At 43.0% G+C, this 143,269-nt stretch overlaps 3 protein-coding genes across 3 annotated transcripts; 2 read left to right on the forward strand and 1 right to left on the reverse strand.

The window, feature by feature from the left end:
• Window positions 1-649: 649 nt before the first annotated feature.
• Window positions 650-78,408, forward strand: PIWIL2 (piwi like RNA-mediated gene silencing 2). The gene is made up of 23 exons (XM_047717323.1): window positions 650-785; window positions 2,428-2,664; window positions 4,431-4,518; window positions 4,672-4,810; window positions 5,299-5,505; window positions 6,118-6,228; window positions 8,780-8,897; window positions 9,774-9,898; window positions 11,174-11,254; window positions 11,557-11,670; window positions 20,628-20,816; window positions 21,842-21,926; window positions 22,629-22,718; window positions 25,294-25,434; window positions 29,767-29,880; window positions 30,858-31,046; window positions 33,919-34,020; window positions 34,591-34,711; window positions 35,292-35,379; window positions 36,250-36,355; window positions 74,149-74,402; window positions 75,238-75,345; window positions 76,527-78,408. The coding sequence occupies exons 2-23, from the start codon at window positions 2,476-2,478 to the stop codon at window positions 76,681-76,683; spliced, it is 2,916 nt and encodes a 971-aa protein (XP_047573279.1). The 5' UTR covers window positions 650-785; window positions 2,428-2,475; the 3' UTR covers window positions 76,684-78,408.
• Window positions 78,409-78,729: 321 nt separating this feature from the next.
• LOC125094036 (60S ribosomal protein L35a-like) lies at window positions 78,730-79,120 on the reverse strand (the record flags this gene model as incomplete). The annotated part of the gene is made up of 1 exon (XM_047719804.1): window positions 78,730-79,120. A coding segment is annotated over one exon (330 nt), but the record flags the coding sequence as incomplete, so codon positions are not given.
• Window positions 79,121-89,520: 10,400 nt separating this feature from the next.
• Window positions 89,521-140,863, forward strand: SLC39A14 (solute carrier family 39 member 14). The gene is made up of 9 exons (XM_047717322.1): window positions 89,521-89,671; window positions 124,004-124,281; window positions 126,684-126,870; window positions 129,752-129,921; window positions 131,899-132,021; window positions 132,843-133,031; window positions 133,151-133,358; window positions 135,185-135,369; window positions 137,667-140,863. The coding sequence occupies exons 2-9, from the start codon at window positions 124,018-124,020 to the stop codon at window positions 137,811-137,813; spliced, it is 1,473 nt and encodes a 490-aa protein (XP_047573278.1). The 5' UTR covers window positions 89,521-89,671; window positions 124,004-124,017; the 3' UTR covers window positions 137,814-140,863.
• Window positions 140,864-143,269: the final 2,406 nt, after the last annotated feature.

Raw genomic sequence — 143,269 nt, forward strand, 5'->3', positions numbered from 1 at the left:
CATCATCTTATTAATGTATGTACATTTCCATACACCCTATGAACGGATGCTTTTATTCCTATCTTATAAAGAAAGCGAGGCTCAGAGATAATTAGGTATTTGAACGTAAACTCAAGCTTACCCTTGCCTATAGTCTTATATCCTCTGGGAAAGATGGGGAAAGTCGACTTCATTATGGGCAATTTTTTTTTTAAGAGTTTATTTATTTGTAAGAGAGAGCGAGCCAGTGAGCGAGCACACACTCAAGCAGGAGGAGCAGCAGGCAGAGGGAGAAGCAGACCCCCTGCTGAGCAAGAAGCCCGATGGAGGACTCCACATCCGGGGAGTCCTGGTATCAGGACGTGAGCAAAAGGCAGACACTTAACTGGCTAAACTACCCTGACATCCCTGAGCAAATGTATTTATGGGAGTTGCCCACAGAACAGACTTCAGATGTTGGAAACATAATACTTTCAATGCTTAGGCTTAGTCCTAACTTCCAGATCCCCATCTCAAACGCCCTTTTGGGGATGAAACTTCTGTAGAACAAAGCTGCTAGAAAGGGAGAGGTTCTTGTCAAAGAGGAGCCAATGAGATGGATGAATCCTGTGAGTGGCACGTCGTTTGGCCAATGGGGTGAGCCCCTGAAGCCCCGCGAGAGGACCGGAAATTGGCCTGGAGCATGTTGGCCCTTCGGCGTGTTGGTGCGTTAGGCGCTGTGTTCTCCTGAGGGCCAGGGGACCCTGGCGACGGCTCGAGCCTGCTGTGTGGACCGAACGGAGGTTTAGAAGGCCAGGGAAGGCCAGGTAGCCCTGCTGCAGGCTGTGTGGCCTTTCGCTCAACCCCGCGGTAGCGAGCAGGGATCCTTCCGGCCCAGTACGGACCCTCCGCCCGCCACCACCCCAAACCCTCCTCCACCTCATCCCCCCCCCCACCTCCATCCCACCGCCACCCCCACTTTCGCCCCATCCCCACCCCACTCCATTGCCACCCCCATCCCCACCCCCACCCCGGCACGTGAGACTGGGCCTCAGGTGGGACCAGGCCAGAGGGGGGAAGTCGTTATTTGACGCCCAGTGTGTAGGAGAAACGCAGGACCTGGAAAAAGGTATAAAGGTTGTGGCCCAAGGAGAGAGGGGACTCCTGCTGGGTCTGAGTGAACTGGAGAGTTATTTGGATGGAACAGTGGGTGGGAACCCCAGCAAAGCTATTGGTTTTGGGACTTTCCTCTGAGGTGGGGGTCTAGGGTAGGATTTGCCTTTAGGGGCTTCCCTTCTGGTTAGGCCCCCAATCATAGTGCCCCAGCCCGGAGCTGGCACCTGGAGAGGTGGGGAAGGCAGGCCTGGCCCCAGGCCTTTCCCTGTTGCACATTTTAGGTAGCCAACTCTGCTAACTAATCAAAGGAGAAAAGTCCACATTTAGGGAGGGCCTTTTGGAGGACGGGCCAGAATCCATAGAAGTGATGTAGAGGTGAGGGAGGAGTGGAGAAGAGAGGATTCCAGAGATCTTGTAATTGGCAGGTGTTACAGCACCCCTCAGTGTGTACCAGTTGGGCAACTGATTCTTTGGGTGATGCTAGGAAGATGTGAGCATAGAGGCCAGACTGACCGAAAAGGAGTTTAAGCAGTTAAAGGAGAGAACTATGGTGTCCTTTAGGGAAGCGAGGCATATCCTGCCATTTTTGTGTAAAAGAGAATAGTCCAGTTAAAAATTTAAAAATAAGCTTATTTATTTATTTATTTATTTATTTTTTGCCAGATCCTGAACTGCTTCCACCTGTAATATTGATTTGGGAATTCTGTCGGTCTTGTCTTTACAAAGATGGCATGATTTTTTGTAGCTAATGCTTAAGGCAGGTTTGCAAATGTTAAGAAGAGGTTTATTTGTCAGTTAAGGATTCTTTGGGGCTCACGAGTGGGTCAGGGCGGTGAAGGGAGCTCTTTAAAGAAGGACTCCTGAATTCTATAGGTTACAAAGTGGTTTTGAAGAGGCTTAGTGGATCTACATCCTAGAGACCTCAGTTCTGACAGAGTTTGAAAAGGGAGTTTTATAGAGAGGAATTGGATAAAGATTCAGAGATGGAACTACAGAGATCCAAGGGGAAGATGGGAATAATTTAATGTGAACTGGCTCATAAACCAAAATCATGTTCATACATAAAAAGTGTTTCCTGGTACAACAGGTGGTTAACTTACAGGACTGAGTTCTCTGAGAGGCTGTTTGGGTAGAAAACGTATGTAACTTTGACGAGAGCTTGGCTTTTAAGGGCTTGCTGCTAGAGAGTGTTTAGAATATTCCAGGCTAAATAGACCTTTTGAAGTGAATATGATATAGGAGGTTGGTTGTATTACTGGTCTGACCTAAAGAAACCTTTTAATGCTTTGTGAGTCTGTCTTGAAGGAAGAGGAAAACAGTTGGAAATCTTTAATCTTTATAAAATGCCGGCAGGTAATTGATCAGAACAGGATTGACCTCGGTATTCTCTGCAGCCTTTCAATGGATCCTGTCCGACCACCCTTCAGGGGCACTTCTGTGCACCCATCTCACTCTGTACGGATGCCAGGCCCTTGGCTGCAAGCTCCCAAACCTTTGGACTTAGCTCTGGGCAGGGCAGGACCTGCAGGCAGAGGCCATGTGTTTGGAAAGCCAGGGGAACCAAGCCCACGGAGTGGGCCATCGCAAAGGGTAAGACCCTGTCTGGATGCACAGTAGCAGCATACAGCTTATCATCAGAGGGAATAACAGGTTTATAATAACTGTGCAGCCCTATATGAAAAAAATTGGGGGTTTTTTTTTGTTGTTGTTCATTCGTTGGTTGGGTTGTTTGTTTGTTTGTTTTCTGGGCATATATTTCAAATCCTAGAGTTGTGAGTTCAGAAAAAGTGCCTCATAAAGAATGCTAGATAGACTTGGGTATGGACCTCAGTCCTCTAGCTTCTATAGGTATAAATATATATATGTACATAAATGACAGGTTTGAAGATACTGCTTTTGAGTGTTTAGATTTTTCCCTTGAGTTTGGTTCTATGGTATTAGCAGCCATTCCTGCTTCTGAGGTAATAATTATTAAGGAGTTTCCTCTTAGAGGGCTCTGCCCAAATCTTAAAGAAAAAGATCCTCAGCTTATGCTTCTAATGTGTGTACAACTGCATATATGTACATTCTTAATCTTCTAATTTTTAGTAATTTTAAGAATGGTATTTGTCTATAATTAAGAAATCTCAAAAAATAAAGAGTTAACAAATATAGGGAGAACCTGATAATGCAGTTATGACAGTTTTAAGTAGACAGTGTCAAATGTAATGTTCTGGAGGCAGAAGAAAAGATGACATGTTGTATTTTTTTTCTTTGATGACTTGCTTGAGTCTATTGGTGGCAGCTCTAGTTGGTATAACACCAGTAAACTTTCAAGACTGCCACAGGAAAACAGTAGCAAGTTTTGTTGCGGGTTGTTTTAAAAAACCCAAACCTTAGGTTCTTTTAAATGGTCTGTTTTGGTTTTTTTTTTTTTAAGATTTTATTTATTTGGGGCGCCTGGGTGGCTCAGTGGGTTAAGGCCTCTGCCTTCAGCTCGGGTCGTGATCCCAGGGTCTCTGTCTGTCAAATAAATAAATAAAATCTTAAAAAAAAAAAGATTTTATTTATTTGACAGAGATCACAAGTAGGCAGAGAGGCAGGCAGAGAGAAAGAGGGGGAAGCAGGCTCCCTGCTGAGCAGAGAGCCGGATGTGGGCCTTGATCCTAGAACCCTGAGATCATGACCTGAGCCGAAGGCAGAGGCTTTTAACGCAGGCGCCCCAATGGTCTGGTTTTTTTCTAAAAATTTATGAGCTAGTACACGTGTTCCCTGTTACCTTGTATATATAGGAAACAAACTAGAAAAAATTACTCTGTACATCAAATCATGGACTATACTTGTATTTATGCTTAAAAACCTACGATGACATAGTTAGTATTAAAAGTGTTTATTAAAACTACTTAAAGGGGCACCTGGGTGGCTCAGTTGTTTAAGCTCCAACTCTTGGTTTCAGCTCAGGTCATGATCTCAGGGTTGTGAGATCGAGCCCCGTGTTGGGCTCCATGCTGGGCATGAATCTGCTTGAGATTCTCTGTCTCTCTTTATCTGCCCCTCCGACCTCTAAAAAAAACCACTTAAATAATTTGTATGAGGTATTTTTATCCTTTATTATAACATGTATAACATTCAACGATGCTTTTTATTATTTACCAAGACTTTAAGAAAACCATCAGTGTTTCTGGGTGTCTTGTTGTTATTAGAAACATCTTTATTATGTCTTCTTAAACACTTCACTCCGTGTGTTACAGAATGTGTGTCACATGCAGTCACTGAAATAACACTGTTATTTCACCTTAGAAATGAAACACATTCCACATCTTAGAATAACTGTTGAAATATATTTTCGAGTAACTCTACCTATTAACTTTCCATAGGAATCTGTAGGTTTGGTCTCTATGTTCCGAGGACTGGGCCTTGAGACAGTGTCCTGGACCCCTCTGAAACGGGAAATACCTCCTTTAGGTATGTGGAAAACTAACTTGAAAAAGAAGTGTGGTAGTGTGTATGTATGATTGCTTTGTTCTCAAAGACATACAATTTATCCTAAAAAAAAAAATTGTACTTTATAACACCTTCATCTCACAGTGATAGTTGGGTTTTGGCCCTTCCTTCCAGGTAGAGGCATTTTAGGTCGAGGTTTGTCTACCAGTATGGTGCGCAAGGACAAAGAAGAACCCCATCCCACTTTTCCGGATCGTTCTGTGTTGGCAGCTGGGGGTAGCAAGATAGCAGAGGCCTGCGTTGGTTGGAATAGGTGGGTAAAGTTGCTTTCAAGGGCAATTGTCAGATTCAGATGCAATATCTTATAAGCCCAAAGAGAAACTCTGAAAAGGGTTGTATTATCTTATAAACAGTGCATGGTTTTATATTAAAGAATGGATATTTTCCAAGAATAATCAGTAGCCACTGATCCAGTCAGTTACAGGAAAAGGGTAAAAAGCAGTCCTTTGCTGGGCAGTTTATAACTCCATTTGCCCTATTAAGTTAACATGGTTCTGGTGGTTCTTTAACCTGATTCACTCTTCCATCTCAATTCTGCCCATGGGAATTGACTTTGAGAGTCAGTATTAATAGCAATTAGTGAATGAGGCATATTTGGATCTGGAGAGAATCCCAAGATTTGGGTCCCTTTTGCTGACTTCTTCAGGAAAAGAATGTAAACTTGGAGGAATCATTTAGATGGGGTATAGATAGTAGCATGGTTGAGAGAGTCTTGATTTGCTTCTCTTTTCAACATTTCAGAATGCTTGGAAGAGGGAATTCGGATACATCTTTCTTACCTTTGGGAAGAACAGCTGGTGGTATAGGCAGAGGAGTATACAAGGCTCCTGGTGCTCTCGGCCTGACTTCTCGGGATCCTACCCCGCTGTCATCACCACCACATCTGCCCCCATCCTCACCACACCCTCTGGATCACTCTCTACTTGGAACTGTAGAACACAAGGAAAAGTAAGTCTGGAATACCACCTTCTCTGCTTGATAATGATGTGGGAGGAGGCCTTCTCATAATATTGTAAACATTCTTTCTGTTGTTTCTAAAAGCCTTTGTGGGTGGTAGGTACTGCAAGGTTGTTTATTTTGGTTTTTTGGGGTTTGTGCCAGTGGGGAGAATAACAAAGAGGTGAGAGAATTCCTGATGAATTGAAATGGGGTTGATGGTTTAAGTAGTATGTACCAGAGAGTAGATTCAAATGATTTTTCATTTCCTTCTCAATTCAGACATAGCCAGTTCTTTGTCACATTGGAGATTAGGAAATCATCTAGGAAAGATATTTCAACAGTTCATCTTTTTTAGTGGAACTAATTCTTGTGTTCTTAGTTAGCTGGCCTCAATTATTCCATTGATATTACCAAGGCAAAGAGGGTAATATTGCTTCTCTAGTTAGAGATTGCTACGAACTTAGTCTCTAGCCTTCAAAGCTTGTTTTTGTGTGACTTGTGTAAGCTAAGTGTAAGGTATTACTTAGTCAGTGTTTTTTTCCTCTCTTTTTTAATTTGTGGCATGAGTTGTTTGCATTTTTGTTTTTGATATATATATATATACATGGTTTTATTTTCCAGAGAGCCTTTTGTGAAGCAAGGCTCAAAAGGAACACCACAATCTTTGGGATTGAACCTTATCAAAATACAGTGTCATAATGAAGCAGTTTATCAATATCATGTGACTTTCAGGTATGCACAACTTTTTTTCCATGTATTCACTTTAGAGAAAATTAATGAAATAAGTTCCCTGGGATAACTGAGTATTTTTCTCTGTGATTCCTGATGAATGTCCCTCCACAAACTCCGATCCTTGTGATAAATTTAGTGTTAAATTATTCATGTTTAGCTCTATTACCATTTCAGGTTTTAACTTAGTAGGTGCCACTTTATACACCTGTAAGGCGGATTTGCTGTGAAGTTGGTGAAGCTTAAGGTCAGGGCCTTTTACTTGCATAGACCCCTTCCATAATATTTTAACCCATTTTATATGTGCAATTTTATATTCCTGTTCTTTTTTTTTTTTTTAAAGATTTTATTTATTTATTTGACAGAGAGAAATCACAAGTAAGCAGAGAGGCAGGCAGAGAGAGAGGAGGAAGCAGGCTCCCTGCTGAGCAGAAAGCCTGATGTGGGGCTCGAACCCAGGACCTGGGATCATGACCTGAGCCGAAGGCAGCGGCTTAACCCACTGAGCCACCCAGGCGCCCCTATATTCCTGTTCTTAAAGGGAAACTCCTCCCCACCCCACTGGTGTAAGACCCACACCCCACAAAACCTGGACCCTGCTTGCATAAGGCTCATACCATACCACTGGCTCTCCAGTGACAGTCTAGGGTGAAATTTGTGGGTGAAAAAGTCAGAATAACATTAATCTATAGTAATACCTTGAGTGTTTCTCATACTTCTTAAAAATTAAGAATTCATGTCAGTTTGTGTTCTCTTTTCAAATCTCAGGAAGGGAGCACTTGAGTGGCTCAGTTGTTAAGCATCCAGTTCTTGATCTCAGCTCAGGTCTTGATTTCATGGTTGTGAATTCAAGTCCTGTGTTAAAATCTCAGGAGAGTCATTAGCTAGAGAATATTAGCTGGAGTTGTGAAAATGAATGAGTGTTTTGGAGTATCTGTGGAGAGAAAATAGGAGGATGGAAGACTGATTTTGAAGCACAGGTGCTAATTGGTGTAAGAGGAGTAAGTGGAGTGAAGAAGAAAAGAAAGGAACAGTTACGGGAAATATCCTGAAGATAAATTATAAAGACAAAAGACAGCTCCTTTGAATGAAGAGGAGGCAGTTGATTTTGGCCTCAGAAAAAAAGTTACTGAATTTACTCTGAAGAACACCCTTGCTGATTTTCTAGTAGCTTTGTTAGAGTTATGGAGAAAAAACTAGACTAAAAGAACCAAGGAGCGCACAGGCAATGGGAAATAGTCAGCGAATTGGCCACTTACATAACAAGTATGTAAGAGAAATGAGAAATGGATTGATAATTAAAGAGAGTAGCAAGATTGCTTTAAAGCTGAGCACATGTGGTAGGTGAAGAGAAGGAGCTAAAAAAAAGGGGGGGGGTGAAATTTAACCCCTGAGAGGGAAGGGTAGTGGAAATGGGCCTGCTCTGGAACATAAACAGATGAGCATTAATGAGAGGGAAGAACCTTTTTCTGGAAATGGATTGATAAATGTTAATGAAGCAGAAAGGAATGTGAGTCCTCACGGGTCTCTCCATTGACTGGATAGTGGAGAAGACATGGATTCTATAAATTTCAAGATCGTAGGTCTAGACCTTTGAAGCCATGATATAAAGAGCATGCCAGACCATTCAGAGGATACTGAGAAGATGTACTGTAGTAGACTCGTTATCCTATGGCTTTCCTTGTATTATGTGAAGGAAGTCCAGAGAGACAATTTAAAATACTGTGTTTAGGGCATAGCGCCATTCATGTAGATGAATTTTTGGAGAAGCATTTTGAAATGTGATACTAGCATATGAATGTTTACTTTTGGGGACAGCTGTATTGGATTATTGGTTGATTTTTTAATCTTTCATCATGTACTTAAACATACTTAACCCTTTTTAGCCTTAGATTTGTTTAAACTTTATAGCTGTACAATAAGGGTATATGTTATTAATCTGAAATGGGACAGCCATTGTACTAAGTAGCTACTGGAGCTTTTCAAAGCTGTAAGATTTGTGACAATGAATCAATAAAAAGTAGAAATTGCCACAAGTGAAAAAAAAGTTATTTTTAAAGTGTATATTTCTGCAGCCTCTAGAGCAGGGATTGGCAGAGTATGGCTGGCCTGCAGGGCAAATCTGGCCCACTGCCTGTTTCGTAATAAAACCTTACTGGAACATAATCAGGCCCATTGGTTTTCGTATTGTCGATGATGCTTTCATGCATGTTGGCCAAATTGAGTAGAGACTATGTGGCCTGTAAAGACTAAAATATTTGCTATCATGCCCTTTACTGAGAAAGTTTTCTGACCTCTTGTCCAAAGTCAGGAACAAGGTACACTGGCATGTTAAGGCAGTTGTCTTTGGGTGGTGGAATTACAGGTTTTTTTCCTGTGAGCAGGTATTGGGTTGAAATTCCTTTCATAGTCGATATAGTTGAATTTTAATATGACCACTAGATGGAGCAGTAGTTACAATTGACTGGTTCTCTACCAAACCTGTTACAGAGCAGTAGTAAAAATTGTTGGCCATTTAAGCAAACTGAAGTAAATCCTCTCTGTTGTCTTCTAGCCCCAATGTGGAGTGCAAAAGCATGAGGTTTGGCATGTTGAAGGACCATCAAGCTGTCACCGGAAATGTTACTGCTTTTGATGGGTCCATTCTCTATCTGCCTATTAAACTTCAACAAGTAAGACCAAAGAGGAAATAGATTTTGGATTGAAACCTAAGAGAGTTCTGGCACTTTGAGTGGTAGAAAATCATAGACATCCTGATGTTTGAGTTTTACTTAGCTATTCTTAGAGGAAAGACAGGCTTTTCCATAACAACGAAATGTCAGACAAGGGACGCCTGGGTGGCTCAGTGGGTTAAACCTCAGGTCATGATCTTGGGGTCCTGGTCTCAAGCCCCGCATCAGGCTTTCTGCTTAGTGGGGAACCGGCTTCCCCCACTCTCTCTCTGCCTGCCTCTTTCCCTACTTATGATCTCTCTGTCAAACAAATAAATAAAATCTTAAAAAAAAAAAAAAAAAGAAATGTCAGACTAAAAGACTTTCATCTGAATTCTTCAAGAAGTTTCTTCTCACATAATAGGAGTGGTTGGAAGCCTTTGACCTCAGTGACAGAGAATGGCTTAAGATTTGAGATGGTGGGAAGGCATCTATTGCTAGTCAGTCCTCTTACCAAAATCTTTTTTTTTTTTTTTAAGATTTTATTTATTTATTTGACAGAGAGAGAGAACACAAGTAGGCAGAGCAGCAGGCAGAGAGAGGGCGGGCAGAGAGCAGAGAGCCCGATGCGGGACTCGATCCCAGGACCCTGAGATCATGACCTGAGCCACAGGCAGAGGCTCAACCCACTGAGCCACCTAAGTGCCCCACCAAAATCTTTTTTTAAAAACCCTAGTTGTTATGCTATGATTTGAGCCAGTGTGGACAGGCAAAATAAGGGGCAAGTAGAAAATATATTTCAGACATTTTAGTATTTTCTAGAACACGATTGAATTAGATTAGGGCTTGGTAGTTTTTGTCTTTTTTTTTTTTAACTTGCATATATTTATTTGTTAGGTTCTTGAGCTAAAAAGTCAAAGGAAAACTGATGGCGCAGATATCAACATTAAGATTCAGTTGACAAAGATTTTGGAGCCCTGTTCCGACTTGTGCATTCCCTTCTACAATGTTGTTTTCCGTCGGTGAGGAAACAGCTTATTTTCTTTAATCTCAGTCTTATATTTGTAACAGTGCTCTTCAAGAAGCTTGGATGGTGTTATACCCCACACATATAAAGATGAGTTTGGAAGCATGTAATAAATAAATGGATGGTATTGAGGCTAACTTACTGAAAAGTTATGTTAAATGATTAGTAAGATTTGGGTAAAATGAAGGTATATTTCAAGTGGCTGGTTGGGTTCCTTTGGAATCATTCGTGAACTTTATTTTTATTTTTTTAAGATTTTTTTTTTTTTGTCAGAGACAGAGGGAGAGAGAGTGAGCGAGCACAGGCAGACAGAGAGGCAGGCAAAGGCAGAGGGAGAAGCAGGCTCCCTGCCGAGCAAGGACCCCCGATGTGGGACTCAATCCCAGGATGCTGGGATCATGACCTGAGCTGAAGGCAGCCGCTTAACCAACTGAGCCAACCAGGCGTCCCTCATTCATGAACTTTAAAAGCAGATGTTTATATTGCGTAATTTCATGTTGTTACTGATGGGGCTACTTAATGTGGTAGGGTGCAAAAATTTTTGCTGGAAGAATTTTTTTCCACGTCTCTTGATTTGATTTTTGGATTCACACAGCTTATAATTGTTTTTACTTTTTATAAGACCTAGATTTTCATAAAACTTAACTCCTACACCACCTCTTTTTTTTTTTTTTTTTTTTTTTAAGATTTATTTATTTATTTATTTGACAGAGAGAGTTCACAAGCAGGCAGAGAGGCAGGCAGACAGAGAGGAGGAAGCAGGCTCCCCGCTGAGCAGATCCCAGGACCCTGAGATCATGACCTGAGCTGAAGGCAGCGGCTTAACCCACTGAGCCACCCAGGCGCCCCTACACCACCTCTTTTTAAATGAGACACAGAACTCAATTTCTCCTTAGTAAGGTGAAGTGCCAGGAACAGACTTCTTTACAAACAGAAATTGACTCTTGCATTCTTTTTAGTTAATGGTGAAAAATAATGTAAATTGAACCTGGGAAATCAACTCCGTTTTTGGTCACCCAACGTAGGACAAGCTGTTGTCAGTTGTATTTACCTCAAGATAAATACTTCCATAATTTTTCTTTTTCTTTTCTTTTGGCAACAGTATTCTCAGCCTAAAAGGTATATTGTGCAAAGGGCATCAACAATTCTGACACTTTAGGTTTCAAAAGGAAAATACAGAAAGAAAAAAATGGAAAATATAATTCAGAGTAGTTGAGCTTGAATTTTTTTTATTCTTCTCTAGAAGACCCATTTTTGCTCTTCATTTCAGGGTAATGAAACTTTTAGATATGAAGCTTGTGGGGAGAAACTTTTATGACCCTACAAGTGCCATGGTACTACAGCAACACAGGTCAGTAGTGTTCTTTTCCTCACTTTTGAATGTTCTGGAAATAATTTTTTCATTGTGATTACCATATGTAGTACAGAAATCTCAACAGTATTTTATGATTGTAAATACAATCTATCAGTTAAATCTGTTCCATAGTTTAGTTTTTTAGTAAGTTCACAAAGATGTTGATTTACTTTGTTTTGTGGTGCTTTCTCACTATTACTGGGGAGGGGGGCGGTATTTGCTCAACCATTTCAAATGGAGGCGTGGAAGTATGGGTGGTTTTTTTAGAACCCTAAGGTAAAGCTCTCTTGTCTCTTCAGGTTGCAGATCTGGCCAGGCTATGCAGCTAGCATCCGAAGAACAGATGGAGGTCTTTTTCTCCTAGCTGATGTCTCCCATAAGGTCATTCGGAATGATTCAGTACTGGATGTCATGTGAGTGAATGATGGTATTTACTTTTAACAAGCTAACAATTTTCTGGAAAGTTCAGTAATAGCTGAATACAGATTGGCCATTGTTCTGTTTAGATTTCAAACTGTAGAACAGATAAAGAATACTAAATATAGGGGCCCCTGGTTGGCTCAGTTGTTGAGCGTCTGCTTTCAACTCGCTTGCTCGCTTGTGATTCCAGGGTCCTGGGATTAAATCCCACATCTGATGCCTTGCTCATCCGGGAGCCTGCTTCTCCCTCTTCCTCTGCTGCTCTCCCTGTTTGTGCTCTGTCGCTCTCTCTGTCAAATAAGTAAATGGGATCTAAAAATAAATAAATAAAAATAAAAATACTTGGATTTATTTCTGAATATTCTATTTTGATCCATGGTTAAAATCAGTGTGATACTGTTAAAACAGTGTTTTAGTTATTGTAATCTTATTAGCTTTTAATATTTGTCAAGGAATCTGTTTTCAGAATTTTCATAATAAATGCCACCCGTTTATTTTTGCATGTGATCCTTTGACTAATTTAATGAAAGTAAGAAAAAAAAGTCAGTTGGCATTTTATTTGGCATCAACTGGGGAGAATGTTCAGTGAATCTTCTATTCACAAGAATGGCATATTTTTCCATTTACTGAAATTTATTTTTATTAAAGTTTTTTTTTTTTTTAAAGATTTTTTTTTTTTTTTTTTTTTTTTTGCCAGAGAGAGAGAGGGAGAGAGAGCAAGCACAGGCAGACAGAATGGCAGGCAGAGGCGGAGGGAGAAGCAGGCTCCCTGATGAGCAAGGAGCCCGATGTGGGACTCGATCCCAGGATGCTGGGATCATGACCCGAGCCGAAGGCAGCTGCCCAACCAACTGAGCCACCCAGGCGTCCCATATTTTTATTAAAGTTTTACTTTCATTAAAGTTTCATTTACTTTCATTAAAGTTGTCATATTTTATTACTACACAAAAGCTGTTTATAAGTGAATTATGTAGTATGTGTAGGATTGGTTTTGTTACCTGCACAATGGCTTATTTTGCATATAAAAATTATCTTTGGGGTGCCTGGGTGGCTCAGTGGGTTAAAGCCTCTGCCTTCAGCTCGGGTCATGATCCCAGGGTCCTGGGATTGAGCCCCACATCGGGCTCTCTGCTCAGGAGGAAACCTACTTCCCTTCCTATCTCTCTGCCTTCCTCTCTGCCTACTTGTGATCTCTCTCTGCCAAATAAATAAATAAAATCTTTAAAAAAAATTATCTTCATTTTCTAAGTATATAATTTTATATGTACTTACCACTAATTCAACAATGTTTTGTGGATTTCAGAGTATAGGTTTTGCAATTATTCCTAAGTATTTTATTCTCTTTGATGCATTTGTAAATGGATTTTTTAAAATTTCATTTTTGGTTTGTTCCTTGCAAGTAAGTGTATAGAAAAACAACTGATTTTTTTTAATATCAATCTTGTATCCTACAACCCCTGTGAAGTCATTTATTAGTTAAGACAATTTATTGTGCTCAGTAGGAAGCCTGCTTCTCCCTCTGCTTGTGCTCCCTCTCTCTCTGTCTCATAAATAAATAAAAAATCTTAGAAAAAAAAAAAAAAAGATTTCCTGTCCTAAATTCTGTGATCCTTCAATAGCATCCTTCTAAGGATCCACACAGAACCAAGTACTCCTTAAAACAGTTTGTTCATGGATTTTTGGGATTTCTATATAGGAGATCATGTCATCTGCAAATAAAGATATTTTTATTTCTTCCTTTCCAATCTGGATCTCTTTTATTTCTTTTTCTTGCTGAGTTATCCTGTTAGGACCTCTAGTACAATGTTGAATAGGAGTGGAGAAAGTGAGGGGTAGAAAAGCCCTGGCCCCCCCCCTCCTCAATGTAGTGTTTTTAGATATTCCCTTTGCTAATAAAGACAATTCAACTAGGAAAAAAAAAAGTGGTGAGAGTAGACATCCTTGTCCTCTTTTCCTGATATTAGGAAGAAAATATCCATCCAGTCTTTCACCAGTAAGTATATTAGCTGTGAGTTTTTTGTAGGTGCCATTTATCAGATTGAGGAAATTCCATTTTATTCCTAGTTTATTGAGTGTTCTTATCATGAAAGGGAATTGGGTTTTGTTCATTTAAAAAAACCCAAAACATCCTGCTTTTTAAATTGATTTTTCAATATTAAATCAACCTTGCATTCCTGGGATAACCCACTTGTCCGTGATGTATAATTTTTTTTTAAAGATTTTATTTATTTATTTGATAGAGATCACAAGTAGGCAGAGAGGCAGGCAGAGAGGGAGAGAGGAGGAAGCAGGCTCGCCGCTAAGCAGAGAGCCCAATGCTGGGCTCGATCCCAGGACCCTGAGATCATGACCTGAGCTGAAGGCAGAGGCTTAACCCACTGAGCCACCCAGGCGCCCCCGTGATGTATAATTTTTTCTTTATGTTGCTGGTTTTGGTTTGCTTATATTTTGTTGAGGATTTTTTTCCATATTCCTAAGCAGTATCTGTATTTTTCTTGTGTTACCTTTGTCTGGTGTTGATATCTGGGTAAATACTGGTCTTATAGAAAGAGTTGGAAAGTATTTCCTTCCTCTTCTGTTTTTTTGAGAGTGTTTATGAAGGATTGGAATTAATTTTCCTTTGAATGCTTGGTAGAAATTTGACAGAGAAGCCATCTGGGTTTTGGTTTTTCTTTGTGTGCAGTTTTTAAATTACAAATTCAGTGTCTGTATTGTTAGATATTTATTTAGATTTTCTATTTATTTTTGGTAATTTGTGTTTTTCTAAGAGTTTGTCCAGTTCATTTAGTTTATCTAGTTTGTTGGCATACTGCCATCAGTGTTCCGTTACAGTTCTTATTTCTATGAACCCAGTTGTAACGTCCCCTCCTTCACCCCAGATTTTAGAAATCTGAGTCTCCTTTTTTCATAGGTGGTCTAGCTAAAGGTTTGTCAGTGTTGTTGACCTTTTCAAAAATCCAGTGTTTTAGTTTTGTTGACTGTATTTTCCTGTTATCTATTTCATTAATTCCCACTCTTAATACTCATTATTTCCTTCCTTTTGCATACTTAAGATTTAGTTTGCTTTTCTCTTTCCAGTGTCTTAAGGTGGAAGGTTAGTTTATTTGGGATATTTTTTCTTTCTAATATAGACTTTTACAGCTATAAATTTTCCTTCAAGTAATGTTGTAGCTGTATGTTCTGGTATGTTGTGTTTTCATTTACATCTAACTCGGAGTATTTTCTAATTTACCTTGTGATTTCTTATTTGACCCCTTGATGATTTAAGGTAGTGTGTTCACTTTCTACATGTATGTGAGTTTCCTGAATTTTCTTCTTTTGTGATCAGAGAACTCACTTTGTATTATTTCTATCCTTTATATTCACTGAGGTTTTATGATCTAGCATATGAATTATACTGGAGAATATACTGTGTACACTTTGGACATTGTGATTTTATTTTTACCTTTTGCTAAGGAAAGTGCCAGAATTAGGACTATGGTACGCCTTTATATTGGAAACAAATTCTCCCAGGGTGTTTGAGCCCTTGGCAGAGGCAAACCTATGACAACAAGAAGGAGAAGCACTAAAGTTGTCTAAGGATGTGTTGTTTGTGAACCATATTTCAGGTTCCAAACACAGATAGGAAGAGCCATGAGATCAGTGACCCAACTATCATTGACCCTGGAATTTGAACTAAATAAACACAGTGATCTTGTTTCACAAATTGCCAAGACAAGAAGTGCCTTCCTAATGTTTGACCACTTGCTTTTCTACAAATTGGTCTCTGATCAAATGGACCTCCAACTGTGATGTCTTTGGAATAGACTGGCTTGGTTTAGAGGATTATCTGGCTTATGCCTCCATTTATTCCCTATAGAACACTCTCTTGTACATTTAACAGAAAGAAGGAAATGCAGAGCAAAACAAAAACACGTGGAAGAAGATTTTATGCATATAGACAAGTAACAGCAAAAGCAAAGTAAGCAGATAAAGAGTAATCAAGTTAATGGCTAAAATAATTTTCAAATTAAATTTCTTCAAAACAAAGTCTGAAGACCTCATACAAAGACCTGGGTCCAAACAATGACTTCCAACCTGAAAGTGCATTAGATAAGCAGCTAAAGCCTAATGAAACTAGTCTGAGCTCAGCTAGTTGTTGGGATTGACTCACTGGCAGCAGATCTGAAGGACAGATAGAATTAAGCACAAGGGGCCCAGTGAGTGCATCTGTGGGTATGAAACTCCTAGGAGTTTTGCCAAGGAAGAGCTTCCATAGTTACTGTGGTGAGACCTCCAGAAATGTCAAAGGATGATGAGACCTCTGTTCTGTCTGACATAAAGAGAAGGCCGATTGCTTATTGCAGTAAGAGACCGCGGATCTTACAGAGAGGAGTACTGGAGAGGTATGGAGTTCAGGACAGCAGTCTTGCAGAGGGGCAAGCAGCAGAAGCATGGTTGCTAAGGTAGTCCCTTGTTGATTGAGTAGTACTCCTTGTGATGCTTATTGGATTAAGTTGTTCCTGAACTGGCCAATATACAGAAACAAGGGGATGACTCTGGTTGGATAGCTTGGAAAAGTAGGTTGCTGAGGTGAGTTGATATAGATGTATTAAGCAGGTTTAAAACTGGATTTTATGGGGGCACCTCGGTGGCTTAGTTGAATAAGCATCTGCCTTTGGCGTAGGTTGTGGTCCCGGGCTCCTGGGATCGAGCCCCATGTTGGGCTCCCTGCTCAGGAGGGAGTTTGCCTCTCCCTCTCTCTCTGGATCACCCCCTGCTTATTCTCTCTTTCTCAGACGAATTTAATAAAATCTTAAGAAAACAAACAAACCTGGATTTTATGGCTCCTTGTTACCATGGCAGCAAAACAATATATCTTTTACAAAGTTTGTGATTTTTTAATGCCCAGGAACACATGAATGTTTACATTTTCACCTGATTTTATTGTTTAATTTCTTACACATTAATGTTAAATTGATGAAGAATTTATTTTTTAAATGGATAGCAAGTTTTCATCCACTTTTTTAAACGTGTATTTTTTGGGGGGCACCTGCGTGGATCAGTTGTTAAGCATCTGTCTTCAGCTCAGGTCATGTTATCAGGGGCCTAGGATCGAGCCCTGCATTGCATCAGGCTCCCTGTTCGTCGGCAGGCCTGCTTCTCCCTCTCCTTTTCCTCCTGCTTATGTTCCCCCTCCTGCTGTCTCTCTCTTTCCCTCAAATAAATAAATAAAACTTTTTTTAAAAAAGATTTTATTTATTTGTTTGGCAGAGCCAGAGAGCACAAGTGGGAGTGAATGGCAGAAGGAGAGAGAGAAGTAGACTCCCAGGTGAGCATGGAGCCTGATGCAGGGCTCGATCCCAGGACCCTGATATCATGATCTGAGCCAAAGGCAGACACTTAAATAACTGAGCCTCCCAGGCTCCCCTCTTACCCTTTTTTTTTTTTTTTAAAGATTTTATTTATTTATTTGACAGAGAGAAATCACAAGTAGGCAGAGAGGCAGGCAGAGAGAGAGGAGGAAGCAGGCTCCCCGCCGAGCAGAAAGCCCGATGTGGGGCTCCAACCCAGGACCTGGGATCATGACCTGAGCTGAAGGCAGCGGCTTAACCCACTGAGCCACCCAGGCGCCCCAACCCTTTTTTTAAATGGTCCTTTTCCCCCACTAACTTGAAATGCCACTAGTAATTAGTGGACGGTCAATCCTAATCTGTATTTCAGTCTCATTGAGATCTTTTTTTTTTTTTTTTTTTTTAAAGATTTTATTCATTGACAGAGAGAGAGAGAGAGATCACAAGTAGGCAGAGAGGCAGGCAGAGAGAGAGAGGGAAGCAGGCTCCTGGCTGAGCAGAGAGCCCGATGTGGGGCTCGAACCCAGGACCTGGGATCATGACCTGAGCCGAAGGCAGAGGCTTTAACCCACTGAGCCACCCAGGCGCCCCATCATTGAGATCTTTTATTCTGTTAATTTCTTTTCTTTTTTCAGATTTAGCAAGACAATTGACAAAATAAACCTCATACATTCAAAGTATACAATTTGATGAGTTTTAACTTACTTATATACCAATGTAAGCTCACAATGAAGATAATGAGCATATCTATTGTCCGCATAAAATTTACTCATGTCTCTTTCAGACCTCCTTCTACCTTTGTTTTTCTCTGTCCACCACAGGCAGCAAACCCTGTTCTGCTTTCTGTCACTAGAAATTAGTGTCCATCTTCTAGAATTCTGTATATGTAGAATCATATGGTATATACTCATTTTTTGTTGTTTGTTGTTTGGTTTTCCTTCATTTCAGCATGATTTTTTTAATTTTAATTTTTTATTTCAATCCCAGTATAGAAGTCAAAGTGAAATAGTTGCAGTTAAGAAACATCGATTTTTATCTACTTTTCAATGTTGTATATTGTAGTAACAAGACATGGGCCTATATTGTTATCTGCTGTGTTCCTCAGTCCCTTTTTAGTTTTTTTCTTCATTGTGCTTTCTTCCTCCATGTCAGCCTCCTGCCTTTACTAATGCAAAAGATAGTGATTAGGGGAAAGGGATTTGGTGAGAGAATATTAAAAACTGTCATTAAGGGGCGCCTGGGTGGCTCAGTGGGTTAAGCCTCTGCCTTGGGCTCAGGTCATGATCTCAGGGTCCTGGGATGGTGCCCCACATAGGGCTCTCTGCTCGGTGGGGAGCCTGCTTCCCCCTCCCCCCTCTGCCTGCCTTTCTGCCTACTTGTGCTCTCTCTCTCTGTCAAATAAATAAAATCTTAAAAACAAAACAAAACATAAACACTCATTAAGAGTTCTGAAAATAAATTACAAGTTAAAAAGTGTTTGAGGGACGCCTGGGTGGCTCAGTGGGTTAAAGCCTCTGCCTCTGGCTCGGGTCATGATCCCAGGGTCCTGGGATTGAGCCCCGCATTGGGCTCTCTGCTCAGTGGGGAGCCTGCTTCCTCCTCTCTCTCTGCCTGCTTCTCTGCCTACTAGTGATCGCTGTCTATCAAATAAATAAATAAATCTTTTAAAAAACTAAATAAAAAGTGTTTGAATATGGATTCTATACTAGTGGTTGCTTTTGACTTCCACAACTACATATATATAGCTAACCTACATTTTTTTGAGACAGCACACAAGTGGTGGGGGTTCAGAGGGAGAGGGAAAGAGAGAGAGACTTAAGCAGGGTCCATGCCCAGCACAGAGTCTGACACCAGGCTTGATCTCACGACCCTGAGATCATGACCTGAGCCAAAATGAAGAGTCAGAGTCTTAACCAACTTGAGCCACTGAGGCTCCCCTGAAGTGAACTATCTTTAGCTGTCTCTCCTCTGTATTTGACCTGCAGAGAGAGTAGAGCGCCCCCCAACATGCGTATGCATGCATATGTATGCGTGTGCGCATGCGTGCGCGCGCACGCACACACACACACACACACACACACACACACACACACACACAGCATCTGGCATGTATCAGGCACTGACGACAATGATGGAGATGATATTTGCAAACCCACAGTTCCGTTCTCTGTGCTAGGCACAGTTCTTGGTGCTTCACGTTTATGAAGTCATTGCATTCTCTCAACTCTGAGTTGAGGCCAGTAAGTGAAAGACACAAGATTTGAACCCAGGCATTCGCCTCCAGGGTCTGTTGTCAGGGTTGAACTGCTTAAACTCTGAGATGGTTTTTCATCAATTACGACAGTCTTTTTTCAAGTCAAGTTCTGCAGGATACTAATTGCCCAGGATGGCAATAAATGTTCATTCAGTGAGGTTAAAAGGAAAACGGTGGGAAGAATCCATGGTTAAATACACTGGGGGTAAATAAAGGTAAATATGTTTCTTTAGCAGTCTGAGGTACTTATGTATGATGTGAGTCTCTGAACGGTTTATAACTTGCACAATGGACTCCACTTTTTTGATTGTGGAACCTTTTTCACACCTCCTCACAACCTCTCAAGGGACCAGTGTTCCTGAAGAATCTGCCCTGGGTGACACTGACTCAGAAAAAAGTCCAAGCTCTGATCCTTGACTTAAAGGACATTTACATCTGGTCCCTGCCTGTCTTCAGCCCATGCTTCTGTCCCTCTTCAGCCTGCTTGCCCTCCCCATCTCCCCAGATCCCTGTTTATGCCCTGCATACTGCTGCCTCTGCCTGGAGTTTCACTCATTCCTCTGCCCTGGCGTTTCTGCTTGGCAGATTGCTCCTTCAAGCATCAGCTGCTTCTGTAAACGTTCCTTGAATCCCTGGGCATATTCAGACATGCTTTCTGCGAGTTTCCTAGGTTGGCTTGTTCACAGCACTGTTTAGAGGTTACCGTGAGGGTACATTTATCTATGGTGAGTCTGTTCATCTACATCTTTAGCATCTTCAGCAGTGCTGTCTAATGATAGGTATTGGTAATCCCTTCCATTAGCTCAAAAGGGCATATATAGTTTAGAGAATGTTTTGTTGTCCTTCCTTAGACTACCCTAATAATGGTAATACTAAATAATTATTTTGATGATTAAAGTACCTTATTTGAAGGCAAACTGTGAATGTTACTAATTTCTAGTTACTGTTTTTAATTTTACTTTTATTTTTTCACTATTTTTTGAAAGATTATTTATTTGAAAGAGAGAGAGAGCAGGGGAGGGGCAGAGAGAGCAGGAGAGGGAGAAGCAGACTCTCTGTTAAGCAGGGACTCTGACACGGGGGTCATTCCCAGGATCTGGGATCGTGACCTGAGCTGAAGGCAGATGTTTAACCGACTGAGCCACTCAGGTGCCCCTCTTTTCACTATTTTTTATTGATTTTGAGTTTTTTTGGTATTGTTGAAAAGAGATGAGAGTCTTATCTCTTAAAAAAGACAACTGTAGCCTTCTAATGCAGTGTAGCTGTGATCATATCCCTGAAACACTTTTTTGCATCCCCCATCCTTTTCATTGTGCTCTCTGTATACAGATATGATTCAAAAGTCTTTTGTCTCTTTCCAAAGGCATGCCATGTATCAGCAGAACAAAGAAAACTTCCAGAATGAGTGCACTAAGCTTCTGGTTGGCAATATTGTTATAACCCGATACAACAATCGTACCTATCGTATTGATGACGTGGATTGGAATAAGACACCAAAAGATAGCTTCACAATGTCTGACGGGAAGGAGATCACATTCTTGGAATACTACAGGTGGAAAGAAGAGACTGGGCTTGGGCCTTTGGGTGGGTGTGGGATGTAGTCTACCATTCTGTAGCAGGATATTGAGTTCCATAGTAGCTTACACTGGGACACTTTTAAAATAATTGGATTGGTAATGCACCTAAGATTAAATGAGCTTATTTGTGGGATTTCACTTGGATATGCTATCCTTACAGTTTCATTTGTTTTAGTAATTTTGGAAGTTACTTTATAAATTAATACCAGGGTTTTGAATTTATATTTCTTTTGTTGGTTTAGGTAGAAGTCTGGTTGGAAAGATTAAATTCACGTTTTAATCATTTGACTATCATTTTGCCTTTCCAGTTGTCCAAGCCTTTCAACGTGATGCAATTTTTTGTTTTTTGTGTTATTTTTAAGATTTATTTATTTGAGGGTGGGGGGCAAGTGCACATGAGCAGGGGGAGAGGAGTAGAGAGAGAGAATCCCAAGCAGACTCTGCATGGAGCCTGTTTGGGGCTCCATCCCACAACCCCGAGATCATGACCTGAGCCAAAACAAGAGTTGGATACTTAACCGGCTGAACCAGTCAGGCACTCCAACCTGATGCAGTTTCAAGCATATTTTCCCCTGGACCTTTAAGATGATTTCTCCTCCATTTCATTGCAGTGTTAACTTGAGTCTGCCTTTTCATTATAAATATGCTATAAGGGGGCGCCTGGGTGGCTCAGTGGGTTAAGCCGCTGCCTTTGGCTCAGGTCGTGATCTCAGGGTCCTGGAATCGAGTCCCACATCGGGCTCTCTGCTCAGCAAGAAGCCTGCTTCCCTCTCTCTCTCTCTCTGCCTGCCTCTCCGTCTACTTGTGATCTCTCTCTGTCAAATAAATAAATAAAATCTTAAAAAAAAAAATAAATATGCTATAAGGAGTTTCTGTTGGATCCTTGACAAGGGTATTATGCAAATTGTGTACCACAGTGCTGGTTAAGAGACCCAGACTGTGTTGCCATAGAACAGGGATGCTGCTTCTGAAATGTTTTCCTGCCTCTGCCCTGCTCTAGCAAAAACTATGGGATCACAATTAAGGAAGAGGACCAGCCACTGCTGATCCACAGGCCCAGTGAGAGACAGAATAACCAAGGGATGGTGAGTGGAGGGGTGTCAGATTGGCACTTTTAGCTTAAGCTCTTCATCTATGGTGCTGGGAGCTGGGGAGCAGTGTTACGGTGTGATTGGGGAAGACTCTGCAGGGCTGTCTCATCTAGCCAGTAGTGTCACTTCATGTGGTAGGATTTGCTTTTGACGTCCGCATAAGGAGAAGCTAATTATCTGTATGAGCAAGATAGGTTAAGGAATAAGAAGATTTTCTGCTTAAGAGTAAAACACTGGATCTATTAGGGAAGTTTTAGATAGGTAACAGGGACCAGAGACAGGGAAAGTGCCTTGACACTGACTCTTCTGTCTTAAGTGAGAAGGCTGAAGATCAGCCAGCTAAGATACGATCTGGAGACCCCAGCTGGATGGCATGTATTGCCTTAGCTTGCCTGGAGGCCCAAGAGGGAGGTTGTCCCCTCCCCCCAGTTTTTCCCTTTTTTTGGACCATTTCAACACTTTCCCTTTTACCTAATACAGTAGGCTGTATTGTGAACAATCTGTGAGTATTGTGACTGAGGGGAAAAGGGTAAAATACTTGTAGTGTTTCACTGCCCTCTTTTCTGGGGTTTTATGTTCCTTATCGTGCCAGTTATGTCCTTGCTGGCCCAGCTCTGGGCCTGGCATGTCTTGTGAGGTCAGAGGAACAAGACCATCTTTACTGCCTTATTTTTCCTCTCCATTCTCTCCTCAAAGCTGCTAAAAGGTGAAATCCTGCTGCTGCCTGAGCTTTCATTCATGACTGGAATCCCTGAGAAGATGAAGAAGGACTTCAGAGCCATGAAGGTGAGAAATGCCCGTGTTGAATGGAAGGCCTAGACCTGGGCTAGGCTTATGTCTAGTCTCATGTCCTGAATGGAGCTAGACCTGGGCAGGCTTATGTCATCACCTGGGCAGGTCTGTTTTTCCAGACTCCAGTTCTCTCTGCCAAACATGTTCCATGTCCCTTCCTACACACTGTGAAATAGCTGATCGCATCTACCTTCTGAAAATTATTCAAAAACAAACAAACAAACAAAAAACAGTGGAGTGCCTGGATCATGAGGTAAAAGGAAACAAGTAATTCTGTCTTCACCCCCACCAATCAGATGGAGGACTGTAAACTGGTCATATGATCATAAGTGAGGTTCTTTGATAGTACTGACTTTTTCTAGCATTCTTAAAAGCCTTCAGTCTATTTAAAAGGGCGGGGGAGATAATGTAGCAAAGAATAATCAACAAGTTAGAGACTGAGGTAAAAGGATAGAAGGTTATGGTGTGGGGTGTGGAGTGTCCAGGAGGTGTTGGGCTGAGTCCCTGTAGGAAATAGCTGAGCAGCTCAGACATGGGCAGCAAAATGAGTCTGGCGCTCAAGCACTTCACCTCTAGTCTGTCTGCAGCGTATGGGGCTTTCCACACCTGAGCTCCTGTGCTGTCTCACTCTCCCAGTGCATGTCCGTTACCCTCAGACCCTGCCTATCTCTGATGCCGCAGACTGTTTTCAGTAACATCATAAAGAGCCCGAAGTGAGGCTTAGCATTCCTGTAAGAGATGTCTTTCATGTTTACCTTTGATCCTTCTGCATTCAGCATGTAGGTCAAGCCTCCTTCTTTACAACACTCAGTCACCTAATGACTTCATGATCACAGAGCTATCTGTACCGCCCTGCAGACAGGTGGTAATGACCATCTCACAAGGAACAACAACTGTATAGTTCTTTGGTCCCAGAAGAATAAAGAACTCATATATGTGCTTCAGAATCTTCATATACACCTTTGGGTCTTCATTTAACAGTAACATTTAGAAAGCACAAATTATGGACCAAACACTAGACAAAAAAGTGTCTTATGATAACATTAAATACAGTAGTAGTATCACATGAAGTTTAAGACTGGATCTGGTTTTCCATTCTGTTTTGTTTGGCTCTGCCTGGCACAGAACATTTTTCCCCCTATTTTCCCCAAATATTAAATAGATGTAATCAAGCCCCCTTTGCTCCTGTTTCATAGAATTTCTTTTTTTAAAGATTTTTATTTATTTATTTGACAGACCGAGATCACAAGTAGGCAGAGAGGCAGGCAGAGAGAGAGGAAGGGAAGCAGGCTCCCTGCTGAGCAGAGAGCCCGATGCGGGGCTCGATCCCAGGACCCTGGGATCATGACCTGAGCCGAAGGCAGAGGCTTAACCCACTGAGCCACCCAGGCGCCCCTTCTGTTTCATAGAATTTCTTTTCTTTTATTTATTTATTTGACAGACAGAGATCACAAGCAGGCAGAGAGGCAGGCAGAGAGAGAGAGAGGGGAAGCAGGCTCCCTGCTGAGCAGAGAGCCTGATGCGGGGCTTGATCCCAGGACCATGGGACCCTGGGACCATGACCTGAGCCGAAGGCAGAGGCTTTAACCCACTGAGCCATCCAGGCGCCCCTGTTTCATAGAATTTCTTAAGAAATATTTTTAAAGATTTTATTCATTTGGGGAAGAGGGAGAGGGAGGGAGAGCAGGAGTGGGGAAGGGGCAAAGGAAGAGGGAGAAGGAAAAGCAGACTCCCCACTGAGTGGGGAGCCTCCATGCAGGGCTGGATCCCAGATCCTGGGATCATGACCTGAGCTGAGCCGAAGGCAGATGTTCAACTCACTGAGCCACCCAGGTGCCCCTGAATTATATTAGGAATTTTAAATTCAGAACATGGCTTTGAGAAAGAGGTAAGATTTAGCTGTCTCATGGGAGGAAGAAACAATAACATTTTAAATTATTTTATGATTAAATATTTTATGATTTATTTATTTATCTGAGAGGGAGAGTGAGTGTGCACAAGCAAGACAGAGGGAGAGAGAGAGAGAAAGAGAAAGAAATCACCAGGCTGGGGAGGGGCAGAGAAGCAGACCCGCTGTTGAGCAGGGAGCCCGGTGTGGAACTCAGTCCCAGAATTCTGGGATCATGACCCTAGCTGAAGGCAGATGCTTAACCGACTGAGCCACCCTATGATTAAAATTTTAACCCTGTACTTCCTTCACATTCTTGAGAGATATTTATTAAAATCTTTGGAGTATTTAAAAATGTCTTCCATTTCAGGGGTGCTGGGTGGCTCAGTGGGTTAAAGCCTCTGCCTTCGGCTCCGGTCGTGATCCCGGAGTCCTGGGATCGAGCCCTGAGTCGGGCTCTCTGCTCAGCGTGTAGCCTGCTTTCCCCTCTCTCTCTCTGCCTACCTCTCTGCCTACTTGTGATCTCTGTCTGTCAAATAAATAAAATCTTAAAAAAAAATGTCTCCCATTTCGGTGGAAAGGATGTTTTCTTTTGGAAATGTTTTAGACATATTGGGGTTTAATTTCATATTGGAGAAACTAATAATTAGAACTTATTATCTGCATTTTAAATCTATTTAGGATTTGACCCAGCAGATCAACCTGAGCCCCAAACAACACCATAATGCTCTGGAATGCTTGCTGCAGAGAATTTCAAAAAATGAAACAGCCAGCAATGAATTGACACGTTGGGGACTCTGCCTTCAGAAGGATGTACATAAGGTAAACTGGATGTAGTCAAATAGGAAACAGTGTTCATCAGTGATTTTAAGAGCGTAGTGAAAGTGGGTGATAGCTTCCTATCTGGTCTCTCTTTTGGGGTTTTGCTCTATTTTGTTGGGGGGTCCTAGCCACAATATTTGAATTTTCTTCTCTTAATTTGTTAGTATCTATTAGGGATTTTTCTTCCATATTTTGCAGAGATCTGAGCTGTTAATTTTTAGTCAGATAGATAGTAAAAGGAATATTGACTTAAAATTTAACTCATTTTTGGGGTGCTTGGGTGACAGTTGGTTAAGCATCTTCTGGCTCTTGTTTTGTTTTGTTTTTTAAAGATTTTATTTATTTATTTGACAGAGACACAGCAAGGGAAGGAACACAAGCAGGCAGAGTAGGAGAGGGAGAAGCAGGCCTCCCGCTGAGCAGGGAGCCTGATGTGGGGGTCCAGCCCAGGACCCTGGGATCACAACCTGAGCTGAAGGCAGACGCCCAACAATTGAGCTGCCTAGGTGCCCCTAACTCTTGATTTTGACTCAGGTCATGATCTCAAGGTTGTGAGATCGAGCCCCACGCTGGGCTCCACTCTCAGCAAGAATTCTGCTTGGCATTCTCTCTCTCCTTCTCCCTGTCTCCATCCCCATGCTCACATGCACTCTCCCACCCAGTAAAATAAAAAAATAAATCTTTATTAAAAAAATTACCTCATTTTCAGTTTTACAATCCAAATAATTCTTAAGGTTCTGTGTGTCCTTTTTTTTCCTCCAAGTTTTTTTTTTCTTTTCCAATAATTGTGATTCTTTCAATATACTATTGACATTCTTTCTGTAGGCATAGAGAGTTTTGTACTTACACCATTCTGATTTTCTTATGGCTCTTTCTGCCTGCATTTTGCCTGAGCCTCCTGTGTTGTATTTTGTGTGGCATGATCCATAGGGCAGAGGCAGTGTGAGATGGTGGCAGAGTCCTTGGCCTTCAGTGTCTGCTTATTTGGCTTTGAATCTCAGTTTTACCACTTGCCATCGTAGTTGCTTTGAGCAAATTGCTTAGCATCTCTTGGTTTTTTTATCTGTAAAATGAGGATGATAATTGAATTGCAAGAATTTAAATGGTAACATTTTCAGCATCATATGTGACACATAGCAAGTGCTCAGTAAATGTTAGTCATTACTACTTTTCACCTTTCTTTTGAGGTTATACCAAAATAATTAATTCTGTCTTTTCTCTAGTTCTCTTACACTCTTAATTGACTCCTTGTTAAAAATTTCTTTTTTTAAATAAAAGTAATGGATAGTCAATAAGGAAAATGTTGAAACCTTATAAAAAGTAAAGAAATAAATAAAAACATCAGTAATTTCATCATCCAAAGATGATATCTCAGTGATTTATTTTATATACATATGAAAGATACTTCAATATATATCCTTCATCCACACATTTTTCTGTGATTATAAATCTTTTTATTACAGAGCTGTGATTGTATTGTGTATGGTTTTGCATCTTCTTTTTCCTTTAATATTATATCTTAAACATGTTTTTTTGTTATTAAATATTAATTTGAGAATGTAGAAAATCTAAACCAAGAAAGAAAAAAGTTCATCTTTCTTTTTTTTTTAAGATTTTATTTATTTAGGGGCACCTGGGTGGCTCAGTGGGTTAAAGCCTCTGCCTTCAGCTCAGGTCATGATCCCAGGATCCTGGGATCGAGCTCCACATCAGGCTCTCTGCTCCGTGGGGAGCCTGCCTCCTCCTCTCTCTCTCTCTGCCTGCCTCTCTGCCTACTTGTGATTTCTCCCTCTCTGTCAAATAAATAAAATCTTTAAAAAAAAATTAAAAAAATTTAAAAAAAAAGGATTTTATTTATTTATTTGACAGAGAGAGATCACAAGCAGGCAGACAGGCAGGCAGAGAAAGAGGAGGAAGCAGGCTCCCCACCCAGCAGAGAGCCCAATGTGGGGCTCGATCCCAGGACCCTGAGATCATGACCTGAGCCGAAGGCAGAGGCTTAACGCACTGAGCCACCCAAGTGCCCCAAAAGTTCATCTTTCTGTATCAGGATAACCGCTGTTAACGTTTTTATACATACCCTTCAATGGATTTGTGTGTGTGTGTACATGGGCATGCTTGCGTGCTTATGCATACTCGCACATGGCATGTATTCAGATAGTTTCCTTTTTCCCTTCAGTATATGTAGAATGTTTTTCTATGTAATTTAATATTTTTCTAAATATCTTAATGGCCGCAAGATAGTTTATTAACAATTTTCTATTCTTTCACATTAAAATTGAATTTAGTATTTATTTAAAGACTTTATTCATTTATTTGACAGAGAGAGCACAAGCAGGCAGAGTGGCAGGCAGAGGGAGCGGGAGAAGCAGGCTCCCCGCTGAGCAGGGAGCCTGATGCGGGGCTTGATCCCAGGACCCTGGTATCATGACCCGAGCTGAAGGCAGATGCTTTTTTTTTTTTTTTTTAAAGATTTTATTTATTTATCTGACAGATCACAAGTAGGCAGAGAGGCAGGCAGAGAGGGGGCGGGGAGCAGGCTCTCGGCTCAGCAGAGAGCCCGAATCAGGGCTCGATCCCAGGACCCTGGGATCATGACCTGAGCCGAAGGCAGAAGGTTTAACCCACTGAGCCACCCAGGTACCCCTGAAGGCAGATGCTTAACTGACTGTCACCCAGGTGCCCCAAGAATTTAGTATTTTTTTTTTAAAGATTTTATTTATTTGACACAGAGAGACATCACAAGTAGGCAGAGAGGCAGGCAGAGAGAGAGGGCGAAGCAGGCTGCCTGCTGAGCAGAGAGCCCCATGCGGGGCTTGATCCCAGGACCCTGAGACCATGACCTGAGCCAAAGGCAGAGGCTTAACCCACTGAGCCACACAGGCGCCCCAGAATTTAGTATTTTTTAATTAGAAGTAGTTACTCAGTTAACAACCTTGTAACTAAGTCTTTGTAATGTTGTTTATTTTCATAGATTTATGGACGTGGAAATGTCAGAGGACATTTATGTTTTTAGTACTTTTGTTATATATTGCCAATTGCCCTCTAAAAAGGTTTAAAAATTTACTTTCATATCATGAGTTTGATTCCTTTTTCTTGCTAATATGGAAATTGTTACTTATGTTAATAAACTCATTACATTCTTTTGGTTATAGATAAAATAAGTATTTTTTTGAAGATTGATTTATTTGAGAGAGCAAGAGTGAGAGAGAAAGAGAGCACATGTGCAAGAGGCGGGCGGGGGGCAGTGGGAGGCAGAAGGGAGAAGGAAAGAATTTCAAGTAGACTGCTCGCTGAACATGGAACCTGACATGGGACTCCATCTCATAACCCCGAGATCATGACCTGAACCAAAATCAAAAGTTAGGTGTTTAACCAACTGAGACACCCAGGAGCCCCAGTATTTGTTAATTTTAATAAACAAATGGTAGAGATCATAGAAAGTAAAAATCCTCTATAATTACATATCCGCAGAGATAATCACCACTAAATATAGACTCATTCGGTTTTTATTGATGCATATATTACTATTTATTTTTTGTAAAAACAGTATCATATTAGATGGAAACTGGTTTTAATGATTGCAAAATAGTCCATCATGTTGTTATATCAACTTAATTATTTTCCTATTTTGGGGTATTTAGATTTGATTGACTTATTCCTAATGGTAATTTGTTCTTTCATTATATTTATGCATTTTCCTCCCTGTTTTTTCATTTTAAAGTGTAATAGTTTATGTTCAGCCTTATTAAGAAATTTTACTTTTAATTTTCTACTTTCAGTTTGTCCCTTAAAATATTTTTAAAAATCATTTTAGTAATGGGGCGCCTGGGTGGCTCAGTGGGTTAAGCCGCTGCCTTCGGCTCAGGTCATGATCTAGGGTCCTGGGATCGAGTCCCACATCGGGCTCTCTGCTCAGCAAGAAGCCTGCTTCCCTCTCTCTCTCTCTCTGCCTGCCTCTCCGTCTACTTGTGATCTCTCTCTGTCAAATAAATAAATAAAAATTATTTTAGTATTTATCTTGAAATGCAGTTATTTTACATGCATTCTCTACTTCTAAAGAGGCAGTGCTTTCTAATCCCTTTCTTGGGAGACCATGTTGGAAGCTTCAATAATTAAAGAGCCATGCCTATAAAAATTTTACCTGTATTTGTCCAAGGTTTTATTAGCCTAGACTCGCTGCTACAGTTTCATTTTTGTGCCATTCTCAGAGGTTATAACCTGGACAGGTTTACATAGTGGAGTTGGCCCAAGAGAGAACAGTATCGTTGTTCTTTCCTTAAATAGTGTTTGCAGATGGCTCATGTCATGGGTACTTTTTTTTGTATTTAGATCGAAGGACGTGTTCTCCCAATGGAAAGAATTAACTTAAGAAATACTTCATTTATCACATCTCAGGAACTAAACTGGATTAAGGAAGTAACCAGGGACCTTTCCATCTTGACTGTAAGTGACTTTTGAGGTGGTGAAGAGAGGACCAGTATTCCTATAAGTATGGAAATTAGGAAGCAGGAAGGATTCAGTGTCTTCTTTTGGAGGGAGAGTACCATCTGAATTCCTATCCTGCATTATCTACTAAATGGGTCCTTCAAATAGAGCAAATTGATGAATTGTTAGAGGTAAGCACTTTGGTTGGCTATAGAATTAGGAAAAGGAAATAGATTGCTATGGTAACTCATACAGTGCCAGCCTATTACCCATTCTCCCTTTTATGTTCCTTTATTTTCCCCCACTTTTCCCTGGGGAAGGATGTTTTTATCCATGAAAGAAGTGTAATTAAAACAGCCCCCACCAAGGGAACTAAAGAACAAAATGGTATATTTATTTTTAAATGTTTTTGGGCCATGTGTAAAGTACACACATCTGTTTCTAAAACTTTTTATTGAAATGTTTAAAGAAAAAGTATATTTACAAGTGTAAGTTTGAGGAATTTTCAAAGGTTCATAAACCTATGGAATCCACAGCAAGGGTTAAGAAAGAGAACTTTACCAATCACCCAGAAGCCATCCCTCATGCTCCTTGTTACTATCTACCTCTCAACCTTAAAAACGATATGAGGAGTCACTATCCAACAGCATAGATTCATTTCAGTTGCTTTTTGTACTTGATGTATACGTGAAACCATACAGTATATATTCTTTTATGTCTGGCTTAATTTCTTCAGCCTTGATTGGTGGGTTTCATCCATATTGTTAGATATAGTTGTAGTCTTTCATTCTCATTGCTGCATACTACTCCACTGTGAAAGTAGTCCCCAGTTTACTTAATTGTATACATCTGTGTTAGTTACAGGACTTAGATCAGAAAAGATTCAAGCAGAGAGAGTTAAAAGTGATTTATTCTCTAGAATAATACCTCCTGGGTGTGACTCTGGAGTGTCTAAGTTATGAGAAGTACTAAAAATAGCTTGTGGTTATTCCTAGGTCCCCATGCATTTCTGGGCACTGTTTTACCCAAAGAGAGCAATGGATCAGGCCCGAGAACTGGTTAACATGTTGGAGAAGATAGCTGGCCCCATTGGTATGCGCATGAGCCCACCGGCCTGGGTTGAACTAAAGGATGATCGAATAGAAACCTATGTCAGAACCATTCAATCCATGCTAGGAGTTGAGGTAATAAATTAATTTGAGTATATTTATAGAATGCCTGTTTTAAAATACTTGAACACTTGATTTTAAATGATCTTGGTTGTCAGTCTACTGTTTTTGATGCCCAGAAACCAGTTTGTTACTCATGTACACATGAAATAATATAAATATTATAATATAAATATATTATAATATATATATAATATATAATATATATATAATATATTTATATTATAATATAAAATAAAATAAAATAAAATAATTATGCCCTTTGGTTAATTCTGCCGCTCTCATTCTATGTTGGCAGCCTCACTCTTGTGTTCTTTTTTCACATAATAGACCGATTAGCTGACTTAACTTTAGTTCGTTATCTATATAGAACATGTTGTGCTCAGAAAGCAACTTTTTGGGCCCAGTGCCATTTTGCACGATTCAGTATTTAGCTGTCACAGTCTGGTCTGGCTTAAGATTTGAATTGTTCTGGCAATGAACTTGGCACCTGGCCCATCAGCTCAGTCCTGACAGCTGATCAGGACCACTGAAGCTGAGCAGGTCTCAGCACTCGTATACTCTGTAGTTCAGGCCTGCAGTTCTTCCCTGTTTGTAGATGAAACAGAGGAAGAAGCTTAAGGAGGGGCCTCAACAAAAGTAATTAGCCTTTGACTGGAAGAGTCCATTCACGGGAGAGCAGTACTGGAATGAGATTGTCTTGGGATCTCTCTTATCCCTGCCCTCCCCGCTCTAGTTATCACTCAGAGCAGCACCCTTGTGTTCTGTCTCTCTTTGTAATTTCTTCCTGGTTTCCCACGCTTGTAGTCTGGTGTGGCCTCCCCCTACGCCTGATCATTGATAATTCTGTTCTGCTTTCAAAAGAATAACCCTGTATACGACCTCAGCTCCCCCATCACACCACTTGCCACGTTCTCTTTAGGAGAGTATACTGCTATCAGTTTTCATGCAGCATGGATATGATGTTCATTCATCACATTTACCAAACTTAACTCATAATTGGTCTTGTCTCTGTTGTCTTCAGGGCATGCTGTTGTATTATTTATTAGGGGTCTCAAACTCAGATGTCTGCGGGAGCCAGGTGAATAATGCAAGTGAATTTAGCTGGGAGTTGATTGTAGTGAACTAAAGAGAGTAAATCCTATGACTGCTTATAAAAGCATAGCATTATCAAATTAATTTTTAATTTACTCCTTTTTCAGTAGAAGCAAGAAAATCTGGATTTGTGTGTATGTGCCCCTCCTTATGTTTAAATGTTAGTTTAAAAAGGGAGGGATGCACCTGGCTGGCTCAGTCAGGAGAGCATGTGACTCTTGATCTCAGGGTCATGAGTTCAGGCCCCACACTGGGCATGGAGCCTACTTAAAAAAAAAATGATAGGGGCACATGGGTGACTCAGTCGATGACCGTCTGCCTTCAGCTCAGATTGTGATCCCAGAGTCCTGGGATTGAGCCCCACATCAGGCTTTCTGCTCAGCGGGAAGCCTGCTTCTCCCTTTCCCACTCCCCCTGCTTGTGTTCCCTCTCTCGCAGTGTCTCTCTCTGTCAAACGAATAAATAAATCTTAAATAATAATAATAAAATGTAAAAAGTGTTAATAAAAACAACACATGTAAATCACTGTAGGGACTAAAAAGCTACATGTTTGGTAGGTCCAACCCATAGGCTCCCAGTGTGCAGCCTGTGTTCTCTGTGACTTTTGAAGTTCTTTGATGTGATTACTAGAATGTGTTCTTAGAGAGGTCTCTTTTTTTTTTTTTAAGATTTTGCTTATTTATTTGTCATAGAGAGAGCACGTGCGTGCAAGCACAAGCAAGGGGAGAGGCATGCAGAGGGAGAAGCAGGCTCCCCACTGAGCAAGGAACTGGATGTGGAACTTGATCCCAGAACTCTGGGATCATAACTCGAGCCAAAGGCAAGCACTTAACGGACTGAGCCACCCAGGCGTCCCTCAGAGAGGTCTTAATCTAACACTAATCTTGATTTGGAATAATATACTATTGATTTGCCATTAGTAGCTCTTTCTGGCATAAAGGATTAGCACCTTCATTTCACTTTTCTTTATTCAGACTTTGAAAGGTCCTGTGTTTCCAATGTTGGAACTCTTTTTTTTTAAAGATTTTATTCATTTATTTGACAGAGAGAGACAGCAAGAGAGGGAATATAAGGAGAGGGAGTGGGAGAGGGAAAAGCAGGCTTCCCAATGAACAGGGAGCCCGATGTGGGGCTCAAACCCAGGATCCTGGGATCCTGACCTGAGCCAAAGGCAGACACTTAACGACTGAGCCACCCAGGCGCCCCTCTGGTGTTGGAACTCTTATGAAACAGTAAGGGGTCAAGGATGCTTGTATGAGCTACTCTGCTGGCCATACTATTCTGTCTTGTAACCAGAGAGTAAGGAAGAGCCACTTACGGATTGGCTGTAGCTTCATTTTTTTTGTGTTCGGCTCCTAATAGTTTCTTGTGGTATTGTACTCCATGTTTCCTCATGTGGTATGTGGTATGAATGTAATAAGGTGGTTAGTTTACTGAAGAGAATGGTAAAAAAAAGCATTATAGGGAATTGAAAGCAGCAACTAAGTAACCCTTGCAAATTTTCAAGCCTGCCTTTTCCAGGCATCTTAAGTGTCCTAAGAAAGACGTCAGTTGGTCAGGACCAGCTCTAGATAATCTATGGTATCATATTCCATATCTGTGCAAAGAAGCCCTGAACCCAGCAAAGGTTCAAAGACCTGTTTGGGGTTGGAATGTCTCCCGTCTTTGTTTCAGTCCTCTTCCTCCTTAAAGGTCCCACGACTTTGCAGGCTCTTAGACTGCCCCCAGCTGGAGCCCCATCAAGGTGCCCTGAGAGTTTCAATGCCTGACTTATGTACTTTATCTCCTCAAGGGGAAGATACAGATGGTTGTTTGCATCATTATGGGCACACGTGACGATCTCTATGGGGCCATTAAAAAGCTGTGCTGTGTGCAGGCTCCTGTGCCCTCACAGGTGAGTGGGAGCTGGGCAGGAGGCACAGATGGAAACTCTAGCCTCTCTTGAGGCTTTGAAAAGAGGGATACAGGTGTTCAAAAAGACTGAAGTAACTATTAGAAGCCACGTGTGTATGCTGTCTGGTGGAACATTCCCCTTATTAGAGTAACCTGGTTAAAAGCAGATGCTCTTTGTAAATGCTGCCTTCCTGTTCCCAAATGAGTTACTCTTGCTGGTTCAGTGGGTGAGCTGCTGGGTGGTTTCACATGACTGGGTTCTGAGAGTATAGGCTTCCCTCTGAAAGGGGAAAGCTGTTTTTCCTTAGTAGGTTTAAAAAAAATTATCCTGTATGAGATTCTTTTGAAAGTTTTTGTTTTTTAGTTGTTTATTGTTCTGTTTTGTTTTGTGTTTGTGGGGAGTGTGTATGTGTGAGTGCAATGCCTGCCTAGAAATCCTAGAATTAGAACTGGTCAAAGTGTGTTATCTGCTAACTGGCGTTTCCTAAACAAATGTAGTGTTTACTTTAGGCCTGTTTACATCGTCTGACAAGATGATAGTGTCCTCTTTCCCCACACCCCTTTGTTATAGGTCATCAATGTCCGAACCATTGGTCAGCCAACCAGGCTTCGGAGTGTGGCGCAGAAAATTTTACTTCAGATTAATTGTAAATTGGGTGGTGAGCTCTGGGGAGTGGATATTCCTCTGGTGAGTGATGCTGAGATGTGTCTTCATTCAATTTAGCTCTCCAGAGACTCCTACCTAGTTGTTTTCCTCAGAGAGTTATCTTATTCTCCATGCTTAGTAGTCTAAGCGGTTCATAGCCTGATTTGGTATAGCCCACAGGCTGAGAATGGTTTTTATAAATCTAAACAGTTGAAACCAATAAAAATAAGACTGATATTTCCTGACACATGAAAAGTATTTGAAAATCCATTTTCAGTGTCTATTAAGTGCAGTGTTATTGGAATACAACCATACTTCTTTATAGACTAGCTACGGCTGCTCTCGTACTGTAACGACAGATGGAACTGGAGAGTTCCTGCAGAGACTGTGTGGCTCACAGAGCCCAACGGTATTTACTCTTTAGTCCTTTACAGAAGAAGTGTGCTGATCCTGTTCTAGATCTCTGACTCGTTCATAGTGTTTAAAAAGATGTCAAGTTGATGTCAGTCTTTCTCTTCCTTTCCCAGAACTTATTTTCATATGTTGCTTTTGGGGGTACAGATAACAAAAAGATGGGGTGATGGATTGCTTGTTGTTTGGGGTCTGTTTTTTGTTTTCTAACCCAGAAACAATAATGGTGATTGGGATGGATGTTTACCATGATCCTAGCCGAGGCATGCGATCTGTGGTTGGCTTCGTTGCAAGCATCAATCTGTAAGTACTACTTATAGTGCCATTTTGTTCGGTTACCTCATTTTGATGCCAGTCTTACTATAAATCCAGGGAATGCTTTCTAATATTTTGTATTACAATAAAAGTATACTTTACGAAAGTATACTTAACTTTTTCCTCCTTTATCTTCCTAGTAGTTTATCTAGTCTATTTACCAGACTTGTCAGATCTGTAAGTTTGTTCCCCGGCTGTGGTGTAATCGTTTTCAAAATGCGGGCTGTGTCTTAGTGGATTTTTCCCCCAGGAATGAGGAATTTTTTTGTTCTGATTGTAAAACAAGGCATGCTCATGCAGATAACTACAGAATTTAGAAAGTGAAAGTAACTTATGGGCCATCTTTTAGTAACTATCACCCAAAATTTTGATGTATATATACTTCTAGATCTCATTTATGCACCTAGTAACACATATAGGTGGTGTATATATGTATACAAAATGGCATATTATTGTGTATACTATTCCTTAGCTTGTTTTATGTACTTAAATTATATATTGCTGACATTTCGTCATGTCCATACAAATAAATCTCAACCAATTCTTCTTAACTGCTGCATGGAATTTATTGTATGCTAGAGCACTATTTAGTCTTCTGTTGGTGGTTATCTAGGTGGTTAAATTTTTTCAGCTGGAAGTGGTTTTGTAGCAAATATCACAATTATGTCTATATTTTTACATTCTATATGTGGCATATATTTTTCCCTGTATTGCCACGTGTTTTTACCTGTAACACAAATGCATTTACTAGGTATTTGTATCGGTGCATAGAGGAGCCTGTGTGTACTGACATTCAGATTGTGGGCCTTCCTCTGCGAGTGTGTGTTCATCTGTCTCTCTCTTACTGCCTCTTCCCAGCACTCTCACAAAATGGTATTCGCGAGTGGTATTCCAGATGCCTCATCAGGAGATTGTGGATAGCCTGAAGCTGTGCCTGGTGGGCTCCTTAAAAAAGTTTTATGAGGTGAGGAGAGCAGAAATTTTATTTTATTTATTTTTTTGATGATTTATTTATTTGACAGGGAGAGTGAGCACAAGCAGGGGAGTGGTGGGGAGTGAGAGAAGCAGGCCTCCCCGCGGAGTAGGACCCTGGGGTCATGACCTGAGCTGAAGGTAGACGCTTACTGACTGAGCCACTCAGGTGTCCCAGAACAGAAATTTTATAAAGTTTGGGGTTTTTAAGGACTGCCTATCTGACCACTTTAAGAGGAAGTCTGACTTAGTGGGAGGGGTCCCAAATTGAAGGTATCTCCTAAACAGACGGAAAAGTTAGTCATTGGCAACTTTGGCAATTGGCAAAGGCATCTCGAAGGGACTGCTTTCAGGCTTCTACTTGTACAAGAGATAAATACTTTGATTTTGTTTGGTAAGTAATGATTATTCCCAGTTGGTCAACTTGATGTCTGTAGACATAATCTTCATGCCCTTATCAGGAAAGTGGGGGTAAATTTCAGCTTATGAATTTACTCAGCTTTTTATGGCTATTACTAGGTACTTTTCATTTCGGTTCAAGACAAATGCCTCCCTGTAAATCACCCCTAGAACTCCCAGGAATGATAACTGTGGAGAATTGCTGTCATTAAACTGATATTGGGTCTGGCACAATGAGCAAGCAAAGTACTGGGTTTTACCTTGGCCAGTACATCAAAGGAAGTGCTGATAAGTGGTTTTCATGTCTTAGGGTCAGAGTTAGCCCTTTGCATGGAGAGTAACAGCAAGAAATTTAATTATTTCATATGATCACAGTCAATAGAACGCCAACTTGTTTCTTTTTAGACTCTTTCCTACACTGTCCTTCAAATAGTTTAATATTCTTTCACGATTCTATCACGATTTGTGATCACGTAAAAAAAAAAAAGTTGAATTTTGTCTCTAAGGAGACCTATATATATACTACCTTGTCACCAAGTCCTACCACACCTTCCTTTTTCTTGTTGTTTGCACTATTTCCCTTCAAGGTCTTCTGTTAGGTGCTAGATTTTCAAAGATTCCTTCTTTGAAGCCTTTTCTGCACCCCCCGCCCCCGCCGCCCAGTGCTCCATACCTTAGACTTATTTCTTTATGTTCCTTCCTCTTCCAAGGCCCCTTTTTCCTTTGCTTATTTTTTCCAAGTCTCCTTGTTTACTTCTATGTAGTGGCTATTACATTTTGCCTTATATTAGTTCATTGTATCCTTATTTATCTTTCTCTGGGCTGTGAATTACTTGAGCACTGCTTGGTTATTGATGGCCATGTAACAAATTTACCCTAAAACTTAGTGACATGCAGTGAGCATTTATGATTCTGAAGTCAAGAAGTTGCGCAGGGTGCAGTCGGCTCTGGTGACTCTTCATATGGTCTTTCTTTTTTCTTTTCTTTTCTTTCTTTTTTTTTTTTTGTGATTTTATTTATTTGACTGAGAGAGACACAGTGAGAAAGGGAACACAAGCAGGGGAAGTGGGAGAGGGAGAAGCAGGTCTCCTTCTGAGCAGGGAGCCCAATAATGTGGGGCTCAGTTCCAGGACCCTGAGATCATGACCTGAGCTGAAGGCAGACGCTTAACGACTGAGCCATCCAGGTGCTCCTCATGTGGTCTTTCCACATGAGTTAGTTTGGGCTTCCTCACAGCATGGTGGGACACAGTTCAAGGTGTGAGTATTCCAAGAAACTAGAGCCAGGTGGAAATCACGTTGCTTTTATACCATACCCTGGAAAGTCATGCAGTATCACTTTCACTGCATTTCATTTGTCCAGTAGTCTCAGTATGAATATGCCTAATATTTGGAGGAGGCAGTGTGGGGATGGGATAGAGTTAAATAATGGATCTGCCTATAAAACTGTTACATACATTTTCATTTGTTTATACTAATTTAGTTACATTTTCCCCCTCGATTTGACACTGTTTATTCCTTCCACTAAATTTGTGCAGAACTCTTGAGCATACAATTTAGCTGGTGGTTAACTAATCCAGTTCTTTCTCAGGCCATTCATTCTTGCATCAGTATTATATCCTGAAGAAGCATTACCCCAGTTTCCAAATATACTTGACTATCAACATCAGTATTATTATAATACTTGTTTAAGTAATAGAACTGATTCTTTTTTTTTTTTTTAAGATTTTTATTTATTTATTTATTTGACAGACAGAGATCACAAGTAGGCAGAGAGGCAGGCAGAGAGAGAGGAGGAAGCAGGCTCCCTGCAGAGCAGACAGCCCGATGCGGGGCTCGATCCCAGGACCCTGGGATCATGACCTGAGCCGAAGGCAGAGGCTTTAACCCACTGAGCCACCCAGGCGCCCCAATAGAACTGATTCTTAACTAACAAGGTTAGTGCCCCATCACATTGTAGTATGGTAGTAAATACAACCTGAAATATGAATCAGAAGATACTGAGGCATTACTACAGCTCCACTCAGGCATGAGTAATTATTCCGGTTCACTGTCATATTACATGACCAAAAGATCTCCCAGAACTATGCCACTTAAGTTTGCAGGCTTTCATTTGACATTGTCAGGTTCTAAAAGCAAGAACAGTCTCAACAACGTGGCTCTACTTTTTCAGGCATGTGGTACACTTAAGCTACAGGCAATATTATTTCTTGTTCTAGGCCTGTTTTGAGATACCAATGAATGTAATACTGGATTTCCTTCATTGCATAACATTCCTTTATCCTCAGCTACCATTCTTCCTTCTTTCCATTTATACCTTAACTTTTCTTCCTTTGGAAGGAATGTTAGGTTTGGCCCCTGTGCTGGTATAGGTTGCTGATAGCAATTCTAGCGTGGTAGGTGCTTTCCCCCTCAGTCCACTCCCATTCATATAGGAAGGGCTACACAGGTACAGAATTAGTGAGCTCTCTTGACCACTAGGCAGTTTAGCTGCATTTCCTGTGAACCTCAATTTTGTTAGAGGGGTGAAAGCCTGATCTACCCCATCAGACCCTTAGGAATTTCATCATAATGGTTTAAAAGTATAGTTACAGTTTTTTGCTTAGAGATTGTTATAGGTTGAATTATACCCTCCCCCGACACACACACAAGTTACTGACATTCTAACACATAGTACTAGTGAATGTGACTGTATTTGGAAATAGGGCCTTTGTGGATGATGGAGTTAAGATGAGGTCATTAGAGTGTGCCCTAATCTAATATGACTGTGTCCTTATGAAAAGAGGAGATTTGAACGCAGGGGCAGATACACGTAGAGGAAAGATGACGTGAGGACACAGGGAGATCGCCGTCTAGAAGCCAAGGAACACCTGCGGCCACCAGAGGCTAGGAAGGAGTCATGGAACAGATTGTCCCTCATACCCCTCAGAAGGAACCAACCCTGCCAACACCCCGATCTCATACTTCTAGCCTCCACCCCTGTGAAACAATACCTGTTGTTGAAGCCACTCAGTTGGTATACTTTGTTATGCAGCCCTAGAGAACGGATATACCATTTATCCCAGTTTGGGCATCTGCAATTGCAGTTCTGGTCTGAGAACCAGTAGGAAAAAAAGTGTTGAGGTCATGTGAGGAAAACAAAAAATGTTGTTATAGCAGCATCTTTCTCCACCCTCTCTTCTCTGGATCGCCCAGAGAAAGGGAGAGACATCCTCTGGGTCCCGTTCATGTTGAGTGTCTGTACATACTCATGAAATCTTGCAAGTCAACCCTCATGCCTTTATTCTCTGCATTTTAGACCAAAAAAAAAAAAAAAAAAAAAAGTTTCAGTTGTTCATTCTGTTCGCTATCAAACTGTTACTCTGAAGATGAAAATGTGTTCTTCGATCTGAGGAAATGTGAGTTGTCAGTCCAAATTGATACAGTATGTTTTGTTGTAGATCTTTTTTTTTAGTATTTTGAGCATTTATATCTACCAGGAGGTATGCATAGCCCAGTCCACAATAGATGTCTGTTTATGTCAGAAAGTATTTCTTGCCTCCTGGAGCTACCAGGATAGTCTAACTTGCCACCTATGTGCAGGGCCTTCCCTTCAGGGAATCTATCCCAGAGCCATCTGCATTCTCTGTTATCTCCTCTTATCAGCCAGAACAATTCTTGGTGGCATTTTGCACTTCAGAGTGTGCAAGAGAAATGTCGATTCAATCCATTTCTGCATTGTTGCAGTCTTCCAGTGTCCATTCATTTCATGGACCCAGGTTTCACCTCAAGCAAGCACAGCAAAATATCTACTTGCCAGGTCCGACGTCTTTTTGATTTGGGAGGGAGGTAATTATTCCCCATTTACTCTATTTACTGGTAATGTTTACTCTGCTTTTCTGTCCCTATGGATTTACTGATTTTGGATACATTTTGTAGAAATAATCATAAAATATGTGACCTTTTATGTGTGGCTTTTTTTGTTGAGCATGTTTTTAGGGCTCATGCAAGTTGTAGTATATATCACTACTTTGTTCTTTTTTATGGATGAATGATATCCATTGTGTGTGTATTCTGCAATTGGTTAATCCATCCATTATTGATGGACATTCGGACTTGTTCTACCTTTTGTTATTGTGAATACTGCTGTAAATATGCTTATATATGTATCCGTTTGAGTACCTCTTTGCATTTCTTTTGGGTATATACCTAGGAGTGAAATTGATGGACCATAAGGTAATTCTGTGTTTAACTTTTTGAGGAACCAGCAAATTGTTTTCCACAGTGGCCACACCATTCTCATTCCTGCCAGCAATGTACAGAGTTTCCAATTTCCCCAATCCTTGCCAAGACTTTGTTTTCCATTTTTAATTGTAGCCACTGTGAAGTGGTATCTCATTGTGATTTTAACTTGCATTTCCTTAATAACGATGTCAAACATCTTTTTCATGTGCTTATTGTCTATTTGTATATCTTCTTTGAAGAAGTCCTTTCAGATCTTTTCCCCATTTTTTATTTATTTTATTTTATTTTATTTTTTTTTAAAGATTTTATTTATTTATTTGAAACAGAGAGAGAGAGATCACAAGGATGCTGAGAGGCAGGCATAGAGAGAGAGAGGAGAAAGCAGGCTCCCCGCTGAGCAGAGAGCCCGATGCGGGCCTCGATCCCAGGACCCTGAGATCATGACCTGAGCTGAAGGCAGAGGCTTAACCCACTGAGCCACCCAGGCGCCCTTTTCCCCATTTTTAAAAGAATTTATTTATTTGAGAGAGAGACAGAGAGCCTGAGTGGGGTGAGGGACAGAGGGAGAGGGAGAAGCAGACTCCCTGCTGAGCAGGGAGCCCGATTCTGGGCTCAATCCCAGGACCCCGGGATGATGACCCAAGCCAAAGCAGAAGCTTAACTTACTGAGCCACCCAGGTGCCCCTTTTCCCCACTTCTTAATTCAGTTATTTGTCTTTTTGTTGTTGAATTGTAAAGTTTTTTACATATTTTGGATACAGAATGCTTGTCTGATAAATGATTTGCAAATATTTTGTCCCATTTTGTGGAATGTTTTCACTTTCTTGGTAATGTTAATTTGATGCATAAAAATTTTAAATTTTTATGAAGTCCAATTTATCTGTTTTTCTTTTGTCCATGTATGTCTGTCATTCTTTTTTTTTTTTTAAAGATTTTATTTATTTATTTGACAGACAGAGATCACAAGTAGGCAGAGAGGCAGGCAGAGAGAGAGAGGAGGAAGCAGGCTCCCTGCGGAACAGAGAGCCCGATGTGGGGCTCGATCTCAGGACCTTGGGATCATGACCTGAGCCGAAGGCAGAGGCTTTAACCCACTGAGCCACCCAGGCGCCCCTGTCTGTCATTCTTAATGTCAGTACAAGACTGTTTTGATTACTATTTCTTTTTTTTTTTTTTTTAATATATGTGAATTTCTGGAATACAATCTTTATTTATTTATTTATTTATTTTAAAGATTTTATTTATTTATTTGACAGAGAGAAATCACAAGTAGGCAGAGAGGCAGGCAGAGAGAGAGGAGGAAGCAGGCTCCCCACCGAGCAGAAAGCCCGATGTGGGGCTTGAACCCAGGACCTGGGATCATGACCTGAGCCGAAGGCAGCGGCTTAACCCACTGAGCCACCCAGGTGCCCCTACTATTTCTTTTTATAGTTAGTTTTGAAATCTGGAAGTGTGAGTCTTCAACGTTTGTTTTCTTTTTTGAATATTGTTTTAGCTGTTCAGGGCCCCTTAGATTTCATATGAAATTTCCATTTCTGAAAAAAAAGCCATTGGAATTTTGATAAAGATTGCATTGGATTTGTAGATTGCTTTGCAGGTGTTGCCATCTTAATAATATTTAGTCCTATAATATATAGATGGAGAATATTTTTTCTATTTTTTTAGGTCGTCTTTAATTGCTTTCAGCAGCATTTTGTAGTTTCCATATATAAATATTTTACCTCCTTGATTAAATTTATTCCTAGGGATTTTATTGTTTTAGATGCAATTGTAAATGTAATTGTTCCCTTAATTTCATTTTTGAATTGTCCATTTCTGGTATACAGAAACATAACTGGTTTGTATGTATTAATCTTTAACCTTAGCACTTTTTTGAGTTTGTTAGGTTTAGGGCTTTTTCTTTTTTTCAAAAATTCTTGAAATTTTCTATTTATGGAATCAGGGAATCTCCAAATAGACAAATTATACTTCTTCCTTTTCAACTTGGATACTTTACTTTTTTTTTTATAAGATTTTATTTGATTGTTTGTTTGTTTGTTTCAGAGAGAAAAAATGCTCACATGAGCCAGGGGGAGAGGCAGAGGGGAGGAGGAGAGGTAAAGCGAGAGAATCCCAAGCAGCCTTTGAGCTGAGCATGAGCTCAATGCAAGGCTTTGTCCTGTGATCCTGAGATCATGACCTGAGCCCAAACCAAGAGTCAGATGCTTAACTAACTGAGTCAGCCACTCAGGTACCCCTCCAATTTGGATGTCTGTCATTTCTTTTTCTTGCACAGTTACTCTGGTTGGAATTTCCAGTACAAAACTGATAGCAGCGATGAAAACAGGCATCCTATTTTATTCCTGATGTTTGTAGGAGAATAATTTTAAGTCTTTCACTATTAAGTATATGTTAGCTGTGAGTTTTCCATAAATTTGCTTTCTCGGGGTTTTTTTTTTTTAAGGTTTTATTTATTTATGGGGCACCTGGGTGGCTCAGTGGGTTAAGCCGCTGCCTTCGGCTCAGGTCATGATGTCAGGGTCCTGGAATAGAGTCCCACATCGAGCTCTCTGCTCAGCAGGGAGCCTGCTTCCCTCTCTCTCTCTCTCTGCCTACCTCTCTGCCTACTTGTGATCTCTCTCTATCAAATAAATAAATAAAAATCTTTTTTAAAAAAAGATTTTTATTTATTTGACAGAGAGAGACACAGTGAGAGAGGGAATACAAGCAGGGGGAATGGGGGAGAGGGAGAAGCAGCCTTCCACTGAGCAGGGAGCCCCATGTGGGGCTCGAACCCGGGACCGTTGGATCGTGACCTGAGCCGAAGGCAGATGCTTTCTTATGTTAAGGCAGTTTCCTTCTATTCCTAATTTCATGAGCATTTCTCTCTCTCTCTCTTTTTTTTTTTTTTTTGACAGGTGATGAGCATTTTTATGTTGAAAGTGTGTTGGATTTTATCAAATGCTTTTTCTGCATATTAATTTATAAAAATCTTACTCATAGTAATACCAAATTAATTTCAGTAATGTATAAAAACTTTGTTCTTATAGATTTATTCTCTTCCTCTTTTTGTGTGCTAATTCTGTATTAGGGTTCTCTAAGGAAACAGAGTCAGGGGGTGCCTGGGTGGCTCAGTGGGTTAAAGCCTCTGCCTTTGGCTCAGATCATGATCCTGGAGTTCTGGGATCGAGCCCCGCATCGGGCTCTCTGCTCAGCGGGGAGCCTGCTTCCTCCTCTCTCTCTGCCTGCCTCTCTGCCTACTTGTGATCTCTCTCTGTCAAATAAATAAATAAAATCTTTTTAAAAAAAGAAACAGAGTCAGGAGTGTGTGTGTGTATATGTGAGTGTGCATGTGCATTCGTGCATGCAGAGAGAGATTTATTTATTTTAAGGAATTGACTCACATAATTTATGGAAGCTGGCAAGTTCAAAATCTCCAGAGAGGCCAGCAGGCTGAAGTCCCAGGGAATTACTGATGTTGCAGATCAAATTTGAGTTTTTCCTACTTTGTATTCCTTAGGCTTCTTGGATAAGTTAAATTTTTCACCAAGTTTAGTAATTTGGGGTCCACTATTTCTTCAGCTTTCTTTTTGACCCTTTCTCTCTCATCTGTCCTACTGAGACTCCAGTTATTTGTATTTGGTATGTGTAATGGCATCTACTGTCTCAGAGGCTCTGTTCATTTTTTTTTCTTTTTCCTTCTTTCTTGTACTGGATAATCTCAGGGGACCTATCTCCTAATTCATGGATTATTTCTTCTGCCTGATCAGATCTGCAGTTAAGCCCCTCTAGTGTGATTTGTCATTCTAGTTATTACACTTTCTAACTCCAAAATTTCTATTTGGTTCTTGGTTATAACTTGTTTCTTTATTGATGGTCTATTTGGTGAGACATTTCCAATTCTTAAGGTCTTTAGATATGGTTTTCTTTAGTTCTTTGAACAGTATTTAAAATACTGGTTTAAAGTCCTTGTTCAGTAGTTATCAACTGGGTTATCTCAGGTAGTTTCTATTGACTACTTTTTTATGTGAATGAGCCGTATTTTACTATTTCTTTGTGTGTCTCATAAGCTTTTATTGAAAACTAGACATTTTTAATATAACGTGACAGCTCTTCAAATTAAATCTCCACTCCCAGGAATTATTATTCTTTGTTTGATGGTTTTCCTGGCCTGATTCTATAATCTCCGTAATCTAGATTATGAGTAGCATTGAAAATTTTTCCCCTTGGTTAGCTTAGTGATCAGTTACTGACTGGACAGATATTTCTTTAAATGCCTGTTCTGCCCCTTTCGGTGACTGCTACATTATTTTCACAATTATCATAGTAGTGAGGCTACAGATGTTTGTTGCAGCTACTGCAGAGAAAGGAGGATGTGAGTTAGAGCAAGTTAAAACACCATAAAGCTTGTGAGAGTCAGCTGGTTTCATTGGGTAAATGCTCCTCAAACTGTTGCAAACCTCCGGTTAGTATCCCCAATTCCAGGAAGTTTGATTTTGACCATTTTTGCAGTGTACTTGTTACTTTGATGGAGGAGCAGGTTTTTCAAGGTCCTTTCTTTCCCTTTCAATTTCCTGAGGAGTACTTTTGACAGTCTTGCAGTTTCCAGGTGGACGGTGATTAGAGTCTAGAACTCACTAAGTGTAGATGACACTAGGAAACCTCCAACATTTTGGTTTGGTGCCCTAAAGAGCTACATCATAGGAATAAGGGTGAGGGAGTGGTATGTAAACCCTTAGATTAAACTACAGCTCATCTTTGAATTATTACAATTTCTGAAATCAGATACAATGGCCCAGAATACTAGTGTTCCCTAGTTTCTCAGAGCACTAATACTACAGACTCCTGGAAGAAACAAACTTAAGTCTTCTGTGTATTGAAATATCATTGCAGGCTTCACCTAATTTCTATTAACACTATTTATAAATGCTTTGTTTAGCATACTATTCTGAGAAAGGAATATATTATATTATATATTATTATATATACACATGTACATGTTTATACACATGCATGTATGGGTAGGTATAGTTATATATATATACATATATGCATTCATACATAGATAAATTGACACACATATATGTAAATGCATACATGAGTGTGTATAAAATCTAATTGTGTTTAATTGAAGACTTAATGAAGAAAAAAGAGTAAGAAAGCCAAGATATGGTTGGCTAGGGCCTAGAGCCTAGGACCATGTGCTAATTCTGAAAAAGGCAGCTAAAATGTTGAAAAGCTTTAGCACTTTTGAAAGCCTTTAAGAATCAAAACCAGGAGACCAGGGTCCCCAAATCTGTGGTCCTGAGTATACTTCCCATGCTTTGGGTTGTGAATCTAAAAGGCTGCAGATTAGGAGTAAAGAAGAACCATACGTAGATTGATTCTGAATCATGTCAGTTCCTGAATATGAATTTATGTGAACTCTACTGCTAGTTTCATGGCCCACTTGTCAGAGCAAATATAAATTCTTTGAAGAAGGGTAACATTATGTTAGGCATCCAAATGTTTCCACATTGCCTACCCGTCAGTAAATAATAACTAATAACACAAGGAGAGAAAATGAAGGAACTAAAAACAAACAACCAAAAAAACCAGATAATTAATTCTGGTCCACATAGGATTCAGATAATTGAGTAATCAGACATGTTTTAAAACTGCTACACTTGGGGCACCTAGGTGGCTCAGTTGATTAAACATTGGACTCTTGATTTCAGCCCAGGTCATGATCTCAGGGTTGTGAGATCAAACCCTGCATCAGGCTCTGTGCTGGGCATGGAGCCTGCTTAAGATTCTCTTTTTCCCTCTCTCTTCCCACCTCTCTCTCTACCCCCTTCTAAAAAAAAAATAGCCACACTTAATGTGTTTAAAGGGATAAAAGACATTATGAATTTTAGCAAAGAATTGGGAACTATGAAGAAAAAGTTGGAATTTCTAGAACTGAAATTTATGCCAACCAGAATTAAATACTCAATGGATGGTTGTATTAGGTTTCTAGGACTGCCATCATGTACCATAGACCTGGTGGCTTAAACAGCAAAAAGATTTATTTCTTCACAGTTCTGGAGGACGAGAAGTCCAAGATCATGGTGTTGGCAGGGCTGGATTCTCCTGAGTCCTCTCTTCTTGTCTTGTAGATGATCGTCTTCTCTCTGTCTTATGGTCTTCATCCTGTGTGTATCTGTGTCCTAATATCCTCTTCTTACAAAGACACAAGTCATATTTAGGTAGGTAGGTCACCCTACCCTGGTGACCTCATTTCAACCTAATAACCTCTTTTTAAAGGCACTATTTCCAAATACAGTCCCATTCTGGGATACTAGGGGTTTGGACTTTAACATACAAATTTTGGGGAAACAGAGCTCTATGCATAAAAATGGGTAACAGTAGTTTAGACTTAATCGAGGAAGTAAAAAGTCAACTGAAAGATAAAAAAAAAAAAAAACTGAAGCATTGAGGTACAAAAACATGGGAGGTATGGGGTTAAAAGATAATATATGCATAATTGGCCCAGAAGGAAGTTAAAGAGGGTATAGAACAGAAGAAGTATCCGAAAAGAGGTACATTATAATAAATAAAACTGTTGGACACACACAAACACACACACACACACACACCCCTTAAGACTAGTCAGGAATATAAAAGGTTACCTTAAAAGAGCAACAAATGGGGGCGCCTGGGTGGCTCAGTGGGTTAAAGCCTCTGCCTTTGGCTCAGGTCATGATCCCAGGGTCCTGGGATCGAGCCCCACATCGGGCTCTGTGCTCAGCAGGGAGCCTGCTTCCACCTCTCTCTCTCTCTCTCTCTCTCTCTGCCTGCCTCTCTGCCTACTTGTGATCTCTGCCTGTCAAATAAATAAATTAAAAAAATTAAAAAAAAAAAGAGCAACAAATGGACCAATAGCTAACTTGTCAAAAGAAAAAGTGTAAGCCACAGGTAATAAAATAATAGCTTTGGGAATTCTTAATCTCAGGGTTGTGAGTTTGAACCCCATACTGGGTGCAGAGATTTAAAAAGATTCTTTAAGAGAGAAAAGAAAAGAGCTGACAATGTAGAATCTAGTATCAAAGAAAAATGACTTCTAATAAGGTGAAAGAAAGATATTCCATGGCAAACAAAAAATTGACAGACTTTGTCACTGGCAAACTCACAGTGAAGGAAGATAATAAATGGCATTCTGCATCTAGAAGGCAAATTATCCTAGAGAGAAACATAGAAGTAGGGCGCCTGGGTGGCTCAGTGGGTTAAGCCTCTGCCTTCAGCTCAAGTCATGATCTCAGGGTCCTGGGATCAAGCCCCGCATCGGGCTCTCCGCTCAGTGGGGAGCCTGCTTCTCCCTCTCCCTCTGCCTGCCTCTCTGCCTACTTGTGATCTCTGTCAAATAAATAAATAAAATCTTTAAAAAATATATATATAATAAATGAAAATTTCATTGGAGGAGATTAGTATCAGATTTGACTAGGTGGAAGAAATAACCAGCAGTCTTAAAGATAGGTCAATTGAGATTATCCAGTGTGAGGAAAAGGAAGAAAAAGGAATGAAGAAAATGAATAGAGACTCAGAGATCTGTGAGATACCATTTAATCATACCAACATAAATATAGCATGATTCTCAGAAGGGGAGTAAAGAGAATAGAAAAGAAAGAACATTGGAAGGGACAATAGCCTGAAATTCTCAAATTTCATGAAAATGAGTAGCAAACTTATCCAGGAAGCCCAGTGCATACCAAGTAGTAAAAATCAAAGATATCTACACCTAGACACATCACGGTAAAACTACTGAAAGACAAAGAAAGCATATGGAAAGCACTGAGAGAAAGCAACTTAATGTGTTCAAGGCATCGTCAGTAAGTTTAAGACCTGCTCTCTCATCAGAAGTCATGGAGGCTGGTGTGCTTGGGTGGCTCAGTGTGTTAAGCCTCTGCCTTCGGCTCAGGTCATGATCTCAGGGTCCTGGGATCGAGCCCCACATCGGGCTCTCTGCTTGGCGGGGAGCCTGCTTCCTCCTCTCTCTCTCTCTCTCTCTCTGCCTGCCTCTCTGCCTACTTGTGATCTCTGTCTGTCAAATAAATAAATAAAATCTTTAAAAAAAAAAGAAAGAGGGGCGCCTGGGTGGCTCAGTGGGTTAAGCCGCTGCCTTCGGCTCAGGTCATGATCTCAGGGTCCTGGGATCGAGCCCCGCATCGGGCTCTCTGCTCAGCATGGAGCCTGCTTCCTCCTCTCTCTCTGCCTGCCTCTCTGCCTACTTGTGATCTCTGTCTGTCAAATAAATAAATAAAAAAAATCTTTAAAAAAAAAAAAAAAAAAAAGAAAGAAAGAAAGAAAGAAAATGACTTGCCAGACTTGGATACTATGAATGAAAATAACAGGATAATTAAAAAAAAAAAAAGAAAGAAAGAAAAGAAAAAGAAATCATGGAGGCTAGAAGGGAGTGGGAGGACATATTCAAAATAATGAAAGAAAAAGTTTGAATAAGAATTCAGATCCAGGGGCGCCTGGGTGGCTCAGTGGGTTAAGCCACTGCTTTCGGCTCGGGTCATGATCCCAGGTCCTGGGTTCGAGCCCCACATCGGGCTTTCTGCTCAGCAGGGAGCCTGCTTCCTCCTCTCTCTCTGCCTGTCTCTCTGCTTACTTGTGATTTCTCTCTGTCAAATAAATAAATAAAATCTTTAAAAAAAAAAAAAAAAAAAAAGAATTCAGATCCAGAAAAACTAAAAAAAAACGAGAGAAAGCTTGACAATAGCTCAGTGAAAGCAGCTAGATATAAAAATGCTATTATCTTATTTTATTTTTTTAAAGATTTTATTTATTTATTTGACAGAGAGATCACAAGTAGGCAGAGAGGCAGGAGAGAGAGAGGAGGAAGCAGGCTCCCCACTGAGCAGAGACCCGGATGTGGGCCTCGATCCCAGGACCCTGAGATCATGACCCGAGCCGAAGGCAGAGGCTTTAACCCACTGAGCCACCCAGGCGCCCCGAAAAATGCTGTTATTTTATATAGTATTTCATTGAACTATCCAGAATAGGCAAATCATAAAGACAGAAAAGAGATTACTGGTTTCCAGAGAGTGAGAATGTGGGCGAGAATGGGGAATAAGTGCTAATGAGTGCAGGGTTCTTTTTGGTGATGAAAATATTACAGAATTAGTATGTAGCTTGGTGAATATTACTGAAAACAACTGAATTATACTCTTCAAAATGGAGCATTTTAGGGGGTATAGCTCAGTGGTAGAGCATTTGACTACAAAATGGAGCATTTTATAGTATGTGATTTATGTCAATTTTTAAAAAGATTTTATTTATTTATTTGACTAAGAAACAGCAAGAGAGAAAACACAAGCAGGAGAAGGGGAAGAGGGAGAAGTATGGTTCGGCTGAGCAGGGAGCCGGATGCGGGGCTTGATCCCAGGACCCTGGGATCTTGACCTGAGCCAAAAGCAGATGCTTAATGACTGAGCCACACCCAGGCACCTCTATGTCAATTTTTTTTTAAATGAAGGAGAATGAATCACTGAACTCTTCCTCTGAAACTAATAATACATCATATGTTAATTGAACTTAAATTTAAAAAATAAGGAAAGGGGAATAAAATAAACAAAAGTAAAATAAAATTTAAGTATTCCAATAAAAAAAATAAAGGAGAAATTAAGACATTTTCAGATAAAAATTGGAAAAATTTATCACTGGCACACCTGTCCTACGAGAAATACTAAAGGGAGTCCTTCATGTAGAAATGAACTAACGCTAGATTGTAATTTGTGTCCACATGGAGAAATAAGTAGCACCAGAAAAGGTAACCATACAGATAAATATAAAAGAGAGCAAAATCTATTTTTGTCAGTTTTTCATACTCCATGATTTAAGAAACAACTGTTTAAAACAATAGATGTAAATCTGAGTAGAAGTGTGTACAAAGTGTAAAGATTGAATTTGTGTGGCAATTAAGGCACAAGGGAGAGGTGAGAGAATGGAGTCATATATAAAGTTTTTTAATATTGCTGAAATTTATATTAATTAACCAAATGATACTGTTCCAAGTTAATATGTTAGGTATAATCTCCAAGGAAAACACTAAGAAAAGAACTCTGAGGGGCACCTGGGTGGCTCAGTTAAGTGTCTGCCTTCGGCTCAGGTCATGATTACAGGGTTCTGGGATCGAGTCCTGCATCAGGCTCCCTGCTGGGTGGGGAGTCTGCTTCTCCCTCTCCTCTGCCCCTCCCCTTGCTTGTGCTCATTCTCTCTCTCTAATAAGTAAAATCTTAAAAAAAAAAAAAAAAAACCTCTGAAAAATACAACAAAGGGAACAAGGAAATTAAAATGGTAACTGGACAATATCTGTTTAATAGAAAACAAGGCAGGGGCGCCTGGGTGGCTCAGTGGGTTAAAGCCTCTGCCTTCGGCTCAGGTCATGATCCCAGGGTCCTGGGATCGAGCCCCACATCGGGCTCTCTGCTCAGCGGGGAGCCTGCTTCCTCCTCTCTCTCTGCCTGCTTCTCTGTGATCTCCGTTTGTCAAATAAATAAATAAAATCTTTAAAAAAAAAAAAAAAACAAGGCAGTTGTGGAAGAATAAAGGGACAAAATAGATATAAACCATGTGGAAAACAGTAATCTTACCCTATTAGTAATTACCTTAATAAATGTCCCACTCAAAAGATAGAGATTAGAGAATGGATTAAGTGAAAAATACATGGTTATAATTTCTGCAAGAGACACATTTTAGTGTCAAAAACACAGTGGGTTGAAAGTAAAAGTAAAAGGATGGAACAAGATTATATAGAGTCAAATAGTAACCAAAACAGAGATGGAGTGGCTGTACTATCAGATAGAACAGACTTTAAGATAACAATTGTTACTAGAGATAGGGAAGGACATTTTATAATGGCAAAATGTCAATCCATGAGGAAGACCTAAAATACAAATACATATGAACCTAACCCAAAATAGACCCCTCAAAATATATCAAACTAAAATTAGCATAATAGGCAGAAATAGAAAATTCAACAGTGGCTCCTGGGTGGCTCAGTCGTTAGGCGTCTGCCTTTGGCTCAGGTCATGATCCCAGGTTCACGTTGGGCTCCCTGCTCAGCGGGAAATCTGTTCTCCCTCTCCCACTCCCCCTGCTTGTGTTCCCTCTCTCACTGTGTCTTTCTCTATCAAATAAATAAATAAAATCTTTAAAAAAAAAAAAAAAGAAAAGAAAATTCACAGTAATTACTTGGAGACTTCAAAACTCCATACTTTCAATAATGGATAAAAAAATTAGAAATAAGATTAACAAGGAAACAGAATATTTGAATGCTGTGATCCAACTAAACATAACGATTATCTATAGAACACTCCACCAGCAGAATACAGATTCTTCTCAAATGTATATGGCACATTCTCTCAAGATAGTCAACTATGTTGGGATATAAAACAAGACCAATTAAATTTAGAATGATTAAAATCACATAAAATATGTTCTCAAACCACAGTGGAAAGAAATTAGAAATTTTAATAAGGATAAATTCAGGAAATTCATAAATACATGAAAATTAATACTCCTGAATAACCAAGGCATCAAAGAAGAGATTAAAAGGAAAGTTAGAAAATACTTTGAAATAAATAAAAACAAAGATGCAACTTACCAAAACTTGTGGATGTAGGCAAACAGTGTTTGGAGGGAAATTTATAGTTGTAAACACCTATTATAAAAATGAAGATCTCAAAACAACCCAATTTCCACCTTGAGAAATAAGGAAAAGAAGAGCAAACTTAAAGCAAGGAAATAATAGGAAGTAAGGAAATAATAGAGATTAGAACATGAGTAAATGGAAAATTGAAAAACAGTAGTAAAAATCAATGAAACCAAAAGTTTATTTGAAAGGATCAATAAAATTGACAAACCTTTAGCTAAACACCCATGAAATATAGAAGAGTAAGATTTCTAAAATCAGGAATGAAAAAAAGAGACATCACTACCGACCAAATGGGAAAAAAAGGATTATAAAAACATACTGTGAACAGCTGTGTCCCAAGAAAATAAATGAAACGGACAGACCCTGAGAAAGACACAGACCACTGAATCTTTTTGATTATACCAAACATTTAAAGAGGAATTAACACCAACCTTTCATAAATTCTTCCATCGAATTGGAAAGGAGAAAACACTTCCCAGTTCATACTATGAGGCTAATATTACCATGATACTAAAGCTAAACAAAGCTATCACCAGAGAGCTGCAGCAGGCATCTAGTTGGGAAATGAAGAAAAACTATGCCTTTCTAGATGTTGTTAACTTACATATAGGAAACCTTAAAGATCACACACATAAACTATTATAGCTAATAAATTAGTTCAGCCAGATTGAGGATATAGGATTAATATATATTAATCACTTGTACTTTTGTACACTAGCAGTGATCAAAAATGAAATGAAACAGAAAAATGTTAACAAAAGGGCAAGACGCGTGCTGAAAACTACAGAATGTCTTGAAAGAAATTGAAGAAAATGTAAATAAAAGGAAATACATCACTTGCTCATGGATTGGAAGCCCCCGTCCCTATTGTAAACTGATTTTTCACAAGGATGCCATTCAGGGGTGGAAAGAATGGTCTTTTGAAGAACTGATGCTGGGACTCCTGGATATCCACATGAGAAAGAATGAAGTTGGATCCTTGCCCCACACCAGGTACAAAAATTAACTCCAAAGGATCAAGCACTCAAGTGTATGAACTAAAACTTTAAAATTCTGGATAATAACATAGGTGTAAATCTTTATGACTGTATATTAGACAACAGTTAGATATGACACTGAAAGCAAAAGCAAGTAAAGAAAAAGATAAATTGGACTTCATCAAAATTAAATCCTTTTTACCTAAAGGACACCATCAAAGTAAAAAGACAACCCATAGAATGGGACAGAATCATTCTTCTCATATATCTGGTAAAGGTCTACTTTCCAGAACATTGTAAAGAACTCTTATCCCTCAACAACAGAGAGACCAATTACCCAATTTAAAACCAGGAAACATTTGAATAGACATTTTTCCAAAGAGCATATACAAATAGACATGAAACACGTGAGGGGCACCTGGGTGGCGCATTTGCTTAAATTGCATCTGACTCTTCAGCTCAGGTCATGATTTCAGGATTGTGAGATTGAGCCCTACACTGGGTTACATGCTGGGCAATGAGCCTGCTTAAGATTCTCTTTCTCCAGGCACCTGGGTGGCTCAGTGGGTTAAAGCCTCTGCCTTCGGCTGAGGTCATGATCCCAGGGTCCTGGGATTGAGCCCCGTATTGGGCTCCTGTCCTCCGGCTCTCTGCTCAGCAGGGAGCCTTCTTCCTCTTCTCTCACTGCCTGCCTCTCTGCCTATTTGTGATCTCTGTCTGTCAAATAAATAAACAAAATCTTTAAATAAATAAATACAAAATGGTAATGCTTCTGGAAGGTAACAGAAAAATAATCTAGGTGACCTTGAGTTTCAGTGATAACTTATTTAGATACAAGAGCACAATCCATAATAGAAAGGATAAGTTGTACTTAATTAAAAGTTAAAACTTCTCAGGGCACCCAGCTGGCTCATTTGGGAGAGCATGCAACTCTTGATCTTGGGGTGGTGAGTTTGAGCCCCCAAACTCAAGGTTTGGGTGTAGAGATTATTGAAATAAACAGGACTTTTTAAAAAATTAAAGACTTCTCTGTGAAAAAGATACTAAGAGAATGGAAAGTTTCAGAATGAAAGAAAATATTTGCAAAGTGCCTTTTTGATAAAAGCATTGTTATCCATAATATACAAAGAACTCCTCTAAAACTCAAGAAGGCAATCTTATTAAAAGAAGGGCAAAAGACTTGAGAGACATCTCACCGAAAAAGATTTTTAAATGGCATATAAGTATATGAAAATATAATATAATATTAGGGAGTTATAAATTAATAAAATGATGAGATACCATTATATTCCTATTAGAATGGCCAAAATTTGGTATCACACAGATGATACCAAATGCCAGTGAAGATGTGAAGAAAGAACTCTTCATTCATCTTTGCTGGTAGGAATGCAAAATGGTGCAGATACTTTGGAAGACAATTTGGCAGATTCTTTCAAAACTCTATTTTTAAGACAGAGGGTGGGGTGGGGGCAGAGGAAGATTGAGAGAGAGAATCTTAAGCAGGCTCCACCTCCAGCGCAGAGCCCAATGTGGTTAAACACCTGACTCTTGGTTTCAACTCAGCTCATGATCTCAAGGTTGTGGAATCAAGCCCCGCACTGGGCCCAGCACTCAGCATGGAGTCTGCTTGAGATTTTCTCTCACTCTCTTTTACCCTTCCCCCAGTGCATGTGTGCGCTCTCTCTTTCTGTCTCAAATAAATTTATCTTATTTTTGTAAGATTATTTATTATAAATATATCTTATTTAGTATAAGATTATATATTATAAATATATCTTATTTGAGACAGCACAAGCAGGGAGAGTAGCAGGGAGAGGGAGAAGCAGACTCCCTGGTGAGCAAGGAGCCTAACATGGGACTCCATCCAAGGACCCTGGGATCATGACCTTATCCAAAGGCAGATGCCTATCCTACTGAGCCACCCAGGTGCCCCTCACCCCCAAAAAGACTCTTGAGATGCTTGACTAGTTCAGTCAGTAGAGCATGTGACTCTTGATCTCTGAGTGGTGAGTTCAGGCTCCACACTGGGCATGGAGCCTACTTAACAACAACAACAACAACAACAACAACAAAAAACCCTCACCCTAAGATCCAGCAGTAGCACTTAGTATTTACCCAAATGAGATGAAAACTTATGTCGGTACAAAAACTTTCGCAGAGTTGTTCATTGCAGATTAATCCACAATTGCCAAAACTTTGAAGCAACAAAGATGATACCAAATCATCTAGATCCAAATCATAAAGATCTCCTTTAGTAGGTGAAATGAAAATTAAACTGTGGTGTATCCAGGCAATGAATTTAAATGCATATTACAAAATGAAAAAAGCCCATCTGGGAGACTACATACTGCATGACTCCAACTATAGTACACTCTCAAAAAGATAAAACTGTGGAGCCAGTAGAGAGATCATTGGTTGCCAGAGGTTTGGGAGTGTGAGGAAGGGAAGGACAAACAGGGAGCGTAAGGGATTTTTAGGGCTGTGAAACTATTATATGTGATACTGTAATGATGGATACATGATGTCATGCATTTTTTCAAAGCTTAAAGAATGTACAACACCATGTGAGCCCTAATATAAATACAGTCTTTAGTTAATAACAATGTGTTAGTATTTGCTCATTAACTGTAACAAATGTACTACCTTAATAATTAATATGGTATTGGAGAAAAACTTTAGGTTGAGAGGGGTTATGTGGGAACTCTGTATTGCCATCTCATGTTTTGTTTTTTGTGTGTGTGAACTTATAAATGGTCTAAAAATAGTATTTTTTTTTTAAGATTTTACTTGGGGCACCTGGGTAGCTCAGTCATTAAGTCGTTAAGTGTATGATCAGGTTATGATCCCAGGGTCCTGGGATGGGACCCCTCATTAGGCTCCCTGCTTAGCAGAAGGCCTGATTTCTCCCTCTCCCACTCCCCCTGCTTGTGTTTCCTCTCTTGCTGTGTCTCCCTCTGTCAAATAAATAAAATTTTTTTAAAAATAAGTAAATATTTTATTTCTTTGAGGACCGCCTGGGTGGCTCAGTTTGTTAAGTGTCTGCCTTTGGCTCAGGTCATGATCTTGGTCCTGGGATGGAGCTCCGCATCAGGCTCCCTATTCATTGAAGAGTCTGCTTCTCTCTCTGACTGTCCTCCCCACTTGTGCTCTCTTTCTCTGTCTCAAATTTAAAAAAAAAAATCAAAAATTAAAAAAAAAAAAAAAGATTTTATCTGAGAGAAGAGAGAGCATGAGTATGGGGGAGGGGCAGATCCATGTACAAGGTCATGATCCTAGAGTCCTGGAAAGGAGCCCCGCACCAGGTACCCTGCTCAGTGGAGAGAGTCTGCTTGTGCTTCTCCCTCTTCCTCTGCCCCTCCCCTACTTGTGTACTTGGCCATGCACACTCTTTTTCTCTCTCAAATAAAATCTTTAAAGATTGAACACAGGGTTCTTTAAACAGTTTAAGCAGGGTTCTTTAAAACTTTTTTAAAAAGTAGATAACTCGTGAAGGTTGCAAAATTCTATGAATATAGAACCTTTGAGTTCTATACCTTAAAAGAGTGACCTTAAGGCATAGCGAACTAAAAAGCAAATAAAACTGTTCAAAAAAAGAAAAAAAAAAGCACTTCCAAACCTAGCCTTTTAGGTGCCCTTGTGATATCAGCAAAACCAGCAACTGATGGCATGGGAGAAACAGATACAAAAGCCTCTGGTTCATTTGTCTCCGCCTCCATTCTTCTGCTGATGTTGCCTGGATTTAAGGCCTTCACCTAATGTGTATGTCCTTTGTCCAGCTTTTCATTTGTAAGATTTTTCAGAATTCCTGGTCTCAAGTGTCACATCTTGTGGGCAAGCTTTAAGCTCATTCATGGTTTGATTTCATGTCTGTATTTAGATTTATATCTTTAGTCCAGCCATTCTTGAACTTTTGGTCTAAGGAACCCTTTACATTCTTAAATATTAGTGAGTTTTTATTTAAGTAGTATATATCAATATTTATCATATTCAGAGTTAAAATTGAGGAAATGTTTAATGTTTTTGAGTTTACTTTAAAATAAGAAAAGAGGGACGCCTGGGTGGCTCAGTTGGTTGGGCAGCTGCCTTCGGCTCAGGTCATGATCCCGGCGTCCTGGGATCGAGTCCCACATCGGGCTCCTTGCTTGGCGGGGAGCCTGCTTCTCCCTCTGCCTCTGCCTGCCGTTCTGTCTGTCTGTGCTTGCTCTCTCTTCCTCTCTCTCTGACAAATAAATAAAAAATCTTTAAAAAAATAAAATAAAATAAAATAAAATAAGAAAAGAGGGACGCCTGGGTGGCTCAGTTGGTTAAGCAGCTGCCTTCGGCTCAGGTCATGATCCCAGCGTCCTGGGATCGAGTCCCACATCGGGCTCCTTGCTTGGCGGGGAGCCTGCTTCTCCCTCTGCCTCTGCCTGCCATTCTGTCTGCCTGTGCTTGCTCTCTCTCCCTCTCTCTGACCAAAATAAATAAATAAATAAATAAAATTTTAAAAAAATAAAATAAGAAAAGAAGTGCTGGTAAGGATGTGGAGAGAAATTGTGCACTGTTGATGGAAATGTAAGTTGGTGCAGCCACTATGGAAAACATTATGGAGGTTCCTCAAAAAATTAAAAATAGAACTACCATATGTTTCAGCAATTCTCCTTCTGGCTATTTATCTGAAGAAAAATGAAAACACTAACTTAAAATGGTATCTGCAGCATTATTTGCAATAGCCAAGATATGATGGGCCAACCTAATTGTCCATCAGTGGATGAATACAGAAATTGTGGCATATATATTATAATGGAATATTATTCAGCCATTAAAAAAGAATGAAATCTTGCCATTTGCAGCAACATGGATGGACCTTGAGGGCGTTGTGTTAAGTGAAATAGGTCGGGGGAAGAAAAATATCATATGAGTTTATTCATATGTGTTGTCTTTTTTTAAAGATATATTTATTTAAGAGACAGTGCATGCACACAAGTGGGGGAGGGGGTAGAGAGGGAGAATCTTCAAGCAGCCTCCTTGCTGAACGTGGAGCCCGCGTGGGACATGAAGCTTAACCAGCTTAACCAACCATGAGACATCCAGGCACCCCATACGTGTCATCTTAAAAAAAAGAAAAAAAAGTTCATAGAGAACAGATTGGAGTTGTCAGAGTTGGGGAATGAGGAGAGTGGACAAAATGGTTGAAATGGGTCAAAAAGTACAAACTTCCAATTATAAAATTAAATGAGTCATGGGGATGTAATGTTGGCAACTGTAGTTGATACTGTATGTTGTATATTTGAAAGTTACTAACAGTAGATCTTAAAAGTTCTCATCACAAGAAGAAAATAGTATAATTATATGAGGTGATGGATATTAACAAGATGGATTTTGCTGATGATTTTACAATATGTATAAATATGAAATAATTAAAATTTTACACCTGAAACTAGTCTCCTATGTCAACTGTACTCTAGTAAAAAATAGGATAAGTATAAACTCAGTATATGTTAATGACATGGCATTTTTGTTTTTACTTTACTTATTTTTAAGTAATCTTTACACCCAGCATGGGGCTTGAATTTCCGACCCTGAGATCAAGAGTTGCGTGCTCTACTGACTGCACCGGCCAGATGCCCCAATAACAACATTTTTTTTTTTTTTAAGATTTTATTTATTTATTTGACAGAGATCACAAGTAGGCAGAGAGGCAGGCAGAGAGAGAGGAAGGGAAGCAGGCTCCCCGCTCAGCAGAGAGCCTGATGTGGGGCTTGATCCCAGGACCCTGGGATCATGACCCGAGCTGAAGGCAGAGGCTTTAACCCACTGAGCCACCCAGGCGCCCCCAATAACAACATTTTTAATTAAATATAACTACTACCAAAATGTTTAGTGAGAAGAGAGCCATTGTTTTACATTTTTGCAAATGGCTTTAATGTTTAGGTTAGCAAAATGCAAGTAAATATTCTATATTTAGTCTTTTGTGATGTCATGTGTCATTTACTTCTGGAAAATTCTAGTATATAATTTATGAGAGAATTACAGTGATAAATGACAGGTAATGTAGTAGTAGTATTATAGTATAAAAATATTTTCGACTTCATGGACTTCCTAGAATGTTCCAAGGACTGCCGATAGAGAAACATGGGACCCAAAAGGACACATTCTGTAGTCAGTACTGTTCATCTGAGCTCCTAGACTTATCTCCAACTCTCTGTTTGGCCACTCTACTTTGGTGTCTCAGGAGCCACTGAAACCTAGTGTTTGAGTATGGGTGCCAGTGTTTCCTTCTACTCAAGTGTGAAAATCAAAACCCAACTACATTCTTTTTTTTTTTTTTTTAAACATCAGCTGTGTGTTTTTATTTTAAAGATTTTATTTATTTATTTGACAGACAGAGATTACAAGTAGGCAGAGAGGCAGTCAGAGAGAGGAGGAAGCAGGCTCCCTGCTGAGCAGAGAGCCCCATGTGGGGCTCGATCCCAGGACCCTGGGATCATGACCTGAGCCGAAGGCAGAGGCTTTAAACCACTGAGCCACCCAGGTGCCCCCCAACTACATTCTTGACACTTGACTCAGCTTTATCTTTCATGATGAGTAATCACCACATGATAGGTTCATCAGTTACTTAGCCTAAGCTTAAGAAGCTGGAACTCTGCTCTGATCAACCTTGTTGCTGCTGATGTGGTTCTGACTGTTGCTATGACTACGTAGGGCTAGACCAGTTTTGCTAGTATTTGACTTTAGAGTGGGGAGGGCCAAGGAATTTCCTTTAGAATGAAAAATTGCAGGCAGCTGTAGATTATGTCAATGTGGGTTCTTTCTGCTTTTTAGTTCCATCTTCACTTCTCTTTTCTTAGCTGAATTGGGACAAGATTGGGGTGGAGTGCTTACTCCAGCAAGTGATTATTATTTGGAGGAATCTTCCAGACATCAGCTTGCCCTTCCTGTAACCACAATTGCCCATAGTTTGCCTGGCCTCTTCTTTTTTTTTTTCCCCAATTTTTTTTATTGAGTAAAATACATATAACATAAAATGTACTGTCTTAACTTTTTTGATTAATACAGTTGATTATTTTATTTTATTTTTTTAAAGATTTTTTGTTTATTTATTTAACACAGAGATCACAAGCAGGCAGAGAGGCAGGCAGAGAGAGGGGGGAAATAGGCTCCCTGCCCAGCAGAGAGCCCGATGTGGGGCTGGATCCCAGGACCCTGGGATCATGACCCGAGCCAAAGGCAGAGGCTTAACCCACTGAGCCACCCAGGTGCCCCCAGTTGATGGTTTTAAATGCATTTATAATGTGCAGTTATCACTACCACAATCTCCATAGTTCTTTTTATCTTGTAAAACTGAAACCCTGTACACATTTAACAATAAATCTCCATTCTCCACCTTCCCCGGCTCCTGAGCAACCACCATTCTATTCTCTATTGATTTTGACTAAATACCTCAGATAAGTGGAATCATACAGTATTTGTCTTTTTGTAACTGACTTTATCACTTAGCATAATGACCTCAAAGTTCATCCATGTTGTATTATATTGCAGAATTTTCTCCCTTTTTAAGACTGGATAATATTTTGTTGTATGTATATACTATATTATGATTATGCATACATCTGTCTATGGACACTTGGGTTGCTTCTGCATTTTAGCTATTGTGAATAATTCTGCAGTGAACACGAGTGTACAAAAATCTCTTCAACACCCTCTGTATCCAGAAATGGAATTGCTTGATCATATGGTAAGTCTTATTTTTAATTTTTTGAAGAACTGCTGTACTGTATTCCACAGCGGCTATGCCATTTAATAATCCCACTGTGCACAAGGGTTCCAATGTCTCCACATATTGGCAATACTTCTGTCTGTGCGTGTGTGTGTATGTATATATATTTATATTGGCCATCCTAGTGGATGTGAAGTGACATATTACTGTACTTTTGATTTTGCATTTACCTAATTCTCCCTTCAATTCTGTCCTTCTCACATATTTCGATGCTCTGTTATCAGCTGTATAAATGCTTAGAGTTGTTACATCATCTTGCAGTTTTGGAACCTTTTTTATTTTTTATTTTTATTTTATTTATTTATTTGACAGACAGAGATCACAAGTAGGCAGAGAGGCAGGTAGAGAGAGAGGAAGGGAAGCAGACTCCCCACCGAGCAGAGAGCCTGATGCAGGGCTCGATCCCAGGACCCCAGGATCATGACCGAAGGCAGAGGCTTTAATCCACTGAGCCACCCAGGTGCCCCCGGAACCTTTTTAATGTATAATGTCCTTTGCCTTTTGTAACTCTTTCTGATTTCAAGTCTATTTTGTCTGATATTAGTAAACATCCCTAGTTTCTTTCTTTCTTTTTTGGGGGAGGTGGAGTAGTGAGGGACAGAGAGAGAAGGAAAGAATAAATCTTAAGTAGGCTCCACACTTAACACTGAGCCTGACACAGGACTTGATCTTACAACCCTGAGATCATGACCTCAACCAAATAAAGAGTCGGATCCTTCACTGACTGAGCCACCTAGGTTCCCACCTGCCCCCCCCATTTCTTTTTAATACTTTTTGCACAGAATATCATTTTCCATTCTTTCACATTCAATCTACATGTATTTTTGGATCTAGAGTGAGTCTCTTATAGATAGTGTATAGATGGATCATGTGGGGTTTTTTTTGTTTTGTTTTTTGGTGTTTTTTGGGATCATGTGTTTTTAATCTATTCTGCTGGTCTCGGTTTTTTTTTTATTGGAGAATTTAATTCATTTACATTTAAAGTAATTACTAATTAGGGGAGAAATTTTGTCCTTTTGCTGTTTGTTTTCTATGTATGCCTTCTAGCTTTTTTTGTCCTCCATTTACTGTATTAGTATCTTTTGTGTTTAGTTCATTTTTTTGTTGTAAAATGGTTACATTCCTTTCTCATTTCATTTTTTAATTGTATAATTAACATACCGTATAATGATTCAACAACCCTATACATCATGCTGTGTGCATCAGATTAAGTGTGCTGTTAATCCCCTTTTACTATTTCAACGATCTTCCCCATCCACTCACCCTCTGGCAACTGCCAATTTGCTCCATGTATTTAAATGTCTGTTTTTTTGTTTGTCTCCCTTTTTTCTTTGTCCATTTGCTTGGTTTCTTAAATTCCACTTGTGAATGAAATTATAAGGTATTTGTCTTTCTCTGACTGACTTATTTCACTTAACATAATACCATCTAAGTCTATTCATGCTGTTGCAAATGGCAAGATCTGTTTTTGTGGCTGAGTAATAATCCAGCATGTTGGGTGTCTCTGTGTGTGTGTATACCACATTTTCTTTATCCATTCATCTGTCAGTGGACACTTGGATTGCTTTGTATCTTGACTATTTTGCTTCCATAAACATAAGCATCCTTATATCTTTTCAAATTAATGTTTATGCTTTCTTTGTATAAATACCCAGTAGTGCAATTACTGGATCATATTGTAATTTTATTTTCAATTTTTTAAGGAACCTCCATGTTGTTTTCCACAGTGGCTGCACCACTTTGCATTCTCACCAGTAGTGCATGAGAGTTCCTTTTTCTCCACATCTTTATCAACACTTGTTATTTTTTGTGTTTTTGTTTTTATCTATTCTGACTAGTGTAAGGTGATATCTCATTGTGTTTTTGATTTGCATTTCCTTGATGAATAGTGATGTGGAGCATCATTTCATGTATCCACTAGCCATCTATATGTCTTTTTTGGAAAAATGTCTATTCAGATCCTCTGCCCATTTTTTTTTTTTTTTCCAAATTTTAAGTTGGCTCCATGCCTAATGTGGGGAGTGAACTCATGACCTTGAGATCATGAGTCATATGCTCTAGTAGCTGAGCCAGCCAGGCACCCCCATCTGCCCATTTTTTTTTAACTGGATGATTTGTTTTTTAAGTGTTGTTTTATAAGTTCTTTATATATTTTGGATTTAAACCCCTTATTGGATATATCATTTGCCAATACTTTCTCCCATTCAGCAGGTTGCCTTTTTGTTTTGTTGATGGTTTCCCTCACTGTGCAAAGGCTTTTTATTTTGCTATAGTTCTAGTAGTTTAATTTTCCTTTTGTTTCCCATGCCTGAAGAGACCTATCTAGAAAAAATATGGGTGATGTTAAAGAACTTAATGCAAATTTCTTTATCTCACATCTTATCCATTCATCAGTTGATGACACAGTTAGGCTGCTTACTATATCTTGGCTGTTGTAAGTAATGCTGCTGTAAACATAGGGGTGTATGTATCCCTTTGAATTAGTGTTTTTGTATTTTTTGAGTAAGTACCCAGTAGTAGTGCAATTGCTGGATTGTAGGGTAGTTCTATTTTTAACTTTTTTGAGGAAGCTCCATACTATTTTCCACAGTGGTTGCACCAGTTTGCATTCCCATCAGACAGTGCACAAAGGTTCCTTTTTCTCCACCTCTCTACCATCTGTTTCTTCTGTTGTTGATTTTAGTCAGTCTGCCAGGCGTGAGGTGATATCTCATTACAGTTTTGATTTACATTTCCCTGATGATAAGTAATGTTGAGCATCTTTTCATGGATTTGTTAGCCATTTGTATGTCTTTTTTTTTTTTAGGATTTTATTTATTTTTATTTATTTGAGAAAGAGAGAGGAGAGCACAAATGGGGGAGTGGTAGGCAGACAGAAAGGGAGAAGCAGGCTCCCCACTGTGCAGGGAGCCGGACTTGGGGCTCAGTACCACGACTCTGGCATCATGATCCAAGCCAAAGGCAGACGCTTAACCAGCTGAGCCACCCAGGCTCCCCAGCCATCTGTATGTCTTTGGAAAAATGTCTGTTCATATATTCTGCCCATTTTTAATTGGATTATTTTGGGATGTTGAGTTTTACAAGTTCTTTATATATTTGGATACTAACTCTTTATTGAATATGTCATTTGCAAATATCCCCTCCCTTTTCATAGTTTCCTGTTTAGTTTTGTTGTTTCATTCACTGTGCAGAAGCTTTTTATTTTGATATAGCCCCCATAGTTTATTTTTGCTTTTGTTCCCTTTGTGTCAAGAGACCTAATCTAGAAAAATATTGCTACGGTTGATGTCAGAGATATTACTGTGTGTGCTTTTTTCTAGGATTTTTATGGTTTTGGGTCTCACATTTAGGTATTTAATCCATTTCAAGTTTATTTTTGTGTATGTGTAAGAAAGTGGTCTAGTGTCTTTCTTTTGCATGTTGCTGTCCAGTTTTCCCAACACCATTTGTTTCCTATTGGATATTCTTCCCTCCTTTGCCAAGGGTTAATGGCTATATAGTTATAGGTTTATTTCTGGGTTTTGTTTTCTGTTCTATTGATCTATATGTCTATTTTTGTTTCTATACCATACTGCTCTGATCACTACAATAGTCTGGAATCGTGATGCCTCCAGCTTTGCTTTGCTTTTTCAAGGTTTCTTTGGCTATCCGGGTTCTATTGTGGTTCCATACAATTTTTCAGGATTGTTCTGGCTCTGTGAATAATGCTATTGGTATTTTGATAGGGACTGTGCTAAATGTATAGATTTCTTTGGCTAGTATAGACCTTTTATAACAATATTTGTTCTTCAAACCCATGAACATGGAATGTGTTTCCATTCCCCTACTATTGTTGTATTATTGTCAGCTTTTTCCTTTATGTCTGTTAATAGTTGCTTTATGCATTTAGGTGCTCCCATGTTGGGTGCACAACTATTTACAATTGTTATATCCTCTCCTCGGATTGTTCCCTTTATCATTATGTGTGTCCTTTGTCTCTTGCTACAGTCTTTATTTTATTTTATTTAAAGATTTTATTTATTTATTTGACAGAGATCACAAGCAGGCAGAGAGGCAGGCAGAGAGAGAGGAAGGGAAGCAGGCTCCCAGCTGAGCAGAGAGCCCGATGTGGGGCTCGATCCCAGGACCTTGGGATCATGACCTGAGCCGAAGGCAGAGGCTTTAACCCACTGAGCCACCCAGACGCCCCACTACAGTCTTTATTTTAAAGTCTGTTTTGTGGGATGCCTGGGTGGCTCAGTGGGTTAAGCCGCTGCCTTCGGCTCAGGTCATGATCCCGGGGTCCTGGGATCGAGTCCGCATCGGGCTCCTGCTCAGCAGGGAGCCTGCTTCTCTCTCTGCCTCTGCCTGCTGCTCCCCCTGCTTGTGTTCTCTCTCTCTCTCTCTCTCTCTCTGACAAATGAATAAATAAAATCTTTAAAAAATAAAAATAGGGGCACCTGGGTGGCTCAGTGGGTTAAGCCGCTGCCTTCGGCTCAGGTCATGATCTCAGAGACCTGGGATCGAGCCCCGCATCAGGCTCTCTGCTCAGCGGGGAGCCTGCTTCCTCCTCTCTCTCTGCCTGCCTCTCTGCCTGCTTGTGATCTCTCTGTCAAATAAATAAATAAAATCTTTAAAAAAATAAAAAATAAAAATAAAAAAAAAATAAAGTCTGTTTTGTCTAATAAGTATTGCTACTCCACTTTTTTTTTTAACTCCATTTGCCTAATAAATGCTTCTCCTTCTTTTTGTTTTCAGTCTACATGTGTATTTGGGTCTGAAGTGATTCTCTTGTAGGCAGCATATAGATGGGTCTTTTTTTTTTTATCCATTCAGTTACACTGTCTCTTTTTATTAGAGCATTTAGTCCATTTAAGTTTAAAGTAATTATTGATAGGTATGTACTCCTAACATTTGTTACTTGTTTTATGGTTGTGTTTTAAAGATTTTATTTATTTATTTATTTGAGAGAGAGTGTGCCACACATGTGTGTGCAAGTGAGGGGAGGAGCAGAGGGGAGGAAAGAGAGGGAGAGGGAGAGAATCTCAAGTGGACTCGGTGCTGAGTCTGGTGGGCCCGATCTCACTACCCTGAGATCATGACCTTGACTGAAACCAACTGAGCCACCTAGGTGCCCCTACTTGTTTTATGGTTGTTCTAATAGTTCTTCTCTGTTCCTTCCTTTTCTTGCTCTTTTGCCATATGATTTGATGGCCTTCTTCAGTGATATGCCTGGATTCCATTTTCTTTATTTTTTGTGTATCTATTTGTCGTTGCTGTTAGGTTCGTATATAACATCTTTTTTTTTTTTTTTTAAAGATTTTATTTATTTATTTGACAGACAGAGATCACAAGCAGGCAGAGGCAGGCAGAGAGAGAGAGGAGGAAGCAGGATCCCCGCTGAGCAGAGAGCCCGACGCGGGGCTCGATCCCAGGACTCTGAGATCATGACCCGAGCCGAAGGCAGCGGCCTAACCCACTGAGCCACCCAGGCGCCCCCGTATATAACATCTTATGGGTTGCTTAGGTTTGAACTCATTCCAAAAGCATTAAATTTTTATCCCCCGCCCCCCACCAACCACAGTGTATGTATATAGGATGTCTTACTTTACATTCTTTTATTTCGTGACTCCTTTGGCTGATATTTATAGGTATAATTGATTTTATTGCTTTTGTGCTTTAACTTCCATACAGGTTTTTTAAGTGATTAATCTGCTTGTGTTATATGTTTGCATTTATCTTTGAATTTTTTTTCCTTTCATAATACTTTTTTTTTTTTTTTAAGATTTTATTTATTTACTTGAGAGAGGGAGAGAGAGCATGAGAAGGGAGAAGCAGACTCCCCAAGGAGCTGGGAGCCTGATGTGGGACTCAATCCCAGAACTCCAGGATCATCACCTCAGCTGAAGGCAGTGGCTTAACCAACTGAGCCACCCAGGCGTCCCCCTTTCATAATACTCTTTATGCTCTTATGACCTTTTCTGTTTACTCAAAGAATTTCATTTAATGTTTCTTATAAGGCTTGTCTAATGGTGATGAACTTCTTTAAGTTTCTTTTCGTCTGTGAAACTCTTTATCTCTCCTTCTATTTTGAATGATAACCTTGCTGGGTAGAGTATTCTTGTATGGAGGTCTTTTCCTGTCAGTAATTTGAATATCTCACGTCACTCTCTTCTGGTCTGCAACGTTTCTGCTGAAAAATCAGCTGATGGGGTTTACATATCCACACCAAGATATGGACGTCCTTGGGTTGATTTTGTTGGGGGTGCTCTCATTTCCTTTTATGTATGTTTAGTAGCTATTTTCTGTGTGGTTAGCATGGGGATTACATTTAACATCCTAAAGTTCTAACACTCTAATTTGAATGTATAGTAGTTTAACTTCAATAACATATTAAAAGCTCTGCTCCTTGCAGGTCTGTCTCTAGCTCTTTATAAGTATAGATAGATAAAATATCTAAATTTATTATATATATTGACATTTGATGTAAAAAAATATAGGTATCTTTATTTATAAATAATAAATATACCCCAAAACGTAGACTGATAACCATTTTAAATACATTTGTCTTTAAATTTTGTAAAAAAAAACAAGATTTAGAGTTAAAAACCAAAGGTAAATGGCACTAGGTTGTAGACTAATACTTCTGTTCTAAATTACTAGTCTTACAAATTGTGTAGAAAAATTTAAAATGTAGTACCAACCATCATTACAATAATACTTAACCTTTATTGAAATCTTTATTTCTTCGCACAGCTACACATTACTATCCGGTATTCTTCTATTTCATCCTCTAGGACTCTTTGAGCATTTCTTGCGTGGCATGTCTTCAAGTTTGCTGTTTTCTTCTGCCTATTCAGATCTGCATTTGAATCTGTCTAGGGAATTTTCATTTCATTTATTGTACTTTCCAACTCTAGAAGTTATTTTTGGTTACTTTTTAGGTGTTCTCTTTATTAATATTTCCACTTTTGTTTACTTTGTTCACATCTCTCTTTGGTTCTTTGAGCATCTTTAAAACCATTGTTTTAAGGTCTTTGGTCAGCATAACTGCTATGAGGTCTTTGTCAGCAATGGTTTCTGTTGATTTAATGTTTTCCTTTAGGCGTACCTTCCTCTTTCTTTTTTTGCCTTGTGAGTTTTGTTGAAAACTGGACATTTGAATCTCGTAATGTTGTAACTTTGGAAATCAGATTCTTCCCCTTCTTCAGGGCTTTGCTGGTTTTTGTTAGTTTTCTTTTTTTTGATTGTTATAGGTTATGACTATGCTGGGACTTAAGGTCTTTTAAGTTCTTTTTTGCACATTTCTGTGTCTGGACGTGCATTGTCACTTCCTGATTATTTACATGTATGCAGTTGTTTTTGAATGTCTAGTTTCAGTGTTTGACCCCCAAAAGAGGAGAAAGAGCAAAATGAATGGCACTTACCCATTAAAGCCTCTGGAAGTCACTTTTGCTGGAGAGATAGATGTAGCAAGAATGGCTGCCTGCCTCTTCGCATACACGTGATCAGAAGCAGCAATCAGAGCACAGATCCTGGGATTGAAAGGACAGTGCCCTGAAGTGTGGGCGAACATGGGGATAGGGCTGCTTTTTTTTTTTTTTAAGATTTTATTTATTTATTTATTTATTTATTTATTTAATTTGTCAGAGAAAGAGAGAGAGCACAAGCAGGCAGGGTGGCAGGCAGAGGCAGAGAGAGGAGCCCAATGCGGGACTTGATCCCAGCACCCTGGGATCATGACCTGAGCCAAAGGCAGCGGCTTAACCAACTGAGCCATCCAGGCGTCCCAATAGGGCTGCTTTTATACTGAGAGTAGAAATAACCTGCACTTCACTGTCCCAAGTCTCCCTGAGAAGTTGCAAGCCTTCAATGAACTCTAAAACCATTTAACATCAGGGAGATTCTGCTAGTGCATTTTTAAGGAGGGGTGGGGGAAGACAAATTCCTTATCCTTCCTCCTCCACCACCTCCCAAGAATCCTGTCAGTCTGGTCTGTTTTGGATAACAATTTCTCCAGCCTCGGGCCTCCTCTTCCTGCTACCCACACTCACTCTTGGCCTTTGTCTCTTGGATCTTTCAGAGATTCCCTGCTCATCTGTGAAGGCTCTTCTTTGTTCAAGTCAGTTTATCAAGGCTTTCTTGCATCTGCTGGTCTTTGATAGTTCCATATGGAAGTGTGATTTTTTTTAGGAGTTTATTTATTTGTTTGTTTATTTTAGAGGGAGAGACTGTGTGCACACCTGTGCAAGCAGGGGGAGAGGCCGAGGGAGAAAGAACCCAAAGGACTCCAAGCTGAGTATGGAGCCCAGTGTGGGTCTCAATCCTACAGCTGCAAGATCATGACCCCAGCCGAAACTGAGCGTCAAACACTTAACTGACTGAGCCACCCAGGCATCCCTGGGAGTGTGATTTTTATATTTTGATTTCTTTGTGTGGTACCGTAAGAATTAAGGTTTTTGGTGTCTTTTGACATTCTGAACTTGAAGTGTTCTAGTCCTAATACCCATTCTTAATCATCTTTGATCTTCTTTACTTTTTAATTTTTTTTAAGATTGTATTTATTTATTTGAGAGAGAAAGAGAGAACTATTGAGAGATAACATGGGCAGGGGTGAAGGAGAAGCAGGCTCCCTGCTGAGCATGGAGCTTGATGCAGGGCTTGATCCCAGGACTCTGGGATCATGACCTGAACCAAAGGCAGATGCTTAACCGACTGAGCCACCCAGGCCCCGATCTGTTTTTTCAGATGGTTGCCTGAGTAGTTTTTCAAATGTGTAACTGATCATATAGTTGTCTCTAGTAGTTTTCTTATCCTTTCTCCAGCTGTAATCTAGGCCTTTGCTTATGTTTTACCTGGAATCCTTTTATCCTTCTCTGCTGTCTGAATTGTCTCCTGATTTTTCATTACACCTTTTACTGAGGCATAATGTTCATTTTTCTCTCTCCAGATGACAAATGTTTTATGCTTTTCTCTTCTTACAGTGTTTTGCTTACACCTTTATAATGTTATTTATAATTTATCACTAGCATTTACTTTTTATGTCTGTCTCCCCAGTTTTACTTTGGGTTCCATGAATATTTGGGTTGTATCAAAGTAATTTTTTTTAATTTTCTGAGACTAGCAAATTGCTTGTATTTAGTGGCTTTGAGTGTTCTGTGAATGAATGAATGGGATCAAGCCCTGCACTGGGTTCCCTTCTCAGCAGGAAGCCTGCTTCTCCCTCTGCTTCTGCCTGCTGCTCATCCTGCTTGTGCTCTCTCCCTATCAAATAAATAAATTAAATCTTTTTTAAAAAACGTGATTTGGGGACGCCTGGGTGGCTCAGTTGGTTAAGCAGCTGCCTTCGGCTCAGGTCATGATCCCAGCGTCCTGGGATCGAGTCCCACATCGGGCTCCTTGCTCGGCGGGGAGCCTGCTTCTCCCTCTGCCTCTGCCTGCCATTCTGTCTGCCTGGGCTCGCTCTCTCTCACTCTCTCTGACAAATAAATTTAAAAAAAATCTTTAAAAAAAAAAAAAAACGTGATTTGTCTTATGTCCTGACCCTTGTCTAGACCATAATCATCATTTATAGAAGGAGGAGACTGGATTAGATGACCTAGAAAAGTTATTTTTCACTCCCTTGATCTCATTATGCCCCTTCTTTGTGCTTCAGAATACCTGTATTTCCTTGATCTAGCTCATTCTCAGTAGCTTTTAAAAATAAATGTAGTTGGGGCACCTGGGTGGCTCAGTGGGTTGGGCCTCTGTCTTCGGCTCGGGTCATGATCTCAGGGTCCTGGGATCGAGCCCCACGTCGGGCTCTCTGCTCAGCGGGGAGCCTGCTTCTCCCTCTCTCTCTTCCTGCTGCTCTGCCTACTTGTGATCTCTCTCTCTCTGTCAAATAAATAAATAAAATCTTTTAAAAAATAAAATAAAATAAAATAAATAAATAAATGTAGTTGGCTATTGAGTAATACAAGGGTTAGGGGCATCAACCCCCTCCACCATGCAGTCAAAAATCTGTGTATAACTTTTGACTTCTCAGAAACTTAACTACTAATAGCCTGCCATTGACCAGAAGCCTTACCAATAACATAAACAGTAGATTTAACACATGTTTTGTATGTTAAATGTATCACATGCTGTAATCTTACAACAAAGTAAGCTAGAGAGAAGAAAATGTTAAAATCATAAGGAAGAGAAAATGCACTTAAAATACTGCACTGTATTGGAAAAAATTAATGTATAAGTGGACCCATACAGTTCAAACTTGTGTTGCTCAAGAGTAAACTATATATACTTTTTACTTTATCTCTCTTAACAATCCTGACAAGGTAAAGTGGTATGTCCATTTTTCAACTGAGGAAACAATGTTCAAGATCATAGCCAAGGGATAGGAGAATCAGACTCAGTCCCAGATCTCCTGACCCCAGATCCAGTGTTCTTCCTCTGTGTTTCCTTACCTGTGAATTGAGAGATTTTTCCTGATACCTGTGGTATCCACCTTTTAACACACATTTTAACTTTGAGAAGTTACAGAAATGTGTTAACTTTAGCAAAATGGGAATTAGTTGATAAAATTACAGAGAGTCTCAGGACGGCTGAGAAGGTTTAGCATCAAGCTGGGAAATGGACAGGAGCCAGGGTAGCTCCTAAAGTTCCAGAAGCAAGGACCTAAAGAGATACTACCACAGAGGGTCCAAAATCCGAGCGGTTTTCTTCTTCTTTTTTTTTTCTTTTAAAGATTTTATTTATTTATTTGTCAGAGAGAGCGAGCGTGAGCACAAGCAGAGGGAGCAGCAGGCAAAGGGAGAAGCAGACTCCCCACTGAGCAGTAAGCCCCATGTGGGACTTGATCCGAAGAGCTTGGGATTGTGACCTGAGCTGAAGGCAGACGCTTAATCAACTGAGCCACCCAGGAGTCCCCAAGTGATTTTCATTCTCTGCTCAAGATTCAGAGCAAGGAGGAACGTAATGTTGATGTGACTTGAGTCATCTTTATGTCCTTTGGTTAGTGGTTCTCAGCTGGGGGCAGTGGCAGTGTCTAGAGGCATTTTTTAGTTAAAACGGGCGATTGCTATTGGCATCTAATGGGTAGAGGCCAGGAATGCTAAATATCCTATAGTGTCAGCCCCCGCAAAACAAAATTATCTAGCCCCGTCAGATCAGGAGTGCTGAAAGACCTTGGATGAGGGGAATGCACCTGGATTAATAGTCCTCCCAGACTTATCCTTTTGGGGGTAAGAGAAAACTGAATGTTCTTACCAAAAAAGGTAGAATAGATGCTGGACAGCCAAAGATAACACACAAAAAAAAGTAGTACAAACTGGAGCACTAATGTCAGTTTTGGACTGTGAAGATGAGTCCACACTTGGAAATGAAATACTTGAGGTATGTTAGAAAGAAAGGGACATTTATAAAATATTTGAAGTTCTGAACTTAAACTCCAGAAATATTCTAAATGATTATGTTTAAAGAGTATTCTTTGAGGGTGCCTGGGTGGCTCAGTGGGTTAAGCCGCTGCCTTCGGCTCAGGTCATGATCTCAGGGTCCTGGGATCAAGTCCCGCATCGGGCTCTCTGCTCAGCAGGGAGCCTGCTTCCCTCTCTCTCTCTCTGCCTGCCTCTCTGTCTACTTGTGATCTCTCTCTGTCAAATAAATAAATAAAATCTTTTAAAAAATAAAAAAATAAAGAGTATTCTTTGAATTGAACTTAAAAAGAATAATGTATAAAGAATGAATAGTGTGGGGCGCCTGGGTGGCTCAGTGGGTTAAGCCGCTGCCTTCGGCTCGGGTCGTGGTCTCAGGGTCCTGGGATCGAGCCCCGAGTCGGGCTCTCTGCTCAGCAGGGAGCCTGCTTCCTCCTCTCTCTCTGCCTGCCTCTCTGCCTGCTTGTGATTTCTCTCTGTCAAATAAATAAATAAAAATCTTTAAAAAAAAATAATGAATAGTGTTTAAAAAAAAAGAATGTATAGTCTGTGTGTATATTTAATTCAGTATTAGGTTTTTGAGGGGAATTGTGAATAACCTATACCACGCAATTAGAATCAAACTGCCACTTACTGTGAGTCAAACTAAAGCACTTTTCAGGGAACTTCTAGTTTAAGATAGAACAGCTTATTCTCTTGAACTGTTGAAATCAAATCCAGCTAGAACATAATTATATTCTCTAATGGGAAGCACATTATTCTTAGACTGATTCAAGCCAGCATCCAAATTTGATTTGGATCCATAAACAATTTACCATGACTTTTTGCCAACTAATTACTTAAAGTAAAAATGTTTAATGTTATACCTTTATGTTTAATGTTATCCTTTAGGATAATATTTAGTAAAGGATCTTTTCACTAATTAGCAACTTCGGATGTTACTTACATACAAAAAATGTGAAAATGGTAGATTTGTAGGATGTGCAGTCATATGTGCATTTCTCTACCAGTTTACCTTGTTCTTTGCCTAGACAGTAATTCATGTTAAATCCAAATCATAGGAAGATTGATTCACCCCATAATTTTCTTACCATTCCTTTTAACTTTGAGTACGTGCCATAGTATGTGACTCATCACTGGCTTATTTTTGCTTTCATATTTTATAACACCTTCTCTGTACCAGGTCTGTTTTACTACCCTGAGGAAGTCTAGAAGTGACTAGAATCTTTTCTCCTTTCCCTTCTGACATGGTGGTTTGGTCCCTCCATCAGAGGGATCTGCTGCCAGATCTCTGGGCTGTGTACTGAGTGAGCCTCTTCCTGCCTGCGGTCATTAACCCCACACCCCACAGTTCACCTCAGCGTGGTGTCCGTTGCAGGTGAATCACTGTCTCCCAGAGAAGATCGTGGTGTACCGTGATGGAGTGTCTGATGGCCAACTAAAGACGGTTGCCAACTACGAGATTCCTCAGCTACAGAAATGTTTTGAAGCTTTTGAGAATTATCAGCCCAAGATGGTAGTATTTGTAGTTCAGAAGAAAATCAGCACTAATCTATACCTGGCTGCTACTGAGCACTTTGTGACTCCCTCCCCTGGAACTGTGGTAGATCATACCATAACAAGCTGTGAGTGGTAAGTGGGGGAAAACATTATATTTCAATAAGAGTAGGTGTGAAGAGTTATCTGTTCTCTGGGTATTGGAATGGGGAGGTTGCCTAGAGAGACATGGAATGGAATCCTCAGAGATTTTGCTATTATAAGATATTTTCAAAAGGATTGAAAAGAAAACAATAAAGCTTAAATATTTAAAATATATATAATATAATAAATATATAAAAATAAATATATTTAAATATAAATATTCAGTATTTATAAAATAGTTATTTATAAATGTATAAGTTTTTACATATAAAATATATGTATATAGAATATACATATATTTATGTAAATATATGAATGCATATAATAAATATAAATAAATATAAGTATTTATAAATATTCAGTATAAAATACTGAATGCACATTCTTTTCCTAAGGTCGTACATGCTTTTTTAATCTTCTGCTCACAGTTTTGGTAGTTCCTACTACCACTCTTTTTTTTTTTTTAAGATTTTTTTTTTTTTTTTTTTTTTTTTTTATTTGACAGAGATCACAGGTAGACAGCGAGGCAGGCAGAGAGAGAGAGGAGGAAGCGGGCTCCCTCCCAGGACCCTGGAATCATGACCTGAGCTGAAGGCAGAGGCTTTAACCCACTGAGCCACCCAGGCGCCCCCCTACTACCACTCTTAAATAGCCTGTTGAATCTAGAAAACTGAGCTATAATCATGGTGGTCTGTGTGTGTCCTTGATCCAGTCATTTGACCTTTCTGAGCCGTAGGTAAAGGAGCCAAAATGATCACCAAGATCTTTTCCAGCTTTCTGTAGCCAGATCTGACCGTATCATTCCTTTGTACTTTTTCCTTCCTAGGGTAGACTTCTACCTTCTTGCTCATCACGTACGGCAGGGTTGTGGCATTCCTACCCACTACATCTGTGTTCTCAACACTGCAAACCTGAGCCCTGATCACATGCAGAGGTGAGCTGACCTGTCATTTACTCTTTCTCTCTTGTAATTAATTCTGGCCAGCTAGCTAAGATGGGGTTAATCCCCTCCCCCCCCAAATATTTACCCTTTGAGTTTCTTCTTATCTTTCATAATAATGGTATCTTTTTGAAGGTGGATTGGTCTGTCTTATGCACATTAAAATTATTTTAAGAGCTTCATTTTTTTTTTAATCTTTTTTCCCCTAAGGATTTATTTATTTATTTATTTGATAGATATCACAAGTAGGCAGAAAGACAGGCAGAGAGAGAGGGAGAAGCAGACCCCCAGCTGAGCAGAGAGCCAGATATGGGGCTCGATCCCAGGACCCTGGGATCATGACCTGAGCCGAAGGCAGAGGCTTTAACCCACTGAGCCACCCAGGCGCCCCTTAGAGCTTCATTTTTTTTTTAAGATTTTATTTATTTATTTGACAGAGAGAGACACACATTAGAGAGAGGGAACACAAGCAGGGGGAGTGGGAGAGGGAGAAGCACGCCTCCCGTTGAGCAGAGAGCCTGATGCAGGGCTGGATCCCAGGACCCTAGGACCATGACCCCAGAGCCGAAGGCAGAAGTCCAATGACTGAGCCACCCAGGCTCCCCCATAAAGCAAGTTTTGAGACCCAATGTCTTTGGGCTCAGATTATATCAGTAGTTTGCTGGGGTGGTACTTACCTTCTGCAGCCTCTTACTGAGAGGAAAAAAAGTTCTGTTGTTAACCTTTTTTTTTTTTTTTAAAGATTTATTTATTTATTTGTCAGAGAGGATTGGAGGGGGGAGAGAGCACAAATAGGACCAACAGCAGGCAGAGGGAGAAGCAGGCTCCCCATTGAGCAAGGAGCCTGATGCAGACTTAGACTCTGGGATCATGACCTGAGCCCAAGGCAGACACTTAAATGATGGAGCCACCCAGGTGCCCCACCTTGTTTTGATCTAAAAACGGGGCACCTAAAATGAGGAAATTTACCCATGTTACCCCTGTCCTCTTAACTTACAAATAGTGGAAAGGAAATAATTCCACTTAAAAATAATGATTCCCCAAAGTTGCATCATGTATTTCTCAGTACCCTGGTTTTTTGAAAAGTATGCTGTGTGTCATACACCCATTTCATAATCATGTCCCAGATTGAAGGTGGAGAGTCCTACAGATCACATTTTCTTCTTGGCCTACAGGTTGACTTTCAAACTGTGCCACATGTACTGGAACTGGCCTGGCACCATCAGAGTTCCAGCTCCTTGCAAGTATGCCCACAAGCTCGCTTTCCTGTCAGGACAAATCTTGCATCACGAACCAGCCATCCAGCTATGCGAGAACCTGTTCTTCCTGTGACTGGCCCACCAGGCTTTGGGCTGGTTGGGGAGGTTAGAGTTCTGAACTCGGCGGCGACTCCTGCAGGAGCAACAGAGACTGAAGGGGTTTTTGTGTTGGTGGGTTTTTTCATCGACCCAGTAGAATAAGATATTTTTTCTTCTTTTTTTTTTCTCTTTTATACCTGATAGCACCAAGAAATAAGTTCCATTCTAAATATCAGCTGGAAATTGCCTTGTGGTCTTTGTAGAGCAAGTGCAGGCAGCACTGTTCCTGCGTAGATGGCGAGGTGGATGCGGGGGAGCCTCGAGGAGCCTCTGCAGCCAGCGTGCCCTGTGCAGACGTGTGGGAGCAGTACTTACACCTCAGAAGTTCTGCTGACTACTTAGTTCCCATTTCTGGCGCCAGAGGTGATAATGAATGAAGTCATTTCAGGTTTCTTACAGTAGAGAGTTACTTTATTTGGGCAACTGAGAAAGGTAATAAAAAGGCCTGTGAGGCAAAGTTTTTCAAGATACTGCTATTGCTGGCAAGTGTGAAAGGCACGTAGTAAAACCAGCTGGTGGCATAGTCAGGCCCTTCTGACCTAATCTTGTCTGGGGACAGAGTTTATGACACCTATGAAGGAGTTGGCTTTGAAGCTTTCGAAAGGGGCCTTGAACCACTCGTTAGCCTCCTGAGAGAGGCCAGATAGTTTTTTCTGTATATTTTAATTGCTTTACAGTGTCCCATGTTGATTTCTTCTTAAACCCCTCACCCCCGACACACATTTGCTCTGTTACTGATCTTTAATAAGCTTCAGCTTTTAAATTAAGAATCAGAACATGGTGAAATTCAACAGGTAGGAAGGTTTATGACAGAGTGAGCCTTTCTTAAACCTTTCTCCCGGATGTGCCTTCTTTTCGTTGATGTGTTTGTAAATGGAATCACTCATTTTCCTTGCTCAATAATCTATTCCTGGGTCTTGGCTCATTTTGTTAGGAATTTTTCTGAATCCAGCTTAAGATTTCCAGAAGTCAGCTTTGGAAAACATGACACTCCTGCCAAAGTCCAGCCATTTCAGCTTAGAAAGTTGTCACTCTGCCTGTGGGTTTTTTTGTGTTTATTTTTCCCTGTTTTAAAATCTCCTAACCCCTTTGGGGTTAATTCCGTTTTAACTTGCTTTAACTGGTTTTAAAAGCCAGTTTTATTTAACCTTTTTGAATTTGCTTTTATTTATATTTTGGTGTGATGGCATGGAGGGGACAAAGCAGAAATTCCCATTTTATATGACAGTGTGTGAGAAGACAAAGTTTAGCTTAAAAAACTCCTTAGAAGAAGAAAACCAAGCAAGTTTTCAGTTTGTTGTGGTGCCCAGCCTCTGCTTCAAAGTTGTGTTGAAGAACTTTGAGTGTTGATAGTCCTTAAATGCACTTCTGGTGTCGTTTGGAGGGTAGGACACAGGGTAAGGCTAAGGCCTGGAATTTAAAACCACTGAATCAAACAAATTGGATCACTGGTCTCTGGCTTAACTGATCAGTTTTCTGATTCTCTTCAGAAGCATTTTGAATTTTTAATTTCTCTTTTGAAGTTGGATTTCCTAATACTCATTTCCTCTTATATAATCAAAAAGACAAATGCTTGAATATAATACAAAAATTTCTTCACTTTTTATTCCTGTTTTCTTGCCTTGTTTTTCAGTCTCAGTGTGAAATGATTGGGCTGTGGTGTGGGAAATAAATAAAAACAAATTTGTATAAATGTAAATTTGTGTTTGAGATCGTGCTGTTGATATATTGATATAGTTCTTTTCCTTTCTAGAACTGCAACACTTGTTAGAATTATTAGTTTATTATTCACTATGCAAGATGCAGCTCCAGTATTAGTAGCAAGGTAATTTCACTGGGACCTGGTAGTAAGATTTCTCGAAAAAGTCACTAACAGTCTTCTGGAGTGATAGAGGGATGTGTCTGTGTGCATGTGTGTGTGTGTTGTCTTGTTATTCAAATCTCTTTTCCCATCAGACAGTTTCTATTACCTATGTGAGGGCCGGCCTGAAGAGTGGCCTCTCCCTTCCCCTTTTTCTTTTTTTTTTTTTTTTTTTTTTACAAGAGAACAAATCTACACCTTTATTTACTTTTCATTAAATTTAAATCCTTGAGGGGTACAGCATCACACGGATTCTGTGGCCAATGGCTTTAGCAGGAAGGTTGCTTCGGAATTTGGCACGAACCATGCCGCTGTTTCCATGAGCACGAGTTACTTTTCCCCAGATTACTCTGGTTTTGTTTGGTTTGCCACCAGGAGTCACTGTGTTGTTCTTTGCTTTGTACACGTAAGCACATCTCTTGCCTAGATAGAATTCCGTTTCATCTCGAGCATATACACCTTCGATTTTAAGAAGAGCTGTGTGCTCCCTCTGGTTGCGGAGACCCCGCTTATAGCCAGCAAAAATGGCCTTGGACCACAGCCTTCCAGATTATTCGGCGTTTTAGGGGAGTCCTGTTCCCAGCAGGCCTCAATTACTTGCGCCCAAAGTTCAGCAACAAGCCTCCCTTCCCCTTTTTCTAATAATGCTTGCCCTTCTTTCTGTAACCCTTAAAAATACCTTCCCAAAGCACGCTGGCTGCTTGCTTCATCACTACATCTCCTTGTATTTATTTAGAAACTCCATTCTGAGATGGTGTAGTGTTTCTTGAACTCATTCTATTTTATTTTATTTAGATTTTATCTATTTATTAGAGAGCACGAGAACAGGGAGGGACGGGGGAAAAGCAGACTACCCACTGAGCAAAGAGCAGATGTGGAACTTGATTCTGGAACTCTGGGATCATAACCTGAGCTGAAGACAGATGCTCAACCAACTGAGCCACACAGGTGCCCCTGAACTCATTCTAGATAGAAACTAAATTTTTTTAAAGTAGGTTCAAATAAATAAATAAAGTAGGCTCTGTGTCCCATGTGGGGCTTGAACTCATGACCCCAAGGTGAAGAGTCTCGTGCTCTGCCAACGGAACCATCTAGGTGCCCCTAGACAGAACCTAATTTCTATACAGTGTTACAGGGCCCTTTACTTGGGCAACATTTTGTTGAATGGTATGTAAAAGGAAGCAGATTTATAAATAGACTGTCTTTCTATATTAAAAACAAAATTTGGGGGCGCCTGGGTGGCTCAGTGGGTTAAGCCGCTGCCTTCGGCTCAGGTCATGATCTCAGGGTCCTGGGATCGAGCCCCGCATCGGGCTCTCTGCTCAGCAGGGAGTCTGCTTCCCTCTCTCTCTCTGCCTGCTTCTCTGTCTACTTGTGATCCGCTCTGTCAAATAAATAAAATAAATAAAATCTTTAAAAAAAGATAAAAAATAAAAAAATAAAAATAAAAAATAAAAACAAAATTTGTGCCTGAAATTTCTCAGTGCTTTGAGATTATTGGAGAAGACCCTACTTTCACTTTGTGGCTCCATGCCTAGCTTTCTATGAGTTTCTTAGTACGTTTTCATTTTCTTTCTTTAAAAAAATGGGGAAAATCAAGAAAATGAGAATACAAGCCATAGACTGAGAAAAAATATTTGCCAAAAACATATTTGATAAAAGACTTACCCTAAATAAAACAACTCCTAATAAAAAGAAAACAAACAACTTGATTGAAAATGGGGAAGAAGAGGGCACCTGGGTGGCTCAGTGGGTTAAAAAGCCTCTGCCTTTGGCTCAGGTCATGATCCCAGGGTCCTGGGATCGAGTCCCGCTTCAGGCTCTCTGCTCAGCGGAGAGCCTGCTTCTCTGTCTCTCTCTGCCTGCCTCTCTGTCTACTTGTGATCTTTCTCTGTCAAATAAATAAATAAAATCTTTAAAAAAATAAAATAAAATAAAGACACTTACAGACTGAAAATGAAAAGATGGAGAAGCATTTACCATGTAAATGGAAGTGAAAAGAAAGCTGGGATAGCAATACTTCTATCAGACAAAATAGACTTTAAAAGAAAGACTAACAAAAGATAAAAGAGGGGGTGCCTGGCTAGCTCAGTTGGTAGAGGATGAGAATCTTGGTCTCAGGTTCATGTGTTCAAGCCCCATGTTGGGAGTAGAGATTACTTAATAAAATGGTTAAAGTGGCAAAGGTTATATCAACTTTACTCCCAACTGAAAAAAATTTTTTTTAATTTTTTAATATTTTATTTATTTGACAGAGATCACAAGTAGGCAAAGAGGCAGGCAGAGAGAGAGGGGGAAGCAGGCTCCCTGCTTAGCAGAGAGCCCGATGTGGAGCTCGATCCCATGACTCTGGGATCATGACCCGAACCAAAGGCAGAGGCTTTAACCCACTGAGCCATTCAGGCGCGCCTGAAAAATTTTTTAAGGACACCTGGGTGGCTCAGTTGGTTGAGCATCAGACTGTTGGTTTCAGCTTGGGTCTTATCTCGGGATTGTGAGTTGAAGCCCCATATTGGTTCCGTTGGAGCCTATTAAAAACTTTTTTTAAAACAAAAAAAAAAAGGACACTATATAATCATAAAGGGAACAATCCTCTGTTGTGAAGATACGACGATTGTAAATATGCACCCAACATGGAGGCACTGAAATACATAAAGTAGCTAATAGTAAACATAAAGGAAGTAATTGATAATAATATAATGATAGCAGGGGACTTTAACACCCCACTGACATCGATGGATAGATCATCCAAGCAGAAAATCAATAAGGAAACAGTGGCTTTGAGTGACACATTGGATCAGATGGACCTAACAGCTATATTCAAAACATTCCAGTGGTATAGCACATTCTTTTCAAGTGCACAGAGAACATTCTCCAGAATAGATCACATGTTAGGCCACAAAACAAGTCTCAAATTCAAAAAGATTACAAACTCCTACCATGCATCTTTTCTGAACATGCAATATTACTAGAAAAGAAAAAATCTGGAAAGAATGCAAATACATGGAGGTGCCTGAGTGGCTCAGCCAGTTAAGCCTTCTACTCTTGGTTTCCACTCAGGTCCTGATCTCAGGGTCATGAGATCAAGCCCCACAGTGGTTCCCACTCAGTGGGAGTCTGTTGGCAGGGGGGATTGTCTATCTCTCTCTCTCCCTCTGCCCCTTCTCCGCTCTCGCACACACACTCACTATATTGGAAATAAATTTAAAAAATCTTTTTTTTTTTTTAAGATTTTATTTATTTATTTAGCAGAGAGAGAGATCACAAGGAGAGAGGCAGGCAGAGACAGAGAGGGAAGCAGGTTCCCCGCCGAGCAGAGAGCCCGATGTGGGGCTTGATCCCAGGACCCTGAGAACACGACCTGAGCCCAAGGCAGAGGCTTTAACCCACTGAGCCACCCAGGTGCCCCAAATCTTTTTTTTTTTTTTTTAAGATTTTATTTATTTATCTGAGAGAGGGAGTGAGAGAGCGAAGAAGCTTGAGTAGTGGAGGAGTAGAGGGAGAGGGAGAAGCAGACTCCTCACTGAGCAGGGACCCCAATGCAGGGCTCCATCCCAGGACCCTGGGATCATGACCTGACCTGAAGGCAGATGCTTAATTGACTGATCTACTCAGGCGCCCCTAAATACATAAAATCGTAAAAAAAAAAAAAAAAAAAACCCAAAACCAAAAAAAACAAATATGTGGAAGTTAAATAACACACTACTACACAATGAATGAGTCAACCAAGAAATCAAAGAGGAAATTAAAAAATGCTTGGAGAGACAATGAAAATGATAACACAGTAATCTAAAATCTTTAGGATACAGTGAAAGCTATTCTAAGATGGAAGATTATAACAATATAGGCCTTTCCTAAGAAACAAAAATTCAAACAACATAACTTTATACCTAAATGACTGGGGAAAAAAAAAAAACGTAAAAGGAAGGAAATAAGAAAGATTAGAGCAGAAATAAATAGAAACTAAAAAGGAAAAAAAAAAAAAAAAGATCAGGGACGCCTGGGTGGCTCAGTTGGTTGGACGACTGCCTTTGGCTCAGGTCATGATCCCGGAGTCCCGGGATTGAGTCCCGCATCAGGCTCCCAGCTCCATGGGGAGTCTGCTGCTCCCTCTGACCTTCTCCCCGCTCATGCTCTCTCTCACTGTCTCTCTCTCAAATAAATAAATAAAATCTTTAAAAATAAAAAAAAAAGATCAGCGAAACCAGAATTTTTCTTAGAAAATACCAACAAAATTGATAAACCTTTAGCCAGACTCATCAAAGTCCAAACCTACCATATTGTCTGGCAATCACATTCCTTGGTATTTGCTCGAATGTGTTGAGGACTTCCATCCACACGAAACCCCGCATGCAGGTGTTTATAGCAGCTTTATTCATAATTGCTAAACCATGGAAGCAACCAACATGCGCTTCAGTAGGTGAATGCGTAAATAAAATGTGGTGCATCCAGATAACGGAATATTTAAAAAAAAAAAAAAAAAAAAAAAACTATCAAGCCACAAAAAGCATGAAGAAAACTCAAAAAAAATTTTTTTAAAGATTTTGTTTATTTGACACAGAGAGAGAGAGGGAACACAAGCAGGGGGAGTGGGAGAGGGAGAAGAAGCAGGCTTCCTGCTGAGCAGGGACCCCCCCCTCACCTCAATGTGGGGCTCAATCCCAGGACCCTGGAATCATGACCTGAGCTGAAGGCAGATGCTTAAGAACTGAGCCACTGAGGTGCCCCTTAAATGTTTATTACCAAGTGAAAAGCCAATCTGAAAAGGCTACATGCTGTATGATTCCAACTATATGACATTCTGGAAAAGGCAAAAACTTAAGGAAACAGTGAAAAAATAGGGTTGGGGAGAAGGAGGGATGAATAGGCAGAGCACAGAGGATTTTTAGGGTAATGAAACTATTCTGTATGATACTGTAATGGTGATACATGTCCTGTATTCATCTAAACTGTAGAATGAAAAACACTAAGCATCAATCCTGATGTAAACTATGGACTTCAGATGCTTATGATGTGTCAGTGTGGGTTTGACAGTTGTGACATGGGAGCCATTTCTGGTGGGAGATGGTGGTAGTGGGGGAAGCTGTGTGTCATGGGAAATCTCTACTTTCCACTCAGTTTTACTCACCAGTCTGAGCAAAACTGCTCTAAAATATATGTTTTTAAGTGAGTAAACTAGGGAGATGTCTGGCAACATGTCAGACTGAATTGACCATACTGACAAATGTTGGTCAAAATAGGAAAAAACAAGGGAGGGAAGGAAGAAGGAAAGAAAATACAGAGGTACAAGAAAGAAAGGGAAGCCAGAGAGGTAATAGTTGATGATGACAAACACAGCTCCCAGGGTTAGGGACAAAAGTGCAGGGGCAAGAGCACTGAGGATTTGCATTCTAGTTAAGGATGGAAGACGCCTGTGAGGTGCTGGATTACAAAAGTAGGGTCTTTCCCCCCTCCTCCCCCCTCCCCCTGCCACCCCCATCAAAGAGAGCTGGATCCTGAAAGAGACCCTGCCAACCATCCTGGGGTGGCAACAAGGAACTTTGGGGTAAACAGGCATTCGTGAGAAAGCCCAAAGCCTGGGCCACATGCACGTAAACGTAGTCTAAATTTATATTACTGGCATGTGGAAGAACCACAAGCTGAAACATCACCGTGAAGATTGGCTCAGACTGGTGAGAGGAACAAGTGCAGTCAAAGGGAGGGCAGCATGGAGAGGTATAAGTGGGAACTATGCAAGAAATGAGACCGGAGAGAATGCGAAGCTCCAGTATTCATCTAATAGGAGCTCCTGCAGTTTAAAGGGGAAAGAATGAGTGGGAAAATATGAAAGATATGAAGGTGGAATTTTCCAGAATTAGAGACAAATATCAACCCTCTTCCTGAAGAACCTGAGGCTAAAGAAAAGCACATTCACTTCTCAACGTAATGTAAAACTATAGAACCCCCAAAGACAGAATCTTAGCAACGATTAGAGGTGAAAGATAGCTGACAAAGAAAGGTTATCAAACTAACAGCTCACTTGTCATCAGTCACAACAACTGCTTAATGCAAAGGAATAGTAACTTAAAAATGCACCATCAGGGGCGCCTGGGTGGCTCAGTGGGTTAAAGCCGCTGCCTTCAGCTCGGGTCATGATCTCGGGGTCCTGGGATCGAGTCCCGCATCGGGCTCTCTGCTCAGCGGGGAGCCTGCTTCCTCCTCTCTCTCTGCCTGCCTCTCTGCCTGCTTGTGATCTCTCTCTCTCTGTCAAATAAATAAATAATCTTTAAAAAAAAAATGTACCATCAACTTGGAATTCTTTTGCCAGGTAAACATTCATTCAAAGGCAAGGACAAAAATAATGGTATTTTCTAATAAAGATCAGAGCAGAAATTAATGAAAGAAATGAAATGAAAATAGATGAATAATATATAAATAATGAAAATGATATGAATAATGAAATAATGAAAAAATAATATGAATAAAGAAAATAGAAAAATAAGAGTTGGTTATTTTAAAAAGTTAACGAAATGGGCAAACCTTTAGCCAAGGGGGGAAAAAAAGACTCAAATTACAAAAACCAGGAATAAAAGAAATGATTACTGACCTGACAGAAATAAAGGGATTATAAAGGGAATACTATAAAGAGAATTAGAGACAAATATCAATCCTCTATATGCTAAGAAACTATCTTAGATGAAATGGGCAAATTCCTATATTTGCTACTCAGTCAGGTGTTATTTTTTACCAATTGTCTTTTTTGTCTGACCAAACGATTAGATGAGGCGCCTGGGTGGCTCAGTCGTTAAGCACCTACCTTCAGTTCAGGTGATGATCCCAGGGATCCCTGGGATCCTGTCCCGCATTCTCCCTCTCTCTCTGCCTGCTGCTCCCCCTGCTTGTGCTCTCTCCATGTGTGTGTATGTATCAAATAAATAAAATCTTTAAAAAAAAATTATATGATAACAGAAGTGACTGAAGCTAAAGTCATTCTAACTCTTGGCTAACAGAGTGTGAGGTGCTGGTCCTCTGACATGATTCACGTTTCCTCTGATCCTCTTAAACTCATTAAACCCTGCCAAACGTGGAAAACTCATTTTCCCCTTGAAAGTATCTTAAAGGGGGCACCTGGGTGGCTCAATGGGTAAAAGCCTCTGCCTTCAGCTCAGGTCATGATCCCAGGGTCTTAGGATCGGGCCCCACATCGGGCTCTCTGCTTAGTGGGGAGCTTGCTTCCTCCCTCTCTCTGCCTGCCTCTCTGCCTACTTGTGATCTGTCAAATAAAAAAAAAAAAAAAAAGAAAAAGAAAAAAAAAAAGAAAGTATCTTAAAAACCTGGTCATTGATTTCTCTCTTCAGTGTCTTTCAACTGACCTGAGGGCAGGGGATCCAAAAGAGGATCTTTGCCCCACCTGCTGATCAAGTTGCCTATCCTGTCAACACAAATCATAGAGGGGTGTTTGGTTTTCTGAGCCCCCAGTCCTCAGGCCTGGGCTCTCATTTCTCTGCCTTTTTTTTCCCAAGGCTGTTCCATTCACTTCAGCTATGGGCAATCTGCATATCTTTTGGCTGGTAGTTGTGGTAACTTGTCAGAAAGGAAATAGTCATGACAATGTCTGGTTTTTGTGCTTAGTTCCCTTAAATATCATCCCACATGGAACTTCTAGTGAGCTGGCCTATTCATTCATCCAAACAAATACTGAGAATCTTTCACATGCAAGATGTAATGTTAGGGGACGCAGGTATATACAGAAATCTTTGGTAATCGAGATAGTTTAAGGTCTAATAAGGAGGTGAGAAAGTAATTTTTTTTTTAAGATTATAAAAATTTATTTGACAGAAAGCACAAGCAGGGTGAGTGGCAGGCAGAGGGAGAGGGAGAAGCAGGCTTCCCTCTGAGTATGGGGCCCTGTGGGTCTGGATCCCAGGATCCTGGGACCATGACCTGAGCTGAAGGCAGATGCTTAACCAACTGAGCCACCTGGGTACCCCAAAATGAAATAATTTTTTTTTAAAGATTTTATTTATTTATTTGACAGAGAGAAATCACAAGTAGGCAGAGAGGCAGGCAGAGAGAGAGGAGGAAGCAGGCTCCCTGCTGAGCAGAAAGCCCGACGACGTGGGGCCCGAACCCAGGACCTGGGATCATGACCTGAGCCCAAGGCAGCGGCTTAACCCACTGAGCCACCCAGGCGCCCCTAAAATGAAATAATTTTTAAGGGGAAAATGCAAGTATCATAAACCATATGAAAATGTTTTAATGGGTCCTGAAATAAATTTAGTGGGCTTGTTACCACTTTTTAAAAGATTGAAATAGGATATAAAATATTAGTACATTGTACTAATGAAATGTTTAAAAACTTGTTTGCTGTATTATACTCGAGTTGTTATTTATAGTGGAGTGTAAAATATATACTTTTTTTTTTTAAAGATTTTATTTATTTATTTGACAGACAGAGATCACAAGTAGGCAGAGGGGCAGGCAGAGAGAGGAGGAAGCAGACTCCCTGCTGAGGAGAGAGCCCGATGTGGGGCTCGATCCCAGAACCCTGGGATCATGACCTGGGCCGAAGGCAGAGGCTCTAACCCACTGAGCCACCCAGGTGCCCCTAAAATATATACTTTTTAAAGGTTTTATTTATTTATTTGACAGCGGGAGAGGGAACACAAGCAGGGGGAGGGGCAGAGGGAAAGGGAGAAGCAGGCTCCCTGCTGAGCAAGGAGCCCAATGCGGGGCTTATCCCAGGACCCTGGCATCATGACCACAGCCAAAGGCAGATGGTTAAGGACTGAGCCACCCAGGCACCCCTGTAAAATATTTTTTAATGTGGGTTACAATCAAGAAAGTTTGAAAGGGTAGATCAAATGTGCTACAGAAGAATCAAGAAACTTTCTGAAGTGGCTTTGAAGAGCTGGGATTTTAACAAGTGGAAATGAGAAGAGGACTAATAAGGGCTAATAAGAAGAAGGGCATATTTTGTAAAAAGAGATCTAGAACTGGGGACCCAAACATGGCACTAGGGATAAAAAAATTGAGTAGTACTAGGCAATAAGGAGAGACTTAGGGTTCATCTACAGAATTTTGTGTGGGGGTGGATAAGGAGAGTTAGAACCTTTTGATTTTAAGCTGTGTTAATAATTAATTGTATTCCCCTAATGGATTACTGATAGCTTATCAGCTTTGGTGGACTTTGGCAACTGTACCCTTTGTCTGGTTGCAAACAAGTGAAGTGCTGCCATAGGCCCTGTGGTGGGGTGTCTTGTCCTGCCTGCCCTCCTGTCTGTCTCTCTGAAAGGAGCCTGTTCCCCTGGGTGCAGTACTGACACCTTGCTGGAGAAGTCATGGTATTGTTTTTGGACCTCAGGTTTAAGAAGAGATTAACACCTCTGTGCAATCTACATTTAAGGGCTTAATACTTTTCAGAGCTGTATGTGTTGGAAGCATGCTTATTTTGTTTCATCCCTGGGTGAGTTTCTCATTCCTTTCCCAGTACTTTAAGGAAAGGAAGGAGTGGTATAGATTGGACCATTTCTGACAGCCCATTGGAGATGGGATTGAGTCCCAGTGGATGACATAATGTCTGAAAAATACTCCGAGTTTAACCAAGAAAGACAAATATAAAGGGTTATTACAAAGATGAAGGGGCTCTGAGGGAAATTCTGCAAGATACCATTACTTTGAAATCACTTGGAAAATGAGAGGAATATCATCCCACCCCTTATCCAACTGGAGCACTGTAATTACAGTATGAGGATAATTGAACTTTAGAAAAACCCAGGGCCCAGCTAGTCTCTTCAAGAGTGGCATAAACACTCTGGCCCGCTCTGGCTTTGTTTCAATTCTTTCCTTTCCCGTCCCTACCCAGTACTTTGGAACAAGCTGTCATTGAGCCCCGGATTCTTCCTACTGCGTGCTCCAGAGATTGCTTTCCTTTTATCGTTAGCACTGACTGCCAGCAGGAGGCTTCCTCTCTCCCAAACTCTTCAGAGTGGGATATGGTCCCCCTTCCCTGAGCAAATTCACAGACACCCTAAGTGCCAGTGAGGCATCAGTCATTGAGGTAAAACTGGGACATGGGTACTAACTGGCTGCAGTTCTGCTTCAAGGCCTTTCCTTTGGGTCCCCTAGACCCAGGTGGCAGCTGGTTTAGCTGTAGAGGAAATAATCATGATGTCCAGCAGAATAGAACAATGGGAGTTTAATGGGTGGCTTATTTTCTCAAGAAATTAGCATTTCCGAGGCCTGATATCCATCTCAATAGGACTATCCCACACCGGAAGAGACTCCTAGGACCCGCCGCACTCCAAAATTAACATTTCTCCCAGTTTGGGATTAAGAAATACAGCGCCCTTAGAGAGCCTGATTATTTGGGGGGTGCGATGCGACATGCATGGTTTATTCGCAACTCGAGTCGGAAATTTTTATTTTTGTTCCTTTGGCTGGTTAAAATATGCAGAAGAAACATTGTGTATGGGTGCGTCCCCTTCTAGGGAACATTTCAGAACTGAGCTGGGGTAAGAAGGTTTTTACATCAATCAAAAGTTAAGATATATAATACATATCGGGTGAGTAGCAGTCTTACTGCTAAGGGATGGAGGCCAGGTTGTAAGAGCTTCCCACGTTGAGAGGGAAAGGTCTTAATCGGAGTTTCCAGGGGAAGGAGGAGTCTACGGGGCCTCAGTGAATGAAGAATGGAATTCGCGTAAGGGCTAGAAGACGAAGCTGCTGCGGCTGGGATCCCGGCGAGCTAGCTCTCGCCTGGGGCGGCAAGGCGCCAGCGCCAGCCGGGCCTAGCGGGCGGCCAGCCGGCTGACAGCTCGCGCACGTCGCCCTACGGCCCGCGGGGGTCCCACGTGGCAGGCCCTGGGGAGAGCAGGGTGCGGCGAGGGCGAGGTTGAGGACGGGGGCGGGGCCAAGGCCCGGGGGTGGGCCCGGCCGCTGACGCGCAGGCTTATAGCGGGGCATGCGCAACGGTGGCGGGGACGGACGCAGGCAGTGGGGCTGGGGCACGCGGGCTCCCTCCGCGGACGCACCGACTGGGGTATCGCTGGCGTTGCGGCTTGCCCGAGAGCCTGGCTTGTGAGGTTGCGCGGAGTACAGGTGGAGTCCGCCCGAGCTTCAGGTGAGGGCGGAGGGCGTGCGTGCGTGCGGGACCGCGCAGTGCTGAGGAGTGGGGCATCGCGCGGAGAAGCGGCGCGCCTCCAAGTCTCGGGGTCACCGGGTGGGGGCGGGGGCCCGGCGGCGCCAAGGACTGGGAGCTGGGCTCCGGATTCCGAAGCCTCGGACTAGACCAGGGAGGCGCCCCGGGGCACCCGCACATGCGCCTGGACGGAGGGGACACCTGGCCGCGGTACCACGATGGGGGTTAGTTGGTGGCAGCTGCTCTCCTTTCGGCAGGAGATCGAGGGATGTGGGAGTCAAAGAACGTGGATAGCCGCACTAAAAGCCCAAAGGGCTTTCTGGAGCCCATAGATAGGAGAAAAAGCAGAGAGCAGATGGGCAAATCTGGTGGGCAGCTCCGATGGGACACTCGTCTCTGGACTTTGCTTTCCGGGAACTGTGTCCCCCAGCCCATCCCACCCCGGCCGAATCGCCAACCAGCAGAAGAAAAATGACCCAAATCTTCCGGATGACTAGTACCGAGAGTTGGAGGGACTGTGTGAAACCCTGACCTGGCTTACCCAGTGGGCATGGTTTTTTTTAGCTATTTTTGGTCCTGCCGACCAAGTTGGGCGATCCGGCTCAGACTGCCCTCTCTTGGTGGGTTAGGGCAATGGGACAAAATAGCCATCCAAGCCCTTTCACCATGTGATTCTGAGATTCAATTAAAGCCAAGAAAATTTTCTCGACTCGGAGCTGTGGCTTCAGTTGTGAGGATCTAGTGTCTGCTAGGGTCCGGGGGTCCAATAGGATGGTGTGGGCATGATTTGATGAAGGCAGAATGCTCACCTGGGGCATAAGGAATGGTGGGGGCAGGAACCACTTTGAACCCTTGATTCCTTTCCTTCCTGCAGCCACCCTGGGTTTGGTTTTGCCTTCAGAATCACTTTTCCCTAGGAACCACAGGCACGTGGTAGGCTACTGGGAAGTGGTGGTGGTAATGTGTACTGTGTACTGGCCTGGTTATCCTGGTCCCTGTCCCAGCTCTGCTCTTAACTTGCCCTGTGACCTTGGGAAGGGGTCAGTGCTAGGGTCAGAATAGATCTCTCACCTACAGCATCTGTGATTAATCCTTAACTCTTGAAACAAGAGCCATAAAAAGTGAGAGGAACTTGATGTTGAAGCAAGAGAGAGGGTGTCCAAAATTGTGACTTTTAGAAGCTGTAATTAAAAACTACATTATTCCATTTCTTGTTGGAGGCCCAGAGGTGGGCTTTTCCTAAGTTGTGTGGTAGCCAGAAGTTAGACTAGTGGTACTCTTTCTGCCTTTGGTTTGCAGGTGTGACTAAAGGGCATCAAACAGAATTAATGGCCTTGTCATTTAGGCAAGAAGAATAAGAACTGTAGGCTCTATCGCTCTTTGAGTAGTCCTCGTCTCTCTCGTATGTCAGTACACAGGGCCCAGTCTGTGCTCAGCTCTGCAGTGGCCACTGCCAGGTGCAAGGAGGGGATGAGGCCTGGCTCCTGCAGACTCCTGATGAGGAGAGAACATCCAGACACGAATAAAGTAGCCACACAAGAGAGGCCATGCTGTTGTGTTCAGTTAAGTTAGGAAAAGACGGCACTCTACTAGAGACGGTGTGAGGCGGTGCAAGATTCTGGGCTTTCGAGCCAGATCAGTCTGCCCAAATCCTGGCCCCATTACTCTCCAGCAGGATGGTTTCGTAACCTCTGTGGGCCTGTTCTCCCTACCGTGAAGCACGTTGTGATTGTTCCTGGAACATGGTAGAGGTCTCAGCAGCAGCAGCATCTCTGTGGGATGGGGTGTATTATTTAGGGGTTCTAGAAACTGGGTAGGTTGGGTTGTAGGAGTGCTATGAGTGCAGACTTGGGCCTGATTCATCTCCTCCTTGGGAACATGGATGCAATTTCCCTGCCTCTGGGTAGGCTGCTTTTCTGTGCCCTTCCAGGGATTGTTCCACAGAATCACTGGACATAGGGAAAAGGGGTTCCCCGCTACCTTTAGTTTTGGGAGCTGTTGTGATTTCTTTAGGTAGCAGAAGTACTCCTTTACTGGGCTGATAATGGGCTGGAAGGACTAACATTGTGTGGGGGGCTTGCAGGTATATATCAGTCACTGGACTGGTTCTATTTTCAAACCCTTCCCATGGTCTTCCTTTTTCCTTACCTGCTCATATCCCACTCAGTTCCGGGAGGAACCTGAAATCATGTCCAGTGTTCACAGGATCTTGGGATCTAAGTAGTAGTGCTGTGAATAGAGTGTATATGTCTGAGAATTGGGACCCCTTCTCTCCACTGTGTTAAAATAATTCAGCCTGTTTGTGTGAAAGAAGTAATGCTTGGGCATCTTGCAGAACTAAAGGCAGCAGGATGTTGAACTGCAGGGATTTTGAGAATCTTTCAGTCTAGGCTCTTTGTTCTACAACTAAAGAAACCAGTTTATTTTACAACTAAAGAAACTAGATCTGGAGAGGTTAATGGGTCACATTAACCAAGTCACTTTGCTTGCTAGTGACCATGAGGCTTGATGGAAAAGACCATCAAGGGTTCTGTTTTTATTTGTAAATGCGATGATGAAATTGGTAATTCTCCTTGAAAATGTGAAGAGGGGGCGCCTGGGTGGCTCAGTGGGTTAAGCCGCTGCCTTCGGCTCAGGTCATGATCTCAGGGTCCTGGGATCGAGGCCCGCATCGGGCTCTCTGCTCGGCGGGGAGCCTGCTTCCTCCTCTCTCTCTGCCTGCTTGTGATCTCTCTCTGTCAAATAAATAAATAAATAAAATCTTAAAAAAAAAAAAAATGTGAAGAGGAAGGAGCCAGTTATCCCCTATGCCTACTTAGGGGGAAGAAAGTCCCTTTACTTGTGTGGATAAAAGTTTCTTCTGCAGGAGTCCTTTTTTATTTTATTTTTTTTTAAGGTTTTATTTATTTATTTGACAGAGACACAGTGGGAGGGGAAACCCAAGCAGGGGGGTGTGGGAGAGGGAGAGGCAGGCTTCCTTGCCCAGCAGGGAGCCCGATGTGGGACTTCATCCCAAACCCTGGGATCATGACCTGAGCTGAAGGCAGACACCTAATGATTGAGTCACCCAGGCTCCCCAGTGCAGGAGTCGTCGTCTTCTCTTTCCAGAATACTTTGAGACATGCGAGGGTAGGGACTGGATGTGGAAGGGTCATACTGCTGGGGCCCCAGCCAGGACTGGCTAGATGTCTACAGTGGGACTTGTCTGACCTGGAGGCTGGTGGTTTGGCAGAATGTCAGCAGATAAGGAGTCCAGAGTCTGCTGCCAGCCAGGGGCCTCATGCCCTCCCGGGAGCCAGCAGAACAGCCTTGCTACAAGGTCTCTGAGACCCTGCTGCCTTGTCCCCACCCTTGCTGTGGTCACTGAGCCTTTCAGAGGCAGAATACACTCTGGGAGGCCCACAAAGCGGGAGGGAGAGTGGCCATAGAATCAGCCTGGAGAGAGCCTGGCATGCCCAGCAGTGGGAAACCGTCTTGGAAACTTCAAGATCTGACTGCGTTCTCAGGCCTAACCACCTTCCACCAGCAACTGGCCCAGGAGAATGTTGAAGTTTGATGGAATGAGAAGGTGACGGTCCCTAGGAGCTCTTAGGCAAGGCACTTGGTGTTAGTAGTTAATAAAAAGTCAGTTTAAAGTGGAGAGTTTTAAAACAATCCATGTTTTAAACAATTCATTTTACTTTAAAAACATATGCATGTATTTTTTTACTCACCAAAATTGATTTAGGGCTGAGGCCTTTTCTTTGAGTCTCTGGGTACTCTAATTAAGCTTGCAAATTCTCTATAAAAATCAATCATACCTACACATACCACCTGCTGTTTTCTCACATTTTGTTTTATTCCTTTTTTTTTTTTTCCTTAAAGAAGATTTTATTTATTTATTTGACAGAGAGAGAAATCACAAGTAAGCAGAGAGGCAGGCAGAGAGGGGGAAGCAGGCTCCCTGCTGAGCAGAGAGCCCGATGCGGGACTCGATCCCAGGACCCTGAGATCATGACCTGAGCCGAAGGCAGCGGCTTAACCCACTGAGCCACCCAGGCGCCCCTCGTTTTATTACTTTTAAAGATTGTATTTATTTATTTATTTGAGAGACTGATCGAGTGGTTGCACGAGCAGGGGGAGGGGCAGAGGGAGGGGCAGAGGGAGGGAGCGAGAAGCAGGCTCCCTGCTGAGCAGGGAGCTCCACATGGGGTCTGATCCCAGGGCCCCCGAGATCATTACTGGAGCCCAAGACACACGCTTAACCGACTGAGCCACCTAGGTGCCCCGACATTTCCTTTTATTAAATTTTTTTTTCACTAGGTTTTATTCACATAGTTGAAAAATCAAAAGGTTAAAAACAATGTATACATTGGTGTGCCTGGGTGGTTCAGTGGGTTAAAGCCTCTGCCTTCAGCTCGGGTCATGGTCCCAGGGTCCTAGGATCGAGCCCTGCGTTGGGCTCTCTGCTCAGCAGGGAGCCTGCTTCCCTTCCACTCTTTCTCTGCCTGTCTCTCTGCCTACTTGTGATCTCTGTCTGTCAAATAAATAAAATCTTTTAAAAAAAAAAGCAAAAACAATGTATACATTCACACACACACTTGGTATTCAGTGTAACACCGTACCCCACCCCTCCACCCCTCTTTTTTACAGATGGTTCGGGTTAGCACTTTAGACGTGTTGTTTAGCCCCTGGATGTTTTCACCTAGCAACTGTGTTGGATCTTTCCATATGAGCACAGAGAACACTTGGGTCATTCTTTTATTGTAGCCACACAATATTCAGGATATGGAAGTACGGTGATACTTTAACCAATGTACGTAAGTCATCTCTCTCTGTCCCTGAACTATGTTGTTTCCATTATTTTGTCTATTCTATTATTACCTACAACGCTGCAATGAATAACTTTGTACAAATGGCTTTTCCTACATGTGTAATTACGACTTGAAGAAATTCTCAGAAGGGGGATTCTGGGTAAAAGGCCATATACATCTGTTCATTAGTTTTTCTTAAAGAATTTAAAAGACATTTGCCTATCATTCCGCATGTAGAAACCTACCTCTTTTTTTTTTTTTTTTTTTTTTTTTTGAGATTTTATGTTTTTGTGGGGGAGGGAGCAGCAGGCTCCCCGCTGAGTAGGGAGCCCAGTACAGGGCTGGATCTCAGGACCTTGATATCATAACCTGAGCTGAAATCAGATGCTTAAGTGACTGAGCCACCCAGGTGCCCCTTTTTTCCCCTCATTTTTTTTTTTTTAATATTTTATTTATTTATTTGACAGAGAGAGATCACAAGTAGGCAGAGAGGCAGGCAGAGAGAGGAGGACACAGGCTCCCTGCTGAGCAGAGAGCCTGACGCGGGACTCGATCCCAGGACCCTGAGATCATGACCCGAGCCGAAGGCAGCGGCTTAACCCTCTGAGCCACCCAGGGGCCCCTTTTCCCCTCATTTGTAACATGTCTTTCTAGATGAGCAGTTCTCAGACTTTTTGATCCTAGGATTCTTTAATATTGTCCTTTGTTTATGTGCCAAATCTTTTGATATTTGCTGTGTTAAAAATTAAAACAGATTTGGGGCACCTGGGTGGCTCAGTCAGTTATGCATCTAGTTCTTGGTTTTGGCTCGGGTCTTGATCTCAGCGTTGTAAGATTGAGCTCAGTGTTGTGCTCTGAGCTTGGTGTAGAGCCTGTTTGGGATTCTCTCTCTCCCTCTCCCCCTACTCCCCCTCCCCCCCAGATTAAAACATTTAAAAATAATAAATGCAAGATCATTACATGTTAACATAAAAAGCATGTTTTTATGTAAGTACCTGTTTTCCAAGAGTAAAAAAATGGAGAACAGGATGGCATTATTTTTACATCTTTGCAGATCTACAGAATTTCAAAATAATGATTTATTAGATGATGAGATAGCAGAGATTAGGTATAATGTAAGTTTGCTGGTAAAGACTCAGTTGAAGTCTTGAGAACAAACTGAGTTAATCTCTGAACACACATATTTATACCCTAAACTTCTGCCATACAAATCTTTCAAAACTAAGACTTCTGTATTCACCACACTTCATGTATCCTCTGAAAAATGAGAGTGAAAAGGCTTTTAACATCTTAATATTATAATGAAAGTCGTTTTTAACTGGTAGACCTCCCAAAATGGCCTCAGTGACCCCAGGTGTCCTCTAAGATCAGAATTTCAGAATTTACTGTTCTAGAGCACTGAATTTTCATAGAAACCAAACCTTTTTCTTTCTGCACCTACATTTCAGTTACTGTTAATTAAATTATAACCACAAAAACAAACAACTAGTGTAAAAAGTTTTGGGCATAGGCACAGCAGACTTGCCAAATGTGACCTCTGCTGGTGAGAGCAGAAAGGTGATTTGCTGGAGGATGTACTGGGGCAGGGCAAACCAATGGAGCTCAGCTGAGAGTGTCCGCCCTGTGAAGACAGGTAAACCTTGTCTCTGGTCTGAAGATGCTTGCAAAGTCCTTGCGGAGATGCACTGACGACATGTGGAAGGTTGTGTGCTGTCTTGTGGGTTTAAGCTACAGTTGAGTGAAGCAGGTGAGATACTTAAGCAGACTGGAAGAAGGTGAAGTGCTTAGGGCAGGAGTGGTCGGGGAAGGCTTCCTGGAGGTGGAATTAAGCCAAATTTTGAGAGCTACGAAGAAAGGAAAGCTGGAAGAGGGGTCCTGGCGAGGAGGTACAAAGATGGGCGATCCTGGGGCGGGGGTGATCAGCATAGGCCATAGGTTGGTAGTGATAGAGGGAAGGGCTGGTGACAGGCATGCCTGGAAATTTAGGTTGGACCCAGAGCTTTTGAAGGGCTCTGGGGTCTGAGGTACTGATACTCACTCTGAGAACCCTTAGCTGTTTCCATATCAAAGACTTAACAGCTCTCTTTCAGCAGCCCTCTGTCTTGGGGTCCAGCCTGCTCTTACCTAGAATAACAACTCTGTGGCCCCAAATCTAGATCTTTTGCACCAGTCCACCTAAATTGCCACCTCCTGCCTCCTCTTAGCCCTCAGAGGCAGGGAACAGCTTTCTATTCCATCTTAACATGGACCTCTCTACCTTAAAAGCCTCTTCCAGAAACTTTGATTAATCATACTCCACAGCATCCCCAAGCAACTGTTTGGTATTTTTGAAAAAATTTTATTATTTTTTTTATTTTAAAGATTTTGTTTATTCATTTGAGACATACACACAGCACAAGCAGGGGGAGAGGCAGAGGGAGAGGGAGAAGCAGACTCCCCAGCTGAGCAGGGAACCCGACATGGGGCTCAATCCTAGGACCTGGAGCTCACAACCAGAGCTGAGGGCAGCTAGCTATTCAACCAACCGAGCCACCCAGGTGCCCCTGAAAATTTTGTTTTTTTCTGATTGTCAAAAGTAACGCATACTTATTATAAAGAAAAGAATAAAGAAGTATTGGAGAAAAAGTCTGTAATCCTGTGGCCCTGAGGCAGCCTCCGTTCACAAAATACCTGTTCCCTTGTCATTGTTTTTCATGATATGATTGGGTATCTATCCCCCACTGTATGTTGGCATCAAAATTTCTCCTGAAGCATTTAGTCTGCCTTTTGGCTTGAAAAATATCTTAGGCAGCCACTTCCTTTTAAACTTTTTATTTTGAACTAATTTTAGACTTAAGGAAAAGTTGCAAAAAAATACAGCAGATTTCCTTCATGTCCCTCACTCTGTAGTATAATTATCAAGAAGAGGAGGGGCACCTGGGTGGCTCAGTGGGTTAAAGCCTCTGCCTTCAACTCAGGTCATGATCCCAGGGTCCTGGGATTGAGCCCCACGTCCAGCTCTCTGCTCAGCGGGGAGCCTGCTTCCCTTCCTCTCTCTCTGTCTGCCTCTCTGCCTACTTGTGATCTCTCTCTGTCAAATAAATAAATGAAATGCTTCATTAAAAAAAGAAGAAGAAGAAGAAGAGGAACTCAACACCGGCAAATACTATTTAACCAAACTGCGGGGCTTCTTGAAATGCGGCCAGTATTTGCGCTAATGCCTTTTTTCTGTTCCAGGATCCCATGTTGCATTTAGTTGTTCCTTTTTCTTAGTCTCCTCTAGTATCTGACAGTTCCTGTGTCTTTCCTTCTTAGAATGGGGTCATGCATTTTGGGCGAGAATATCACAAAAATGAAACTGCATCCTTTCAGAGCATCCTGTCCAGGCACTTGGTTATGTCAGTATGTCTCACTATTGGTGATGTGTTCTTTCACTTGGTCCAGCTGGTGTCTGCTAGACTTCCACACTGGAAAAATTACGGTTTCTCCCATGGTGAATCCTTTTATGCCTCAAATCCCTTTGGCCAGGAAGAGCCTGTCTTTTTCCAGTGCTCACCTGATTAGTTCTGGTCACATAAAGTAATTTCTCTATCTTACGGTCAATGAATTTGGTCAGCTAACACCAGCAAAATCCCTTCTGCCAGATAATGTAACATAGTAACAGGAGTGATACCTCATATTTACAGGGCCTACCCACAAGCAAGGGCAAGGGTCATGGGGGGTCATCTTAGAATTCTGCCAGCCATACATAGCAAGAGAACCCCAGATAAAAACAATCAGGCATTAATTCCAGCACTGAAGCATCTGCTTCCCATGGCTGCTTTAGCAAATTTATCACAAATCGGGTAGCTTGAAACCGCAGCAATGTGTCCTCTCACAGTTCTGGAGGCTGACTTTTGAAATCAAGGTGTCAGCAGTACTATGCTCCCTCCAAAGGCTCTAGGGGAGAATCCTTCCTTGCCTCTGACAGCTTCACTTGGCTCCAGGTGTTCTTTGGCTCATTCCAATCTCTACCTCCATCTTCACATATCCTCCTCTGTGCCCCTCTGTCCAAATCTCCCTCTCCTTTATCTTATAGAGATGCCAGTCATTAGGGCCCACCCTAAGTACAGGATGATTTCATCTCAAGATCCTTAACTAATTATATCTGCAAAGATCCTATTTCCAAATAAAGTCACATTCTGAAGTTTTGGGGAGACATGTATTTGGGGGCATGTTTTTCAACTCACTACACTCAGGATGGGGAGAAATGTCCTGTATAGACTGTCATTCACAGAGTTGCAAAAGAAAAGGGAGGCTTCTTTTTAGACCTAAGACAGAATTCAGGCTTTGCTGTTGAGGCCAGGGCCCAGCCTCAGCCTGCCTGCTCCCCTCATTTGACCCAGATCTGAGAACCAAGCAGAAATTGGAAAGCCGGCCTCTGAGGTCCTTCATGCTTGGGATCCAGACCAGCAACTTTGCGGTAACAACAACGTGCATGTTCATGGAGCTCTCACTGAGCACTAGTTTCCCTGTAGGCTGGGCAGGGCAGAGGGGGTGGGAACCATTTGGTAGAGAGAGGGGTGATCTGACTTCAGAGAGTTTAGATAAATCACAGAAGGTTAATAGCTAGTCCTATCTAGTACAGCAGTCCTGAAATGTCAGACCAGTGTCCCAGACTACAGTCCAGTTGATCTCTCAGACCTAGATGTACAGATACCTGGATCTCATCGAAGAAGCCCTGATCCAGGAGAACTGAGTTGAGCAGGGCCTCAACTTTAAGATTTTAAAATAAAACTTAAGATTTTATTTACTTAGGAACCAGGCACAAATGTAGTGCAGCCCAGGGCAGATGAGGACTGCAGTCCACCTCCAGATTCTTGAAGGGGAGGAAAAAGCCTTCTCACTTGGTCATCATTAAGCCTTTCCCCTTTCCCAACTGGAGTCTAAAATTAACTGTCTTCTTAAAGTAATATATGTTCATTGTAAAAAATGCAGATGAATAGGGCGCCTGGGTGGCTCAGTGGGTTAAGCCGCTGCCTTCGGCTCAGGTCATGATCTCGGAGTCCTGGGATCGAGCCCCGAATCGGGCTCTCTGCTCAGCAGGGAGCCTGCTTCCTCCTCTCTCTCTGCCTGCCTCTCTGCCTGCTTGTGATCTCTCTGTCAAATAAATAAATAAAATCTTTAAAAAAAAAATGCAGATGAATAAAAAGATAACAGATGTAAGCATTAAATCCATCATCAGAAGATAACAATTATGCGTTTTTAGTCTTTCTCTGAATGAATACAGCTTAAGGAAAGATGGTCTGCTGTGTCTACAGTTTTATAGGCTCTTTTTATTTTTTTTCCACTTCCCATATCATGAACATCTTTCCATGTTAATCTTCCCCCAAATAACTAATATTAATTGAACAGTTACTGTGTGTTGGCACTTATAATTCAGTATCTCATTACCTGCTCTTAAGTAGGGACCATTAGTAGGCTTTGTTTTTCTGGATAAGGACCGTGAGTCTCCTTGACCCAAGCCTTGAAGCTAGTAAAAGCAGACTAGGATTTGCACTGAGGTCTCTCTCACTGAGAGCCAAAGAGCCTAATCTCTGCTCAAACATGTTTTGTTACATGGATTGCCTTACTCTAGCAGTTCAAGTGTATTGTACATTTATTCATTTTAAGGATTTTTTTTTTAAAGATTTTTTATGTTTATTTGAGAGCGCATATGAGCACGTGTGAGCATGAGTGGAGGGAGGGCCAAAGAGAGGAGAGAGAGAATCTTGAGCAGACTCTGCGCTGAGCCTGGAGCCCGAAGCGGGGCTCAGTCCCATGACCCTGAGGTCATGACCTGAGTTGAAACCAAGAATCAGATGTTCAGCAGACTGAGCCACTGAGGCACCCCTGAGTTTTTATTTCTTTTACTTTTTTATTTTTTTAAGATTTTATTTATTTATTTGACAGACAGAGATCACCAGTAGGCAGAGAGGCAGGCAGAGAGAGAGGAGGAAGCAGGTTCCCTGCTGAGAAGAGAGCCCAATGCAGGGTTGATCCCAGGACCCCAACATCATGACCTGAGCTGAAGGCAGAGGCTTAACCCACTGAGCCACCCAGGCACCCCTAAGATTTTATTTTTAAGCAATCTTTATACCCAATGTAGGGCTCAGACTTACAGAACCCTGAGATCGAGAGTTGCTTGCTCTTCCCACTGAGATGGCCAAGCACCCCATGGTGCATTTCGATGGCTTGAAACTTTTTACCATTATGCTTTTGAGGGTTTTGTTTATTGCTGTATTCCCTAGGCCCAAAACAGCACTCAATAGATCAAGATCACCATGATTTCCATAGGATGAATTCCAAAAGGGAAGTATTGGGATTTGACAAGAGGACTTAAAAAGTTTTTTCTGAAAGAATAAATGTACAAAAATCGCCAAAACAATTTAAAGAAGAAAGTAGTGAAGTTAGACTTGATTTACCAGGGGGGGGGAAATGGTGACATTGGTACAGGATAGGTGAATAGAACAAAATAGAAACATCCAAAACCAGACCTCAGTTTGTGTAGGAATTTAGCAAATAATGGTATTTCTGACTAGATGTGGTCTGATTTTGATCAAGTATTCTTAGCCTCAGTATCCTCATCTATAAAATGAAGATGATATAATTTTGTGGTGCTTTTATTTTAATGTTTCCAAAATAGGGAGTTGTCTTACTGATGTGTGCTTTTCATGGAATCTTTTCCTACTCCAAAAAGGTGTCATTGATACTTTTACAATTATAGCGAAGTCCTATAGACTCTATCAAAACGGAGGTTGTTGAGAAGATCAAACGAGGATGAAAACAAATTGCTTAACTGCAGTGCCTAGCAGACAACAATAAATCTGAGCAATTTTTACTGTAAAATTAAGGAAGAAAAGATCATGGATGAGTTACAGGGGTGTTTAGTGCAAATGACAGAGTCCAACCAACGCCGCTTTGGGAAATGACTTGTAAAGCATCTGGCAGTTAGCTGTTCGAGGCCCGTGCTCCTGCTCCGCGATGCCTGTAGGGTCCCAGGCTCTCCTTAGTGTGTCTCTCTGCTCTGCCATCCTTTGCAGGTAGGACTTCTGTCTTGTAGTTGTTACTTGCCAGCCTATACCTCTGAGCAGGAAGGAGAGGAAATAGATGGCACCCACATCTTATTAGCTAGAGTAGCCACCTGTGCAAAGGATATGTTTGAATTTACTTCCGTTTCTTACCTTTTATAGACTCTGCACTTGAAGTTTATAAAGAAAATGGACCTTATTAAACAATTTTGGGATAATTGAGTATCTTTTTAAAAGTTGGATTCTCTTTTTTTTTTTTTTTTAAGATTTTATTTATTTGCCAGAGAGAGAGAGAGAGAGAGAGAGAGTGAGCAAGCGAGTACACACAAGCAGTCAGAGGCACTGAGGGAAGCAGGCTCCCAGCCGAGCAAGGAGCCCGATGCGGGACTCGATCCCATGACCCTGGGATCATGACCTGAGCCGAAGGCAGCGGCCTAACCCACTGAGCCACCCAGGCGTCCCTAGGTTCTCTTTCTTACACTGTGTCAGATCAAATTCTAGATTAGAGGGCTCCTGGGTGGCTCAGTCCCTTAAGAGTCTGCCTTTGGCTCAGGTCCTGATCCCAGAGTCTTGGGATCAAGTCCTGAGTCAGACTCCTTGCTTTGCCAGGAGCCTGCGTCTCCTTCTCCCTCTGCCACTCCTGCTTGTGCTCTCTTGCTCGCTCTGTCAAATAAATAGATAAAATCTTTTAAAAAAAAAAAATTCTAGGGGCGCCTGGGTGGCTCAGTGGGTTAAGCCGCTGCCTTCGGCTCAGGTCATGATCTCAGGGTCCTGGGATCGAGTCCCACATCGGGCTCTCTGCTCAGCAAGAAGCCTGCTTCCCTCTCTCTCTCTCTGCCTGCCTCTCCGTCTACTTGTGATCTCTCTCTGTCAAATAAATAAATAAAATCTTAAAAAAATAAAAATAAAAATAAAAAAAATTCTAGATGAGAGATTTAAAATTTTTAAATGCAAGAAAATGAAGATATATATTTCTATAATTTATGAGTGGGAAAGGGTTTTCCAAGCATGCTACTTAAAGCAGTAATCTTAAAGGAAATGTGTGATATATTTGTGTTATTTAAAAAATTTGTCAGTTAGGGCGCCTGAGTGGCTCAGTGGGTTGAACGACTGCCTTCAGCTCAGGTCATGATCCAGGACTTCTAGGATCGAGTCCCGCATCGGGCTCCCAGCTCCTTGGGGAGTCTGCTTCTCCCTCTGACCTTCTCCTCTCTCATGCTCTCTCTCACACTCATTCTCTCTCAAATAAATAAATAAAATCTTAAAAAAAAAAAAATTTGTCAGTTATACCTATTAACAAAATCAGGAGGCAAATGATTAATTAGGAAGGTAACATATGACAAGAGATTAATATTTTTACCATACAGTGAGCTCCTACATACACCAATAAGAACAAAGATGAATGAATCTCAGCAAAAATGGGCAAAGGAGAGTAATAGTTTATGAGGGAAGAAATATAAATGTCAGTAAACCTGATAATACGTTTAACCACACTGAGAATCTGAGAAATGCAAATTAAAGGAATTGAAAGAATGATTTTTAACCTATTTGGTAAAGATGAAATACTATCTTAATAGTCAACGTTGGTGAGAATCCTGAAACAGGCCTTCTTTATTTTTTTAAGAGTATGCACGTGTGAGTGGGGGAGGGGCAGAGAGGGAGACTGCCAGGCAGGCTCCACACCCGGCTCGGCTCAGAACTGACAGGGGCCTCATTCCATCTCACAACCCTGAGATCACTACCTGGACTGAAATCAAGAGTTGGATACACAGTCAACCGAGTCACCCAGGCTCCCTGAAGCAGGCATTCTTTTTTTTTTTTTTTTTTTTTTTTTTTTTTTAAAGATTTTATTTGACAGAGAGATCACAAGTAGGCAGAGAGAGGGGGGGGAAGCAGGCTCCCTGCTGAGCAGAGAGCCCGATGCGGGGCCTGATCCCAGGACCCCAAGATCATGACCTGAACCGAAGGCAGAGGCTTAACGCACTGAGCCACCCAGGTGCCCCTGAAGCAGGCATTCTTATACACAGATAGTCTGAGTATTAAATTAGTGAAACCTTCAAAAGGGTGATTTAGCAGATTGTGGAGTAAGGGTTTTATTTCTAATGGATTTTTTTTTTTTTTTTAAGATTTTATTTATTTATTCGAGAGAGAGCAGGAGCCGGGTCTGGGGGGAGTGGCAGAGGGAGAGGGAGAAACTGGTTCCCCACTGAGCAGGGAGCTGGATGCAGGGCTCGATTTCAGGACGCTGGGATCCTGAAGGCAGATGCTTGACGGACTGAGCCACCCAGGTGCCCCAGTTTTGTTTTGTTTTGTTTTAAGATTCATTATTTTTTTTATTTTTTTTTTTTAAGATTTTATTTATTTATTTGACAGAGAGAGATCACAAGCAGGCAGAGAGGCAGGCAGAGAGAGAGGAGGAAGCAGGCTCCCTGCTGAGCAGAGAGCCCGATGCGGGGCTCGATCCCAGGACCCTGAGATCATGACCTGAGCCGAAGGCAGCGGCTTAACCCACTGAGCCACCCAGGTGCCCCTCATTATTTATTTTTGAGAGAGGGCTGCACAGGGAGAGGGAGAGAATCTCAAGCAGACTCCCCGATGAGCTCGGAGCCTGACCACATGGGGCTTGATCTCACAACCCTGAGATCATGATCTGAGCCTCAGCCAAGATGGACAGTCAGACTTCTAACCCACTGAACCACCCAGGTGCCCCTGGAGTAAGTTCTTAGTAACTGTTTGTTGACTGCCACTATGGGGACAGGACTGACCCCCAGGCAACTTGCTCCTCTATCTCACTGGTCCTTTCCTTCTGCAGAGATACCCCTGATCCCTTAGGGATCTCAGGTGTCCGGCTGCCAGGTGGAGATTGAGGGAGGAGGCAGCCCACTCACCTGAAAGGCCTTTCCCATCACCACCTCCCTGGCCCCAGGATTGCTGAGCTGACCCAACAGAGGTTTTTTTTTTCCTTACTTTTTTACTGGAAGCCTAAAAGGTTGGTTTGTGGGAGAAAGGACTGGGGTATGTGTGTGTCCTGCTAGTCAAGAAAGCCCTGTAAATCACAGGGAGCAAGCTGAACTGTTGGACTACTGTTGTCCTTTCCTGGAAACTGGAGGGCTCCCAGCCAGTCCCACAGACTCTCGTTTTCTTAGAGCACAGAGTACGTGAGGCTTGGGGCAAGGTGGAGCCATGTCGGCCTGGGAAAGCTGGCCCATTTTTCCTCTAGGAGATGAGCCAGAGCTGTAAGGCCCTGAAATCCCTTCCTGCCTCTTTCTTTCTCTCCTGTGCCCACGGATGGCATGTCTTGTACTCAGCCATCCCAGGCCCAGGTGACATTGATTGGCGTGCATATATTTCAGTGCTGACTTTTTTTTTTTTTTTTTTAAGATTTTATATATTTGATAGAGATCACAAGTAGGCAGAGAGGAGGCAGAGGTGGGGGGGAAGCAGGTTTCCCACTAAGCAGAGAGCCCGATGCAGGGCCCGATCCTAGGACCCTGGGATCATAACCTGAGCCGAAAGCAGAGGCTTTAACCCACTGAGCCACCCAGGCGCCCCAGTGCTGACCATTTTTTCTCTGATGTTGGAGATGTTCAATTTGAGAGGCCAGGCAAATTCTCAGGATACCAGGTCCCTGGTTAGTTTCCAGGAGCTGCAAGCCACGACAGTTCTCATCACTTTTCCCAGAAAGGTGCAAAAAGTACAAAGTCACCCATGCCCCCAGACTCAGGGCACTAGCCAAAGTGGCCTCTGGTGCAACCTGACCAGCCCTAGGAGCAGAGACTGTGTCCCAGTTCCTGCTCTTCCCTCCTCAGACCGCCCCCCGCATCCAGCAGACACTGCGTGGGGATGCCTCCCACGGCAAGAGGCCTTGACCGTGAGCGAACAGAGGTGTGTGCACAGTTCTGCTGGCAAGATTATGCCTGTGACCTTGACTATTCTCTCACCACTCCCTCTTGGCAGCCACTCACAAAGCCCCTCCCCCCACATTTCAGGATGTGTGCAGTTGGCACGTTGAGAGGTTATATGCCACTAGGCCGAGACTCAGAGTTTCCATGAGCAGCTGAGAAATTCTAGAAACAGCCTGTACTTGTGGGGTTTGCTTTCCTTTTCTCCCCCTGCCACGGGGGAAAGTTCACGTTATTTTCGGCGGGATTATCAGATGGTTGCCCATCCTAGGCACATTTGTCATCTTCGGGATTGCTGGGAAGGGAGGCTGCCTGCCTGTGTCTGCTTCCCTCCCACCACCTTGCTCTTGGATCCCCTGCTGTGGTTTAGGTTTCTCTTTAGTTTCTCTGACTGGTGTTCTGTATTCCAGCTCCAGACAACCTTCTGGCTCCCGGGGAGAGGAGCTACAGGAGAGGAGATCTAGCCCCTAAGGTTGCCAGCAGTTCAGCTGTGGATAGGGACCAAAGAACAGCACAATTCAACAACACAATTCTGAACTGCCTGTCGCTGTGACATTGGGCGGTGGGAAATTAACACTTCCATTCTTTTTTTTTTTTTTTTTTTTTTTTTGACGGACAGATCACAAATAGGCAGAGAGAAAGAGAGGAGGAGGAGGCAGGCTCTCTGCTGAGCAGAGAGCCTGATGTGAGGCTCGATCCCAGGACCCTGGAATCATGACCTGAGCTGAAGGCAGAGGCTTTAACCACTGAGCCACCCAGGCGCCCCTCCATTCATTTTTTATTTTTTATTTATTTATTTATTTATTTTTTAAAGATTTTATTTGTTTATTTGACAGAGAGATCACAAGCAGGCAGAGAGGCAGGCAGAGAGAGAGGAGGAAGCAGGCTCCCTGATGAGCAGAGAGCCCGATGCGGGGCTCGATCCCAGGACTCTGAGATCATGACCTGAGCCGAAGGCAGCGGCTTAACCCACTGAGCCACCCAGGCGCCCCTCCATTCATTTTTTAAAGATTTTTTTTTTTTTTAATTGAGAGCACTTATGTGCAGAGAGGAGCAGCAGATGGAGAGGGAGAAGCATACTTCCTGCTGAGCAGGGAGCCTAACCACGTGGGGCTTGATCTTAGGACCCTGAGATCATGACCTGAGCCAAAGGCAAGCACTTAACCCACCAAGCCACCCAGGCACCCTATGAGAACTATTTTATTTTTTTAAAAATTTAATTTATTTATTTGAGAGAGAAAGGGGGAGGGGCAGAGGGAGAAGCAGACTTCCCATTGAGCAGGAAGCCCCATGTGGGGCTCCATTCCAGGACTCTAGGATCACAACCTGAGCCAAAGGCAGACGCTTATAGTGACATACCCTAAGAAGAAAATAAAACAGTGTTTTGGGATTCTGAATACCTGGAAGTGAGCTTACCACCCTCCCCATGAACCACGTGGGCATCCATACCTTTGTAGAGGTGACATTTGAACTGAGACCTATGAAGATCTAGGCAGAAGGCTCTCTAAACAGAGGGAACAGCAGGTGCAAAGGCCCTGAGGTCAGAATGCACATGATAATGTTAAAGGGACAGAAAGAAGGCCAGAGTGGTTGGATCCTAGTGAGTGAGAGGGCTCAAAAATGTCAGTGCAGTTGGCAAGGGCCAGATGACACAGTGAGTTTTAGGCCAGGAAAGGGAGTCTAGTTTTTATTCCACTTTACTGGAAAACCATCAGAGGGTTTATTTTTATTTTTTATTTTTTTTATTTTTTAAAGATTTTTATTTATTTGACACACAGAGAGAGATCACAAGTAGGCAGAGAGGCAGGCAGAGAGAGAGAGGGGAGGAAGCAGGCTCCCCGCGGAGCAGAGAGCCCGACGCGGGGCTCGATCCCAGGACCCTGGGATCATGACCTGAGCCGAAGGCAGAGGCTTTAACCCACTGAGCCACCCAGGCGCCCCCATCAGAGGGTTTAAAACAAAGATCGTGCTGTGATCAGATTTGTACTTCCAAAGGGTGACTTCTTTCATTGAGCTGTACACTTAAGATTTGGCACTTTACATGTGTGTATGTTATACTTTAAAAAGAGAGAAAGGACTGACAGTATGGGGGTAGGTGCCCAGTGGAATCTGGAAGGCTGGTTAAGAGGTTTCATTTCATTTCAGCATCTCCTCCACTCAACATTTCCTATGCCCCATCAGCTTTATGAGGAAAACCGGATCTTGTCCACAGGGAATTTACAGTGCAGTATCTTCAGATTCAGACTGTCCTTCCCAACCTTCCTGGAGAAGAGGTCTGGAAGAATGAGTGGCATTCACAAGGCAGTTGTTAGTAACATCTTAGAATGTATACACGCAGTGTTTATGTCACTATGGTTGATTCACTCTTGTATACTGTTCCATTGTGAGAATTGGTTCGTTTATTCATCCACTCCTGCTGATGGGTTTTTGGGGTTGCCTCCATGGTTTTTATTATCATGAGTAGTGCTCCCCCAGAATTATTCTTTTTTCTCTCTGTTTGGAGTGGAAAGTCACGCAGACTACAGCACGTCTGAGTAGCATGCTAAAATCAGAAACCCTTTCCAGGTGGTAATCCAGTTGCCTCTCATGCTTGGGGTTAGGGTTGGCCGGAGAGGGGGTAAGCCTTTAAGTCTGGTCAGAATGTTGATCCCTTTTTAATAGGCAAGCAGTTTATAGGAGCTAGGGAAGTGGGAACACACGCATAAGTAGTTTTGTTGTTAAGGAAGTCACTTCTGCAGCTGAAGTCCGGACTGCTGCAGACCCACAGCCTTGAGGGTGTTTTAACCTGGGAAATGGAAGCTTTGCCTGTGTGGCTTTTTCGTTGGTCCTGGTCTGGATCTGAGTGTGAGAGGACCCAGAAACCTGGTTGTCTTTGCTCTGGAATCCATCTGTGTGCTCTTGATAGCTTCTCTAGAGCTCTGGCAAAGAAAGGACAATTTGGAGGGCAAAGGGTCAGGTCCTCATGCTCTCCCTTCACCCCTTTATAGAGGGGCCTTTGGGAAGACACTCATTTGCTCCTGCCCTTGATCCTGCAGCTGAAAGTGGGGCATCTTCAGCGAGGTCTGTCCCAGCCATTCTGTGATTTCTAGAAAAGGCGGGGGTATATCTGAGTCCATATGTATTGGTATATATGTGTTCATGCAGCAAGTACTTACTAGGTTCTACTGGCCTAGGATTGTTACGAAGCAACCTGGGAAGACAGTTGAAAGGACTAGAACCAGCCTGGCCTTCTAAGACAGTGTATAGTTGAGACAGGAGTGGTGGGAGCCCGAGGAAGGTGCTTCCCTGTGTGGTGGAACCGGTGCTAGGCAGGATTTGGGGTGGGTCAGAGATGGGGCTTTGTCTGCCCTCCCTTTTCTCCCTCTTTTCCCCCCCTCCTTCCCCCCTTCACATCCAGGCCCTTCATACCTTGCAGAGAGAGTGCTTGAAACACATCCAGACTTTCTGACAGGCATTTCTAACAGATGTTAATCAGACTTCTAGCCTGTGGGTTGCAGAGACAGGAGGTGCAGGGGTGAAGTGGGATGTGGGCAGAGCATTCTGGGTAGAATCCAGGGCCCAGGCCAGAGAGTAAAGGCAGGGGATGGTGGAAGCGATGGGGTCTAGTTGCACGAACTCTTAACTACAAGCAGAAGGACTGACTTGCTGTTGGGTGAAAGAGATTACTGGAAAGGTAGCATTTTATCAGGAGGTAGGATGGTATGGTGCAGGGGAGTGGAGGCAAGGAAAGGGAGTATGTAAGCAGATACAGCATGAAACTGTGGGTGACACTGCATTCTCTTCAGGATTTGTAGGAAGAGGGTTGCTCTGGTCACATAGGGAGGCCCACAGTGAGGAAGCAGGATGTGGGGAAAGCCTTTTGCCTCAGTAATCAGATGGTGACTGCCAGTAACCTTGGGTCAGTGATGAGCCACATGGGCAGTTTGGACAGTGGGAGGGAAAATGGGAGGAATGATGATTCAGTAGTGTAATTACTTAGTGTCCCTCCCTTTCCTGTTACTTTCCCCAATTTGGAAATACGGGCTTTTTCTTTCTTTTCCCCTAGAATCTTCTTTCTCATGAGAGTTGGGCTCATTTTTGGCTCTGCTGAAAATCAATTATGGTGCTGGCCGCTGAGAAATCTAAGACCCCAGATGGAGCCTGTGCCTTTCTGCTGGGGTGGAAATTCACTCACATGCAGGAGCAGCAGCTGGGCACGAAGGGGTTGCCCTCTTTGGTGAAGAAATCTGGAAATCTAACCAAAGCTCTGGATCTTCCTCTGAGAACAGTGGTCCTCAGACTTCAGGATGCATTGCGATCACCTAACGGGTGTCCTAAAATGGATCGCTGGGCTCCACCCCAGATCTTTTGAGTCCTCAGGTTCAGGTGCCACTGAGAATTTCACTTCCAAGTGCCCAGGTGATACTGCTGCTGCTGGTTCAGGTACCACACTTTGGGAACAACTTTTCTAGAAAAACTACCACACGGTCCAGCATCTCTGCTATAGAGATCCCCATGGTCAGAGTCTTTGGGGGAGGAGTCGGGGACTTGAACGGGCTTAAGGATGAGGGTTGTATAGGGAGAGCTAGGGTGCAGAAGCCATTGAAGGGGAAGGGCAGGTGGAGCAGCAGGCCTCAGGGCCAAGATCGTCTCCTTCCACGGAGCCCTGGAGCTGCCCAGGGCCTGGCTTATAGTAGAGAGAGGTTCACTGCACCAGGGAAACCAAGCACACCTCTGCCAGCTGTAGCTCAGGGTCTTACAAAGGCTCACTGTTTGGGAAGGGCCCACCTCACCTCCCAGAGGAAGCCTGAGGCTCAGAGGGTAATTCATACCCATTTTGGGAAGAAGGCAGCATAAGAGACTTCTAGTCAGGGTGGCAAATTCTGCCCACAGTGTTGCTGCCAGGGAGCGGGAGCTAGTGTTTATAAATGGCCCTCCTGTGACAGCAGGACAGCAGAGCTGACTTGTTTCAGCCTGATTTAGGAAATGATGGCAGGAGGTAGGTTGGTTTTTTTGAACTCTGGTACTTTGGGTGATGAGGACAATGATGTGGCTTGTTCCTTCCTGGTGGCTGCTAGAGAGGACCCTATTCAGTTTTTTAATGGAAAACTATGTGACCAGCAGTTTCGGGGGCAGGGGAAGCGCCCCAGGCTGGCTTTTGAAGCAAGGAGAAAGAAGCCTTGCTCTTTAGAACAAGCTGAGTGCTGTGCTCTCCCACCCAGACATGAGACAGCCTCCTGGTCTCCCAGCCTCAGGGATTGACAACCTTCAATCTATTCTCCACAGACTGTAGCCAGACGGGTATGCTAAAACCACCAGTCGGATCACATCGTTAGTGAAAATGAGGTCCAGTCACCTTAACGTGGCCTATTGGACCACTGCCTTGGTCCCACTGGACATGGAAGTTCTTACATGCACCATCTTTGCAGCTACATTCTAGAACATTCCACCCCACCCACACCCCCTTGACCTTTACCTGGCCCACTTTTACAGCCCTTCATGTCTCTGCTAAAATAATGTTTTCTTTTTAGAGGTCTCCTCTGACGCTAGATTTGATTGCCCCATTGTGTTCTCCATGGCTTCCTGTACTTCCCCATGTCATGATCTATGGTGTGTGGTGTGCACGGACTTAGTCACCAGGCATCCATGCCAAGGTCACTCTGTGGTTTACTCCTGTTCTCCCCATGTGTTTGTTCACGGTGCCTCCTTTCACCGTCAAGCACACTGCTTTGGATAATTATGGTCCAACCTATCAAAAGAAAATCAAAAACGTGCCAGGCATCCTTGCAGTAAAAGTCCCACTGTGACTTGGATTTGCCAATTAGCGGGACGTGATCTGGTCTTAAGTGGTTGGATATCCTCTTCCTCAAGATGGACCCCAGAACATCCATTTTGCTGGTGTAGATCATGGCAAGGGCGACATGGTTCTGGAGTGGGCAGCTTCTTGATGCCATACTACCTCATGCAGCAGGGGCTGCTGCTCCTTGGCGGTCCGCGTCTGCACTGTGATTTTTGAGAGTAGCTCCTCAGTCTGCAGCATGCTGTGGGTTTCTTCAGCTCTTCCCATGATTCTCCAAGCCGTTTAATTGCCTTAACTGAACCCTGAACGACATGATGACCCTTGTCACCATTGTTCTTAGAAGTTGTTGAGTTGTTTGCTCTCCCCACTCAGTGAGGACAGCTGCTAGGCATTCTCAGTACCTAGCATTATTCCTGGTGTGAAGCCAGTATGCAATGAGTATTTGTTGAATAAATGAACTCTTGGGCTCAGTTTTTCAAAGTCTGGTTGGTGTAGCTAGCTTTTAGCGAATAAAAATGAAATTGAGGGAACGGGGATGGGTTAGGCTAAAGAAGAAGAAAGTAGTAAGTGGTGTTGGCCACTGACCTCAGATAATGTCTGAAGGCCCTGGGTCAGGAGGACAGAATGTCTCTGGAGGAGGCCTGTGAGCTCCCTGTTCCTCATCAAGCTGTAGGGGCGATGCAGGCAAACATCATTTAGAAGAAACCTCATTAGAATGAAACATCATTAGACATTGGACTTCACATCTTCCAGCAGAAATTTGCTGCTTCTGCTTCCTTGTATGCTCAGTACTGGTCCAGGCACCGTGTTCTGGGGAGAGGTAAAGGGAGGGCCCTCCTGGCCTTTAAGGAGCAAAAATCTGTTGGGAAGGATCCCTGGAAGACCAGATAATGAGGAGTGCAAAGTAGTTGAAGAGTACCTAAATAGTGATCCAAGAAGGTTTCCTGGAAAAAGGGATCATTGAGCTGCTTTCTTTCTTCACTTTTTTTGTTTTTTTTTTTTTTTAAGATTTTATTTATTTATTTTAGAGCAATGGCCAGAGAGACTCTGCAGACTCTGCACTGAATGGGGAGCCCAACATGGGGCTTGATCCCAGGACCCTGAGATCATGACCTGAGCTGAAGTCAGATGCTTAAGCAGCTTGAGCCACCCAGGCGCCCCCATTCAGCTGCCTTCTGAGAACACGCAGGAGTCAGCTCTAGGGGAAAGGATTGGCCTGAGAGCTTCAGGGAGGGAACAGAAGGAACATAGCACTGGGCTATGACCCTTAAGGTCTCATTTATTGGGGTGCCCTTGTGAGGTTGGACATTTTGTTGCTTCATTGTACTAGGGGCACATGGTAAGTTAGTGATAGGCCCCAAATTTGAAACTAGGTCTGCCCAACTTGTCATGTTGTCTGTTGATTTAGCCAGTAGATCATACACTTTTCTTATTTATTGGACCTTGAATAACAAGTCCGGGAGTTTTACTTCAAGCAGGTGACGTAAGTGGTGGATGGGAGCACCATGTTTCCTAAGCCACATGTCAGGCCCCATGGTCTGACAAAACAGGAGTGGACATAAGGGACAACAGGTCAGAATTTTGCAACCGAGTGTCTGGGAAGTGGTGATGGATGAATGATGAGAACAGCGGTGACTCTTGCCCTGGCCTCCGGTGGGGAAGCCCCGACTGGCTGCTGCTCACTAGGCCGTCTGACTCACTCAGTTAGTTTTGGAAGACTCCTCTGCTTTGTCAAATCCAGCCTCCGCCTGAATGCTGGAGCCTGGCAAATGTACTCCCTTTCTCCCCTGGTCCAGCCCCTGGGCCTGGCTGTCATTTCCCTCACTCAGGGCTCAGCAGGTGGCTAAGTCAAGCCACCAGCCTCCCCCCTTACCAACCCCAGCTGTCTGTGCTGGGCCCTGACACTAGGCTCTGCCTTTCTCAGTCTCCCTCCCATAGGCACTGACACACACAGTGGGGGCTCAGTAAATATTACTCAATGAGCAGCAGGCTGCTGGTTCTAATTTTGTTCCCTGCTTCTGAGTCCCCACTGATTTTTTTTTTTTTTTTTTTTTTTTTAAATCTTTCCATCCTGCCCCTCCCAGCAATGGGGATTTTCTGGGGAAAGTAAATGGGCCACCACCTCTAGGTAACACCACCCTCCTCCCTCCTGCCAGCACCGCCCCCCCCCCCAGACCTCCTGCAGTGTTTGCCCAAATCTCCCACCCTAGGTGGCCTTTGGTTGAGCCAAAGCTTGAGGCTAACGTTCTGGGAGTGGGAACTGGGAGAAGAGAAGATGTCCTTTTAGGGTGTGTAAGAGAGCAAAAGCCCAGAGGGGGGCAGAAGAATGGGCCCATTGAGACCTGGGCCTCTTGGGTGAGGGGGAAGGCTGGCTTGCAAGCTTGAGTGTTTGCACTGTACTTCGGAGGGGGTTTCAGCTTGTCCCAGAGGAGAGTGGTTTCTTGGACTTGGTTCATTTGGTGGGTGGAGAGGGCTGCAGACTTGGTAGTTGTTCTCAAAATTTTTGGAACTCCAGAAAGCCACCGGGCGGTATTTACCTGAGGACCAGGCTGTGAGGCTACTGGTTTTCTCTACTGGTTTTCTCACTGGATCTATTGGTACTTACACAGATGACTGTATCATTATTAGTTTGAGCATGAATACTGGAAGTATACTAATTTATAGAACACTGGGCAGTTTTTGTAGTCAGATGTCTTGATCATTGCTTTTACAGGTTGTAGGTTTTGTGCCATACTTAGAAAGTTCTCCCTCACTCCTTGACTATCAAAATAACCATCCATGTTGTCGTGTATTGCCCTACCCCACCTCCCATTGGGACACATCAATGAGTTGAAGTAAAAAAAAAATAGGGGCGCCTGGGTGGCTCAGTGGGTTAAGCCGCTGCCTTCGGCTCAGGTCATGATCCCAGGTCCTGGGTTCGAGCCCCACATCAGGCTTTCTGCTCAGCGGGAAGCCTGCTTCCTCCTCTCTCTCTCTGCCTGCCTCTCTGCCTACTTGTGATTTCTCTCTGTCAAATAAATAAATAAAATCTTTAAAAAAAAAAAAATAGAAACAAATATTCAAAATCCCATCACTGAAATAGTCCTTACTACTTTAGGTGAATACTACTCTGTAATCTTCCAGCTTATTCACAGATAAATGCATATGGAGAAAAAGAATAATCTTTTTTTTTTTTTTTAAGATTTTATTTATTTGACAGAGAGAAATCACAAGTAGGCAGAGAGGCAGGCAGAGAGAGAGGAGGAAGCAGGCTCCCTGCTGAGCAGAAAGCCCGATGTGGGGCTTGAACCCAGGACCTGGGATCATGACCTGAGCCGAAGGCAGCGGCTTAACCCACTGAGCCACCCAGGCGCCCCGAAAAAGAATAATCTTACACAGAAGTATTTAAAATTTCCCTGAATATAACCGAAGAAAAGAAACTAGTAAAATTAAAGGAACTATTAAGCTTTAAAGAAATGTATTTTTCGCCAAGAGATTATTTTGTAAAAGAGGCTTAAAAAAATCTTTGTGAGTCATATCTATAATTACTTACCCATTTTATATAGTATTTACTGACTCTGCTATGAGACATGAGGACATTAGCATTTCCGCCTTTTTGTCTCCTCATCTTTTGCTTGCACTAATTATTAGTAGTAAATAGTCCATTTTATAACCCTTAGATTCCATCCTGTAACTGTAATCTCCAAGGTTTTTTTTATTATTTCTTTTTCGAAGGGTTTTAATGATTACCATCAGTTATTTTCCCATGGTTTCTGCATTCCTGAGGCCTTTATTTTTATTTCTCTATTAATTAGCTGCATTTCGTTCTCCTGTTTTTTCACTCTAGGAAGGAGAATGTAGCCTCTGACTTCTTTCATGCTTGAGAATTTCCGCCCGTTGTCCTTTCTAGATTTGTGTGACATCTCAGCCAGGAATAATATCTCCGGTTCTTTTCTCTCTCTCAATGATGTAAACACTGTTGCAATTGCTTCTGATACTGAATGTTACTCTGGGGAGGAGGAGGGCAGCCTGAATTTTCTGCCACTTAAGAGAAGTTTTAATGTTATACAATTTTTGTAATAACATATTTTGGCGGTAGGGGGGGATTTCCTTTACAATGCCTGAAAACGTCTTTCAAGTTCAGCATTCAGTCTTCAGGTTCTGTTGCTCCTTTCAATTCGGGGAAATTGTGTGTTCTTTATTTTTGAACATACCTCGTGGTCCAGTCTCGTTCTCTAGGAACACCAGTTATCCTATGTTTGGTATCTTTGTCTCTCATTACATGTTTTTTAGTGATCTCTACACCCAGCCTGGGGCTTAAACTCACGACCCCGAGACCAAGAGTCTTGCAGGCTGCGCCCACTGAGCCAGCCAGGTTAGGTATTTGTTTGTTTGGTTGGTTTGGTTGTTTTTTTTATTTTTTAAAGATTTTCTTTATTTGACAGAGATCACAAGTAGGCAGAGAGGCAGGCAGAGAGAGAGAGGAGTAAGCAGGCCCCCCGCCGAGCAGAGAGCTCAATGTGGGGCTGGATCCCAGGACCCTGAGACCACAACCAGAGCCGAGCCACCCAAGAGCCCCGGTTGTTTTTTTTTTTTTTTTTTAAGATTTTATTTATTTTGAGAGACACCACAAGCAGGGGGAGGAGTAAAGGGGGAGGGAAAAGCAGGTTCCCCACGGAGCAGGGAACCCGATGTGGGCTGATGGGGGATGGGGCCTCAATCCCAGGACCCTGAGATCATGACCTGAGCTGAAGGCAGATGCTTAGCCGACTGAGCCACCCAGGTGCCCCTCATTACATGTTTTAATCTATCTTTTCCATCTACGTTCACTGTGGTTATCTCAAACCCTCCTTTGTCAGTATTTCTGTTTTAAATTACTGGAAGAAATTTGTTCTCTGTTCATTATAATTTATTTATTGGTTCTTTAGTGATGTTTTGTTCTTTTGCTTTTTTTTGGGAAGCCTGCATCCCCTTTGATCTCATTTTGTTTTGTAATTTCATCTTTGAGCTCTGGTTTTATTGCATGAATATTCTGCAGTTAGGTGAAGCGGTCGGGAAGATTGCTGCTCTCGAGTTAGGTTTTACTTTGGATTGACATCTTTGTTTTTTTGTATGGTTTGCCTGCTATTCTCATCGTGTTCACGCTGGTGCTGTTGGGCTTGTGGGCTCTAAAGCAAGACCTGTTTTCTGTAGCCTGTACCGTGTGAGTGCGGGGCTGAGGTGGGTGAGAGGCAGCTGTCCGGGATTCTGGGTTTGGGTGGCAGCCCTGTGGCATGGCGCAGCCCACAGATCTAGGAGGTGTGCTTCAGTTCTGCTGGGGAAGAATGCCCGCTGCAAGTGGATCATTTCCCCAGTTCAGTCTGTGGCCTTGGAGCCCCGATTTCCTTCTCTGGAGAGTCGCTCATTGTTCTGGTTCCAGTGTCACCTGTTTTCCCAGCAGCTTTCCCCACCACTCCTTAACTGAAGAGGAAAAAGAATTAGCAGCTGTTGGCCTCTGCAGATTTGGGGGAGGTGGGTGAGAACTCTGGCTGTGAGGGCTGGGCCAGGCCTAGGAGGTGAGCCATGGGTGGTGCCCCCTGTTCTCTTAACTTGCCTCTGGTTTTGAAGTTACTGCAATACAGTATGCCTCTCTCCTTGTTTGCTTGCTGCTAGTGACTTTTGGGGCGGGGGGGCTAATGTTTTACTCAAATGTTAATGATTAAGGGAAAGGAAATTGTGAATACCATTTCAGTTCTCCATTTAAACTCCGAAGTCCTTATTTTCATATCATGTTTCAACATACTTTTTCTTTCTTAATACTCCGAAAACTGCAGGTTTCTTTTCCTCTTTTGGGAACTAAGGAGACAGATGTAATGAGATCAGGGCATGGCATGGAGTTGCTGTGAGTTGGCCTGCTCACACCAGATCCAGTGGTCCTTCTGCTGCCAAAGCCAGCACTTCCTTTGGTACTTGGGCCCAGGGTTCTTGATTTCTCAAAGACCTACCCACCCCCCATCCCCCTGGCTTTGTCTTGGTAAATCTCAGGGTTTTGTAACGGAGGCCAGGAGTGTTGCCCCCGGGACTCCCCTGGAGCCATCTGCCTTTGTTTACCTTTGTAGTTAACCCCCTACTGGCGAGTGTTCCCTGGGGAGACAGTCCTATTGGGCCTACCAGATCTGGCCCCAGTGTTAGAATGGGACAGGGATGGAGACTGGAGCAGGACCAGTCTGTTGGAAGGTATTCTACAGAAGTGAACTCTTGACCAGGAAGGAATCCCCTGACCGGTGGGGAATTGACTTGTGGTTAGTTGGGGGCGTTGGTGCTCACAGCCCTGGAGCCCTGGCTGTCCTAAGGTCAAGGTGCCTTAGAGAGCCCATGCTATCTGTCCCCAAGAGGAACATAAGGGAACTACACACCTCTTTTGACATCCTTTGGATTTTAGGTGGGGAAGCAGGCAGTTGAAAGGAAAGCTTAAGGGCCCCTGGGTGGCTCAGTGGTTTAAAACCTCTGCCTTCGGGAGCCTGGGTGGCTCAGTGGGTTAAGCCGCTGCCTTCGGCTCAGGTCATGATCTCAGGGTCCTGGGATCGAGTCCCGCATCGGGCTCTCTGCTCAGCAGGGAGCCTGCTTCCCTCTCTCTCTCTCTCTCTCTCTCTGCCTGCCTCTCTGTCTACTTGTGATCTCTCTCTGTCAAATAAATAAATAAAAATCTTTAAAAAAACAAACAAACAAACAAACAAACAAAAAAAAACCTCTGCCTTCAGCTCAGGTCATGATCCCAGGGTTCTGGGATCGAGCCCTGCATCGGGCTCTCTGCTTAGCAGGGAGCCTGCTTTCTCCTCTCTCTCTGCTTGCCTCTCTGCCTACTTGTGATCTCTGTCTGTCAAATAAATAAATAAAATCTTTAAAAAAAAAAAAAGAAAGAAAAGAAAGGAAAGCTTAAGGTAGTTCACTGGGGCCCACCAGTAGAGGGGCCAAGGGCTCTAGGGAGCCATCCTGTGGATCACTGTGGCCTCTCCTTCCCACACCTCCTCTTCCACCCCTCCAGCCCCCATGGTCATTCTTGCTTGCTTGCTTTGGTAGGAACAATCAACCTTTTCTCAATTTTAAGTAAAATGCTTTGTAGAAACCCAGTTGAGACTGCCCTTGCCTTGATGGCTACCCTTCAACCTGCAGTGAAGGCCTCAGCTTGAGTTTTAGCTTTATATAAATTCATTGTGCTCCTACATAACCCATCCTTTGAAGGGGCACAGAACAGGCACAGGGAAGTGTGCTGATAGACATCTTTCACCCATTTCCTGTGGCTTACCAGTGGCCTTGGAAAGAGTTGTCTCTGGAGCACTTGGTCTTCCCTGTTTCATTCCTCAGCTCAGAAGACCTGAGAGTGAGTGGGGTGGGTGACCTGGCCAGCTGGTGGTCAGGGAAGGGAGTGGATGTTTGGAGACCTGGTAGCTCCCAGGCTCATTGATCGGGTCCCAAGCTTCAGCTTCTGGATTAGTAAGCATCATGAAGAGTTGCTGCTTCGTTACTGTGGGGAGAAGTCCATTTTCGCTCCTCTCTGACAGGAGGTGGGCCTAGAAAACAGGCAGCGTGGTGGATACAACATTGGGACTACGTCCCCAGCACAGAAGTGCCGTTTGTAGGATAAGATACTTCTGAACCAAGTGAAGGCATGGCAGGCAGGTGAGATTCTGATTTAGGAGCCCCCCGAAATGGTAAGGAGACCCAAAGTCTCAGGGTCTGAAAGCAAGCATCTCTCACTGACTTTCTCTTGGGTTTTTTACTTCCCCTAGGAGGACTGGGTCTGGCGCCTTGGAGGCAGACCTAAAGGCACTAAAATAATTTACTTCTTTGAACCCAGGCCAAGTGAACAAAGGAGTGGAGAGACTCCAGCTTCTCTTGAGTGGGAGAGACTGGTCCTCTGAGCCAAGAGCACATTCGGACCTTTGTCTCTTTCCCCTTGTTTTCATGTCCTGCCCTGCGTGCTTCTCTTACTACTTCTGGAAGGTGTCCTTGAGGGCAGCTGGCTTGGCTCCCTGGAAGGCCTGGAGGGGCCCACTCAGGCCCCACCCATTTCCACAGATTTCTAATAGATGGGGCTTCGTCCTGTAGCGGAGCCCACACTGGGAGGACCCCAGCTCGACTTCACCATCCAGCTGCATCAAGAGCTGTATGTGTTCTCTTCCTCTCTCCTTTTTCATCCAAAGACTCTTTTGTAAACTTTTTTTCCCCCTAAGAATTAACTGGTAGCTGAAGAAAAAAGAAATCTCCATCGGAGCAGAAAGCTCCCCTTTTGTGTCTGCCAGAAGTCCAGGGTCCCTTGGATTTGAAGTGTCTTTTAGCAGCTCTAAGATCCCTGGACCGGGACTTCTTCCTGCCCTGCAGTTGTTTTTAGGTGCTCTGGGGAGTGGGTCATGTCATGAGTGGTAGGTCAGGGAGCAGGTTCCGCTCAGCTGAGTCTACTCACGCACTCCAGGAGGCTGGACCAGCCACACCGAGGGGCCGAGGGGCCACTGGGGCAACAAAGAGCAGATGTTTTGTAGATGCTGACTTTGACCTGAATGCCCATCCAGGTAAAGCCGCTAAAGTTCTGTGAGGTGTCTCACATGTGGGGTGATTCTGTGTTTCTTCTGAATGTTTTGAGGTTGCTGCAGATAAATCTGAGAAATATGGCTGAAGTGGGAACCACTGTTTTTTTTTTTTTATTAAGAAGGTGCCCTGTAATGCAGCCTGCCTTCTAAGGTGTACCCAGGGTGGTCCCCTGCACAGGTCTTCCATGCCTGGATTTGGGGTGCTACTTGGGGCTGATAGAAATTGGGAGGAACTGGGGCGCTCAGCTGGACCAGGTGGTCGCACGTGCGGCTCTTGATCTTGGGTTGTACAGTTGAACCCCACGTTGGATGTAGAGATTACTTATTTATTTATTTTTTTATAAGATTTTTATTTATTTGACAGATCACAAGTAGGCAGAGAGGCAGGCAGAGAGAGAGGAAGGGAAGCAGGCTTCCTGCTGAGCAGAGAGCCTGATGCGGGGCTTGATCCCAGGACCCTGAGATCATGACCTGAGCCGAAGGCAGAGGCTTTAACCCGCTGAGCCACCCAGGCGCCCCCCCCCCCGCCCAGATTACTTTTTTTTTTTTTTTTTTTTAATCTTTAAATCAAATTGGGAAGACCTGCCTAGAGACCTGTAGGTTTTTACAGACCTCTCTGTGGAGCCTGTGTCTCCACACAGCGGGGAAGTGGTTCAGAGTGCGCGGACTTTCATTCAGACCTGGCTTCGGTTCATGAAAAATTTAATTTCTAGCTTCACTACTCAGCTTGTTGGCTGTGGATCATGTTTCCTAATCTCTGAAAATTTCCTCCTCTCTTCAGTGAGGATAAGCATCCCAGCTTCTCCAGGAATCCATGACTGCCAGGTGCTTCACAGGCTTGGCACTGGGGATTGCCCGTGGCTGTCCTCATATCTTTGCCCTCCTTTGGTAAATCCACACAGCCCTCTTATCCTTTGCTCTGACAGTACAACACATGCCTCAGACAGGTGACGGGGTGGTCAGGTAGAGAGGACTGTTCTTTTTGTACAATGGATTTTAGCCATTTGGGCCTAAGATCCCACCTGCCCACTGTATTAACTTCTGGTTCTCAGTATAGATTTGAGAGTTGGTCGTCTCAGAGTGACACTTTACAGACCACTGTTTGTGCTGATGGCTAATCTACCCTTTGTGTGACTCAGAGTGCATTCTGCTGAAGACTGAGATTTTTCTGTCCCCAGATTCTGTGCATTCTGTGTGTGGAGGCTAAAGCCTGAAATGTCCGCTGGTGTGTTTGTGGTGGGGGACTTGTGTGTTGTGTGTGCTGTTGGCCTGGAGCAAAGTTAGCCACAGGGGTATTCCTCATAGTGCCAGCAGAAGCTCTGTATCTGGGCTGGGAGCGAGTCAAAGTAGAGGAACCCTGCTGATTATAATCAAATTATAACATCTGTTTGAGTGCTTTCTATAGGTCAGGCACTGGGAGACTTGACATAGTTCATGTCATTTGAATTTGCACAGTAATCCAGTGGGGTGAATACCCATTTTGTAGATGAGAAAACTGAGGTAGAGAGCCCAGGTAACTTCCCCAAGGTTACTCCTATCTGGCCAGCAGTGGCACAGAAATTCAAGTCTGGTCTTTCGGACACTAAAGGCCAGGGTGAGCTGCATCACTATTCTTTTTTTTTTTTTTTTTTTAAAGTAATCTCTCCACCCATCTGGTGGAGGTTGAGCTCACAACCCCAAGATCCAGAGTTGTAGGCTCCACTGACTGAGTCAGCTGGGCGCTCCTGCATCACTACTCTGAGTGACTCCAGAAGGTTGACTCTGGTTAAATATCTTGCCCAAGATTGTACCACTTGTAAGTGGCAGAACCAGGATGCAAACCAGCCTGCTTTTAAGCACTCTGCTCTAACTCCTCTGTCATAAGCAAAGGCCCAGAGGTGGAGTGACCCACTGTGGGGCAAGCCAGAGCCCTGGGAGCCTGGGAGGCGTGGAAATGCCTGCAGTGATTGGGTTTCTAGGTCTAGATTAAATAGGCTCGTCCCCCCTCTCCCTGCCTGGTGTTTGCTTATTTCCCTAATTAAACTATACTGAGGGAAATAATTAACGAAAGCCCTGCTTTCTCTGAGACCTATTTTTCCCTGTTCCTTCTCACCTCATAACTTTGTTACAGAATCTTTCTGCTTTTTTGCTGAACATTAAACTCCATTTTTTTTTCAAAGATTTTATTTATTTATTTGACAGAGAGAGATCACAAGCAGGCAGAGAGGCAGAGAGAGAGGAGGAAGCAGGCTTCCCGCTGAGCAGAGAGCCCGATGCGGGGCTCGATCCCCGGACCCTGAGATCATGACCTGAGCCGAAGGCAGCGGCTTAACCCACTGAGCCACCCAGGCACCCCTAAACTCCATTTTTATAGCTGCATACTAGTCGATGAAATTGCTATAATTCGCCTGACCATAACTTTCTGCCTATAGACTTTTTTATCTGGGGGTTGCTTCTGTTAGTACAGATTGTAGATGTAACAATTAAAAGGATTGAGACACTTATTATCATAACTTTTCAAGAGTCTGGTTATTTAATGTCATTACATAAATATGTAATTTTATCTGCATTATTTAAAGATAATGTAATATCTTCTATAGCACCATCTTACTCTGGTGTTAAACCTCACTAAACTTGGTTTTGTATTTTTTAAAAATCTGTTTTGCTGTTTTAATAAGCAGCAGTATAGCACCATCCATCTTTTAAGTTTATATTCCTTTTTTACTGAAGCATAGTTGGCAAACAATATAGTAGTTTCAGGAGTTTAACATAGTGATTCAACCTTATGTATGTATACGTTACACCCTTGCCACCGTAAGTGTACTCACCACCTGTTGCCACATCAGCTTATTAACAGTGGTGTTCACCGTGTTTGTCGTGCTGCGCTTTTCATCCCTGTGTCTTACTTCTTTTATAGCTGGAGATCTGTACCTCTCAATCCCTTTGACTCATTTCGCCCATCCACCTGACACCCTTAAGTGTATTCATTTTTGTTCTCTAACTAAGGTTTATAGAAATAGGGGCACCTCGGTGGCTCAGTGGGTTAAAGCCTCTGCCTTCGGCTCAGGTCATGATCCCAGGGTCCTGGGATCGAGCCCCGCATCGGGCTCTCTGCTCAGCGGGGAGCCTGCTTCCTCCTCTCTGTCTGCCTGCCTCTCTGCCTACTTGTGATCTCTGTCTGTCAAATAAATAAATTTTAAAAAAAATCTTTAAAAAAAAGGTATATAGAAATAAACCTTTGTCATATTTGATGGTGGACTTTTCCCCACTCTATTTTCCCCCTCTTTTAGTTGTAGTTTGTTTGTTTGTTTTTTAAGATTTTATATATTTATTTGACATAGAGATCACAAGTAGGCAGAGAGGCAGGCAGAAGGGGGGGGAAGCAGGCTCCAATGCTGGGCTCCATCTCAGGATCCTGAGATCATGACCTGAGCCGAAGGTAGAGGCTTAACCCACTGAGCCACCCAGGAGCCCCTAATTGTAGTTTTTTTTGTTGTTGCCTTTTGTGTGTGTGTGTTTTGTTTATTTTTTAAAGATTTTATTTATTTCAAAAAGAGAGAGAGCATTTTAGCAAGCACAAGCATGAGTGGTGGGAGGGGCAGAGGGAGAAGCAGACGCCCGGCTGAGCAGGGAGCTGGATGCTGGGCTCCACCAGGATCCCGGGATCCTGACCTGAGCCAAAGGCAGACGCTTAACCCACTGAGCCACCCAGGTGCCCCTGTTGTTTTTTGTTTGTTTGTTTGTTTTTTTATTTTGGAGCATTTCCAACATATTAAAGTGTAATAGTATGGGGCACTTGGCTGGTTCAGTCAGTGTTGAGTGTAGAGCTTACTTTAAAAAAAAAAAATAGTATAATAAATTCCCATTCACTCATCAAGCAGTTTCATGAGTTACTAACTCATGCCTGGTCTTGTCTCCTCTATGCTCCCCATGCAAATACCCCCTCCTTTCTTATTTTGAAGCAAATTCCAGATGAGATATTGTTTAATGTGTGATTATTTCAGTGTCTCTAAAAGATACTTTTTAACCACATCACAGTTGTTTTACTTTGTAATTTTTAAATTTAGTCAAATCCGTTGAATTTGTCCTTTCGTTATTTTTTAATTTAATGCTTGAAGAGAAAGGTTTTTCTCAAACACTTGGCAGAAGCATTAGAGAAGGTGAAGAGTCGGAGGGGAGAGGAGGCTGTCCAGAGTGAGGCTGCTGGGTCCTGTGTACCTGGCAGGGAAGTGGGAGGAGAGAGTGGGTTTCTGGAGCCTGTCGCTCACCTGCCTTTCCTTCTTGCAGGCTTTTTTGTCACCATGAAGCTGCTCCACCCAGCCTTCCTCAGCTGCTTCCTGCTGACCTGGATCAGCTTATGGAGTTCTGTTCCTAAAGCTCACGCTGTGTCCACGGGGACGCCAGGCGTCAGTGCGGCCTTTTTCCTGCAGGACCTCCTGCATCGCTACGGAGAGGGTGACACCCTCACCCTGCAGCAGCTCAAGGCCCTGCTCAACCACTTGGATGTGGGTGTAGGCCGGGACAATGTCACCCAGCCGGTGCATGGACAGAGGAACCTCTCGACGGTAAGGGTCTCAGCTCTGCTGAGCACTGTCTGCCTTGAGGGGGTCACACTCTAGTTGGGCACGGGGAACCCAAGACACTTGGAGCAGGCAAGCCGTGATGGCAGAGCAGAGGGGCCAGTTCCTCTTCACCAATTGTCTGGGTCCCCAGCAGTGCCTCCTGTCCTCCCATGTGGCTGTTCTGAAGCTCTGGCTGGAGGGAGCGGTCAGCAGGAGTTCTCAGCCCTCTGTGTTCCTCACAGCTGCACTGGGATCACCTGCGGGCAAGCCAGGGTGCCCAGGACAGCCGGCATGTCTCATGGGATTTACAGGTTACAAGGCCCTTTGCCTGAAGTCGCAGGGGAGCCTCACACTCCCTCCGGGTGCAGGTGGAAAGTCTTCATTATTTAGAAGGGAATGCCAAGGGTCCCGCACTGAGTTCTTGGACAGTGCAGGACTGAGACCCAAGTCCTTTGGCTTCTGGTTCTTTGTTCTTCCATGTCATCTTGGCTAATCATAGTCTGAGGCTATTTGTGGCAGCCAAGTGTAAGTCAGCCAGCAATGTCTTTATATATCTGCTTTGTTCCCTGTGCTGAGTGCTGGGAGAAATAGAGAAAAATGAGTCATGTTAAAGAGTCTGCTCTCAAGATGGAGAGCTTACCCAATGGAGGACTGAGTTATCTGATCGTAAAACGAAGTGTTAGGGATGCCTGGTGGCCCAGTCACTTGAGCTTCCAATGCTTGATTTCTGCCTAGGTCATGATCTTGAGGTCATGGGATTGAACCCTGCTTTGGGCTCCATGCTCTCAGGGTGTCTACTCGAGATTCTCCCCCTCTCTGCCCCTTCCCCCTGCTCACTCACTCTCTCGTTCTCTCTCCCTAAAATGAATAAATAAACCTTTGTTAAAATGAAGTGTTGGGGTACCTGGGTGGCTCAGGCGTCTGCCTTCGTCTCGGGTCATGGTCCGGGTATCAAGCCCTGCATCGGGCTCTCTGCTCAGCGGGAAACATGCTTCTCTCTCTCCCACTTCCCTGACCGTGTTCCCTTTCTCGCTATGTCTGTCTCTGTCAAATAAATAAATAAAATCTTTTTTTAAAAAATGAAGTGTTGGGACGCCTGGGTGGCTCAGTTAGTTGGACGACTGCCTTCGGCTCAGGTCATGATCCTGGAGTCCCGAGATCGAGTCCCGCATCGGGCTCCCAGCTCCATGGGGAGTCTGCTTCTCTCTCTGACCTTCTCCTAGCTCATGCTCTCTCTCACTGTCTCTCTCTCTCAAATAAATAATAAATAAAATCTTAAAAAAAAAAAATGAAGTGTTAAATGCTCTGAGTTGGACAGTCTTCATAGGGTTCAGAGACCAGAGGGGGAAAGGGGTGTATGCTAGAGTGATCAAGGAAGGTTTGTGGGTTAGGTGTCTAGGGCCTTCATCTTGAAGGAGAACTTCCTGGAGAGGTCACGTGGCCAAAGGACCAGGCAGCCTGGATGCAGAACCGCAGGCGTGCGGTTAATGTGGGAGTTGGGGAGAAGGCTGCCCTCATGGGCTCATGCTCACTGACCCCGGAGGGCCTCCTGGCACAGCGGCAGTTATCTTGGGGTCACCAGAGTCCAGCTCTCTACTTTGTAGGCCCAGAAGCTCTCACTTGTCAGCACACCCGAAGGGCTGTTAGAGACTGACCCGTGTTAAACCAAGCCAGATAAAGCCTGATGTGTAAGTGTATAAAGTATAATTAGAAGTAAAACTGCAGTGTTTCATAGGAACGGTATGTGAGAACCACCTACCTAACGCCTCCCAAGGGGACTGAGCGTTCGCCTTCGTGACCTCTACCAGCCCTTACGTGCTCCACGGTAGACCAAACCTTTAGATTTTTCCTTCTTCCTCCCCTGATCTCTATCAACACATTCTTCAGGGTGGGGTCAGCACTACTGGGGTCCTGGGAACTGATGTTCCTCTTTAGGTGCCAGAGCTCAATAGCTCTGGACAAGTATCTGGAACATGCATTTTAATAGAATAACTCTTCAGGCTGTTGTGATGTGCGGGTAGGTTTGGTATCTGGATGAAGCTGTAGCTTCAGGTATGCAAATACAATCATGTTTTCCAGAAACCACACCGCGGATCCAGTTGTTCCCAGACCTTGTGGGCAGCCAAGTACTCGTGGGTGTGTGTCAGGTGTGTGACTTGCACCAGGTGACTGATCTCTGAGATTGTGTCTCAGGTTTTCAAGTTTAGGGACCACCTTGCTCTCATCCCTAGAGATGAGCCTCTAGATCATCTTCAGGTAATCTTCAGCTCTTCAGGTGATGTCAGATGTCCAGATCCCCGGGATCTGGACAGGTTCTCCTCGTGGAAGGCTGAGTCGGTTGCTGCCAGGGCTGAGATGTGATTCTGGGTTCTGAGAAGCTTCCTGCCTCTCCCCCTTCGTCTCAGTGCTTTAGTTCCGGAGACCTTTTTGCTGCCCACAACTTGAACAACCAGTCCCGGATTGGAAGGATTGAGTTCCAGGAGTTCTGCCCTACTATCCTCCAGCAGCTGGATTCCCGGGCCTGTGCTTCTGAGAACCAGGAGAACGAGGAGGATGAGCAGACGGAAGAGGGGAAGCCAAGCTCCATCGAAGGTGAGTGGGGACAGGGAAGCTGAGGCTGGGGCTGCTCATGGGAGATCTCACCGGTGAGCAGCTCATCAACACCAGGGGAGTAGATTAGAGGGACGATGATAACTGGTGTCTTCTGACTCATGTGACTGCTCCGGCATATTGTCTGACCCGGTGGCATGGCTGATGAGCTCGGTGCTGGGCTTTTGGACCTGCCTATGGATTTTTTCTTTTCCTTTTCTTTTTTGCTACTTTTTCATTTTTTTTTCTTATTAAACTACAAGGGACTAATGCCTCGGCGTTTCAGTTTGGCACCTCTCCCCTGTCCCCCTCCCTGCCCGGTACCTGGGCTTCAGCCACGGCGGACTCCCCACGGCTGAGTGTCTGTGCCTCCCGAGGGCCTGCAGTGCCCTTGGTACCTAGCACGTGCCGCCTGCGTTCTGCTCATTGTTCCCCGCTGTCATCATTTCACTCCTGGTTTTTAAACTCTCCTGTCATTTTCACCTGCCTCTCCATTGGAAAGGTAGCTTCTTTTGAGAGTGACTTCGCTATGTTGTCTGTAGGCTGCCCCACAGCACCCAGCCAGAGATGGACTCCAGTCTGTACTGACAGGTTGGTGCTCTCTGTCTGCCCTGAGCATAGCTGAATTCTGACCGGGCCGCCCCGGGCAGCGAGAACACCCCCACCCTCAGTAATGGAGGCCTCGTCTGTTCTTGTTCCTCCACAGTGTGGGGCTTTGGCTTCCTCAGTGTTTCACTGATTAACCTGGCCTCTCTGCTGGGAGTCCTCGTCCTGCCGTGCACGGAGAAAGCATTTTTCAGCCGTGTGCTCACATACTTCATCGCCCTGTCCATTGGAACGCTGCTCTCTAACGCGCTCTTCCAGCTCATCCCAGAGGTGCAGTAGAACAGAACCCGTGCGTCCTCTTTCCCCTGCGGGCCGGCCACTGTGCTACCTCTGCCTCACGGCCGGCCCCGCCCCCACCCTGTGTCCCGAGGCACCTGACCACTGCCACCTGGAAAATTCACTTCTCCCTCATATCAGGGCACACAAATATGACTTCTAACTCTGGATCTCTAGGGCCTTCTCTTGCTCCTGGGGCACCCAGGTTGGCCTGTGACCTTTTCAGGTGATGTCAGATGCAAGGCTCTCCCCCTTTGCTCTCCCTGGCAGAGACCTCTCAGCCTCCCTTAGCTAGTCCCTGCCTCTCTGAAGCCCGGTTCGCAGGGCTCAGAAGGAACGCTGTGGTTGGTGGTCGCTGTCCAAGCCCTGGTACTCCATACCTGCTCTGTTCTAAGCAGAGGCCCTACTGGTATCCAGGTGTGGCCACCACGAGATCACCCACCTGGAAGGAGGTAGAAGGAAAAGAGGCTACCAGCTGATTGATAGAATTTGGCTCAAAAGCAAGGGATCCTTCTTTTTCCAAGTAGGCCATAATTCATACCATAGAGAGCCAAACAGAACAAAAACTTTTTAACAGAAACAAACAAAATGAAAATTCCAAGACAGAGGAAAGAGCACTCAGTTCTCCATACCTTGCATCTTGATTTTTTCCTGGGATAGGACTGACTTCCTGGTGCCCTTACTTGACTATTTTGAAATATTTGTTAATTTTGCTTTTTAATTGTGACCACCGAGGAGCTAAAAAAAAAAAAAAAAAGTACCCAAGTTGATGGCCCGCCCACTTTGTCAGCTCAGGCAGGGCTGTGGCCATGCAGTACGGGTGACTGTGTGGACCTCCTTTGGGAACAGAGGCAGCTGCCTTTCATAAGAAGAAACTGTGTCAGTGACTGCCCAGCTTTTCCCAGTCAAGAGACTTACCCAGAAGAGATACCGATGGGATGCCCAGGCCTTGCCTGTTCCTTCTAAATGAGAGAAGAAATCTGGTTTAAGAGGAACCATCTCAGTGTTATCTCAAAATCCCACCTGAGTCTAACAAGCACCTCTCACAGGAGGCCTCATCTTGGGCTTTTTTTTTTTTTTTAGCTCTAGAAATTGAATTTATTAATTCTTCAAAGATTTGAAATATGCCATATTGCCTGTTGAATGGAAATATAGTAATTTGTACATGCTCCGCCCCTGTGCCTTATAGGGGCGCGTCTCATCCCGGCTCCGTGTCATTCTACCTGGAGTGTGGGACACTGGGAAATGACAGAGGAAACATTTTTTGTGACAAGGTGATCTTGGACTCTGTCCTCTCAGAGCGCATTGAAACAAACTTGGGAGAAAACAACAAAACCTTGAGAAGTTAAGAAACTGAATTTTATGGGCCTCAGTTTCTTCTGTTCTCCATCCCGCTGCCCTGCACATCCAACTTTGTTGTACCTTACACCAACCAGACAGAGTCTGGGTGGTACTGATGTGCCTAGACAGTGTGGCCTGGATGTGAAAAGCAAACGTGGCAGCACAGTGAGCTCCCTTTGTCCCTTAATCTTGTTAAAGGGAGGTCCTGTTAAAGGGAAAGTCCTCGAGTCCAAAGTCTGCCACGGGCTGCCTGGGGATAGGCCTGAGCACACCTCCGCTGTGTGACGAGGCAGTACCCTGCCCTGTAGCCACGCCAGCTGGTAGGTGCGCCTCCAGGTGTCGGTTTGGCCACCAAAGGCAACAGCTGGGGCAGGAGCCATGGGGTTCCAAGGCCACCTTGAATTCCTCCTCATTTCTTCTGAACGGATTAAAGGAAATTTCATCAGACTTGAATCACTAACAAATTTTCTGTTTCTCTCTCCCTCCCTACTTGTCTCTCTGATTTTTCTTTTTTGTTTCCTTGTTAATTTCCACCCAAACCTCCTTCACTGCCTCCCCATCCTTTCCACCCCCCATGTTTCCCCTAATTGGTGGTTGCTGTGAAATGGGGCATTTGCCCTACTCCCTGTCCTGGGTGGGGCTGGCTCTCCCCCAACGGCAGTGTGGGGATATGGTCTCCTCTGTGTGACCGTCATCTCCCTCTGCTCCCTCATGGGGGCCAGCGTGGTGCCCTTCATGAAGAAGACTTTTTACAAGAGGCTGCTGCTCTACTTCATAGCTCTGGCGATTGGAACCCTCTACTCCAACGCCCTCTTCCAGCTCATCCCCGAGGTATGGCAAGCCAGGGCTTTCTCACACAGGAGCATGCCAGTCTCGGGGGACCTGTGGGGCGCAGTGGGAGGACCCTCCACTTAGACGCAAGGCAGAGGAGGGAGGTCCTTTTCCTTTTGGAAAATGAAGCTGAGATTGAGTCACGAGTTAGGAGAGGCTGCATAGCGTAGGTTTGGGAGCTGGGTTAGAATCCCAGCTCCACCATCAACCAGTTCAATGACCTTGGGCGGATCACTGAACCTCTCTTGTGCTTCTGTTTCCTCATGCAAAACAGGGGAGATGATAGGACTGACCTCATGATGGTGTTGTGTAGGCTACATGTTAGTACTTGTAAATCACTGGGGGCCTCGTACGTGCTCTCTGACTGCTGGGTGAAAAGACCTAGTATAGTGGTAGCACTTGATGGCTCCTGATTGGGAGCTTGTGGCCCACACAGAAAAACCAGCAGAATCCATTGGTCTCAATAAAAAGATCTGTTCTCTACAGTAGGCTGTCATGGGGCAAAGGTAATCTAAATAAAAGAGCCTATTTTCACATACATGCATAGCACCTTTGCCCCATTGCCTGGGTTAATGAGAAAATCTCCACAGAACAGGAGTAGCTTAGTGTTTGTCAAGTCTGGCAAGCAGCCTTGGAGAAGCTTCATCTGATTTGGTGTAATCTCTGTGGTAGTCCCCCTAATTACAGGAAGCAGGTGGTGTCTCCTTGTAGGTGGTCCGACAGGCCTGGGCGTACCCAGAGTTGAAGCACAAGATGATGCCACATGCTTCTTCTCAGAGCACCTTAGGTTTTCTGAGTTGTGGTTTTGTGTCTTCTTAGTGGATTCTTAAACCCACTGATGTCTAGAGAACATGTTTTACCCATTTAACAGATACAGAACAAGACCACGTATCCTAGAGGCTGGGTTTCATGAAAGCCATGCTTTTGTACTCTGCCATCCTTTGTGGCTTCTTGTGGAGAACCGTTAGTTGATGGTTTTCACTCCACTCTTCTTAAGATGATTTGTCTCTCCTGGAAAACCGGCCTATATGTGCCATTTCTACCCTAGAGCTGGACCTTTGTGTCTGAGGAAACTATACAGGCAAGTAGAGATAACAGTTTGCCCCTTTAAAACAGAAAGGGAAAACACTTACCTTTTAAGCAGGCCAGAGTTCCTGGTATTAGGATCACTTTCATCTCTGACCTTTTCACAAGAAGGCTGGTTTATTCAAGAGACTTGTTTCCTGTCAGAGGATGGAGGGAGCAGGTCACTCGCCAGTTTCCCAAGGCCTCACCATAAGTTAGGAGCATCATGGAGTGTGGAATTCTCCTGATTCCTGCTCCAGTCCTCCTCCCAGTAGATGATTTTCTCCCCATGATCAGTGAGGTTTTCAGAAATAGCCCAAAACAAATCCCCACCCCCAAATTGACATGTGCAGTAACATAGTCTGCTTTCTTGGCTTTGTGGTCACTGGGAGGTCTGTGGTCAGGAAGATGCCGCAATTCTTACTATTTAACTGGGGAATGGATTTCCCATTTTAGAAGGTGTAATTAGACCATCTCTCTTTGTGTTTATAGGCAAATCAGCCAGGGACATTAGATAACAAAATAAACACAAGCATCTTCCTAAGTATGGAATTTGAGGACAGATTTTGCCCATGCAGCAAAGCACCAGGAAAAATAAAGCCAGAGTCTTTAATAAAGTGGAAAACCATATCCAACGCTATTTTTCCTGAGAGTAAAATTCTAAAGAGGCTCTATCTTTTGCATCAGAAAGTAAGCTAGAGAGAACCTAACGGGCCTGGTGATGTGGCATGAAGGCAAGTCAGGGGTTCACTTTTGCTGGAAAGGGAAGGAAGTGGTAGGTGGCAGAGCTATCCCAGTGAGTACGTCTCTTTCCTTTCCTAGAATCAAGGAAGTGGTTAAGAAACAATCAGGGACCTGTGAAGATTTTTTTTTTTTTTTTAATTAAACTCATTTTGTTTCCTGGGTCCACAGGCTTTTGGCTTCAACCCTCTGGAAGATTATTATGTCTCCAAGTCTGCAGTGGTGTTTGGGGGCTTTTATCTTTTCTTTTTCACAGAGAAGATCTTGAAGATGCTTCTTAAGCAGAAAAATGAGGTGAGGCTTAATTGTTGGGAAAGGCAGTGCTTCTAGGGAAAGCCTCCATCCTAGAAACATTTATGTGTTTTGGTAGTGGGGTTATGTGAGTGCTGATGCTGTGGACAGATTTCAGTAGATCTCCCATCTCACCTCATGAGGAGGTATACCTTTTGTACCTTTAAGAGGTGACAGAGGGGGGCACCTGGGTGGCTCAGTGGGTTAAGCCTCTGTCTTTGGCTCAGGTCATGATCTCAGGGTCCTGGGATCGAGCCCCGCATTGGGCTCTCTGCTTGGCAGGGAGCCTGCTTCCTCCCCTCTCTGCCTGCTGCTCTGCTACTTTTAATCTCTCTCTCTCTCTGTGTTAAATAAATAAATTAAATCTTTAAAAAAAAAAAAAAAAAAAAGAGGTGACAGAGGGCCTTGATACATAGTCATTGGGTCGGAAGTGCTGCCACAAAGAAACTGAATGCTTACTGCAGTACAGCTCCGGAAAGGTATCTTTGGTGCCTGGCATGCGGTTATCCTCCAAGGAGTCAGTGAATGGAATCAGATCAGCCATTGCGAAGGAGGAGCTCCGAGCCTTCGGAGCAGGACCGCCCTGCTGGAACGAGTGTTGGCCCTGAGGTCATTGCTTTGATTTTTGTCCTATACCAAGTCTTGGTTCAGCTTTCTATAACGACTTTCCCTAGGTTTCTGTGTGTATTGCCTGCTTGTGTTTTCTGTGATGCTGGGAATGAGGAGGTCTTCCCAGTGCTGGGAGCACCTGCCCCAAGTGAGTGCTCAGGAAGCTTTGTGGTTTGCGTGAGCGTCATGCTGATCCCTTCCGGTGGTCCCTCCAGCATCCTCATGGACATAGCCATTATGCCTCGGAGACGCTTCCTTCCAAGAAGGACCAGGAGGAGGGGGTGACTGAGAAGCTGCAGAATGGGGATCTGGACCACATGATTCCTCAGCACTGTAGCAGTGAGCTGGATGGGAAGGCCCCTGGCATGGATGAGAAGGTCATCGTGGGCTCACTCTCCGTCCAGGTCAGTGGGCCATTTGCTGTTGGGTGGGAGCCTTTAACTGGTAATGGCCTTGATGCCCGAGGCTTACCTTGAAGGTCTATCCTTTGACTTGGAGGCCATGGGGATGGGCTCTCTTGTAGGACCTGCAGGCTTCCCAGAGTGCCTGTTACTGGCTGAAAGGCGTCCGCTACTCTGATATCGGCACTCTGGCCTGGATGATCACCCTGAGCGACGGCCTCCACAATTTCATTGATGGCCTGGCTATTGGCGCCTCCTTCACCGTGTCTGTTTTCCAAGGCATCAGTACCTCCGTGGCCATCCTCTGTGAGGAATTCCCACATGAGCTAGGTAAGTGTGCTGGCACTGCGCCATTCCTGGTCCACCCGAGCTGCCTTGGTTGTAGGCACAGGACCCTTCCTGTGTCCGACCCCGTCCCCATCCCAGACTTCAGGATTCTTATTGTAATTAACACATTCTGTGTGCTCTGTGAAATCTAACCACTGATTCTTAACAGTCGAATTAATAATTGATACTGATCATTGACAATGATGGAGATTTTTTTTTTTTTTAAGATTTTTTATTTATTTATTTGACAGAGAGAGATCACAAGCAGGCAGAGAGGCAGGCAGAGAGAGAGGAGGAAGCAGGCTCCCTGCTGAGCAGAGAGCCCGATGCGGGGCTCGATCCCAGGACCCTGAGATCATGACCTGAGCCGAAGGCAGCGGCTTAACCCACTGAGCCACCCAGGCGCCCCAACAATGATGGGAGATTTTTAAGATTTTATTTATTTTAGAAAGAGAGAGAGTGCAAGCGTGAAGGGCAGGGCAGAGAGGGAGGAAGAAAGAGAATCTTAAGCAGACTCCCTGTTGAGTTCAGAACCCCACCCGGGGCTGCATCCCAGGACCCCAAGATCATGATCTGAGCCAAAATCAAGAGTTGGACGCTTAACAAACTGAGCCACCCAGGCACGATGAAAATGATATAGATTTTTTATAGGGGTGTTTGTTTCCCTGTAGCCCCATATCCTGAGTCTCCATTTCCTTACCTCTAAAATGGGGTTAATAATACTGCTTCGTAGATTTTTCATGAGGGTTAAAGGAGCAAAAACAGGGGCGCCTGGGTGGCTCAGTGGGTTAAAGCCTCTGCCTTTGGCTCAGGTCATGATCCCAGGGTCCTGGGATCAAGCCCCACATCAGGCTCTCTGCTTAGCAGGGAACCTGCTTGCTCCTCTTTCTCTGCCTGCCTCTCTGCCTACTTGTGATCTTTGTCTGTCAAATAAATAAATAAAATCTTTAAAAGGGGGGGGGGCGCCTGGGTGGCTCAGTGGGTTAAGCCTCTGCCTTCGGCTCAGGTCATGATCCCAGGGTCCTGGGATCGAGCCCCACATCGGCTTCTCTGCTCCGCGGGAAGCCTGCTTCCTCCTCTCTCTCTCTGCCTGCCTCTCTGCCTACTTGTGATCTCTGTCTGTCAAATAAATAAATAAAATCTTTTAAAAAAAAAAATAAATAAATTTAAAAAGAGCAAAAACATTGAAAAGGACTTGCTTTGTGCCATACACTATTCTAACTGTTCACTATAGATTATCAATCTCTCTTTTTTTTTTTTAAGGTTATGTCTCAGTCCTGTTAATCTTTCAAAGGTTGAGATATCTGTCAAAGGTCAGGTGGGTGGAAGAAGTAGATGAGCCAGGAATTAGAAGGTCCCTGGATTTATCAGAGCAAGAGTGTGAAAGGCCCAGACTTCGGAGGCTCAGAGACTCAAGGTCAATTACTGGCTTTACCAGTTCACTGGCTTGTGACTTTGGGCAAATTATTTAACTTTTCTCAGTCTCACTTCTGTTTCCTTGAAAATACCATTCAGTGTAGTTGTGAGGAAAGAAGCTCCTATTTCATCATCCATCAAAAGAGCAGCGAGGCTATTGCTGGTGGCTTATCTCTGTTGAAAATCTTGTGCGTCATTTTCAGCCTCTAGGCTAGAAATACCCGGTTAGTTTTGTAACTGGAGACAGCTCCCAGACGTGAAGAGGAAGGGTGCCTTAGACTGGTCTTGTGACCTCAGGTCTGAGGCCATCCTGCTTGTTCACCCAGACGTTATGCATAGTGGAAGCAATGTGTTGTGTTCTCCGTCCATGAACGCGCCTAACTCTTGCACCCTTCTCTCTTGTCCCGCCTTAGGAGACTTTGTCATCCTGCTCAATGCCGGGATGAGTATCCAGCAGGCTCTCTTCTTCAACTTCCTTTCTGCCTGCTGCTGTTACGTGGGTCTGGCCTTTGGCATCCTGGCTGGCAGCCACTTCTCTGCCAACTGGATCTTTGCACTGGCTGGAGGGATGTTCTTGTATATTGCTCTGGCTGATATGGTAAGTCTTCCATAGTTCATGCCATGTAGGCAAAATGGGACTGGGTCATTCACGGGACGGGTGGCAGCTGAGAGGACATGAGTTAGGTTTTTGTTTTGTTTTGTTTTTTATTTTCTTAAGATTTTCTTTATGTATTTGATGGAGATAGACACAGCGAGAGAAGGAACGCAAGCAAGAGAGAGTGGGAGAGGGAGAAATAGTCTTACCGCTGAGCAGGGAGCCTGATGCGGGGCTCGATCCCAGGACCCTGGGATCATGGCCTGAGCGGAAGGCAGACACTTAATGACTGAGCCACCCAGGCACCCAAGTTAGTTTTTTGTTTGTTTGTTTGTTTGTTTTAAGATTTTATTTATTTATTTGACAGAGAGAGATCACAAGCAGGCAGAGAGGCAGGTAGAGAGAGAGGAGGAAGCAGGCTCCCTGCTGAGCAGAGAGCCCGATGCGGGGCTCGATCCCAGGACCCTGATATCATGACCTGAGCCGAAGGCAGCGGCTTAACCCACTGAGCCACCCAGGCGCCCCCTTTTTTTTTTTTTAAGATTTTATTAGTTTGTTTTTAATAACAGCTTTATTGAGGAATCACTCACATACCACATGCTTCACCTATTTAAGGTGTACAGTTCAGTGCTTTTTTTTTTTTTTTTTTCTTTTTAAAAGATTCCCCCACCCCACCCCCACTTGAGACAGAGCAAGAGAGAGAGCATGAGTAGGGGAGACAGACAGAGGGAGAGGGAGAAGCAGACTCCCCGCTGACCTGGGATCCATACCTGGGGCTCAGTCTCGATCCCAGGACCCAGAGATCACGACCTGAAAAAAAGGCCAACACTCAACCATCTGAGCCACCCAGGCGTGTGTGTATCTCTCCCCACCCCAGGCCCCTCCTTCAGTGCTTTTTAAGAGGACATTGGATTTTGGGGTGCCTGGGTGGCTCAGTGGGTTAAGCCTCTGCAGGGAGCCTACCCCGCCCCCGCCTGCCTCTCTGCCTACTTGTAATCTCTGTCAAATAAATAGATTTAAAAAAAAAAACAACTAATAATAATGTGATAACACTCCTTCATTTAAAAAAAAGGACATTGGATTTTAAAGGACAAAAAACCTACCAGCATGTGTTATTAAAGAAAAGGATTAACCTCTACTCCAGTCCTCCCTTAAATACTTAAGTATTACAGAGTAGATGCGTATAGATAAAGGAAGGAAAAGAAGGAGGGAATGGAAGTGAACATTGAGTATACAACTTTATGTTCGGATTTCCTTTTTTACTTACTACATCCTAGACCTTTTTCATTTTGCATGCCTTTAGCAGCATCCTTTTCAGTGGCAGTATTATTTGGCAAAGAGGCTATACCTTATCCAGAGCTAGAACTGCTGGCTCAGAAAGGATGCATTGTGGTTTGAGGCTTATAACGAGTATCGCCGTTCTCAGCAGCGTCTGACATCATGCGTGCTGTCATACCTGCTAACATTTGGCGTAACCCTTCTAAGGAGCTTTTAGTTGGCTCATGAAATACCTGATTGGTACCATCTTTTGTAGAACGAGGGCGATTTCTTGTTTGTTGGCCTGACCAGTTCTCTGTCACGTTTGCACGAATGATTTCCCATGTCCTTTGAAAATCAGACTTGTGATGAGTGGTGTAGGTGCTGATCACCGTGACCCCATCCTTATTCCCTGGAAACGTTTTAAGTTCTCTCCTCTTAGGGGGAGCCCTCCCATGGTGAGGATACTCTCCTGCTTGCGTTGCTCGAATTCGGAGCTCTGCTCTTGGTCACCCGTCTTGCCGGCCTGCGGCGGAGGGCCTGGAGTCCCAGCAATGTCATGGCTCCAGGCTCTGGCTCCTGACACAGTTGCTCCGTTTCCCAAAGAAGGGGCAGCGGCGTTTTGGTAACAACATCTTGTGAAGTGTTTTTCAAGTGCACAGCAAACAGCCAGCATCTGCACCTATGCAGGGCTCCATGCACAGATAAATACTTGGTTTTACCTCAGTAGTTGAAAAGAAGCCGAAGCTGCCTTGGACCATGGCTGCTGATTTGACTGTGTCTTTGTGACTGAGTCCTATCTGAGGTACATATAGCTTAACTATGTATTCTTGCTCTAGAACAGTTATTACGTATGATCCATATCATTACACTGTAATCCTATACTATGGGGTAATTACTGTGTTCATGTTCTAATATAAATAGGCTTAGGGATCGGTATTATAGTGATGAGCCAGGGTGACCGTGTCTCTCACTGAGTTGTCCTGGACTGCCCAGTTTGAGAAAGGGGCTGCAGCTCTCTTGATTTTTCTTCTCTTCCTCAGTTCCCTGAGATGAACGAGGTGTGCCAGGAGGATGAAAGGAACGGCAGCGTCTTGGTCCCCTTTGTCATCCAGAACCTGGGCCTCTTGACTGGCTTCACCATCATGCTGCTCCTCACTATGTATTCAGGGCAGATCCAGATCGGGTAGAGTCCTGCCAGGAGCCAGCGGGATTGGAAGTTGGCCCTCGGCCGCCCGGTCCCTGGCCGGAGGACTCGACACCCACGACGCACCTCTGAAGAGGCAGTTGTATTAAAAACTGTAACACGGACTGTACTCCTGCATTCAGATGTCAGCTGTTTCTACACATGCTCTGTCCTAGGAACAAGCCGCCCTGGCAACCAGGCTCTAGGTAGTGCCTCTCCCTCCCCTCCCCCTTCCTCCTCAGAGTGACCCTGGAACGGCATGCAGCTTCCTTAGCAGGCAAGCCTCACTTCTCTCTCTGGCTACCCTGGCCTCTTTCCCTTCAAACCAGCACCACAAGGTTTTTGCGTCCTTGCCTGCGACACAAAAACACTGCCAGTGCTCATGACTTGGTTAGCAGTATCAGGAGGTGAGTCTGTGGTGTCAGGGCCCATGAATCTAAATGTGTGTCCTGGGCCTCAGGATGGTCCATTTTGAAATAAATTCATCTATTTTTCCAGAGAAAAGGTACAGGAAACAAGAATCCCTCCTATTTTTTTCAAAGTCTGTCCAGTTGCCTGTTTTCTCAGAACTGAAAGTTGGAATAGAGGTGTAAGGCAAGAGGAGGCGAGGCTCATCCTGGCAAGGGGGGGTGGTGGATAAAAGGGACACAGAAGCTGTGCCCTGTCACCAGGCTGTGTCCTGTCATGCTCAGTTCCCAGTTAACCCTGGGAAACGGGATGGTGATGACGGGGCTGCTGCTGGCATGTGCGGCTGTGCGGGGGAGCCACTGCTCCCTGCTGGTGGCCTCCTGTGCAGGGTCAGTTGCCCAGACTGCCTCCCCTGTCTTTCACATTAACACCAATAGAGTGGAGGCGGAGAATGGAGGCCTGCGGGAAGTCAGTTGGTTTTGCTGTGATTTCCACCTCCCCTTCCTCCCCTCTCCCGTCTTCTGAGAGACTTTTTATCTGCCTCCCTAGAAGCACATTTATAATCTTGTATCAGAGGGGAGACTGCACAAATTTCCCTCCCCGATCAACACTTCTGCTGCAAAGTGGCAAGTTTCCATGCAGAATTGGGGGCAGGCAGCTCATGCTCTTCTTAGACAAAGGTCAGAAATGGTCAGATCAGAAATGGACTCGGGGCAGGCACGGTTTAGGAGTTGTTAATTGCATAAATGAAAGTACAAGTGGCGGAAGTCTGAGACGGAAGGTGGGACACTGCAGATGCTCGCTGAACAGGGGCTTCCTGAGGAGACCCTTTGAGTGGGTTTTAGGTTCCCCTCCCTCACCCCTAGCGAGAAAGGGTGACTCCTGTACCAGATTGAACATTCATCGCACTGACCCTCTGCAGAAGACGGATTGATAGCCTTGTCTGTGAGATTGTAGGCCAGCCCCAGGCACTGTGGAGCCCTCTCCTCAGAACTCTGGCTTCAAGGGGAGCTCATCTCCAGGTTCACTAGGTGAATTGATTTATTATTATCATATTGATAATGTGAGATTCTTTAGCCACTTTGGGGAGCCCGTCTCTCCAGAAGCCTTTCTTAGTGGTGCCCACAGTTGCAGCCCAGGGGCTGTGTTCACTAACTGATTTGCATGCATGACTGACGAGTGCTGGTCATGGCCAACACCTGTGAGTTTTTCTGTTCTTACACAGGAAGACTTTCCACTGTACGGTAATTAAAAGCCACGTCTATTTTTTTTTTTTTCCCCTTCTTGGGAAATGACCCCCCAAACCAAGAATAGTCTTGAAAAGAGTATGAGCGGGAAAACTGCTGGTGATGCTTTGTAAGTTTTTCTCCTTCTCTTGCCTGTTGACCTGGGTAGATTTGAGAATGGGTTGAAGAAGAGGGAAAACTTCGAGTCCTCAAGATTCTAGAGTAAATATCAGGACTGACTCCTGATAGGATTATGGTCCAATTTTACCAAAGAACCAATTCCTTGAATGTTGGAATCTAACTTTTTATATTATCATTATTTTTATTATTGTTGTTACGGTTTTAAAACGGTCCTTTGTCTTTTCTGTTTTATTTTTCTCAGTGTCTGACATTGCTTTCAGGAGCTAGTAGCAAATAACACTCAAACTTTAAGACTTTACCGAGAGTTTTCTTTCCCTAATTCACATGGATTTATGAAATTTATAATTTTAGCATTCGCTGTAGACCTGCCATTCCTTACAAATACTGTTCTTCTTGGAGTAGAATACTAAGTTAGAGTTAGTGGGTCCTAGTTTTAGGAGAAGAGCTTGAAAATGTAATCGTTATCAAATTTAAAAAGTATGAAGTACTAGGGTGCTTTCCCTTTTCATGCACATCTGTATTAACTTAAGAACTTACCTTTCATAGACAGCTGCCTCAAAGGGAAATTCTCTTTAAACCATAACGGGTCCAGAGGCCAGTCCTTGTTGGAACTTGGTTGGGGTGAAGGCACACGAGTAGTAAACTGAGTATCTGTTGTCAGTGGCGGCAGATTGACCTCAGGCGTTGAACATGTGGCGATTCTCTTTTGATTTTTAAGTATTGGATTTGCTTTTTAAGCATTTGTACATATTAGACGTCTGAGGAGTAGCAGGTTTTGAGAACTTGTTCACCCCGGCATTAGTGTCTTCCACGTCTTTTTCCAGGTGACCAGCTGCTAATGTTAGCAAGGAAAGCTTACGTCATGGGCAGGGGCAGTGACCCAGGAGCAGGCAGGTCACCTTCTGTCCTTGCCCCCAGACGTGGTTAGTATCTTTTGTGTCTGGTGTTAGCGTCAGGCCTCATTTGTCCTTTACCCTGGGTTTAAAAGAGAAGGTCTCTGTTGGGGTATCCTAAGACCTGTCTTTAGTAAATCCTCTTCCAAAGAGATGGTAATATTCTGGAAGTCTGCTTAAAAACAAGAAGCTGTCTGATATTTGCAAAAGAGAGAGGTTAGGTTTTTTTGTTATTCATCTTTCCTTTTACAGTTCTGCAGTTCCATCACAGTATTTTTTTTAATAACTCAGGTGTTATGAGGATAAATTAGAAAAGAAAATAACTTATGTGGACTGTAAATGTTTTATTTGTAAGATTCTATAAATAAAGCTATATTCTGTATTGCGGAATCCCAAGTGTGATGTTTTATAGGAACGCGGGTGTAATGGATCCTGGGGAACACAAGGTGGTGATAGTGTCACACTGATGTCCAAAGCTTTGTTTTCGTGCCCTGCTCACATTTGGAGAGGAGATTTATAGACAGAGCATTGGATATCATAACCTGCTCACTCAAAAATGATTTAGGGGTACCTGGCTGGCTCAGTTGGTGGAGCATGTGACTCTTGATCATGAAATCCCTGAAAGGTCTGTGACAGCAATCCTTTTCCACTGGCAACTGTTTGAGTGGGGTTTTTCTGTAGTTGCTGTTGGTTTTGCTTTCTTTTCTTAATTTTTTTAAGATTTTATTATTTTAAGTAATCTCAATGCCCAGTGTGGGGCTCAAACTCATGACCCAGATCAAGAGTCACATGTTCTCCCAATTGAGCTGGCCAGACACCTCTGGTCCTCCTTCATTGAGAAACAAGCTTGAGAGTTGAATTTGTGGCCCATGTAAAACAGGGCTAAGCAAAGCAAACAAGTCCTTGAGGAGGTTAAGTCCTAGAACGTAGCCCATTCTTTATAATGCTCTTAACCAGGTAGGCCATTTTGGACATTTTTGGTGGAAGGTGGATGCCCTTCTACCACCTTGCTTTGAAAAGCACACCAGCATTCAGTGATGCTGAGATTTGATTTGTAGGAAAACAAAATGTTCATTTCTTTTTTTTCTTTGAAGATTTTATTTCTCTTTATTTATAAAAGATTATTTATTTATTTATTTGACAGAGAGATCACAAGTAAGCAGAGAGGCAGGCGTTGGGGTGGGGGACAGGCTCCCCGCCGAGCAGAAAGCCCAATGCGGGGCTCGATCCCAGGACCCTGAGATCATGACCTGAGCCAAAGGCAGCGGCTTAACCCACTGAGCCACCCAGGCGCCCCTGAAGATTTTATTTTTAAATAATCTCTACACCCACCGTGGGGTCAAACCCACAACCCCAAGATCAAGGGTCACATGCTCCACTGACTGAGTCAGCAAGGGGTCCCATCCCAGTGCTCATCTACTTTAGTATTTTTTAAAAGATTTTATTTATTGGGGCTCCTGGGTGGCTCAGTCAGTTGGGCATGTGCCTTTGGGTCAGGTCATGATTCCAGGGTCCTGGTATCAAGCCCGGAGTCAGGCTCCTTGGTTCACTGAGGAGTCTGCTTCTCTCTCTGCCCCTCCCCTCCACTCATGCGTGTGCTCTCTGGAATAAAATCTTCTAAAAAAAAAAAAATATATATTTGGGACGCCTGGGTGGCTCAGTTGGTTGAGCAGCTGCCTTCGGCTCAGGTCATGATCCCAGCATCCTGGGATCGAGTCCTACATCGGGCTCCTTGCTCGGCAGGGAGCCTGCTTCTCCCTCTGCCTCTGCTGCCACTCAGCCTGCCTGTGCTCGCTCGCTCTCGCTCTCTCTCTCTCTGGCAAATAAATAAATAAAACCCTTAAAAAAAAAAGATTTTACTTTCTCCGCCTTTGACTAAGATCAAATGTAAAAAAAGATATTTATTTGAGAGAGAGTATGAACAGGGGGAGGGGCAGAGGGAGAGAGACAAGCAGACTCCCCACTGAGCATGGAGTTCAACCCCAGGACCCTGAGATCATGACCTGAGCTGAAATCAAGAGCCAGACACTTAACCAACTGAGCCACCCAGACATCCCAGTGCTCATCTATTTTAGTGATTTTTGTATTCTTCATGATTTAGTATGAAACACCTAGACTTCTGATGAATTATAGGTTCGAATCCCAGTAGAAGTGAATCCACTTCATCTTTCTGGAATAAAATGAATTAACATTCCATTTACAGTAGAAAATTCTGGTTGGAAAAGATCCATCTGTCTCTACCAGCTTTTGGTTAAGTACGTTTAGAGCTGATGGCCAAGAGAAAATTTTTATTGGCAACAACCCCTTTCTTGCTGGATTCCTATTCATGGTGGTTTTGAGGGGGGTGGGGGGGTAGTCTCCACTTCCAACATGGAGAGCTTGAGGTCACATCCCCAAAGTCAACAGTCATATGCTCTACTGACGGAGCCAGCCAGGCGCCCCTCATGGTTTATTTTAAATGAAAGAAGGGAGTTAATAGAAACCACTATCCCTGTCCAACAGTGATCTTTGACCCTGGCAGTAGGTTTGGATTTCGAGATGGTAGCATCAGTTAGAGTTAAGGAGTAACTCTAAAGTGTTCTGACGCTGGCAGTCACAAGCCAAGAAGCAGTTCTTCCACTGGGGTCTGGATTTTTTTCCCTGTGGTTTGCTTCTAGTTTTTTGGAACACAAAGAATAAACTTGGGCAATAATCCAAATGGCTTTTTACAGATATTACACATGTAGAAGGCCCATCACGCAATTCCTAGTAGAGACCCCTGACAAGACCGCTTTTGATGAAATCATGGTAAA

The sequence above is a fragment of the Lutra lutra genome, chromosome 2, assembly GCF_902655055.1.
Source record: "Lutra lutra chromosome 2, mLutLut1.2, whole genome shotgun sequence".
Classification (NCBI taxonomy): Eukaryota; Metazoa; Chordata; class Mammalia; order Carnivora; family Mustelidae; genus Lutra; species Lutra lutra.

Excerpts from the sequence above, each read along its gene's own strand:
- PIWIL2 (XM_047717323.1), top strand. The coding sequence starts at position 2,476 with ATGGATCCTGTCCGACCACCCTTCAGGGGCACTTCTGTGCACCCATCT. Across the intron at positions 29,881-30,857 it reads GGGACCTTTCCATCTTGACT|GTCCCCATGCATTTCTGGGC; the intron begins GTAAGTGACTTT and ends GGTTATTCCTAG. Across the intron at positions 34,021-34,590 it reads AGGCTCCTGTGCCCTCACAG|GTCATCAATGTCCGAACCAT; the intron begins GTGAGTGGGAGC and ends CCTTTGTTATAG.
- SLC39A14 (XM_047717322.1), top strand. The coding sequence starts at position 124,018 with ATGAAGCTGCTCCACCCAGCCTTCCTCAGCTGCTTCCTGCTGACCTGG. Across the intron at positions 124,282-126,683 it reads GACAGAGGAACCTCTCGACG|TGCTTTAGTTCCGGAGACCT; the intron begins GTAAGGGTCTCA and ends CCTTCGTCTCAG. Across the intron at positions 129,922-131,898 it reads TCTTCCAGCTCATCCCCGAG|GCTTTTGGCTTCAACCCTCT; the intron begins GTATGGCAAGCC and ends CTGGGTCCACAG.